The 113,691-nt window shown below is 50.5% G+C and overlaps 2 protein-coding genes across 5 annotated transcripts; both read right to left on the minus strand.

The window, feature by feature from the left end:
- Positions 1–5,477: 5,477 nt before the first annotated feature.
- Positions 5,478–12,300, minus strand: Hgfac (HGF activator). 2 transcript variants are annotated; one of them, XM_038311013.2, is made up of 14 exons: positions 12,129–12,300; positions 11,379–11,550; positions 11,195–11,291; positions 10,923–11,002; positions 10,211–10,333; positions 9,939–10,070; positions 9,650–9,760; positions 9,388–9,562; positions 9,046–9,131; positions 8,381–8,636; positions 7,242–7,381; positions 6,884–7,024; positions 6,650–6,798; positions 5,478–5,724 (listed from the first exon to the last, which is right to left on the minus strand). In XM_038311013.2, exons 1-14 carry the CDS (start codon positions 12,297–12,299, stop codon positions 5,542–5,544), a joined length of 2,016 nt encoding a protein of 671 aa, XP_038166941.1. In that variant the 5' UTR covers position 12,300; the 3' UTR covers positions 5,478–5,541. The 2 variants fall into 2 exon arrangements, with proteins under 2 accessions (XP_038166941.1, XP_038166948.1); XM_038311020.2 differs by having other exon boundaries at positions 12,027–12,165.
- Positions 12,301–21,023: 8,723 nt separating this feature from the next.
- Positions 21,024–113,197, minus strand: Rgs12 (regulator of G protein signaling 12). Of its 3 annotated transcripts, XM_038313264.1 has the most exons (17): positions 113,085–113,197; positions 95,612–97,595; positions 75,691–75,807; positions 54,135–54,156; positions 34,639–34,808; positions 33,745–33,837; positions 32,874–33,017; positions 31,519–31,698; positions 31,090–31,243; positions 30,052–30,128; positions 28,369–28,563; positions 28,045–28,118; positions 27,449–27,575; positions 25,997–26,093; positions 24,497–24,576; positions 23,964–24,117; positions 21,024–22,672 (listed from the first exon to the last, which is right to left on the minus strand). In XM_038313264.1, the coding sequence occupies exons 2-17, from the start codon at positions 97,490–97,492 to the stop codon at positions 22,071–22,073; spliced, it is 4,167 nt and encodes a 1,388-aa protein (XP_038169192.1). In that variant the 5' UTR covers positions 97,493–97,595; positions 113,085–113,197; the 3' UTR covers positions 21,024–22,070. The 3 variants fall into 3 exon arrangements, with proteins under 3 accessions (XP_038169192.1, XP_041910104.1, XP_038169197.1); XM_042054170.1 differs by lacking the exon at positions 23,964–24,117 and having other exon boundaries at positions 22,505–22,672; XM_038313269.1 differs by lacking the exon at positions 23,964–24,117 and having other exon boundaries at positions 22,505–22,672; positions 31,090–31,246.
- Positions 113,198–113,691: the final 494 nt, after the last annotated feature.

Below are 113,691 nucleotides of genomic sequence, written 5' to 3' on the forward strand. Positions count from 1 at the left end.
CTACTCTGTCAGGACAACTGCTGTCCTTGAGACCTGGAATGGCTGGCTCCCCAGGATCAAAGCCTTGGTCCCGTCTCCTATTGCTATTGGGAAGTAGTAGGACCTTTAAGAGGAGGGGCCTGAGAAGGGCCTTCAGGGCACACCAGGAGGGCACCAGCAGGACCCCAGGTTATTCCCCTTTCTCTTTAGTGTCTCAGTCTTCAAGCGAGTGGATTGCTTTGCTGCATGCTTCTGCTGCAAGCTCAAGGGAAATGATACCAAGCGTGAGCTAAGCTTCAAAACTGAGCCCAAGACCCTTCTTTCTCTATAAGCTGATTAGTTCAGATCATTAATGATAGCCTTTGAGTAAGAGCAATAGAGATAACCAATGCCAGGGGGCAGCAGAGTAAGAAAGCAGCTGTGCTGGAGTTGGAGCGTGCTCCCCTATGATCACCCTTTAGGAATGTAATACTCAAATTCTTAAGTTAATAGCGTTTGGAGTGGTGGGGTGGGGCTAATTAGGATTAGTGTGATCATAGGAATAGGACCCCTTGGTGGACTTAGTGGCTTTGCAAGAAGAGGAGGAGCTCTATCCCACCCTGTGATGTCCTAGGCCACATTACACTGCAGCATAAGGCCTCAGCAGAGACCCACCAGACGCCAGAGCCACACACCGGGACTTCCAGCCTCCAGAACTGTGAGCCAAGTGAACCTCTTTGTAAATTATCCAGTCTCATTTATTCCACTACAGCAACACGAAATGACCTAAGACCCCTGCAAACAACTCCTTCCTTACACTTACACCCTTAAAACGCAGCCATGCACCCCTCTCTCTAAGAGATGGACGTCTTCTCCACTCTCTAAGTCAGGCTTACTTTGACTAAAGGAAAGCAGAGGAAAGCTCACATCCACGTCCCCTTTTGTAGTATTGCCTCTGTCATGTGAACAAGTCCAAGACAACTTGCCGGGTGATGAGATTCAGTGTCCTCCCACCCCGGGCTCCAGCCAATAGCCATCCGTTCTTAACAACCCACTGATAAGTCCATAGCCTACACCATGGAGACCCCAGGTCAGCACAGAGAACTCACCCTGCAGAGCTTAGCCTGAGTTATCAACCCTAAGAACTGTGAACTAAATAAACAGATGTGGCTTCTTGTCACCGAGTTCTGAGTTCACGTGTGGCATAGAAAAGGCTTTCTGAAGTAATCGGTTATCAGTGGAGGGACACCAAGATGGGTGGATCTCCGGAAAACTGGAGAGATGAAACCCAAATCCCTGAATCACTGTGGGAACTCTATGGGAACATAAGGCAACCACACAGAAGCAGAAGGAATGATCTCCACCTGTATGCCTAGCGCTTCATACCAAGATCAGACAGCTTAGAATACATCAGGGCAGGGCGTAACCCACAAAACAGTAAAAGTCACAGCAGACTGCTCAATGGGAGCAATGGAAGACAGGAGCCAGTGGTACAACTTCGGAATGACAGAGAGTAACTTCAGATTCAGAGAGTAACAAATTGCAACTTGGAGGTAAAAAGAATCCCATTGCATGGCCAAATGGGTCCCTCAAAGTCCATGTGCTAGAACCTAATCCTTAAATTTCCATGATTCTGACATCTGGAGGTAGAAGGTAATTGGAGATATATTAGATCACAAGGATGGGGCTCTTTAATGAGATCAGTGGTCTATAAGAAGAAGGGAGAGAGACCTGAGTCAGCAGGTTGCTTTGTCTCGCCATAAGATGTCCTGCTCCATGCTACAATGTAGTGCAAGGCCTCAGCAGATGCCAGCACCACAGCCTTGAACTCCCAGCCTCTGTTCTTTGTAATTTAGCTAGCTAGTATCATCATGAACCTCAGCTGTAACATCAGCTAGGAAGAAGGAACCTCAACCAAAGAACTACTGATTAGACTGGTGTGTGACCATAATTGATACAGGAGGCCCCAGCCCAACACGGGCAGTGCCAACCCTAGGCAGATGAGTCTGAGTTGCATAAGTGAGTTAACTGAGCAAGCAAGAGTGGCAAGCCAGTAAGCAGACTTCTTTCATGGTTCCTGTTACATTCCCTTGCCTTGAGATCCTACGCTGGGTTATCTCAATGATGGATGACAATCTGAAAAAATGAAACGAACCCATTCCGTCCCAAGTTGGCTTTGGTCAGGGTCTGTCCCAGCCACAGGAAGCCACTAGGACAGCTGTTCTCAGTGTTCAGTTATAGCAGCAGAAAGTGAACGGAAACATCCACGTACAAGTCCATGGCCATAAAAGTGAGATTTAGACAAACTTGCTGCTGGTTTCTTCAGCTCTTGGTTGACGTGGGGCTCATCTTCACTGTTGACTGGATTTGGAATCGCCTAGGAGATGCACCTCTGGCCATGTCTGTGAGTCCGTTTCCAGAGAAACTTAACTGAGGAAGGAAGGTCATTGTGACGGCTATTCTTGGTTGTCAACTTGACTACATCTGGGATTAACTGGAATCCAGAAATAGAGGGCACACCTGTGAGGGATTTTTTTGCTTGGTTTGAAGTAGGTGGACCCATTTCTACTCTGGGTCTTCACGCAGGAAACACATGCCTTTGATCTGGATCTTGAGGCAGGAAGATCCATTTTTAATCTGGGTCACATTTTCTGCTGGAAGCCTAAGGACATGGAAGAAAGAAGCTCTTGCTCTTTGCCTGCTAGCTCTTGCCTTGCCAGCAAGTCCATTCCTTCACCGGCATTAGAGCCTATTTCAGGGATTCCAGCATCTGCTAAGATCAGCTAAGACATTCAGCCTGGTGGACTGTACAATTACGAGACTCTTGGACTTTCTGTTCACAGCCAACCATTGTTGGATTAGCGGGTCTGCAGCCTGTAAGTTACTCCAATAAATCCCCTTTATATATGTGTGTATGCAGGCATATATATATATATATATATATATATATATATATATGTGTGTGTGTGTGTGTGTGTGTGTGTGTGTGTGTGTGTGTGTGTGCATATATATATTCTATAAGTTCTGTTATTCTAGAGACCCCTGACCAATATACCCACCCTGAATATGGCCAGCAGCATCCCATGGGTTGAGGTTCCAGACCGAATAAAAAGAACAAAGGAAGGGCTGAAAGGATGGTTAAGCAGTTAAGAGCATGGGCTCTCTGTCAGAGAATCCAGATTCAATTTCCAGCACTCACATGGTAGCCAATAAGCATCTGTAACTCCAATCCCAGGGGATCCAATGCCCTTTCTTGCCTTTCTGGGCACCAGGCATGTACATAGTGCACAGACACAGATGCATGAAAGAATGCTCATACACATAAAAATGAAAATAAAACAAAATAATAAAAGAAGAAAATGAACTGAGTGCCATCATTCTCTCTCTGCTCCCGAGTGTGTACACAGTGCCACCAGCTGCCTCGGCTCCCAGCACCACGGCTTCCTGACGTGATGGACTATACAGGAATGAGCTGTGAGCCAGAGAGCATCCTCCCGTCTTTAGCTCACTTGCTTTCACCAGGCCTATTGTCACAGCTACAAGAAAATGATAGTTAACTTGGAATCTGAATTTTGGAAAACACAGGCTTCAGAATAAAGAATATCCCCCAGCTAGTCCTAGAATGGTTTAAAACCACAAATCAGGAGATACTGCCCTAAAGAAAATTCCAGATTATAGATGCATTCTACCAGCTCCCAGAGAGCAGATCATCCCAAGCGTGTCTAGACTCTCAGAGAATTTTGAAGAAAGGAGTGCTCTAGAACTTACTATGTGAATCTAGAAAACAGTCATTTAAAGGAGATAAGAAAAATGATGGGCAGATCCCACACACAGACATAAATAAATCCAAAGTAGCAAAAACAGAAGCAGGACATGTCTGCCATGTCCCAGTGGGCTGGTCCCCCGTAGTACCAACCCAAGACGTGGTCAAGATGAGGGGACCAGGGATGGCGCAGCAGTCCCGGATGGCTATGGAAGGGCGCAGGTCGATACACCTGGGGTCATTATCCTTGGTTTATAGGCTCATGTCTCCCCACATCCACATACACTCGCCCATCTGTGAGTACCTGTGTCCTGTCCTCATCCTGTGCTGACCCCAGCCACACTGAGCTAGGGCTGTCACCCAGGAAAATCTAAATCTGCTCACCAGCTCCACTGGCTCTTAGTTGACTTAAAGGTCACTATTTTTGAACATCACACAGATGGGGACTTGCTGTCCCTCTGCTTCCATGGAGCAAACTGGACCAGAAGACCAATGTCAGCAAGCAGCTGGCCACTGGGCTTCTGTGACCTGGGTAGAACACACTGTCTTGTCTGATTACACCAGCCAGGTTTCTGGATGCTGTTCTGTTCTCAATTATCCAGGATCCAGAACTGAGGGCTTGGCAGAGGCTGGGTCCTTCTGACCAGGAAGACTGCATTGGGAGAGGGCCCCGTTGGGCCAGTCCCCCCAGAGTCTCACAGGGTGTCACGAGAGTGGGATGAGGGTCATCCACAGAACCTCCTGGTTCTTCAGGAAGCAGTAGAAGGGCTCACAGGTGGGTAGTGAGCCCCCAGGCTGAGCACTTGAGGCTTTCCGGGAGGGTTAGGGCAAAAGCATCACCTAGACTGAACAGACTCTCGGTGGGGCATGGCGAGACCCTGCCGCCACAGGAAGAACAGACCACAGTGGTCAGAGCTGCAGAGGGAGAGTAAGAAGTGCCCAGGTCACCGAGGGAGGACAGGCATGGGAAAACTTGGTCCCAGCTAGAGACACTGAACAAGGTGCTATCTGCTGCCCCACGCAGGCCACAGGGTCAGGAACCACGTGCTTGGTCTCAGTCTGACTGTGCCTGCTTCGGGCACCCTTAGGGCCAGCAGGCCTCAGACCCACCCTAACCTGTTTCCCTTACTTGCCCAGCTTACTTTCAGCACCTCTGTGCCCTTTCGCAACTGGTCATGAATTTCCCTGCTAGAGACTCTGAAGACCCTTGAGACATACCCAGCGTCTCCCACAGTCCACGGGCTCAGGGAATCTGTCCTCTGCTCCCTCACCATACTGCCCACTGTCTCTGGCCCCAGAGATAGAATAAGCTAGCTCCATGTCACTGCCTGGATGGAAGCAAGCCTGGCTCCTAGGTGTTTAGTACTAGCAGTAGCCAGTCGTGGGCCCTGCTCCTCGGGTCTCCCTCAGAGCTGCCACAGCTGCTAGCAAACTGTTGGCAGGCTGCCATCTTGAAGCTAGGTGCACGTCCTTGTTCATGGCCTGGGGAACTGGACTTGGCTTCCACGTCCTGCCTTAGAATGCTTAGGGTGCCAGGACCCTGGCCTGGTATAAGGTCTAGAGGAGTCTGACTTTGCTCATCCCCTGGAGCCATCTTTGTGAGGCAGAAGGCTCCTATCCACACTCAGGAGCTACACTGGCTTTTAGGCTCTACCCCTGAGGCCACACCATCTGCACTGAAGGCCCAAGACATGACTTGGGGAGGCTAGACCCAAAGAACTGTCCCAGCTTGAGGCAGTGCTATCGTGAAGCCAGGTCCTTAGAAACAGTTTTATTGTCTGTAGTAGACAGGGAATTGTAAGCAGTCAGTCCAGAGGGTCTCAGGAGGCAGCTGCTGGTCGCCTGGCTGGACGGATGCGGTCGTTGATCCAGTCCACGTAATTGGACACACGGGTGTAGACTCCTGGCTTGTTGAATCGCCCACAGCCGTCACCCCAGCTGATAATGCCATACAGGTAAGCCACACCGTTCTTCTCACAGGCCAAGGGCCCACCTGAGTCCCCCTGGAACAGAGACTCGGTTCAGCCACGCATGCACCAGCAGCCCGGAGCCTGACTCGGAAGCACACGGGCTTCCAACCCTGCAAATGTGCTGAAGTAAAAGATCAGCAAAAGTCTCCAGTGCTCCCTGGAGACGGAGCGTTTTCAAGGCCAACTGCCTGGGGACAGGGGATAGGCATTTCTGAGAAGTATAGCCTCTCTTCCTGACCCCAAGCAGTTAGGAAGGCATCTCATTCTCAAACTGTTGGAAAGTTTTCTCACCTCCACACCCCGCAGCTCTCTGATCCTACTCCATGAGGAACACATGGGTACTCTAGGTCCCAGCATGTTAGTACCACTGCCGGAAATGCCACCACATGGGCTGCTAGACTTCTCTACATCTCTTGGAATAAGTGTAACAGCCCCTTCCCCAGGAAGCCCTCCCTGATTACACCCAGCATCCTGTGCCATCTCAGAGATGGGATCTGGCCTCTCTGAGGCCCGTTCCTCACTTGTTTCAAAGGCAGAAAGCAGTTCCTTCATGTAATACAGGGTGACATGTAATCATGGCCATGGCCTGCTCTATGAAGCCCTTCACAAACATCAGCTATTGATTGATTGATTGACTGATTGCTGAGTACACAAGACAAATCTGGGCAGAGAACTGTAGCCTTTGAGGCCTGATGTCACGTGGATGATGCTAACTGTTGCCTGGACAACGGGGCTTTATCTTGGCTCCTTGTGATGCTGGGCCTGCCTTTGACTTAGTTTCCCATCTATTTAAATGGTTCTCCTACTGCAAGGATGCCCTCCAGGAAGTGCCAAGTAGTCCACAGTGGGGGACTTTCTGTCTTAGTCTCCCTGTTAGCCCGTGAACTCCCTAGGGGCTAGGAAATTCTAGTTAAGACCCCATCTGTGTGGTCCCAGTGGGGGCCTGACAATATCCTACCTGGCAGGCATCAGCCTTGCAATCGAAGTAGCCGGCACAGAGCATGTTGGGGCTGATGTCGGCACCATACACCTCAGGGCTGCTACACTTGTGGTCAGCAACAAGGGGGACCAGTGCCTCCTGCAGGAAGCTGCTATACTCACTGGCATCTGTGGAATACCGCACTTTCAGGGCAGGCAGGCTCACACTGCCTTGCCCCTCACCAGGGTGACACGGGGGCTGCCCCCCACTCACTCTCTTTCATGTGGCCCCAGCCTGCAATCTGACACTTTTGTCCGGTAGGAAAGGAACTGCCTGGCTCAGGCAGGCAGATGGGCTGAACAAACTGGGAGCGGACAGCACAGCGGTCCCCCTTCTTCTTCAGCCGAATCAAGACTAGACAAGAGAGAGGCCAGGGATCAGCCTTGACAGAGAGAAATACATGGCAGGCAGTCCCATAGAATGGGCAAGGGGTGGGTGGCTGGTGGCCTAAGAGACCAAAGACAAAGCACCTCTGACATCTGACTTTTCCCCCCTGTATTCCTGGCTCTTATCTGGGCTCTGGTTTGGGGTACACAAACCACACCCCACCCTGCTGAGGCCCTGAGCTCACCAAGGTCATGGTTGCTGGGGTTGAACACCGAGTACAGGGAATAGGGCACATACTTCTCGATGCCAAATGTCTGTGTCACATCCGTTGTGCGGTTGAAGAAGTGCTGACCCAGCACCACCGTGATGCTGTTCCTGGGGGGACTGGACAGAAAGCTGGCAGGAGCGGGCACCCATCCCTCTCCTCAGCACTATCAGGTCTCCCCAGCTTTGCTCCTATACTTGTTGGTCATGGCCAAGCAAGAGAGTCAGAGCCCTGGGAGAGGTCTGCACAGAGGTTTTTAGCACATGTGACAGCAGAGTCAAGCCCAACAAGGATGGCGGGGCCACACTGGTCCTGGCTCATTCATACAAGCCAGCGGGGTGAGCTCTGCTCTAAGAATGGGCCACATGGGTGGAGATTTGGTCTGCCTAGAGGCCCTGCCCCAGCCTGGCCTGGCCTGTGGGGTCCCCAGGTGCAAGTGCTTTACCCCCAGGACTCGGGGCTAGGAGGAACCGCTGGCACTTTATTTACACGCAGTCGGGTCAGTCTTGGTGTCTTGAGGCTGCAGCCTTGCAGGGCAGGGACAGGAGTGGACCTTGGACACTCACTCCTGGGAGCCCATTCGATGGGCTGGGCCTTAGTTTCCCCGACTGTTCAGTGATCCTGGGAGGTTCATGTTGTAACTGAGCTCCCTGATTCCCTGCTCAGGTGAGCCCCTCAAACACCTAGACGTAGGCACAGGGTGGCATATGGGACAGGTCCCAACTCTGGCACCTTATGATCTCCACCTCACTACTGTGCTCTTGGAAAGGCAGGGTCTATGCAGATGCCAGGGCCATACCCACTATACCCCCCCGCACAGGTGTACAGGGAGATGCCCCACCCTCATGCTCCATGGCTACCTCAGTGCCCAGCACAAGTGTCAGGCCACAGTGGGACTGAAGGCGTTAGGGGAGCATGAGAAATGGTCAGCCAAGGAAGGGAGGGAGGTGAGCTGGTGCGGGGTAGGGGCCCATGGCATAGAGAGAAGGTAGGGGCACGGCATGTGGGTGGCCTCCCAGAAGTGGCAGATGATGGCGGAATGGAAGGGTAAGCATGTGGGGAGGGAGGGAGGGCTGGCTGGGAGGTGAGTGCCCTGCGGGGTGGGCCAATGTGCTCACTTGTTGGAGAAGCAGTGGGCTGCAGACACAACCCAGCAGGTGTGGATGAGGCTCCCAGCACAGAAGCTGTTCCCAATGTAGATGGCTGCCAGCCAGGGGTGTGAACCAGGCAAAGATGACGAGCCACCAATGATGCGTGGTCTCAGGAACGTCCTCTTCTTGTGCCTCTTGCCACAGGTTGGGCGTGCAGCTGGGGCTGACTCAGCCAACGTCATCAGGACCTCCGGGAGCTGGGACTGGACTCTAACCAGAGATTCTGGGAGTGGAGGCCATCAGTTCATACCCCTGGGTTTCCCTGGAGACAGGGAAGAGCCAGAGGGGTCCTACCTGGACCCACAGCCCAATTCCTCAGGCCTAGCCCTGCTCTGAGAAGTTACCCTGGGAGCCTCCGTCCCTGCTCTACAGAAAGGGAGAAGTATAATGAAGGGTACAGGCTTTGGCAAGACCAGATCACCTGATACAGAGTGAGCTATGTCTCTCCTACAGTCTGGGACCCCACTGCACACCCAAGATAGCCAGATATTCCCAGTATGAGTGCTTGGGGCGCAGGCCTCTGAGAGTTGAGCACCCCAGGGTCTAACTACAAGGTACCACTGAGTCGCCTCCACCGACCCGTCTGAGGGTCCTCAGGGAGCACCACCCCCAACCTCTGAGGGTGCCCGCACCACAGGCTGCCAGGTGGCAATACTCCCACGACAGTGCATTATCCTTCACCACATAGCACCAAGGCCTCTCGTCCTTGTCTGGGTTCCTGCAGGCAGACAAGGGAGTCACGCCACCACTCTCCCTAGACGACCACCCGAGCACCCAATGGGGCAGGCACCCACACCCACCCTAGAGCTATGTGCTTGCTCTACAGACCCTGGTGGGCACGCTTGACCCCACCTTCCCAAGAGGCAGAGGTTAGTGGCCATCTTGACAGTGCGGGCCCTTGCTGAGTCGGGGGAGCCACTCTGTCCACCCCTTTGCCCACACAGAACAAGTCAGAGTGGCCATTAGATGCTGACCGGCAGTAAGCATGAGGACCCAGGCCAAGCAGGGCAGCAGCACCCACTGAGTCCACATGCAGCTCCTGGTAGAGCAGGTCAGAGTTCCAGGCCAGGCAGCTCAGGCCAGAGGCGGTGGTGCTGGCCACTCCGCGGTAGTCCGTACCATTTCCCTGGACGCAGAGCTCGTTAGGAACTGTGGGCACAGTGGGCACGTGAGGCCACGCCGCAGCAAGGCTCCCTGACACCATCACCCCACAAGACTAGAAAGAAAGTGGCTCACCAATATTGCAAAACCGCCCAGCATAGCCCAACGGGCAAGCGCAGACGCTGGTCCCGGTGCCCACGATCAGGTGGCAGGTGCCTCCGTTCAGACACGGACTGCTCAGGCAAGCTAGGGGACAGCCCAGAAACTGAATCTGGTCTCCAGGAACTCATGGAGAGGCCAGAACTCAGCTCTTTCCCTGTGCCCTTGTTGTTGGGTAACCTTAGGCTCCGGTGAGGAAGAGGTACCTGCTCACTACCCCCACACCATGGTACCCTAGGCCTCTGCGAAGCTGGCCGTGACATACCTGTGTGGCGGGTGCCTTCACACCGGGCCTGGCTCTCCATACAGCTGCACTGCTCCACACGCCCCTCGCTCACACGGGCCCAGTGGTCGCCCTCCTCAAAATACTCGTAGCGTGTTTCATCAAAGCATTTCTCTGCCAATCACACAGTGCGCTCACAGCACCCATGCGGGTCCCCTCCAGCAGGCAGGCGCCACCCAGCCCAGCCTGGACTCAGCAGGGGCTCCCCAACCTCCCGGAAGGGCCCCATTCCTGGGCCCTCAAGGTCATCTCACCTGTGCCACAGTCCTGACCTGTGAAGGCCAGAGGGCAAGCACAGTGGTAGGAGGAGCGGTCATGGGTACTGGAACATGTGCCCCCACTGAGGCAGGGCCCAGAGGCACAAGGATCAAGGACAGCTGGGTACACGCAGGAGGAGACATTATGGGTGCTGGCAAGAGTCTTTGGGGTCCCTTCATACCCCTTGCAGGCCGAGGGCGTCTGGAGAACTCTCACACTGCCCTCTCTGGGTGAACAACTACCCACCTCCTAATGCTCCACACCCAGCATCGAGGTGACACGTGGCTCTTCATTTCACACCCTCCACATCTACACACACTGTGCCCTCTATCCCCTCCTCGCACCCTGGGACAGCAAGCCCACAGGTTTCATGGTTTGTTCTTTCGGACTCCTGGAGCTACCCATGGCTTGTTCCAGGCACCATGTATGGCTCCAGGGATAAACTTCACCACAAGAGGGCGCCCTGGTACCATCAATGGCCACCAAAGCCATCGAGGTTATGCTGCCCTCTGGGCTGACAGCTCTTTTGTCCCTAGGTACCCCGGACTCTGAAGGATCAAACTCACAGACCACGCCCCACTCCATGCAGAACCCCTTGCCCCGCACTACCACTATCTCCATCCTGCTTTGTGACCCCTAGACCCCAACCCAAGCACCCTGTCAAAGCCTTCCCTGGGGGCTCAGGCTGGTCCCGCCACACATACCAACCTGGACCATCCACAGGCAGGGTAGCCTCTGCACAGTAGCCCCAGGCCCGGTCCCGGTCATAGTTGTGTGTTGTAGCACACCTGAAGGGCCGAGTCTGAGGATGACTTGGAGTCCCTGCCCAGAGCCCCACCCATCCCTGCCTAGGCACCCTGGAGCACCTGCTCACTAGAGCCACCTGCTTGGGATTGAGACCTACTAGCTGCAGGGCTCATCAGGATCCGCAGTGGGAACGTAGATGGGGTCCTCAGCCCTTGTCCCACCCTGGGACTCACCACTTCCTGTAGGCACTTCCCTCAGAGGTACAGGAGTACAGCATGCGGCCGCCATAGCGGAAAGGGAACCTGCATGGCTGCCCGGACTCCGTGAGCACTACGGAGGGGTGGAAGGAGCAGGGATCAGGAGTTCCGCTGAGTACTCCACCTCTACCCCATGTCCCAGTTGCGGGGTGTGACCTACCTTGGCCCCCAGCGGGGCTGCTGGAGGGAGAGAGGAACCTCCCACCTTGAGGTCCCTCAGTCTTTGTCTCTGGAAAACTTGCTGTTGAGGTGTTGACGTCCCCGGAGGTCACAGGGATCGTGGGAGTCACAGGGGTGACTGTGACATTAGGTCCTGGTGGTTCTGTGTGGTTCTAGGAACCCAACGTTTGTCAGTGTGGGATAGTCCTTCACGCGTGGACAACACCAGTCAGGCGTGTCACAGCCCTGAGTCTCCTCCAGGCAGGTCCCAGGGACTATGGATGTCTCCAGACCTCCTCTGGCCTTTCTTTCCCAGTCTGAGTGGTTCAACAAGCTAGCCTGGAGTTACAGGCCCCCAAGTCACTTGGTCTTGAGATTCAAGCCTAGAGTCAGTTCTAGGTTGGACAGGAACAGCTAGAAGCACTCAGAGGTCTTCTACACCCCATCTCAAACTTTGAGATACAAAAGAAGCCCCAGGGACCCCATACTCACAAGGCCTGCACTAGGCCAGGGCCAACAAGAGGATTCCATCCCAACAAGTTCAGTTCCCCAGGCCTTCCAGGTCAGCCCAACCCAGCACCCCACCTCTGTGTGAAGGACAACGTCACCCCACTAGGCCACCCCACCAGGCCCCTAGCCCACTCCTTACCCCTTCTGTGGGGCCCTTTCCTCTCTCTAGTCTCTTCCCAGGAACCTTGAGTGGCTACAGGGAGCCCTCGGCCACATTGTGAGGGAGAGGGGCAGTGCTCACCCTGCCAACTTGGGGCTGGGCCCCCTGAGGCACCAGCAGCAGCAGCAGCAGGAGCAGCAGGAAGGGACATGGCCTGGGTAAAGGACAGGGGCTAGGAACCCAGGCTCGTTGCCCCATGGCTCCTCCTGAGCTGGCGTGAGGGGCAGCAGGAGCAGAGTAGCCAGGGAACATGGCCAGGGCAGGTGGGGTCAAGGCTATATGACAATGATTAACCCTGCCTCCCACGTGCGTCCTGCCGGGATCCTCCTGCCAAGGCCATGGCTCCACCCCACTTCCCAGCTCTGCCTGCCGGCTGAGGCAGTCTTGTCCTGGCCCCAACACCACCCTCCAGTCTCAGCCTCACCTAGGAAGTCTTCCAGGGTGACTTGGGCAGGTCAGGGCCACGTCTCCCTGACACGGTTGCCTGGCCACACTGCCAGCCATTCCAGTCTGAGAGCCCTTTACAGGACTGGCTGCAGGCAGGGCCCTGGGGGTTCCAGTTCTTCCCAGCTTGCCACTGACTCAAGGTGGAGATGGTCCCGTCCGTCCCCAATCTACAGATGTCAATACAGGACAGAGGGTGCCCTCTCCAGGGCCACAGAGCAGCTAAAAAGAGAAGGCTGCTCCCTGGGCCAAGTGCTGCTGTATTTGTCTGCTTGTCCTAAACCTGGGCTACCCAGGACCCCAGAGCAGACAGTCTGGGTTCTCCCAGTAAGCTTCCCCAGCCCTGTGGACATAGCCTGCATGACTCATGTTGTGCAGGCTACACCGAGCGAGCGCCACTGAGCCCCGTAGCCCTGTGGCTCCAGCACTGGGGGCCACTGGGGACCCTAGGCAAGCTGGAGCAGAAACCCCACACCCAAGGCTGTAGCTGTGGCAGGGCTATCTCGGGATCGCCTCTCCACTTCCAGAGCAGACACCCAGGCTTGTTAAAGTAAGTGCTAGAAGCATGGTGGGCACTGGAGACATGGCGGCTCCGATCACAGAGGTGCTGGGACACGGTGGTGCTGGGGAATGGTGGTACCAGAGAAATAATGGTGCTGGACATGGTGCTAGGACACGGTGGGTACTGGGGACATGGTACCGCGGGGTGTACATGATGGGGTACCTAGTACGCTCTCTGAGAAACCTTCCAGCCAGCCGAATTCCAGTACAAGGAAGGGTTTTGGGATAAGCCCCTCAGCAGTGGGCTGCTCAGTGCTGGGGCCTCTCCTGAGGCATCCTGGGCCTAGGATGGTGTGTCTTACAGACGCAGCCCAACACCATGCTATGGCCCTGCACTTCCGCCTCCTCACTAATGTCTTGCCATATCAGGACTGGATAACCAGTCTATAACCAGCGTCGCTCCTGTCTGACTTCGACATACTTGGTCTTCTGCTAGACACTAGCAAAAGAATGAGACGAGGGTAGGGGAGCAGGGCCAGCAGCAAGAGGGCTCCACTGGGCACAGTGGGCAGGAGTGAGACCAGTGACCCCACTGCAGCTCTCAACCAAGCCTGCCCTCAACAGTCAACCTTGGATGAGAAGAACACAGGCGTCCAGAAACCCCAGGTCACCTACAGGGACAGCGTGATGGGCAATATTGGGGGTGTAGCTGGTCTCACTATCCCGGAGTGGTCCTGGAGCCCATACATCTGAGGGTGGGAGGAGATTCTGACCTTCAGCTCCCAGATGCCCAGCTACCTTCTCCTTGCAGCCACCCTTGACCCTGACCTCACAGCCGGGCACCATTTCCTCCCTGGGATTCTTTCTTTTTAAGACCACGTGCAGAAGTGAGGGCTCCTGAGGGTGGGGCGCATGCGGCATCAGCACTTAGCACAACAATACATGGCAGGTCTTCAGAAACATTTTATTGGGCAGAGTCTGAATGCCAAGGTGGGCTGCCGTGGAGCTGTCTAAATCCAGACCCTGTGATGAGGTTGTCCCTTCAATTCCTGTTTTGGCTCCTGAGGGTATTGTGGCTGAAGGGGCTCCTCCCAGGCCCCTGAGCACCACTGCTGACAAACAGGCTCCTGATGTCTCAAAGTCATGGCCTTCCCATGTGAACAGGGAAGACAGCACACGCAGGAGCAGTAGGAATCTCAAGATCAGAACAGCTTCACACAAAGGTGGCATGGTGCGTGCTGGCCTTGGGCCTGGTGGGCTCACCTGGGACGGGGCTCAGGCCGGGACCGTTTGATAGAAAGGGTCTGTCAGCTCTCACCCTCCTGGGGCCCAGCCGTACCCCCAGGACGCCGCCTCCCCACCCAGGAGTCACACCCGCAACGAGGTCCACATCGATGATCCTGTTGACTGGGAGGCTTCCGCTGCTTTGGGCCCTGCCCCCTGTCACAGGGAGAAGAGAAGCCGTCACCTGCTTGGCTCAGCCCTGGACTTCCAAAACCCACCCATCATCCCTGCACAGACACCAAAATACCCCAAATCCACTCCGGACAAGATGAACTCCAGCTCTAAGGCATGATCCTGGGCAGGGGGGCTGGGAAGCTCAGAGGGCATTCAGTTGCCCACCCCCCCCCCCATAGATGATTCTCCTAACTGGGCACCTCACGGGGAATGGCCCTGATGGCAGGCAGTACCAGAGTCTCCGCTGGGAGGGTCGTGAATCACAGGCTGTTCTGACACCATGAGCAAGGGACTCGGGGCTCTGAGGGCTGGAGAGCCTGGGCTCTGGGGCTGGAGAGCCTGGGGTTGGTCCTTGGCCCTGTTCGCCCTATCACGGGGCTTTCCTACACTTGTACAGCTTTTCCCCGGCTTCATCTGTCAGATTCTAGGGGGTCTTACCCACTAGGGTGGCATCTCACTAGATGCTGGCCCGTGCAGCCTCCTCTGCCCGCCCACCAGGGAACATTGCTGATGTATGCTGCTCCCTGTTGGAACAGGCCTCTTCTCCAGGCCTCTTTGGCTAGCTCTCCTCATCTCCCAGGAAGACAGCTGGACTCCTTCCTGACAGGCTTCTAGTGAGGATTCTGAACTGCCTCAAGGCCAGGGCTGTAAGCAGTGAGGTGGGTTCATCCAGTGTGGGACTGGAGTGGCCAGGAGGACTTTGGACAACTCAAAGGGGTAGTAGATGCACCCTGGGGTTCAGTAGGAGTCCCCAAAAGCAGGGAGGGGAGCTGTCTCTGAGTTACTCTGAGATTCCCTTCACGATCTCTTCCTTGCCCCAAGTGAAGCCCAGAAGCAAAGAGCCAGGTCACCTGCCTAGGTCCCTAGTCACCTTGTCCTGATTGCTCACCTTCACCTGGGGCCAATCCCCACCCCCAGTTTCTCCTGGGTGCTGCCTGCATCCTTTAAGCCTTGGAGACCCTAGGATCCTCCCATAACAGGCCTCCCAGCCCAGCTCCCCAGGCCCCATCCTTGCTTTTCCTAATGTTGGGGTCATCTTCACCCACACAGACGCCTCTGGGACTATAGTGCCCCTTGACTCCCATGTCACCAACACCTGTAGCTATCTGCTCCTCTATGTCACCGACCTGTTGCCTCCATTGTCACTGTCCTTCCCTTGCTGAGGATCTTCTGTATGCCCTCCTCACTATTCCCCTCTTTGCTCTGAATTCCTCTACCCTAGGTGCCCAAAACTGCCTTGGAAGGTTCTAAATCTCAAAATAGGTTTAGAAATCCTTACTCCAGGACTGCCTTGGCATATCTGGCTGGCTGTGCATGGGTCTTGTAAGAGGCCTACCCATCTACTTTTGGGGGAGGGGTATCCCCACAGCCCAGTAATAGTCTGCAGGGATTTGGGAGTGGCTCCATTTGGGTCAGGTCTGTTTCCTGCATTGCACTACATGAGCTCCAATCAGGGGCAGTGACACCAGAGTTAAGGCTGAGGGAGCCCCTGAGTACCCCACCTTCCATCTATAGACTGAGATCAGCAGAGCAGGGTCTGCAGAGGTGGATCCCCACTTCCCTCTACCTTTGGGAGCCACAGGCAGAGTGGGCCTTCCTTGCCAAATCCTCAAGCGGACAGAGAGTTCCATTCCAAGCCACAAGACCTCAGAACATGGGATTATAGTCTACAAACCACCCCCAGACTCAATTTCCCCAACTATAACAGAGGGCTTGCTACTAAAGATGAAGATTCTGCTCCCTCCACAGCCTAAGTCTCCTATCAGACACAGGGGTCAGGAGGTCTGTGACGGCTCAGCTTCTCTATGGACTCCAAGGCCCACTGACTCTTTGTATCTCACCTTACCCTTGGCCCAAGCTTCCAGAAGTGGCTTCGATGAGGCCTTGTGTAGCAAGTTCGGGCTTGTACACAGAGGCACAATGTCTCTGTTGGGGGTCCCCAGCTCATCCTTTGACAAGTCCAGGGGACACATGAGGAAGTTCATTGACTTGAGCTGGTATCAAGAACAGGGTGCCCAGCACACAGTGTGAGTAAGACTGGAACTCTCGCCCAGTCTGCTCTATGGTCACTCAGCAAACATTCTGCTAGGGCCTGCTGGGATCGTCTTGCCCCTATCTATCCTGCTTGTCATTAGACTTCCATGGCTCCAAATGGCATGGCAGCAAGACGGTTGTATGTACATGCAGGGATCAGGGACACTGCTGGGGCATCTATGTAGAGTGCCATCGGGTCCTGGAAGAACCAGTTACTCCACATAGGCACAGTAGGCCTGTATAGTCCCCTCCAGTTCTGAATGGACACTCTGGATGAGACTCCAACCTCCCATAGGCCTGTGTGCCCAGAACGGGACAAGGCAGATTTTTCTGGGGATCAAGGAAGTGCACTCTCAAAAGGAGAGGCACTTTCACACTTCCTGCCTGCCCAGCCCTGCCTGCTCTGAAAATGTGGCAATTCCCAGCCAGTGAGTCAGACAGCAACCATATGTTAGGACCAGCCTACCTTTAAGGCCCCACAGAGCTCCCTAGGCTAGGAGCAATGCACGAGAAGCCACTGGGCAGGGCCAGTCTGGGGCAGCAGAGCCCATACCACACCTCTTGGTGCCAGTTCCCCTGGGCTCTGTGAGTACTCTTGGGCACTCAGCCCGAGGCTACATCAGCATCTCATTTTCTGTCCCCTGGGCCACCCACGGGCCCTTCCTCCTGACACACTGGCCCTTGGCTAACCACTCAACCCCACAGAGCCCCAGAGACTGGGAACCACCTAGGCTCCTCTCTGGGAGCCTGAATAATCCTTTGCTTATCAGGAGTGGTGGCATCTGTCATCCCCAGGCCTCTTCATTTACCGTGGACATTTTCTGCCCTAGCTGCTGCTGCCTGCTCTAGGCTTGGCATGCCTACCCCTAAAGCCCATCCCTAAGGTTCTGTGCCCCACAGCTAAGTAAAGTTGAGGGCTCACCCCCTAAGCTGCCCCCAAAGTAATCCCCTTTCTCAGGGTCTGTCCCTCTTCCCTTCCTGTCTCCACAGGCACAGATACTGCCCTGAGTTATGGCCCCATGCTCTCAGGATTGCATGCACCATCTCATCTGGTCCTGCGGCCTCCTACCAAGGCCTCCAGATGCTCCTAGAAAGAACCCAGGCACAAGTGAGCCACAGATGCAGGAAAGCCTGGAAGGAGACAGCAAAGAGGACCAGGGCCAGGGCTCCATCCTGGCCATTCCACAGGTTCCCACAGGGGCCTGCAAATCGTGGGTCCTCTTGGGAGAGAATCACTTAGCACTGCTTTTGGCTCATGACCCCTGGTCACCACCTGCCTTCATAAAGACCCCAGCTCAGGATCAGGGCTGTGGCAGGCAGGGCAGATTTCAGTTCCTTATTCTATGAACGCTTCCTGGGCCTTGAGCACGTTTGCCCGTGGCTGGGATGGACAGTGGTGCAGGGCACGCTGGTGGACAGGGAATGGGGAGTCTAGAGGATGGTACCTAGTGAGGCTGGCATGCTAGGGTAGGGGTAGCCAAGAAGTCAGCATGGTTAGGGAAAGCCTGTGCTGGAGGGGGTGAGGGTGGGGCAGATCAGGATGAGGGGTCAGAAGAGAGCAAAGCCGGAGGGTGAGGCCATTGTAACTCGGGTCTGGAGTCTGGGCTAGTACAACAGGTCCAGGGCCTTGGGGCATCAACTGGAACCTGAAATCTACTTGATACTAGACACTGGACACGGCCTAGTACCAGATGTGCTATGGGGTGGCAAACTTGAGAGTGCCGGCCCCGGGGGTGAGAGTTCTGAGCTGTGTCTGTGACTCCTGAGTGCTGGGCTTCCGGGGTGCAATTTCCTTGAGGACATGAGGTGCCCTGGGGGGTCTGAGAATAGAACTGGATGGCACTTGCCAAGGAGGAAATGCCTCCTACAGGCAGTCTGGATGGAGCTGGAGGCCGGAAAGGCTGTGTGCCCTCAATCCAAGCTCAGAAAGTGTGGTACCATGCAGGGCTGGGGAAGCACCCGGGCTGGAGTAGGCAGATAAGCCTGACACGGACAGGATCTGTCCACGGAGCTGCAGTCACAATATCTTTATTTCCAGGGTGAGGAACCGACACAAGATTCTGTCCCCAAGTCTCAGCTACCTCTGGATGGGCTGGCAGGAGGGTGAAGAGCTGTGGCGGAGAACTGAGCTGGCGGCTCCCAGACAGCCACTGTGACATGACAAGCCCCTGGGTGGCTCTGTGAAGGCCCCTTCCATAGGGATCACAGCTCAGCCCTTTCGTAGTCCTTTAGAGCTGGCATTTCTTGGCAGCCTCCTGTGGGTCTGGGGTTGAAGTTGAGCAGGGAGCTCAGCCTAGCCAGGTATCCCCAGGAACCAGGCCATTCACTATGGGCTGGGAGGGGCTCACTGATCTTTCCTTAGCTAAGACTGGCCTCTAGAGGCTGTGTTGCCAAGTGAACAGAGGGTGAAGATAGGCAGGCAGAGGCAGGGACCTCAGGAGAGCAGGTAGAACAGTGTCACCACAGACCAGCCATGGCGAAGGGAGGGGCAGCTGAAGTGTCCAGTCCCTGGGCAGAGAACCAGACCACCCCTAGGCTCCAAGCTATTGCTGGCTGTGAGCACTCGTAGTGCTGGATGGGGTGGGGTGCCGGCCATGGTCAGAGCAGGAGACTGCTTTGTGGTTCTCACCTCAGACCCCATCACCACAGCTCACTTCCTCCTGGAAACAAGGAGTCCTCCAGACAAAACTCCACCCCTCCCAGGATTCAGAGAGCTGTCCGGGACAGACACAGGCTGCTGACCCATACTGCCTCCCCCTCCAGAGGCCCTCTTTAAGCCCCCAGCACGTTAGCAGGCCAGCAGACAGAAAGACAATACTAGAAAGATGAACAGGAATGACTGTCTAACTGTGAGGGACAATTTCCAGACCTGCCTGCAGGAACTTCCCGCTTGGGAGGCCCTACTCCAGGTCCCTGCTCCCTTTGCAATGCCTTGTAAAACAAACACAGAGCAGCAGTTCTCCACTAGCGCCGAGGAGGGCACTCTCCCACGCGGGGACACGCAGCTGCTTTCCCCTAGTATGAAGGAACGTGGGTATTTTGGAATTTCCTTTATCAAGACACAAATATATATGAAATGTTACATAGAGGCACTTACATGTATACACATGTATACACACACACACACACACACACACACATCTATCAAAGTGTCTAGAGTGTTAGTGGCCACATTTCAATGCTTTTCTCACTGGATTGTGGGGCCAAGGTGGCCAACAAATCCCTAAAAACTATCTCACAGAGTTAGTTGAGAGTAGCTGGGTGGAAGTGGGGCCTTCAAACCCTGAAAACTGTAAGTGGCAATCAGTTGGCCCAGCCCTGCTCAGAGAGCCAGAAAGGACCCTAATGTGTGCACCAGAGGGTGCTCTTATAGGCAGCCTTCTCCAGCACTTCTAGCAACCCCTACCCAGCCAGGTACTCTCCCACATAAAGAAGCCCTGGAATAGTTGGTGCAGAGACACAAACTGCAGTAAGCAAGCTGAACAGTCGAATCATATCCCACGACCTCCTCCCTCATGCTGGGGCCACTGCCTCCAGGACACGGGAAAAGTTATTAGCACCAATAGCCTTCCAGTGACACTGGGGACTGGAGAGTGGGAGCCACCACCAATGCGCTACAGCCGAAGCCCCCAGATCCTCTCCTGCTGCCCTTTTTTTTCAGGACAAAGCCAAGGACCCTGCTTCCCTATCTCCTTGGCGACCCAGAGACTCACTCTCTGCCACCTCTGCTCTTCCCCTACTAGCACATCCAGGGCACGCCAGCAAAGGCAACCTGCCCTGGCACCACACTGGGTGTCACTGTCCATGTGCCCTGTGGGTAAACTGCACAGCCTACTCACACTCCAGATATGGCATTGACATTTGAGCGGCGAGCCAGCTTGAGCAGAAACAGGCTTCAGAGCCATCCCAGAGAGGGGAACAGGGCTTAAGGAACCAAGCCCAGGACGGCTCCTCTGCTCTCCTTTTCTGTAGTAGGAGTGCCCAGGCAAATAGGAGACAGCTGTGGAGACCACAGGCCTGAGGTGAGGAAGACCCTGGCAGAAGGCAGGATTGGGCAGAGGACAATTCTATTCCCACTTTAAAGCCTGTTCCTATCACAAAGCTGGTGTGGCAGCCATGTGAGCGGACTTTATGAAGTGAATGGTCTCTCTTGAAAGCCAGTCTATTTGACGCTGGAGAGATGACCCAGTGGTTAAGCTGCTGCTCTTGCAGGACCTGGGCTGGTTCCCAGCATCCACATGGCAGCTCACAGTCATCTGTAACTCTAGTTCCAGAGAATCCGACACCCTCTTATAGCCTTGAGTTGGGGGCACCAGACACACATGTAATACACATACAAATATGCAAGCAAAACACTCATATACACACACATTACAAAAATAAATCGTTTTTAAAAAGGTTGTTTAAGATAAATCTACTTAATTTCTCCAAAATGGTTAAGATGTAGAAAGAATCATTAAGACCGAGAAAGAATCATCTATGTTTTAATCCTAAAGAGAGAACCCACTGTAAACGAAGAAGAAAGGAGTTTTCAGCCAGTCAGTGATGAGCTCTCGAGTTTATTACTCTCGGAAGAACAGAGTTAGAACACAGGTAGAACTGTAAACAGGCAGCTACAAAGGAGCAGAAAGGAGGGGTGTGGCTTGACAGAGGTGCCCAAACATGCACGCAGGGCCACTTCATGGCACCTCGTGCTTCCTGACTGGGTGTTGCCCCACTGGGTGAGGCTGTGGAGTCCAGGCCACCGTGTGTGCCCTCCCAAGTGCCCAGATGTGTGAGTGTATGTGGAACATGCATTGAAGCCCAGGAAGAAGGCCTGGACGGGCGTACACACTGCCTGCCGTAGATCACAGCCAGGTGTTGGACAGGAACAATAGGAAACATGCACTGAGTCACTGTCACTGTGGGGACACCGAGCACAGCGGCTGCTGGAGCCCATCTCCACTGTGTTTTGGGTGGGCCCAGAGTAGCATCCCAACCGCTTGGTCACACTGTTCCCCTCCACTGGACTTCATGCTTCCCCTAAGAGAAATGCCTGGACACATCTGAGGCCAGCCGTGAGCAGCAGAGCGGCAGAGACCGCCTAGCACAAGGGCACAGCCTGGCCTGTCGAGGGCAGTCAGTTAAATCCTGACTGGCCACAGAGGGGCTGACATTGAGAAGCCTGGTCTTGTCAGCCCGGGACCCTTGCTGACTGGCTCAAGTCAAATACCATTTTTTCCCATCTTGAGGCTAAAACACTGAGATGGCAGCAGGAGATTTTAAAGGTGAGATCCATTCTCAGAGCTGAGCCTGCCCACGGTGTCACTGGACCTGGGCTACCAATCCCACAGCGCCTCCGCAGCAACAGCTCAACATGGTGTACCTGCCTGAGCCTCAGTGACCCTCCCAGGGAGACCGAACCTTGGCTGCCACCTGCTTTCCTTTCAGAGGAAGGCAAAAGAGGCCCCATAAATACATGAGGCGGCCGCCCCTCGCGGTTCAGTACAGAAAAGTAAAGGAGGGGCTGCCTCCTCGGTGCTCCCTTATTAAACACGGGCTGGAGCAGGCTGTGGGCCGTAAGCAGGACAGATCAAGGCTGTAGAGTCAGAACCTGGAGGTACCTGGTCTTGTAGGTCCTGGTGTGTCTTGGGGGATGGGGGGTGGCGGTAACAGCGTGCTGTTGGGGCTGCTGATGTCCCCCTCCCCCATCAGGGTCAGGTCAGCCACCTGCTCATCCTCCACAGTCTGGATACCCCCAGCCTCCACTTCTGGCGATAGCCTCCTCCAGGCCTGTGTAGGACCCTCCTGCACAGAAGGGATGCAGGAGGGCTTTGTAGGCTTCTCTCCAGGTTGGGTGGTTCCAGAAGGCCCAGGGGGGCTGTGGGCCGAACTGGGGCTGTGGGCCGAACTGGGGCTGTGGGTGGAGGCGGGGCTATGGGCGGAGCCTGGACTGTAGACGGAGCTGGGGCTCTGGGCTGAGGCAGGGCTGGTGGCTGAGCTGTCGCTGTAGTTCTCAGTCTGAGCAGCTCCCTCCTGGACAGCTCTCTTGCTATAGCCCTTGACTGGGGCTGGGCTGGACAGGGCGAGTTCTGAGGAACCGGGAGGTAAGCGAAGGAACTCAGGCAGCACCAGGTCTTCCTTTCTCAGCAGCCCACGCTGGTCATCGGCTCTGTTGCTCTGAGCTTTGGAAATGAGCTCAAAAAACTCTATTGGAAGAAAACCCACAACGACCACATTTAAGAGACTCGCAAATGCATGCACGCCTCAGCTGACCACTCACTCTTACCAGGGGCTTCTGCTTCCTTGAGCCGCCACTGGCAGCTTACAGAGTTATGAGGTCAGCCACACTACTTTCCCCACAGAGACAAGGCCAACACCTGTCTGGCTGCCAGCCCCCCTGAGAATTATACTGCCAGGCCTGGGCTTGAAAACACCCCTCTACTTAGTAGGGGATAAGCTTGCTAGTGCTCAGTAGGATGTTGCTGGCACTGTGGCATGTGCTTTGTTCATACATGGGGCCCTTTAGACCTGAGCGCAGATGAATTTGAAGTGTAAGTGATGGCTGGAGTAGGGTCTGACAGAGCCAGGGCCCAGGCGCACAGCAAGCCCAAATCGGGAATAAATGGCTAGCCTGTGGAAGGCTGAGGGAAAGCCTTAGCTGGGTGGAATGGGGAGCCCTGAGATCTACCTGGCTCCCAGATTCACTGCCTCTGCACAGAAGGTGGTGCTCTGGGCTGAGGGGAGGAGGTGCTTCATGATTCCTTGACCCAGCTGAAGCTCCCCAGCCCTTGGGCCAGAATGGGCACTCTGGGCTTGGCACCTGCCTGGCTTCTTCACTGCCCGCTCCATAGCCTTTTCTTGTCACCAGCCTGTGTTTAGTTGTGACTCAAGCTTACCATTCAAGCCACGGGGGCCTAAACGTTCTCTAGAATCCTATGGCCGTCTATAACCCACAGAGTTCACAGTTTCACTGCCAGTGCTTCTCAGAAATGTGCACGCTCAGAGCTATGCTTTAATCTGCTCAGGGGTCAGAATGCCCAAGGGCGACATTTAATGGCTCTATTGTGAAAAGGTGGCAGAGTGAGGGACACATCCCACCCCTATGGCCCCCAAGTCCCGGGGCACCCTACAGAAATCCTGGGTCAGGGCAGAACAGGCCTTTCTCCAGCTTCCATGGTCAACATAGGTCAACAAACCCACAGTTCTCTCAGGCCTAGAACTTTGCCCTCCTCCCTCACACCTAGTTCCTGCCCCCACCCAAGCTGGGCCCCAGCTCTGTCAGGATTTGGGTGGTGGGGGAAGGGAGCTGGTCGAAAGCGCAGCCAAGGCGGCTGGCCTCTGGCAGGGCCTCTGGCTTTCCCCTCGTAACAGGGCCTTTAGTGAAGTTACACTGGTAGCCTCAGTACAAGAAGACAGGCTACAGACAGGGCAGAGCAAGGTTAAGAACCATATTGTGCATTTACTAGAAGACACGGAAGTTTTAAAAAGTACACATACCCTCTGCTTCGTCCAAATTAATTTTCTGATATTTTTTTTTCCCAATCTTTGCAATAGATTCTTCTCTCTTTGAAAGCCGGGGATCCCTAGCACCTTTTCCATTTTCTCCTCTTATTTTAATAGAGTTAGACTTGCCTAGTGTTCTCTCCTCTCCCTGCATCAGAAGGAAAGTCAAGTTCTACTGCATGTCAGCACACAGTAACACCAATCAGTACAGCAAAGGCACTGGGCCCAGCACTGACAGCGTCCAGATACACTTCGCAAATCAATCCCAGTGACAGATAGATAACACAACAGCATTTATGGCCCACCTACCCACCCAGGACCAAAGAAAACCCAAGGCTGGCAGCTCAAAGCCCAGAGGAGACTGAACTCCAAAGGGACATTAGGAGAAATACCCACAGGGGGAGGCACGCAATCCTGAGCAGAGCCTCAGCCAGCCAAATGGGCGACAACAGGCACAAGGAGCCCTAAGAGGTGGAGGCCATGCAAGAGGGGCAGGGACAGTGTGGGGCAGGCGGAAGGGGAATTACCATAGCAGAGTGGTTTCTGGGGCTGGAGTTCACAGCTGAGCTTTGCTTGACAGGAGCACCTTTCGGTTTGTCTGTGGACACTAACACATGAGACAAGCTTGTGACCAGAGCTGACAGTGCCCTCCAAACAATAAACACCATTGGCTGTGTTCAGTGAGAATAAAGGCCCTCACCACCCCTTATCTAACATGCACACCCCGGCCAGAGCCTACGCTTCTCTGTCCACCTGCTGCAGCTGGGAGAAGGCAGCAGGGCAGGGAGGGAGGTCTAGACACTTACTGGGACTTCAGGAGGCTGAGATGGAAACTCATGCCTTTTACCATGTGCTACACGTACGTGTTCCTTTAGAATTGAATATCAGGCCCTGCCATACCACCCTGTCAGGGTATAGCCGGCTTTGGTGGCCGAGTCTGAGGACCGCTGTCTGGCTAACCAGAATCCTAGTCCCCAGCACCCAATAAGCCTGCAGCCCCACCAAGAAATCACTTGCACACAGGCCCTACTTGCCAGCCTTGGAGGAAGCTGCTGAGAACCCGCCAGGTAAAGCCAGGTGCCTACCCCATGGATGCTGCCTAGATAGTGCTCAGTCCACCCACACCAGGGCCAGGGTGCAGCATTTTCTAGAGTGGAGGATGACCAAGGAAGGGGAAATCTCTACAGAACTAGAGTACTGCAGCCCAGGCCACAGAACCTTATCTGCTAAGTTGATGGAGATACATGTACCTCCCAGGGCCCAGGGGGATCTGTTTATACAAAGCCCTCCATCAGGAGTCATTTGGGCACAAGCCCTGGGGAAAACCTAAAGTTACCTGGAGTAGCTCCACACAAGGGACCTCCACCCATATCACTCCTCCCGGCAGCTTCTAGAAAGTTTCCTCCCACCCGGACAGTCCTAGGGGCTATAAGACAAAGTGCCTCCCCCATGGGTTTCCTGTGCTAGCAGCCTGAATAATATAGGCCCCTGAAGCTTTGGAGGTTTGGGGGGCCCATGGAGGCTTTGACAGGACTGACTGACCAGGTCAGGGGTGGGAAAGAGTTATGTGGTCCCCACACATGAGGAACAACACAACAGACCAGTGCCCTCCCTCTGCACAGGACCAGGCCCGCCACTGTGCTCGCTGCCTGTTTCACCCAGAGGGACGGATCTCAGAACAGGGCACTGTGGTAAAGGCAGGAGACCTAGACCAGGCTGTTAAGGTCTTAGATCCCTGCTTTGTAACAACAAAAGCCTCTAAGGAAAAGAGTACCTTCTAGTGCTTTCTGCCACATAAGCAACCTGGAGGGGCAGACAGGGGCTGCCACTCTTTCTACACCTGAGCAGACATGCTCAAGGAGCCAGGTTCTCCTTCCTCCATCCTGCTGTCCCTTCTCCTGTAGGAGGCTGGGTCAGCACATAGAGGTAGATTGCCGTGAGGGGTCACATGGACAGAGTGGTACATGGTGTGGCTATGAGACAACCACTAGACCACGGAGTGGCAGGCTGGGAGCTGGCAGCCTTACCTTTCCCTCTGCAAGGATCCCTCTCCTCCAGGATGACCCGCTGTCCATCCAGACTTGATATAGGAGCACCAAGGTCCAGGGGCTCCTTCTCCCCACTCTAGAGGCAGAGATGATGCAGTGAACTATATGCCCAGATTGGAACTTTCTGGAATAGTTGCTGTAACCCAGCCACTGACAGTAAGATTAACCCAGGTTTAATGGAGCCTCAATCCAGCTGGATCTGGGGTCAGATCACCCAGCCTGGTTGACCTGTGGGAATATGGAACCCTGAGAGGCTGGTAGAGCAGTTCTTTCCAAGGTCACTCAAAGGGGAGGCAGAACAACCCAGGGGCAAACAGGGAACTCCTCATCCCTGAAAAAAGGTTGATATGCATGTGTCAACACTCAATAACTTCATCTGGCTTCTGTTTCAACACAGTCTTCATGATGGCCTACCTAAAACCCCCAAACTGCTCTGAGGAGAGCCCTGAGATAGGGTGCAGGAAGCAACCTTAGCAGCTGTGGTGCTCTTGACCGCTCAGGACACTCTACCCTCTGCCGAGCAGTTAGACTACCACAACTATAGAGAGAAGCAGGGGAGGGACCCTGCATGTCAGGCTAGGTCAGTCTCTATAGGCAAATTTCTGATCTCCAAACTGGAGTGAGGCCACAGTAGGGAAGTGGTATCCAGTTACCTGAGGCTGGAGCCTGTGAATAATCAAGTAGGTTGGTCTTGTTTATTCAAGGCTCTAGAGACAATTCTGAGGACAATTTCAGGGAAAATTAAAAATTTAAGAATATTTTAAATCTCGGCTTAATATAGTGATGTATGCCTGTAATCCCAGTAGTTGGGAGATATAGTCAAAGGATCAGGAATTCAAGACTAGCCTGCTGCATGAAACCCTGTCCCAAAAACATCAAAACAAAACAAAACAAAAAAGCCCTGGAAATCACAGCTTGGATTAAGCTGACAGGGAAGGCTTGGCAGATGCTATACCTCAAGCCACTGTGAACCAACACTGCCTCAAGGCCAGAGCCATCCTAGCTGCTGGTCCATAAACACCCATGGCAGCAGGAAAGGGTCAGGGAGGGCCTGCAGTCTTCTTCCTCAACCTCACCTCCATAACAACCCACCCCCCACAACTGGGAGGGAGCAGCACAGTGTGCAAATGCATGTGAAACTGCCAGTCAGTGCAGGGACAGGGACAGTGTACTTGTGCCCTGACAAACTGCACATCAAGGGGACTGGCTGTACTCTGTTCTCTTGTCACACCTGAAAATGGTGGAGCTGTTTCAAGGTGTTTGTCGCTTCAGTTTGGTTCACCTGAAGCAAATATAATGAACAACATGCGAATAAAGGACACCAGAGGAGGTGGGTAGAGGACTGTCCTCTACCTTAGGAAGGAGAGCGACAAGATATGAGAGATGGGGCACAGCTCTGGTGGCAGTGCTCAGACTCCAAATGACACTCACCAGCCTCACCAGCAGGCTACCCAGGTCCAGGCCATACTTGGCCACCACCGGTCGCAACACTTCTGTGACAGGCTTGGTGGGCTTGGCCTTGAGTCCCACTGACCGGTTAATTGGAACAAGATCCAGCCTGGAAGTAGGACAGGGAAACATTCACAAAACACCCAATTCTGGCTCCACCATATCTCAAGGGTCCCCTCGGCAGAACAGGATTCCACAGCTTGGAGACCCCGACAATTCAACCCCACCTTGTAAGGAGCACTCCCTGCATGTGGAAGCCACTCCATGAAGCCCTTCTGAGACTAAAAACAGGGCAGCGGGCCTCTACCTTCTGATGGAGGACTGTGCAGTCAGGCTACTGCCAGGTACCCACTCCCTCAGACTCCGCCTCTTTCCCCACTAAGATTTTAGGGCCAAGCAGCCTGTGTGTGGTGCCTGCCCCCTTGCCAAGGGCCTGGTGGGGGCACCAGCATTCTTTTATGGCTGGTCATGGGACCAGTACATGTTCATTGGGTAAAAAACAGAGATTAGCACAAAACAGAAGTCCTGAGGCTAAAAGGCTCTAAAAGTCTCCAGAAACCTGTATGCTCTTCTCTTACCGAAACAAAGTACGCTTTTCCAAGCGTAGGTCCCTTGTGGCCAGGATGCTGCTGTCCTGATGCAGCACCAGAGGCTGAGGAACAAAGACACCAGAGTTAACGTGGGAGCATGTGGGCTTGACATGTAACAGCACACAGCTGCAAGAACAAAAGAGCAGTTTCAAAATTAGCCTGACACCCTGAGGTTGTGCTGCTATGCACCCACCGACCCCGGGAGCCTCCATCTCCAGCTGCACTGCGTCAGGAGTGGGCACTGACAAGGCCAGAAGGAAGGGAGTAGACAGGACCAGGATACCAATGGCTCATTCCTGTCTGGCACAGTACCTTGTCTCCGCCCACCAGGAAGAGGTCCACAGCAGCCCCATTGATGCCGTGCCGCTCACACAGTCCAGATAGGATCTCTTTGATGGAAAACCCGGACTTTACAGCAACCACACAGGATGTCCCATCTGGGAGGTGGACACAGCAGTGTTTGGCAGCTTTATCTCTCTCTAGTGCTGAGGTCCTGCAGGCGTCTGACTGTAGGATAGGGACACAAATGTCAGTGTCAGAAGGTAAGGGAGTACCTCCTGAGGAAGATCCAGCCTCCCTGGTCTCCTGTGCCCCATAACCTGCACATCCCCGTGCAGAAACTCAGAATCCACCGCAGAAAATTCTCTGCCCCCAAAGCTGATGGTGTGGTAGGGTTTGGAGACCAGGGCCATGATCTCTCTCAACCATGGGAACTCTATGGCTTGTACCTGAAGCATGGCTGTGTCCTTCCAGATGAGATTGCTACTGCTACACTGGACCCAGCTCACCTTGGGACCCTGAGGCTGTGAGAATGAGCTGCCCACAGGCTTGCAGGCTGTCCTAACCCACCAGTTACGGCATTACAGGCTTGGCCTGAGGGCACAGACCTTCTGTGAAACCTGCCTTCATAGCTATCTCCTTATCCTACTGCTTCCCATTGCCTGAAAATCACTGCCTGCCACTTCAGACAGCTGTCTAGGAGGGCGAGGACTGGCTGCAGGAATGGCCCAAGGACTCCTCCTAAATCCTATGAAGTGGCTGTTTCATCCCTGGCCTTGGAAACTGCCCAGAAAGGATGTGGCAGAAGGAAAAGAGCCAATTCCCAGCCTAATCTCCTGGCCACCATGGGGAGGAACCTGGGTTGGCCTCTGGATAGTGACAAAAACATGGTCTGGTTGGTCCCATTGATCTGGCCCATAGACATATATCCATAGTCACCTGTGAGCTGTGAGGCCAGGGGACTGGAAGCATAAATGAGTCCCCCTAAGCACACCACCCAGCTGACCCCTAGACACATGCACTTCAAGTTTTCCAACACTAAGCTGGGATATTGGTGGCAATAGGTAACTGACTCACAGTGACCTTGACAGGGTTTCTGGAGTAATGAAAGAAGAAACAACCATCTACCTCAGCCATCAACCACCTTGATGGACAGTTACAAATGTCATGATGCTGACAACCAGCAAGGTTTCCCCAAATTCTTGTCAGACAAGAGTTGAGGGAGTAACAGGTCCTGAACCTTACCCAGCTCCCCTCAGGGCACATTAGCAAAGAGCAGGGCAAGCAGGGTGCCCTGTAAGAGCTAGGCCTAGCTCTTAAGCAGTAGGAGGATGGCTCCTAGGACCCCACAGGCAGACACAAACACTGCATCAACAGGAGGTCTGAGCATCAAGCCTAAGACAAAGCCCTTCTTCAAAGCACTGCACTCTTAGTGGGAGTTCAAGAAATATTAACTACATCACAACAGAGGAATTTAAGAAATAAACTCACGGCTAATTTTAGTCCTTACACAGCGCTTGTCCCCACCTACTAAACAGCTTCTCACAATGCCCTAGGAATCCTGGACTGGGGACTCTGAGGCCTAGGGGACCCAGGCCAGTGTCTAATCCTGGGACTCTGTTTACGAAACAAATGCTGGGTTTGGGAGCCAGACTTCATCTACCAGCTGGTAGGTGTAGCCTGTGACCTTTGGAAGGAGAGGAGGTAGCCACTCACCAGGTCTAGGCTCCCTGCTGAAGACACAGAGCCCTGGGACTCCCGACGGCAGAGGCCTCCATTGGCATGAGGAGCATCTTGAAAGGAGGGAAAGACCAGGGTAAATCAGAGCCATGGCTTCACCATGCTGTGCCCTCTCTCAGTGAAGAAAGAAGAGAAAGACCGGGGTAAATCAGAGCCACAGCTTCACCATGCTATGCCCTCTCAGTACAGAACCCTACTTCCCCCCTCAGACTGAAAGACACATATAGTAAGGACATAGAGTCAGCAAAACATCAAGGCCCTTCCAGAAGTCACCTTGCTCCACTGGGGTGTAGTCAGATAGCTCCCTCACAGCAGAGGTCAAGACAAGGGCCAAGAAGGGTACATTGTGGGGGCTGTGTAGGTCTTAAGGACTTAACTGGTGCAATCCAGGCACCAGATAACAGGGAACAATGCTGTGCAGCCCAGTCTCATGTCCCTGTGTGGACCTGTCTTCAGGATTTCTATCTCAAAGGGCTATTCTGGGTCTGAAGAAGACTGTCCCTGTGACCAGCTGGCTGCCCAGTCTACTGGTGACTCATTTCCCATCTTCTTCCTCAAAAACCCTGTTCGGAGCCAATAGTCCAACTCTCTAGCTTTTTCTAACTATAATCTAGGCTGGCCTACACACCACGAAGGGCTAAACATGGTTCTATGCCAAGCTGGACTGATACCCAGGCTCCTGGATCCAGTGATCCACCCTGAACAAGTGGCCTCTTAGCATCTACAGACACTGTACAGACCGAGTATCTGAGCTCTACTCAAATCCTCCAGAATCTACCTGTTACTATGATAGCAGGAAGGAAAGGACCTCAGTCAGCTGAACACTTGGCACTAAGGAGACTCCAGAAGGTTCTGGAGCAGGTATGCTCAGTAAGCTGGCTCATCCCCAGCTCTGCTACCCAGTCAGGCTCTGTGACATTTCCTCATTCCTCCAGACGACTCTTGCTATACCTCTGCCTGCTCACCATGGCAGCTGAGCTCCCGCTCACAATGGCATGGACTGCATCCACATACCGTGGGCATGGTCACCATGGTCCTTCTTCTTCTGGGACCGCCCCGTGCTCCTGCTCCTTGACCAAGAGAAAAAGGCCCCTTTGCGTTTTTTCTCGCAATCCTCATCCCCCACATCCTCATTCAGGGATCGTCCTGATTTTGATTTTCCACTGAACTGCTAGGAAACAGAAAAACAGTTAAGAAGTTACTTTAACATTACACCAAAGGCAGAATACAGAGCTCTATGAGTAAGGATTCTGAGGAATAATCTAGATCCTTCAATGGGTCAAGGGCACAGACCTGACCCTCTCTTTCACCACTAAGGTGGCCAGGGATTAGGGGACCTGGAAAGGGCTCGAGGGTATCTAAGTACTCCATGCCCCACCCCAAGCTGGTGAAGGGACGAGCCACACAGCCTCACTCTCACCCCCACAAGGGCTGGCCCAGCACCTTTTTTGGTGTGGACACATTGGAGTGGTCGGAGCTGACACTGTGCTTGGAGGCTGGGCTGCTGGGGACTTGCTGGGAGTCAGGGAGGGTGCGTCCTTCCACCTCTGCCAGGACGCATTCTTGGTACAGCTGGGACTTCAGAAAGCGAGTATAGCTGTCAAACTTCATCAGGTTGAAAATCTGAGGAGCAAACACCATCAGTACAGTCACAGAAGGAACAGAACTTCCCGAGACCATAGGTACCCACAAACAAGTGCTATTTTGGAAGTTTATTTCAGCCAGTCCTCCCAGGGCATTCTGGTGTTAATTCTCGAGGCATCCTTCTGCTCCCCTCTGCCACTCTAGTAGGAATGGAGTCACAGAGGTTATGTTAGTCAGAAGCATGGGCAGACTCAGGCCTCCATTTCCTAAGGACTTGGAAGGCTGTCGTCTCATGAGTGCTGCCTGGGGAAGATCTTTGTTTAAGCTAACTCCTGGCTAGAGAGTGTGCTCTGGGCGGGCACTGCTGGCTCAGATCAAATGCTCTTCCACAAAGAAGACATAAACATATAAGCAGGGTGCCCTGTGCATTCTGTGACTCAGCACTCAGAGGCTGAGGCAGGACAGTGAGTTTCAGGTCAGTCTTGGTGAGCTACACAGGGAGAGCAAATGACAATCGCCAGTACTACTAAACCCAACCACAAGTACACAGACAGGCCAGACACTGAGTATTCTGAATGTATACTAGTGTGGCAGCAATGTGTGTTCACAGAAACAGTACTTAAAGTTTTGAACCTGGATCTTTCTCTGGGCTGGTAAAATGCAGTACCATCCTCTCTCGACTTCTCTGAGTGACACCAAACTCTGGCCCCAGGTCATCCCTGAGATGAGACCACTGACCTTTCATAATGTGCCATGTGGAGAAGCTGTAGGTAAGGTGTGCCCAATGCACTTAAAGTTTTTTTTTTTAACATGTATGTATGTATATAGAGTAGAGAGTGTATGTGTGCACACATGTTATGGTCCATGTGTGGAGGTCAGAGTATAACTGTAGAAATTGGTTCTCTCCTTCCACTATGTGGGTTCCAATGAACAAACTTAGGATGTCAGGTTTGGTGACAAGTGTCTTTATCTGCTGAGCCATCTCACCACCCCAGTGACTTTTGATAGATAATATTGTCCTTTCCTTTGGTTCACCATGGGGTACAAGTCTGTGGAGCAGGCTTCTCGTTCCTCAGTTCTCCCGAATCCTTTTGAGACTGGAGGCCAGTGGTCAGATGGAGTCCTCACCATGCCCACAGCATTCCCCCTCCCCAGCTGAGAGCCTTGCACCCCAAGCCCTGGCTGGAAGCCCCATGCACTGTCTGCAGAGTCACCTGGAGCTGCTGTTCCTTGAACATGTCAGGGTGGGGCGCATTGAGAATGTCGTCTGCCAGCTGGGCCTGGCTGTCAATGTTTACAGGAGTGGTGGCCTTGCTGCACAGGAATTTACTGAAAATCTCCCGGGCCCTGTAAGAGAGCTGACAGGTAGAAAGGTCTGAGCAGAGCTGTGGACACACCCACTGGACATGCATTTCCCCCGTCACTGCAGCATTCCTGAGGCTGACACTACTTTGGGACTGAAGAACTGATTCACAGGTCCAGTCTATACTCTGGCTTACAAAGGGAAGTATAAAAGAACGAGTCAGGAAAAAACTCCTGGATGGGCTCCTCTGCAAGTTTCCCAATGACTGCTTTGGAAGGGCCTCAAAAACTGAGATGTGCTACCTGGAATAGGCCTCAGAGTAGATCCACCAGCAAGGTGTGAGCCACTGGGGAGGACAGGAGTGTGCAGTGCTCAGAGCACAAGAAACAGGCATGAGGCCACTCTGTGAGGACAACTGTTACTTTGGGGACATGCCACAGGACATGGCTGGGGTAGTCCTGGGGCAGCTTGAAAGGAGCCGTCAGGCTGGCAGGGTGAGGGTACACTTGGACTGAGTGCTTCTCCAAGCCTCCCTCCAGCACGGCTTCTCCCTCCCAATCCTAACACCAAGTACCACCTCTGCCAGGCTCTGTGACAGGACATTTTATGCAGACTATGTTTAGGCAGGATTAAATGTCACACACTTAAGTTTTTATTCGGAAGCAGAAATGTCATTTTTTTAAGTCACGTGGAAGCATCCCTCATCAACTGCTCAAGCAAAACTCGATGTAGCCCTCTGCCTCCTGACCGTCAGGCAACCCCCACTCGGAAGAGCAGTTTACCTCTTTTTTGTCGTGTGCAGGAACATGACTGAAGCATTCACAGGCCTGCCAGAATAAGATGTTCTCTTCGCTGAATTCTTTCCGTAGAAAATCCTGAGGGAGCATTAGGAAGAGAGCAGTGGTCACTCCACAACTCCTCCATGCAGCTGACCCTCAACCCTTATCCTGGCCTTCTTTGTCTACCACACAGCAGAACAGGCTCCTCTCCAGAGAGCCTTGAAAGCAAGCAGAGACTACTCAACATCTCCAAGGACACTATCTGCCTCACAGCTCTTTTCTCAAGAGCTGGTCTTTCTTTTTCTTTGAGAAATGGATTTTTAGTTTCTAGTGGGTATACAAAATGACATTATATAGTACAACACTGTCCTACACACGTTGCTCATATTCATCCCATTACCCCCTCTTGTTGCCCCACCCCCACTCCTGGGTCCTTAAGAGCTGTGCTTGTCAGAGTATCTTTCCAAGAATTTTGAAGAAGCTCCAGCTAGGAGGATGAGGCGCACCTGTAATCCTAGCACTCAGAAGGATGAGATAGGGTTATAGTTCCAAGCCAGCCTGAATGATATAGGGAGACCCTGTCTCAAAACAAACCAACACATAGAGCCAAGAAACTCTGATGTTCCTTCTTGCATAGACATCCTATGTGTGTGGATGGGAGGTGGGGGGAGGGAGCTTCAGGAAACTCCAGGACAGGAGGCCGGTCAGGAAAGAAGACTGAGCTGAGGGTCTCTACAAATGCACACCCTACTCTGAGTCTGGAGTTTGGAGCAGAAGCTGAGACAGTCACGCTCCTACAAGTTGAGACACTGTCTCTGAGGTATGAGATGACCCAGTAAGCTTAAGCACCCTTGGCACAAAGTGGCAATGCCCCCTTCAGCAGTGTCCCTTACTCACAGAGAAGTAGCGAACACCAATGGGATCCTGCAGCAGACGCTCGAATGACACTGCCCAGCTCGCAACCCTCCTCTCACGTAGGCGCCGGCAGCTCTGCACGCTTGGGAGGCTGGCATTGCTGCTCAGGCTGTTGTTGCTGATGCAATCCTTCAGGTCAGCTCCTGTCAGCTCTGCAGGATCAGTACAGACACACCTGCACCTCTTGCCTTTTGTGCCTGCTCCACAGGAGGCCACAGGTACCTGCAGCCAGCTCTACTTTTCACACTTGTCCAGTCAGCAACATGCACTGCACCTGAAGCCAAGCCAAGGCTTTCTAGACATCAGACGTAGCAGTGAAAAGAACACATTTCATCTCAACCAACCAACACACACACACACACACACACACACACACACACACACTTAAATAATAAGTTCTGGCCATGAGAATGAAACAAAGAAACTATTACCTAAGTGCACATACAACACAGGGCAGAAAGCTCAATGTTGAGTATAAGGCAGGGAGGCATTTACAAGTGCACCACAAAGCCAAAGACCCCGAGTGAAGCCCACGGAGAGGCTTCAGTTGGCCCATTGCCCTCCTGATGCTGTCTGCTGCAACTTGAAATCCACAGCTCATAGCTTATGCACTTTCCTGCGTGCAGGTCACTTCTCAGTGGAAAGACCAAGCCACAGCATCCAAATTGAGTATTTAGCCATGTGTCTGCTGGCAGCTCATTCACTGGTGAGCCCAATATAGGAAAACACTACAACTCAAAGAGGAGAAGGACAGGTGTCTAGGAAGACCCCATTTGTCACTCCTGTCCAGTTGATGAAGCAGCCCAGGGACGAGAGGAGGACCATGGGCCAATGTAAGTGGAGCTCTAGAGTTGTTACATGTGTTTTTCTCTGGTGAGCAGGGCACACAGAGCTTCCCTAGATGAGAATGACCCATGTCAGAGGCAAGGCCAGGCCACTGTGGGGAGGCAGGACAGGAGCCATACTGGGCTGTGCTGTCAGAAGGCCCCAGGCTCTGCAGCAGAGCTGACTAAGATGAGTTTCCACACAGCATCCCTAAGGAAATGTTGCTACATCACATGTTCACAACAGGCTCCATCATCTGTTCTGAGCACTTGCTGCCTGGCATTCAAGACAGGTTGGTCACTCAGGATGGTCTGCCTGTGGTCAGTCCACAGGACAGATTCCTGGGGACAAGGGAGCAGGCTCTGAAGTGTGCTTTGCAGCAGGAGGGAAGGAGGGAATCGCTGGGACTGGAAGCAGCGTGGCCACTTACACTTTCACATCACACCTAGTCCACGGGGCACTGAGAGCTGCCACTGAGCCTGCAGCCCAGAACAGCGTGCAGATGGTGTGTGCAGCCAGAATAGAGAGGGCCTGAGAGGAGTGGACACTGCACTTTCTAGAGGAAAGTGACCTCCAAGCCAAGGATGTGACTACAACCTCCTAGGACACCTTCTTCAGATCAGCATGGCACCCAGATTAAGTACCAGGCAAGAACATTCAAAGCCAGCTAGCATTTAGATTACAAGAGACAAGGGAAAGACATACGAGTCACACACTGACACCACTACAGATGTTTATGTCAGAAGAAATGAGATCATTTGTACAATCTTACCCACCCCATCTGTGTACCAGTCACTGTTCTCCCGAAGTCTAGAGGAAAGGGCTTGGGTCAAGACACATCACAGGAGTTCCAACCTGCTCCTCTAGAACACTGTTCACAGGGGGGCATGGTCAGAGCAGCTGGCACTACATAGGGCTGCTTCACTAAGTAGCTCAGCCATCAAACACACACTGTGTGAACACCTCACACACTTCCTGTGGGCTGGGACCCCACAGGGATGGTTCTCTGAAGCTGACCTGTGTCCAGTGACCAGAGCAGATACTCTCAGAATGCACTTTTAAGTCCAAAATATGTCCTGACAGAGGTTTCCCAAGACCTACACAAGCTGAGTGTGACTGTCCCAGAAGAAAACTAAACAGAAAACACAATAAAAGGCAGATGGCTCCACCTAGTTCCACTGCACACCACCCCATCCCCACTGCACACCACCCCACCCCACTGTACAACACCCCACCCCCACTGTACTCCATCCCAGCCCACTGCACATCATCCCACCCCACTGTACAACACCCCATCACCACTGCATACCACGCCCATCCCCTCTGTATACCACACCCATCCCCACTGCATACCACACCCATCCCCACTGCATACCATGCCCATCCCCACTGCATACCACACCCATTTCTACTACATACCACGCCCATCCCCACCATACACCACTTCCATCCCCACTGTATACCACACCCATTCCCACTGTACACTACACCCATCCCCGCTGTGCACCACGCCCATCCCCACTGCATACCACTTGCTACAACACCATACAAGCAGGAATATGTTCTTGGGGATAAAACACCAGACCCATGCTTGGGACAGAAGGCAAAGTCCAGGAGCAGATGAAAAAGAATGCAGTAGAGGCAGGGACTGAACCACATCTGAAAAACTTCAAGCTGGGCTCATGCTTTCCAGAGCATATTAAAGCTGACCTCACAGGGCACAGTGATTTAGATGTGAAATGGAGCACAACAGCGTCTGAACCCCATATGAAATGCCCAGGCAAGAGGCTAAGGGTGACATACAACACACAAACTGACGGCTGGTTCCTTCCAGACCAAGACACCCACACAGACAGATGGCCAGTAGAAGGCAGAAGGAAGCACATGACAGGTTCTGGGCTCCTAAGCACTTGGGCATGCTCCTCTCTGCAATCGCTGCAGGCTAGTTCACGCTCCATACCACTCTGCCTCACTCTGCTAAAGTCAGGCTTTGTGCATGCCAGGTGACAACCCAGGCAGACATGGGGACCCTGTACTTCAAAGGAGCTTAGCACTTCAAGGTGCATAGGAATCACACTGCTCAGCGCAGTCTTTTGGTGACCCAGCCCCCAAGGAAAGTGAGGGTGCTGATGTTGCTCTTCACTGCATCTTCTGTTGATGAGGTGACCCTCACCAATGAAGCACTGAGCCCAGCAGAGTCAACACTGCAACTATTTCCCTCCAACTTTTCCGAGGCAATGAACTAAAACTCAGGCATGGGTACTGGGTACAGAGGAAGGTGGCGCAGCACCTAAGCAGGCACGGCTCAAGTGGCAAAGACAACAGTGGGGAACTGCCACCATAGGAAATGAGGGGAAACGGCCCATCTCCTGGCAGCTGGACTAGAGACTCGCTCAGGTGAGATGCCTGGTTGGTGAGGGGACGGTTTCCATGGATGCAACAGAGCCCTTCCCCTAGGAGAAGAGGAAGTTTCTGGTGCTCAGACAATGCCTCCTGAGGTTGTGGGAACAGTGACTTGGCCTTGAGCCCAGCACAGCCCAGGGACCTAGACAAAGACATCACAAATGCTGAGGTGAGGCCTAGCCACAGTGGACTATGACAAGTCACACACATACGGGGAGGGGAGAGGAGTGCTGAGTCCACAAGGGTGCCACACGTGGTTCTTTTAAACAGAGCTCCTGGAGGAGGTTTTCACCCAGTGGGGGTGTAGGAGGCTTGCAAAGCAGAGGGCTAGGAGCAGTCCCTGCTCAGGCTTGGCACAAATTGCTCCTGTGAGTTGGATCTTAGAGCTTTTGACGGGCTACACAGACACAAAGTCCCTTCCCCTTTGTCATCCATTTCTGAGTTTAGAACCCACACCGTGTCCCAGCACTGTTAGTCACATACAGAACAAAGCACCTTCAGGGTTAACCTGACACAGGACATCAAGCAGCAACTGGTGGCCACGGAATTCCTTGCAAACACCTCTATTTCTAAACCAAGTGCAAGACCAGTTCAGGAGGCCGACACACATCAGGTCTGAGACTCACTGGTCTGCTGGGAGTGGCCAGCCTGGTCCTCTAAAGCGCTTGGGTGAAACACAGGCTGAGTTGAAGATACAGCTGCACTGTGGCTTTAGTGGGTGTGTTCTAGGTGTTTGTAGTGATGTTGATTTTCTTCTGACCTGGTGGGAACGTGACTCGAGTCTGTGCAGATCTGCTGGAACAGCTGCCAGCACAGCTGCAGAGACTGTGTAGCGATGTAGGCTGTAGGTTACACATTGCAGTAATTCCTTGAGACTGAGTGTGCAGTTACTTCTGTGATGCATGGCCTCAGCCCACTCCCAGTTCACTGTATGTCTCAGCCAATCATAACCTTAAGTATTCCAAATGCTTGTCTCAACTCTAAGCCACTTGGCAGCCCAACCCAACATAAGACCCTCCCCACGCAGCAAACATACCTGAGGACTTCACACGTCAGCCTGCTCTGACACTCAAGACAAGTTGAGAGACAGATGTAGGACTTTACCTGGGTAGAGACGATAAGAGCCACTGTGGTGCCATCTAACCAAACACTTCCAACCATTCACCGTAAACCACCCTTCTGAGTCCATACCAGGCTCAGCCTGGGTGGCCGGAAGCAGAGGCCTGGGCCACGGGTGCTGAGGACATGGCTCCTTAGCTCGGCCTTGGGGGTAGATGAATTATTGCAGAGCCTCAGGGACCCTCGCAAAGGCAGCCCTCAGCCTTCCAGCACTGGCTCCTGGAGAGGCCCTAGAGCCTGGCAAAGCCTCAGAGACTCATGCATAATGCACAGCCAGAGTGCCTGCTGCAGAGGCCTGAATTATTCACAAGGGCAGAAACACTGTTCCCCCAGTGCTGGGGAGGAGCCACTGTGCAGTTCATTAAACAGCAGCAGGGAAAGTGCAGCAAGAACACACAGCTCCTCTAATAGTTATGTGATGCTGTCATATTTCCACACCATCTTGAATTTAAACTCTTAAGTCCCATAAACACAAGATCTATATTCTCAGTGCGAATGACTAAAGCCATGGAGTCTCAAGGGTGTGCACTTAAGAAACAAGCAGCTTGAACTCAACCAGTTCCAAAGCAAAGTCTGTGGCATCAGCAGCACACCTAAGGAAACCTCGAGGGGCTGGGAGCTCAGCCAGAGCTGGGTGTGCCAGCTTTAGAAATAAAGCCTTTTGCTGCTGCCCCCACAAACTAAATCAGTGCATAAACAGAGATGGGAGAAAGGCAGTGAGGCCTCCTGAGTTCTCCATGGTCTCTGAGGTTGGGGCTTCCCACAGGTAGCCCAGGTAAGGGTCAGCAGAGACCATTTTCAGCTTTCTGGCCACAGTCCCCAGCAATTCCAAATTTGATCTCCAAGACATGCAAGGGAAAGTTTTATCACCCAAGCTGGATGACCACAGTCCAATGATTGGTAACTTTGGGTGGACACTCCTCCACAAACACTCCGGACTTTGTCAGTTCCAGTAAAAAGGCCACCAAAGGATCTCAATAGTGTCCTCTAAAAGAGACCTGCGAAGGGTTAAAAGGAAGCCTCAGCTGTGTCTGCCTTCCCTGAGCACACTGCCTCATGTCAGTGGCTGAAGCAGGGAATACACCCTTACCACCCGTGAGGTTGCCACCAGAAGCTCACAGGAGTCTTGTTGGTGTGAAGATGGGGAGCAGGAACAGGACCCCCACTCTCTTCTGGGCCCATTCTGTCTCTGGCCCTCCTGTCACAGCCTTCTGCACCTCCTCCAGGGACAGTTACCAAAACATACACATTTTTTTTTTCTAAGCTATTGGAGGGTAAGTTGCCAACAGCAGCACACACACACACACACACACACACACACACAGACAGACACAGATATAGACACACACACGCGCACACACATCAAAGTGTATTGACTGCTAAGACTTTCTTAATCACTGTGATAAACCCAGAACATTTAGCACAACCTGTCCTCTAATCCCACCCACCATGTCCTTCATGGTGCCTTCCCCTCTGCCTAGGACTAAATTCTGCTGGTTAGCAAAGCACTCAGGCACCTCCCACCCCTCTGCACTGAGGTCTGGGCGGGCCAGAGGGTTTGGTCATCCATCGTATCTTGGCTAGTCAGTGTCAGGGAGAGAAGCGGATCATGCAGGCACCTTTCTCTTGGGTGCACCACGCCAGTGTGCGGCCTGATCCTGTAGTCAGGGCATCACTCTTTCTCCTCAAAATACAAGTTGAACAGCCTTAATTCAGAAATCTGAAATTCAAAATGCTCCCAAATCCAAAAATTTGGAGTGACTAAAAAAAGCTACTTCTACCTCTTGTCTCATGACACCTGCAAACAGACTAAGTGGTGAGTAGAATCATCCTCAGGCTCTGTGTGCAAGATGAGTAAATGAAGCCCATGGGAAGACCTGTATCCTATGCCTGAGAGAGCTCATCGTACCTATGGGAAAGTTCCAAAACCCAAGGAAAAGTCAGAAACTGAAACACTGGCCCCAGTGATTGTGTATAAGGAACTCTCATCTCCCAAACTAAGGCAGGAAGCGCCTCATGTTCATGGGGCTGTGCCATGGTCTCAGTCTCCTGAGAGGGTCTCAGAGATATGCTGGTTTATAGTCAGTCAGGGGTTTGCTCTCAGTGGCCTGGCACTTTCTCCTGTACTCAGTCCTCTATCAGGTGTCCCTGTGTCCCTGTGAGTCTTCCCAAGCACTGAGCACTGACGGGAAGCAGACACATATCTGCAGGTCCACTGTGTGCTTTCCCTGCTCCGCCCAGGATTTGGTCTTTGGGTATGGGTCACTTCCTCTCCAGGAGTGGACAGCCTCCTTTCGCTCCTGATGCCCCTACTTCCTCCCTCAACAAAAAGCAGCTGAGCTTTCTAGAGTTCCCTTGCAGGTGACATGCACGGCAGAGTCCCACCTACCTTGCTGCACTGGGAAGTTCTGTCACCTGCTTGGTGAAGGCACTGCCTCTCTGTGAACATGTTCCCTTCATTACCACAGTGGTCCATGTAGACATCAGTCACAGGTCACCAGTATGGACAATTCTGGCTCTGGGAGAGGCCAGGCAGAGACAGAGCCCAACATGACCTTTCTGGATCTAGGTGACATGACATGATGATCACATGGATCCCTTATATCTACGTCTCGGCTTTCTTATGGGGAGAAACGAACACCTGTAGGGCCTGGGGCCCGAGAACCCAGTAAGGATCCCAAGCTATACATCCAAGTACTGGAACTGTTACCAGAAGCTAAAATGCCATCAACAAGAGAGGCCTCAAACTACCTGGAGGGCTAGGTTTCCATGAAAGTCCTGCATGACAAGGGGAAGATAGCCCTGGCCTCACCTCATTTCCTGTGTCACAACCTGTGTACCTGAGTTCTGTCACCTTACTCTGAGAGCAGCTTGCTAAGAGCACTTCATTCTCATTGCCAGCAGGGTGACCCTTCATACTAAGCAGTGAGGAGAGCTCAGGGCAGGTCCCCCTGCTTAGACTACACAGTGTAAAATCTGAGGGCAGCCATTGGGCTCCTCACCTGAGAAAGCCAGAGAGAGCAGTGGCAGATCCTGACAATAAGCAGATTGGCATGTTTTGAGACCACAGCACCTTCTCAGAGCAGAGCCCCCAAACTGCTGGTCTAACTTTATGGGTCCACTGTAAGGTGAGGCTTCCAAGGTCTTGGGATACTGGTGGGTAGAACTGGGCAGGCACCACAAACTCTGAGGTGGCATCCCAGTACCCTTTCCTGCCCTGCTTGCTCCTCACCGTCTCCCAGGGAGTGGCAAGGCCAAACAGTCCTTTGAGACTGTGCTGGGATCACATGATTATGTATACTGCAGGGCCCCGAGGGAACAAATGGGAGAAACCTAAATGCTGTCTTGAAGCCAAGACCAGGCCCATCTGAACTCAGCAGAACAAACTCAGCCTGTGAAGTGACACAGTGTTTCAGGAGAGGAAATGCCAAGCAGATGGGAAAATGCCAAGAGCTTTCAGGGCCGTAAGAGTGGGTAGAACGGGAGCTGCCAAGGGTCAGTGTGGGAAGTGGTGGGAGCAAACAGTTCCTTCGTTTGTCACATTGCATTTTCAGAACTCAGTTGAGGAGCCATCAGCTGCCACCATGAGGGTCACTGGACTACAGGGGGCCCTAGCACATGCCAGATTCACACACTGGCTGGAACCAAAAAGGTCACAATGCCTTAACTGGCTAATTCTTTCTCAAAATGGACTTATTTGATTTTGACAAATAAGAAATCAGTATCATAAAGACATACATGATCCTTTTATGTTCATTTCAATGACACATGTGAAACAGTCACCTGGCAACAGAACCTGGCTGAAGGAGAAGACAGACACACTGCCCAGCACAGAAGTCCAGGGAGCCAAAGGCTGGGCTCAGGAGGAAGGCTCTGGAACCTCATGCCCACATGCGGTGGGGCTTCACCTTCTACATAAACCATGTCAACAAGTGTGTTTTGGCTGTGCCAAGTGTAATGATGGGGCTAACTTCATAGGATGGGGTGAGCGCTACTCCTCACTAGAGAGCCACTTAACCTTTCAGTAAAAACCTAATAATAACTATATGCTATCATCACAGGAAAGATGTGACAATATCAAGCACACAGTAGGCACTGAATGATGTCAACAACTAACTGGGTCATGCTAGTCCTGAACACCAGGTGACGGGCAAGCAACTCCAGCTATGTATGTGCACTGTTAAGTCATGGTTCCTAAACTATTCTCTGCCTTAACGTTTTAAATATAAATCTAAAGCTTTTGTTGGTCAACATCTAAAATCATGCTCTCATCTCCTCTCTACACAGACATGGCACCTCATTTAAGGAAGGTCCTGCTTTCTCTCCGATGGATTCAATCAGTTCTGAAGGTGAGGGCTGGCCAGGGGCTCTGCTTTGGGTTTGTACACAGATGGTGCCAACTATGAGTTGTGCATATGTAGTTTCCTCCTTTCCAGTCCTAAAGACTCTCTTTTGTCTTTTAGCCTTGGCTAACCCTAACACCTAAAGTTACTGTCATGTGCACATGCTCGTGTTATTCCTGGCTCTTGTAGAATGCTTCTGGTTGTCGAGAGTAACTTGGAGACAAATCAAGCCAGGGCTTGACTCTGTCAGTTGCTACTCTGGCTTCCATGGTGTGAGTCAATTGGCTTCACTCCTTCTCTGCTGTGTCAGATCTGCTTATGTGTCTGCAATTATTTGCCCTGAAAGCAAACTCTGAAAACATGGACTTAGTCTGCCCCAAATGTACCCAAGTATCTGGAAGTGTTGCAAACAAAGCAGAAACTCAAAACCCTACCCAACACGATGAAAAAAACAAAACAAAACAAAAACAAAAACAAAAACAACCAAAAAAAACCCAAAAAACAGATTCCAGGGGCATCCAAGACTTAAATGTGAACAATAAAATGGTAATAGTTTTACCTTTATGGTCTTAGGAAGGGCAGAGTAGAGTAGACAAATGTGCTTCTTAAAGGGAAGATGGCCACTGGGACTATCTTAAAAACTTCAGTCTGCAGGAGACAGCACTGAGAACCAACTGCAGAAGGTGGCTTGCATGCCTTCCTCAAGTGCTATAATACCTTCTTTCATTTCATTAGCCACAAAAAACAAACAAGAATGCAATTGAAAATATAAACTGGCCGGGCGGTGGTGGCGCACGCCTTTAATCCCAGCACTCGGGAGGCAGAGGCAGGTGGATCTCTGAGTTCGAGGCCAGCCTGGTCTACAAGAGCTAGTTCCAGGACAGGCTCTAGAAACTACAGGGAAACCCTGTCTCGAAAAACCAAAAAAAAAAAAGAAAAGAAAAGAAAAGAAAAGCTGTAAAGTTGTGAAGGCGAACTGTACCCATCAGCTCCAGTATTTGAGCACCTGATCCCCAGCTGATTATTGTGTTGGGGCAGGGAGGGACTGTTGAACATCTGGGAGGTAGAGCCTTGCTGGAGGAAGTAGATGGCTGGGGGCAGGCTGTGAGTGCTCAGTCTTACCTCACTTCCTGGTCACTCTCTGCTTGATGATCTGAGCTCTTAGCTTCTTGTTCTTGTAACTATGCTTCCCCACCATAATGGACTCTTATCCCTTTGAAACTGTAAACTAAAACAAACTTCTACAAGCTTCCTTGGTCATGGCATTTTATCTATTTTATCAATGGAAAAGTAGCCAACATATAAGTTATCATAATTCATCTGTCCAATCCAAGAATCACTTCCAGAATTTATTTTTTCAGTTTTCTACTAATCAACTAACAGTAACAACATAACCAGCCAAATGAGAAAACACGAAAAGCAAGCAACAAGCACAAGCTTGTTTGTTTTTGAAAGTGTCTGCGATGGAATGCAGGGCCTCATGCTTGTTTATCGGATGCTCTATACTGACACCCATCTAAGCAAAGGTCTGGACTGAGTATTTAAAAATAAAACTGAGCCAGGCGGTGGTGGTGCACACCTTTAATCCCAGCACTCAGGAGGCAGAGGCAGGCAATCTCTGTGAGTTCGAGGCTAGCCTGGTCTACAAGAGCTAATTCCAGGACAGGCTCCAAAGCTACAGAGAAACCTGCCTCAAAAAAACAAAATAAATAAATAAATAAATAAATAAATAAATAAATAAATATATATCAAATGGCCACATACAAACCCTAGTGGCCATGATGAACACAACAGGAAGCTCTGAGGTGACTCCTTACACACTGCTGGGTAGTGTGCACACTGGACAATGGAGAATACATACACCAATGGCCAGCTCATCAGAGCAAGGCACACACAGATGTCCATGCAGAGACCTGTACGGGCATGTCTTACAACATCTTTGCGACAGCTAAAGTCTGAGCCAGCTTAGCAGCTATCACCAGAGGCAAGAGCAGACAGTGGCCATTTAACAACAGAACAGGGCACAGTAGCCTAAGTGAATGGTAACAGACCCACAAGGCAGGAAAGCAGTTCACAGAAAACAGTCAGGTACCAGAGAGCACACATGGCAGCATTAGCCCAAGATCACATGGTAGGGTGAGACATCAGTCCAGAGTGAAGGTGGAAGGGAACCAGGCAGAGGCTCAAAGGACAATGTCCCAAGAACGGGTGCCTTCCTCCCCAGCGCCAGGCAATCCCCAGTGCCTTGTAAAGATCACTAGCATCAATCACCGTAACCCATTAATGTTAGCTAACTTGAAAGGACGCCTTTATAAAGGCAGGAAAGCCATCATTAGGTCATGAGTCTTAGGTTTTGTTTTAAAATATTTACATAAAAGCCTCCCTTCCAAGAGGATGTAGTAAACTGACCCAGAGGTGTGCTGTCTGTAAGTAGACTGCAGGCTGACCCAATCCCTTCTGTGCAAGGCTCACCAAAGTCCACGTTACTCAACCAGTATGTGCCACCTATCTCAAAAGCCCTGGCAGGTGAAGTCACTGGATAAGAAATAAGCACATAGCAGGGCCACCTAGCTGACCTCCATCATGTTCAGAGCTGGTAAGGGACCTCTGGGAGCTCCCACATACTGCCCACATCCATGCTCGGGTCCCGAGAACAAAGACATCTCTGAGCAATGGTGGTAGCACACCACCAGCCTGCAGCACAGTGGGCCCTGTCCCCCTCACGAGCCTTGAGACCTTGCAGGCCCTGCCCTCTGTGTCTGGATCCCAAATGTAGAGGGAGCACACTGCACCCGAATCATAACTGCCCCTCACTGAGGGGAGGGCTGGGTGTACCAGAACCTGTGGGGCTAAGTGTTGCTAGTCAGGTATGTAGCACTTCTCTCTCTTTTTCTTTTTCTTTTTTTTTTTTTTTTTTTGGTTTTTTGAGACAGGGTTTCTCTGCGGCATTAGAGCCTGTCCTGGAACTAGCTCTTGTAGACTAGGCTGGTCTCGAACTCACAGAGATCGCCTGCCTCTGCCTCCCGAGTGCTGGGATTAAAGGCGTGCGCCACCACCGCCCGGCACTGCAGCACTTCTCTAGGGACACCCTGAGTGGCACACCACATGGTGCCAGACAGACTGAGCCCTCCAAGGAGGTGAGCCCAAATATTATACACTGTGCAGAACACTTTCGGGGCCTACACTGCTCCCTGGAGAGCTGGGTAGGGCACCAAAGATGCACCAGACTCAGCTGGAACAGCGACACTTCAGAAGACAGTTTCTGATGTGGGCAGGGCCATGCCACCACTTCATGATGCTCTGACTTGTTGTGGTCCAATGCTCTGTAAAGGCAGAGAAAGTAACGGGACGGGCAGGCAGGCAGGGCTTGCTGATTCCAGAATGGGTATCAGCTCTGAATGAATGAGGAACTGATTGCTTCCCACGCCTGTAATACAGGGATACAGGATACTCCAGGCATACTGGGGGTGAGACCTGGAGCTTCATGATTCATCCTATGGGATGAGAAATCATGGGAGCTCCTTGTATTGAGCTCACATTTTACTGTGGACTTTCTAAATCATGTTCCACAACTAGAATGTGAAAGCATCGCCATCGCAGGATGCTGGTTGTGATGGGCTGGCTGTGACAGGAATCCTACTGTCACTCAGCACTAGAAATGTGTTTAGCAATGATCCTTGGAAGCTGGACCACTGTCACTTCTGATGGGAAAGTCATCAAGTTAGTGTGTGTTTGGATCACCCCATTTGCCAGGAGGCATGTTGGGTGCTACAGCAGAAAAGGGTCCCTACAGGTGACTCTCCGTTGAGCTGAAGAGACAAATCAGAACTAGAGAAAGTTAAGGGGCTGTGGCATGCAGTCCAGATACAATTGCTGGAGCGGAGGCTGGGGACCATCTGGGACGTCTCAGTACTGACTCTAGGCAGTGCACACGCAAGGTGAGGCCCCAGGAGGTTACAGGCGATGGTTTGGAGCTATGGGATGAAGGTTGCCAGCCCTTACACAAGTCTGGGGAAGTTCCAGATCCAACCAGTTCTTGTAGGAATCCCTAGAGGGGATCCATCAAGCCAGGAACATAAAGACTCTTTCAGGAGTCCTTCTTCATATGCCAAGTCCGGAAAACACCTTGGTCATGTGACAAAGAAGCTGATGCCGCAGAGCACCAAGGGAACTAACTCTGGGGCAACTGCATTCCCTGCCCCACCACATCTCTTAGCAATGTCCCTGCGAGTGCTAGACTGGTCCAGAGATCCAGTCCCCTGTTCTGACATCACAGGCGTGCTGTTCTTTGTCATTCCTTCCTACTCATTCCTGTGAAGATCCTCATACGTGTGCACTTAAGATATTCATGTTTTTCCTGTTAACCAGTTCTCTAGCCAAAGGCTCTATGGTGCTAAAGGGAATGAAAGGGAGGCCGCACCCTTACACAGCTCTTTATCAAAGTGTAAAAGAGCACAAGCCCCAGGCATGTATTGCAAAGGCTTTTGCAAGTGAGCACACTATGTCAGCTCCCCTGAAACCGAGTGTTGGGACATAAGGAGGAAGCCCCTGGGCTTCACCTCTCTGACTCTACCATCCTGGGTCTCAGAGGAAGGCTCATACTGCTTCTCTGCCTCAGAAACTCACACAAGGTTCTGTTCGACCGAGCTTTGTTCTCTAAAAACCGACTGAATATGTTCCCTTTGTGAGCCATGGCTCCCTCGGGTGGGCCTCTCGAGACAGAAGGGGAACCAAGAGGATCCTACTCCTACTCCAGTGCTCTAGAGAGTACTGAAACCAACATGTCCAGGGTTCCCACAAAGAGAAGAGGGGGAGGAGGCAAGGTGGGAGGAAGGGAGGCAGGAAGAAGTCACTGGCTTTATTACTTTTGAACTTTGCTTGAAAAAAAAACTTCACAACATAGTTACTAATAAAAACTCCTTCCAAATGTCTTGTCAAACCAGAAAGAAAGGAGTGTGTTGGGAGGCATTTTGGCAGAAACCAAGTCTGCCTGCTTCCCTAACAGTCTACAGTCTGTTTGAGTTTCAAGTCCAAAAAAATCATAAAAAAAAAAAAAAACCACATGAACTACTGGGCCAAATAAAAGGCTCTGCTTAAACACCTGCTCTCACACCACAAGCTACAAATTAACATCCCATTCCTGCTAATTAGTGAGCAGTTTTGAAAAGCACAAGATTAGGCTGTGGTACCGTGGACCACCGAGCCACACTGCACTGTCGGCACGGTTCCACGGGGACTCCTCTCACATCTCTGTCTCTTCTGATTACAGAGAATGGTTCACCTGCCCAGAATTGCAATGTTCCAAGTGAATGCGACCTAACTTCAAGTCCTCGTGGCAAGCACGGCTGGCCCTACATCCCTGAGCAGCATCCAAGTCAGCTCAGCATGCCTGTGATGTGGACCGCTGCAGCCACTTCTGTCGGACAGAAGATGCTATCAGGTTGGAGCAAAGCCAAAGTTGCCAGACAGGAAAGGAAGGTAGCTTGCCTGAGTGTAGCCCTGGGCAGACCCCAAAATCTTCACCCCACAGCCTAGGGTAAAGATGAACAGTTAAGAAGGGCTAGGGAGTGAGGAGGGCAAAGGGCAGAATGACAGTTTTTCCCAGAGCATCCGAAGGTAAACAGTCGTTTGAGAGGTTAGGTAGCCCTCCAGATCTCAGAGGTGAAACCTTAAAAAAACAAAACTAACAGGAAAGTGAAGATTGAGAGAGCCTGGCAGCCTCTTCACAGAGGACCTGGCTGGGCGTCACAAGGAGGGGAGGCTAAGCAGACCTGGCCAAGCCCATAAGCATCTAGCACAGGTCACAGAAACTAAAACATGAAAAAGGTGCCCCTACCACTCTGAGCAGGCATCCTAGTCCTCATCAAGTTTGTTCAAGTCTCCAGAATAGGCTGGCAAGTGCTCTAGACTCCCAGCACTCAGATCTAGGTTAGCCTAGCTCAGCATCCAGACCTGGCCTAGAGTCCAGACAAGTACGAGCTCCAGACAAATACTTAGTCCAGCCTAGCCCAGTGTCAAGCACCCAAAGTCCTATACCCGTGGGGCACAGCAGGCCAAGAACAGCCCTTGGCCCGATACTCTCTTCCTTCAAGTTCCACTGAAAGTTCCACCACAAAGGAACCTACAGTCATGTACATGACTACCACACATCTTCACTGACTCTCCTGTACTCTCTGCACTTAGGCAGAGGGTCAAAGAAGGGGACACTCATGCCCATACTTTAGATAAGAAAAAGCTAAAAGCAGAGTAAACCCAACCTAAGGCCTAGCAGCCTGGAGAAGAAGGTGAAGGCACTCGGAGTGCCTTCTGGAGTTTAGTCAGATGGTGATGCTATGGACGGGCACACCCAATTGCCACTCAGCTAGGCATTTTCCAATCTGTGCTCCAGGACAGGCCATTTGCTTGACTGAATTTAAGAGCATTTTGCTGCTGAAAACACTTTAAAAGCCACTGCCCTAAGCCAGCCTTCCAAAGCTTGGGCTAATGTCACTGAAGACCACTGGGGCCCAGATCCAGTGATCCTCTCACCAAGCTTTCTCACGCCAGTCACTGGCAGAAAGAGCACAGAATACTACTCAGAGAAGGGAGGCAGCAGGTGGGTGGGACAGGAGGAGCTGAATGACATCAGGGAGAGTACAGTGGGAGGTCTGGTGTGCTGGGTCACTGCAGGCTAGCCTGGGACAACAGACCACTGTGGCAGACAGAGGGGTCCAAGTTCAGTGTGAGCCGGCCACAGCAGCTGCTCTGTGGAGACTGGAGAGCACAGGCAGGGCGGACGGTAGGGACGGGGAGCGCACTGAGGAGCGCCTGAGGAGGCAGAGCCTTACTTCCACACGAAGGATCCATGGATGTGGTAAGGGCACGGAGTCACAGAGTTGAAGGGCCTGACATGAGGACACGAGGAATGGCAGATTTCAGGACCAGCAGGCCTGCAGGAAAGCTGAGACTGGACAGTACAGAAATCTTAGGGAAGGTGCTACACAGACCCCCACAGCCACACCCTCCACTGACTACATTGCTACAGTTTCTCCCTCGCATCCCCCCCCCGTGTGTGCATGTTATGCGTGTGTGTGTGTGTGTGTGCGCGTGCATGTGTGTGCGCGCGAGAGTGTGTGAGATAGCAGAGTAATTTTCAGGAGTTGGTTCTCTCCCTGTACCATGTGGGTTCCAGGAATAAAACTCAGATTATCAGACTGTGTGGCAAGTACCTTTATCCACTATAAGCCATCACATGGCTCTTCTCTGGTATAAATCAAAAGGTGCTCCTCACAAGGACCCTGGAAGCTAAAAGCTTGCATCTGTCTATCTTAGTGAGGAGCAGGTATGACCAGAAGCTGGAGGAATCCTTCCACGCAAAGGAGGGGTTCTGCCCCTGACCCAGGCAGACCATAGGTGACTACTACCTTTGTGACAAGACCACCTTGTTTGCGCTGTGTTTCTCACACCTTTCACAGACTCCTCTTGCTTTAATCTCTGTAAATGTCCTGATCCCAGGGACTTTCAAGCTGTCTGAATGCTAAAACTGAGTAGTAATGTCTCCCATGGTCTGCCTGCTGTCAGTTTACTTCACACACCAGAACTACTGAACCTTTAGCAGGAAAGGCACACCTGAATGTCCTCATGCAGCACAAGGCAGTGTGCCCTTGAGAACACCTGAATGTCCTCATGCAGCACAAGGCAGTGTGCCCTTGAGAACACCTGAATGTCCTCATGCAGCACAAGGCGGTGTGCCCTGGAGAACACAAGAGCCGGGTGGGAGGGGAGATCTGGCAGAGCTGCTGATAGGAAGAAGTTAAAGAGCTTAAGCTCCATGGGAGCGTAGAGGTGGCATCGTGGGAACATGGGGGTAGTGCAGAGGTAGATTACTGCAGGAGCACAGAGGTGGGACGCTGCGGGAGCAGAGAGGTGAGACACTGGAGCACAGAGGTGGAGCACTGTGGGAGCACTGTAGTGAGGTACCCATAGAAGACCTTGTGAAAGCCAAGCCAGTATCTGAGGCAAAAACTACTTTCAGTACCAGCATCAACAGTGGGACTCTCACATTTATATCCCCTCCCCTCCTCTCTCCTCTCCCTCCCTCTCTCCTACTCCCCCCATCTTCCCTTCTCCTTCCCTGAGGTAAGGACTCTAACCATGAGCTATACCCCCAGCCCATACTTGGTTTACACATTTTCAACCCTCCAGGTTGACCTTATTTTATTTTGTATTTTTCTCTTTTTTAAATTATTATTATTATTACAAATTTTCACCTCCTCCCCTCCTCCCATTTCCCTCCCCCTATTCTTCCTTCCCCTCCCTCTCCAGTCCAAAGAGCAGTCTGGGTTCCCTGCCCTGTGGGAAGTCCAAGATCCTCCCCTCTCCATCCAGGTCTAGGAAGGTGAGCATCCAAACAGACTAGGCCCCCCCAAAGCCAGTACATGCAGTAGAATCAAAACCCAGTGCCATTGTCCTTGGCTTCTCAGTCAGCCCTCCATGTAAGCCACGTTCAGAGAGTCTGGTTTGATCACATGCTCCATCAGACCCAGTCCAGCTGGCCAGTCTCTGAATGCTAGGGATACTTCTCTAGTCCTGATCTGCTGTCCTAGAGACAGTCTGCCCTCCACACAAAGCCAATGTGTAGGCAGTGGTGACCGTAAGCCTTTCCTGCTGAGTAAGTGAAAGCACACTCTGAGCGGAATCTTAAATGGCACCGCCCAACTTCCTTAAAATTGCATGAGACGACATGGTAGGAACACACATTACCAAATGTTACGCACAGCCTGGAATGACATCAAAGAGTCACATTATGTCAAGGGTATGGTTAGCTGGATGCACGACACTTCTGAAGAGTATGAGATTTCCTAATAACCATAGCCCAGGCTGGAAGAGGAGGCAGACATAGCCTCAACTGGGCACAGATTGAGCTGGCCCCTCATCTCTGCCTGCACTTGGTACACATTTTTTCATACATCGTGGGGTTCTGTGGTTTCTAGGCTCCATGTGGGAACCTGTCTACTACTGACCAGGTCTATAAAATATCTTTGTGTGGAAACATTCAAGCTTCTGCCTAGCCCTTCTCCACAGGTGCCTGGGCACAGCACGGTGGAACACAGAAGAGCTCCTGGGGCCTGTGGGAAGTGGAAGGCTTTAGCTGGATTAGTAGGGTGAAGGCTGGAGGCTCTTCTCCAGGCCTGAGCCCCGGGGACCTCGACTGGAGTGACCCTTCCACTGCTTCAGTGTCACTGTGACCACAGCACACAACAGTGACCTCCCAGAACTAGCACACAGACTCAGTCAGACAGCCCCTGCATTTTAATCTTATAATTAGAAAAGAAACTAAAAGTAGAAAACCAATTAAAGCATGAAAAGCGACGAAATAAAATATATCTGGCTGTCTAGCTCAGTTGCTGAAATCCCCTGCCCCTGCCACAGCAGGCCCTCCACAGAACAGACACAGCCCTGTGGCCCTGGGGTCTGAGCTGGAGGAGAAGGGGACAGAGGGTGGAAAGCCCCCAAAACAGGGGGAATCACCTGGCCAGGACACCACTTCCTCAGAAAGGCGCGGTGGGGGCTGGGAGCCAGGGGCTTCCCACCCTCGGAAAGGGACCTTCTGAAACCTATAGGACAACTTGAGATGCTGGGGCTGGGGAGGACTGGCTTCCCCAACTCCTAACAACAGTGCAGAACTTCGGAAAGTCAATAAAAAATATTACATATTATTAAACTGATGGATTATGGAAACCTCTCAAGTATATAAATTTCCCACAAGAATAAATGTCCTCTGCCAGAAAAGAGAAGTTAGAACCAGGGCTGTGAACCTGTGTTTTTGGCCCAGACTTGGCTGCCCGTCTTACTTCTTTTCTTGCATTAAGGAGGTTTTGGCTGATTAAATGACACGATTATTATTGTACATAACACAGGAAATATAACCCCCTTTACTCTAAAATCTATGCTTCTCACACTTTGCCCAGGCTCCCTGTGGTCTGTGTTCTGCAATGAGCAGGTTTGTAACTCAAGCAGTGGGAATCCTGTGAGTCCTACAGAGCTACTAGTGCCAAAGGCTCCGCCTGCACTTTCCTGTGGGAGAGGAACACCAGCCTGAGGTGGGCAGCTCTGAGGGAGACAACAGAAGTCTCTAGAAACTATACCAACTGGTCTGTAGTACCAGAATACTACACGCCTGAGGAGTGTCTAGATGAAGCTCTCCAAAGAGTTTAAGGCAGTTTGTTGTTGTTGTTGTTGTTGCTGTTGTTTGTTTGTTTTGTTTTTTTCTTTCTAAATGCTGAATTAAAACCAGGGATTATGTCAGAGAAATGGAGTGAATCCTGGCTGGGTCTTCCTTCCTGGTCAGTCCCACTAAAAGAGCCCTGTACACAGACTCTTCTAAAGACAGAGAGAAAGGTTTTGATTCTCCTTCACCGCACACTCACTCTCAGTTTATCTACTACATTTTCTTTAGGAAGGGAACTTCCAAAATGGCTCAAATTCAGCAACTGCCTTGAGAGCTGAACTTGTTCATTTGGAAGCTGGATGTACAGGGATCAGCAAGCATGTTTTTGCTTGTTGATCACAGGCGTGCAGGAGCATGAACTGCAGCTCAGCACACTACCTGTGCTGGCTACACGGAGCTTCTATTGCCATGTTAGTCAAACTCATGGCCAGGCCGCCAGGACACTGCCCACCAGTGAAACTCCAACTGAGACCCTCCCACAGGGAAAAGACAGAGAAAGCATCTTACTGAGTATATCAAATGGCAGATATATTTTCATAATTTGAAAACGGCAATAAGAAAAATAAAATATGACTTACCACCATCAGACACAGTTGCAGACTGAAAAAAAAGAGAGAGAGACATGAGTTAATTACATCTCATGACAAGATTCAGGGAACAGCGCTTCACTTCCTCCAAGGTCCTGGGCGACTCCCAGCTACCCAGGTAGGCGCTGAGAGAAGCAGACAGTGAGTCAAGCCTTGGGGCTCCAACTCCGCCCCAGCTGGTGACTCCCTCTAAGAGGAAGTTGCCGTCATTTTCACTTGAAAAGAACAGATCCCAGCATGTCTGACATCACAGTCTTATTAACAGACCGTGTGATAACAGCTTAAGATTAGTGCCCCAGTGAGGGCACCTTGCAGGGCAGGGGCTCAGGAGCAGATACTATTCAGCTCAGGCTAGTGTTACCTCCACTCCAGTGAGACCAGAGCTGTGAGAAGGCAGAACAGGAATGTGCGTGTCCCTAACCACCACCTCCCCCACCCCGCCCTGCCACTCCCCCTTGGAAGAGTGGCTACTACAGTTCTGGGGAAATGCCTGGGGGCAGATTAAAGAGTTGGGGGGTTGCTAAGAACTACCAGGCAGAAAGGCTGATCCTCTGGAATAAAAGCTGTCGGCAGTTCTCTGCAGGAGCCCAGCCTGGGCTCACATGGACACTTGCCAGTGGTCAGGTAGGTGGTGAGTGGCCCAGGAAAAGGCAGATGGATAAGGAGCCAGGCATCCCAGGGGCAGCAGAGGGACCCGGCAGGAGAAGAAGGAGCGTGGAAGAGCCAGTGAAGCCTGTGGCTAGGGTCCTGGCGGCAGTATGGCTCCTCCCCAAGAGCAGGCAGGACAGCAGAGTGCCGGGGTGGCTCAGGAGGCCTGTGACACACAGCAGGTCCAGACCACTGCTTTCATGTCTGCAGCATGCCAAGATGCCAGAAAACTTTCCCTCCTGTGGCCTGGGCTATGGGCGGCTCTACCTAGAGCTTCCTGGATCAATTACAAAGCCTTCCCAGCTTTACCTCTCCAAGGTTCTACCATTTTTGCCATAGCATTCAGGTCTCATCTGAACCGGGCTTCTAAGGTGCAGCCAGAGGCAGACAGCAAGTGAATAGAGCCTGCCTCACACCAGACCTGGGTCCCCCGGGCATCCTGTAAGACTCCTCTAGTAAAATAATCTACTCACGGGGCGTCCAGCTGACACTTCAGTGGCAGCTAACAGGAACACCTAGAACTAATGGCCATAAGACACTATCCACTCTCCCCAGGGAAGTCAACGGATATATGATATACAACCCACCAGGGCACCTGGATTTGTGCATTTCCTGTCCGACTCGACATCCCACGTCCAGGCCTATCGGGCAGTCAGATAGTACTCTCGATCCATCGTGGCTGATACCGAGGAGCCCCTATTGCTACCCTGCTAGGATACATGATGAAGGACTCAATGGGTCCACCTTGATGGCCAGCCTCCACCTATGACCAAAAGACTGTCATGGCACATAGAGAGAAGTCACTTCTTACTGTGACTGCTACAACCTGTGATGGGGTCTGCACCCATAAAATCGTAGGTCTAGGGAATCCAGGTTCTGTGAGGGCCAGCCATGAGAGATAATCTAAGTCTGGGCAGGTCACCCAAAGGAAGTTCTTTATTTCTTCCAACCATTATCACCTGGGACTCTGGCCAACGATGAATTTCAATGGAGGCTGGAGTCTCAGTTGTTTACCCAGAGACGTGCTGGGCTGCAGGAGGAACCACAAGCTGAGATCACCCGACCCCTACCCAAGAACAGACCATTCAAAGGAAATTCCTGGCATTCCAAGCACTGTAGCTAGAAACACCTGCAGCTCAGAATCACCAGGAAACCCTAGACGAATGTAGGCCAATCCGGAGTCTTAAGACTCAGAAACCCCTCACCCCCACCTTTACTACTATAAAACCCTATTCTAACTGAGCTCGGGGCTCTCCAGTTATTCCAATACGTTGGACATGCGGAGAGACCGAGTTTGCAAACTTGATTAAAACAAAGGCTCTTTGTGTTCACACACAGGACTCTTGGTTTCCTTATCGCCTTCCGTGGATTGCGGATTTGGGCATAACTGTTCCTTAGCCACCAATAGGATGCATCTAATTAATCTTTAATTTTTAATTAATGTATGTGGCTATTTTGCCTGCCTGTATGTCTGTTTACCACTTTGTGTGCCTGGTGACCTCAGAGGCCATAAGAGGGCATCAGATTTGTCTGTAACCCTGGAACTGGAGGTAAAATGACTGAGTTGCTGTGTGTGTAGGTGCTGGGTACTGAACCCATGTCCCCAAGCAGCCAATGCTCTTAACTGCGATGCTACCCCAGCCCCACCTTGTTGGACGTGTATGAGCAGTATGCATCCATCCTGTATGCTGGCCTCCTTTACAGGCTGGGGTTCCCATGCCATGACATGGCATCTGCCACCACAGTGAGGCTGAAAGACACCAGAGCCAGCTCTTCCTGAGGACTGTGAAGAAGACCCTTGTTGTGGTGCACATTCAGAAATCCTGTCAGTCTTAGAGTCTAAACCTCAACAAGGTGTCACCTTGTGTCACTCAAGACAAATGCAGGCCCTTAAATCATAGCTGACTGAACACACTTACCAGGAAATGTCAACACACACAGTTATGGAAGCATAGGCCTAGGAACAGGGGCTGGGAAACCAGAGACAGGCAGTGAGAAGATGGCTTTCAATGCCCATGAGGAAAACAACAGTGGGAATGAGCAAAGCAGTGTATCCATCTGCCAGCACTGAGCCAAGGTCAAGAGACACCTTTTTGGGAAGGGAAACTTTCAATTTCTAAAACAGTTTTAATTTATAGGAAAAAGCCAGTACAGAGATGTGTACTTTCTAATATGTTACTGTTACAAAAGCCAGAGTCCTTGAGAAAGAGAAGATAGGCAGGGGATTGAGAGCAATGGGCAAAAGCCATGGCCTCTAGTGAGGGGCTCCAAATGAGCCTGGCCACAGTACTGTCACCCACTCTGTCTCATCTGAGATGTCCCACTCTTTTGGCATAGGCCTCAAGGAAGCTGTTCTGAGGCAGGCACAGGGCACAATACTCTGGGAAGCAGGAGGATAACCCCACCTTCAGGAGCCCCTATATGTGCAACACCAGAGTACAAACTCTGCCATATCCAAGGAGGCCCACACAGGCCAGAGTCCATGGAAATGTGAGCTGGAACGATGGCTCAGGAGTTAAGAGCACTGGCAGCTCTTCTAGAGGACTAGGGTTAAATGCCCAGCACCCACAGGGTTACTCACAACTGTTTGTAACTCCAGTTCCAGGGGATCTGGAGCCCTCTTCTGACCTCCACAGGCAAAAGGCACATACATGGTGCACAAACACCCATGTAGACAAAACACTCATGCATGTAAAATAAACAAATCACCCTTTTAAAGGAATCAGTAGAAACATCAGCAGTTTCACCTCCTAGAAAGGTCTCAGCAAAATGACACAGTCATGACATCATGGAGAAATGAACAGTGCCATTAGAAGAGGGAAGAAGGGCCATGGTTGGAGGTAAGGGAGGGGTGAGGAGGCGAAGGGGAAGAGGCAGAAGCTCCCAACTCATTTCCCTTTTCCTTGGGATTCCTAACAGCCCCGAAGGATGTTGTCACAGCGGTAAACTAGTCACCTGCTCAGAACATTTATCTCCTGGGGCAGCAGAGGGACGGCGCATTCACAACACAGGTTTAGCACAGCACTCATGCTGTGCTGCAGGACCTGACTGGGCTGGCCTGTGTTCCCCAAGGAGGGCGAGCAGGAGGAGCCAGAATAACCAGAGGTGTACCTCACACCCCCGAGGGCATGGGAAGGAGGACACTGTGGGCTAACCTGTGGTGAGACACAATGCCGCGTCATCAGTGCCACTGCAAACAATGCAAGCGGTTTCCACAGCACTGTCCCAGGCTCGGCACTTTCACTGTAAAACGTGTGAAAAGACAAACTGCACACGAAGGACTGACATGGGTCACTCGCCCTTGGAGTTTGTGGTTATGGCTTTCTTATGCAGAAAAAGACCATGCATATCTTAAGTGCATAGCATACTATTTTGAGTACAAACCCACGACAGCATGATCACCATAACCAGACAGGGTATCCTCACCTTACAAGGTATCAATAAGCATGGGCATCCCTGAGGCCACAGTACTTTACTAATGTGTTGTCTCCCTGCCCCCACTCCCTCTCGCCCTGACAGCCACTCTTCTACTCTGCTTCAGGACTTTAGCCCTTATTAGATTCCACCATGCCACGAAGACCATGGAGGAGCCGGCTTTCTGTCTGGCAGACTTCAGTCAGCCTAAGATGGCTCGATGTTGTCACAAATGGCAGCTGTCATATATACATCACATTTGCTTTATTCCTCATTCATTGGTCATTGCAGGTATTTGGGTTATTTCTGTATCTCGGCTATGGGATTAATGCTGCAATGGGCTTGACAGTGGTGCTGTGTCTCGGATCTAAGTTTCAAAGGAAACTCTACACTGCTTGCATATTGGCTGCAGATTCCCACCCCACCAACTCCCGCCCTGGCCTACAGTTTTGCCCTTTAACACTGTGAAGGCAGGCGTCAGATAGCATCATACTGTTTCATCTGGTGAAGGGCACATGTGACATGGTCTGCACATGTTACTCAAAAAACCAGCTCCTCTGCCATTTTGCAAGAAGGATTTATTTACTTTTATTTTTTGAGACAGGGTCTCACTACGCAGCACTGGCTGGCCTGGCACGCACAATGTAGACCAGGCTGGCCTTAAGCTCACAGAGATTTGCCTGCTTCTGCCCCTGCCACTGGAGTGTTGGGATTAAAGGCTTCACTAATACACCCAGCCTATAAGTAAAATTTTTTGTTTTGTTTTGATTTTTTTCTTGTTGATATTTAGCTATTTGAGTTTCTCATATATTTCTGTTACTAACCCTTATTGGGTAGCATGTACATGGCTTGCAAATACTCTCCTACCTAAGAGATTGTCTTTTTGTTTTGTTGACATTGCCTTTACTATAAGAAGTTCCTGGCTTTGGTTCCTTTAGTAGTGGACTGTGACCTGGAAGTATAAGCTGGGAAAACCTAAGTTGCTTTTGGTCAGGGTGTTTTATTACTTCAGCAAAGATCAAATCGGAACAGTGTATTATGTGCATGCGAGCATCTCTGAGCGTCTGTTTGTGGGCATGTGTACATTTGGGTTCCCAGGCTCTAACAGGATATATACCTACCTCCCACATGGGGGTTAATCTGAGGACGGCTGGTGGCTGCATGCTCTAACCCAGTGTGGAGCTGTTGCCCCAGGTTACACAGCAGTCTCACCTGGCAGGTTTCCTTACCTGGACTCAGGTACACTTGCACCTCCTCTGGATGGCCCCTGATTGCTCTCTCTGGCCATGTTTGGAAACCTAGCCAGGTCCTGTGTGCTCTAGGGCTCTTTGGCTGTGGAATCAGAAGGGTGGCTCCACAGACTCCAAGGAGCCCCAGCTGAGGCACAGATCACAGGCAGTCTCTGTGATCAAAATGGGCAGTGTGCAGGGAAACACATGCTAGAACGCTCACACTTACACACAGACACGGCTGACCACCTGCATCTGAAATGCCAGGCCCTCTTTATGAAACTGAACACAGAGATCAGCCCACTCAGCCCTTCAGTGAAGTCCCTTGTCCATAGATCTGCCAAAGGCCCATAGACTCCAGCATGGGATCCACACTCCAAGTCAGGGAAAAGCGAGGGGAGGTGAGAACATGCGAACTTGGCTAGGAGTCTGAAGGTCAAGTTCACAGCTGCTGATGTAAAGAATCAGAGTGTCAAGGCCTGAGTCAGAGGACAGGGGCTAACCTTTCCTTAGCTATGGGAGCAGATATAAGGGTGGGCGATGAATCAAGTCTGGTGGGGTTCCCAGATATCTAAGGGGAGACAGGGATGTGTGGAGGGTTCAGTGGCCAAGAGAGGCAGTGAAGGCTGTGGAGGTTGGGGGTGGCAATGCTGTAGGTAACATAGTTTCATGGTCTGGAATAAACCTTGTGCTGACAAAGACAGACAGAGTGAGGGACAACACCTTACATGGTGGAGGGGCTGGACCTGCAGGACCAGGAGGGGACGTGACTCTGCAGAAGCATATTCTTGTGACTCCTCACTGTAGCATCTTAGCCAGCCACTGCCAGGCCACAGCCTGGACACAGCAGCAGCACTCAATCAACGTGCATCAAAGCAACTTTACACGATTTTACTTTTTACTGCTAGGAAAACACGTCTGTGGACATCTACCCATGTATTTTTCCTAGTGCAAACAAGCTGCTCCTGTGAACGCTGCTGAGTCCACCTAAGGGACACAGTCATGTGTGAAGCACTGGCTGCGCCTTGCTTCCTAATGTTTTCAATCCCACAGGCAGCTGACCAGCTTCACCCTGCTGCACACTCCAGAAAACTGTGGGTCTGCCACATTCTGCACTCAACCCTGGTCAGAACATCATTTCAGAGCTCTGCATGGCAGAGAGAATCTAATTTGACTAAAAGAGAAACTCAAAGGGGGAAAAAGAGACTCCATAATATACTTCAAACTCAGCCCACAAAGGCTCAGCAAGAGCCAGGCAGAGGCAACCTCAAACACATCGCCTGCATTTCTCACGTCCCACGGCTGCCACCAACTGAGCTGCACTCATCACTGCTAAGCACACCAACAGTGCCAGCTCCAATGCTGTCGGCCACAGCCCCTCATCAATGCCCAGTCTCTTCTCATAGAGGACAGGCAGATGAGGACAGGCAAAAGGTTCCAGACATGAGAGGCAATGGACACTCTGGACACTGGTATCTGAGTCACCCCTCAGCCACACAGCCCAAGTTCCCTTGGCACGCTTATCTTCCGTGCTATTCATTTACCTCCCCATGTCCCAACAAGGCTCTACCTTCACCAAACTCAAAGGTCTTTTGCTGTGCCGTGGGTACAGCTCCAGCCATACAGGCAAGAGAACCCCCAGCAGGAGCCTGTGCATGCCCTGTACGGGTTACCCACTGAAGTTCTATTCACCACCCTAAGGAGACAGTGGGCCTTCCATACAACCAAGAAAGAAAAGTCCCTTGTTTTCTTTACACTAGAACCAGTTTTCATTTTCAAATATTAAACAGCACTCAATACAACCTAATGGCCACTCTCCCATAATGATGACCACATAGCCCAACCTTCTGTTCCTGACATCTGAGGCCTGAGGAAGAAATAGCATCCCACCCATGGGATGTGCTGTCACCTCACTCCACACAGAACTTTAAATGCTTCCAGGTACAACTGCTCCTCCCAACAGATCACTCAGGAGAAGGGAGACCCTAAGAGGGTGTGGGCAGATTGGACATGTTGTTTTCCTATGATAACTCATACTTCTTTTGACTATAGGTTTTACTCTCCTTAAGTAGCTCATACCAGTGCCCAGGATACATCTAATGGCCACGCAGTCCAGCCCATGTATAACCTGAGGAGTCATGGTCAGTATTTCTGGCCACTGAGAGACTCTTGGCTCTCTGGCTCTAATTTCCATCCACCTAGCTGCCCATGTGCCCTGAGAGATACTGGACTAGGAAAACTAGAGAGCTCCTTGCCTAAGGGCAAAGAAAGCACAGCCACCTGCACTTTAAGAAAGGCTGCAGCGAGCCATGTAGACTATACACAGAACCCCAGTATTTAGAGCACCCCATTTTAAACTTTAAGAGAGATTCCCTTGGGACCTGGGGTTTAAGAACAGTCTCTCCACTTTACATCCAACACCAAAGGGTTAGGGAGCATCTGTCTCGGCCCCCATGAGCCACTTGACTTAGCTGGCCAGTGCCCGGTGGGGAAGAAACGGCTAGAAAGCAGGGAGGTGTCAGCACATCAAACACAACCATGCCACCTAACCATACCCAACCCGGTGGGAGCTGCTCTACCCTGGAAACCCAGCCCTAACCCATGAGACCAGTTCTGGCCCTGAGGGAAATGGAAGGGTACGGCTGTCCTAGTGTGCACTAGCATTCTACACCCACACCTGGCGGGTATAGACGTCCTCCTGTGCACTAACGTATACACCCACACCTGGCGGGTATAGACGTCCTCCTGTGCACTAACGTATACACCCACACCTGGCGGGTAGAGCCATCCTCCTGTGCACTAATGTGTACACTCACACCTGGCAGGTAGAGCCATCCTCCTGTGCACTAATGTGTACACCCACACCTGGCGGGTATAGACGTCCTCCTGTGCACTAATGTGTACACCCACACCTGGCGGGTAGAGCCATCCTCCTGTGCACTAATGTATACACCCACACCTGCCACTGATATTCTAGCAACTTTTACTCCAGGAAGTGTGAATTAGATATTAGGAAGAAAGATTAAGCAATTCCCAGGGAAAAAAAAATTGAAATCAGTACCCAGGAATTAATGACAATCTTCTATATAAGCTTAAATTTATTTTTATCTTCCTAACAACATGGGACTATCAAAAAAAGAAAAATGCTTTTTGTGCTCTAACTTTTTTTAAAAAAAAAAAAACACTCTATAACACGTTCCACTCTATGCCCTCCTATAATAACCAAACATTAAACTTCAGTACTTGTCGATATGTTCCTGCAGAGCCAATTTGCTATATTTTGAAATGTGAGCTACAAGCTAGCAATTTAACAAGAAGAGAAATGTTAGTATTTATCCACTTGAAACACAGTATTGCAAGAGAACATTCACTAGCACTTTAAGAGCTGCTAGAATTACTATGGGTAACTAAAAGATAAATGTTGGTGCCTTCAGACAGGCTCCCAAAGGGTTAGGAGGAACCAATGTCCCAAGCAGCCAAACAGACAGCCCTGCACTGGGCTGTGGTCTGAGTCCCACACTCCCCCATCACTCCGACCTAGCTCAACAGCCCAGTCCTGCACTGGTGCGGTCACTGGTTGTTGGTGTGGTACTCACTCTACGGCTCTCTCTCAGGACCCAAGGAAAGCAGCTTCAAAGCTTACACTTCAAAGCACCTGGAAATTCCACAACTACTATTCCCAGAACAGGTAGAAATAAAGCAGTAACCCGGATGTAAGCTTTCTTATAGACATCCGTTTACACAACACACAGCAGCTGGATCACTTACCTGAAGGTCAGTAAAAACGTCCGAATCATCTGACAGCCCCTTTTCCAAATTCATCTTAAGACAAGAAAATGTCCAGAACACGTCAGGCACCTGGATCTAAAACCCCATGCGACACAGCACCGTGCCTGTGCATGTCAGAAAAGTTCAGACATTTCAGTTCCATGTGCTCCCTTCATCACCCATAGCAACAGGACACTGAGGAAGCTGTGGTCTGCCAGAGACTCAGACGCTATCTTGCTATCTTGATCGACTCATACATAAGAGCCATTTATATATAAGTCACCCTGTGAGATCATTTTTAAAGCATTTCCTCTACCGAATCTGAAGAGCAACACTAGCTGATAGGGGTAATTTCTCAGCACAACAGCTGCAGAGAATTTGTGTTTTAGCGGCGTGGTATGGTTTGCAACCTTAATTACAGTTGCTGCTGATTCTATTATAAGCCTGCTCCATATGCACGCGCTTCCTTGGTGGCAGCCAGCAGGATCTAGTACGTTCCTAAAAACCCCTCCACCTCCACGCAGCATCTGTGATACATGATTGGCTATGCTTGCTTCCCAAGGATGAACATCCCAGGAATGTGTGAACCTGATGGATCACAATGACCCCAGAAATCACAAATGCAGTGCCTCTGGCCCTTAGACTGGGCCAGGTCTTGTGTCTGTGTCAGGCTACCAGATGGGAACACCTAGGGCCAGTATCACCTTTGCTATTCCGAGAGAGCTGTGTGATCACAAGGCCGAATCCACAACACCTTCCCTGCCCTTCCATGTAGAAGTTACAGTGACTGCTGGCCAGGATGAGAACCTGCAACAGCTCAAGTCTCCTTAGACTTAGGCTTTCTGGAGAGATGCAGTCATGAACACAGGAACAGAGCCAGGGAAAGCAGCAAGAGGCAGGGCTCATGTGCACCACCCTCATTCCCACCCCGAGCACAGCTAGCACCCAGACGGGGATTTACAATGGAAGAAGCAAACACGGGGACTGGCTTCCACAGCTAGAGATGGTCCAGACAGCCCAGTCCTCCCTCTGCAGAGCTGTTCCTTGCTGGAAGGGAGCACCACCTGTGCTCTGTGGGCAGCCTGGAGGCTGTGGTCTCCTGTGAGTCCAGTGGTTACTGGCACAGGGAACTGTGTCCATGCCAGAGTCTAAGTGACACAGAGCAGTCAGAGTGGCAATTGTCTGAGGACCTAGCACAAATTGATAGAGTCTTGGAAGGGGTGCAGGACAGTACATCCCAGTCCACCAGCCCTCCAGACCCTAGAAACAGCTATGAATGATGGAGGTACATATGTACCAGGTGTGGTTAACACGCACAGGAACCTGCTGCGACGCTGAGAGACAACCCAGCCATATAGCACTCAATAACTTTATACAGAAAGGTCTAGGTGCTTGCTTTCATTATCTCTAACAGAATGCCTGCATCCTAGGTATGTTCAGTCAGGGGCAGGAAAGGAAGAAAACAATAGGATCTTGTCAGTATGGATGCTATGGCTCAGTCACAAGCAGCCTGGAGACTTAAGGCCATATCTTCTCTTCTCCTCGTACCTGCGGTTTGGCCTAGCTGATGAGGTCATTGCTAAGGCTGAGACTGGCCTCTTCGTCTGAGGACAGGCCTAGAAGACAACCAGGCCGACACCCAGAACTCTGCCGTCCTGCTGTTTCCTGACCCACACGTGCTCTGAGCAAGGGTTGATTAGCTGCCTGTCAGATCAGCCCCAGCGCAGCTCTCACAGAGCTGAGCCTATGGCCAGTTTAGGAACAGGAAGCCAGGACCAGACAATAAGATGTGAGCAGAAAGCTCACTGGGCACCAGCTCACTATCCAGCAGCTAGGCTAAGCCACCCCTCACATCAGCGACCTGGAGTCCAGAGGAGAGTGAAAGCCACCACACGGCAGATCAGGAAGCCATGGTGTCAGGTGGAGTACTCAACCTAGAGTACCCAGACTATTGCTACTTGGTGAGACAAGAGGTACCTACTAAGTGCCCACAGGATCCCAGGAGGGGCCTCACCCCACCTTCGCCCCAGAGCCAGCACTTGGAATAAGGAAACTGGAGTACACAGGGATGTGGATGAGGCGCTGGCCAGAACCACAGGGACAAGAGCAAAGTGACAGCAGTATCAGAGGGCAGGAGACCAAGGCCAAGTGGAAGTGAGAGCTCATGGGAGGTGGGCTCCAAAAAGTTCTAGGCAAAAAAAAAGGGCTCCCCAGCCTCCCATTCTTCATCCGAGCATTGCCAACCAGACAGCTGGAGAGGCTGCCAGGCTGAGTGTTCTCCACCTGCCAGCACCGTCACGGCAGAGCATGGCCTCCTGACCCTCGGTGCCTCTTGCTCTTGCCCACTTTGCCAGAGCAGCCCACCTCCCTCTGGCCTGATGCTCTCCATGGCCTGCACCTCATCAGCTTCTCCTGGCTGCTGTGTTCCCAGAGATAAACAGTGTAGGAAATGGAACGGCCCCATGAGCAGCAACTGAATGGGGAAATACTCCGGGCAGTGAGATCCCCTATTGTGTGTCTGAGTGAGTAAAGAGTCATGGTAATTCCCCACATAAAGGAAGAGAGGATAGGAGTATGAAAGACCAAACTAATCCAAATTTTTGGAAACAGGGAAGGATAGATTTAAGAAATAAGAAAAAAGAGTTTATTTTGAGTTATTTGTGGAGTCATTCTAGAGGCAGTTACACACTTTGCAACTGCTAGCATCTCAGTTCAGGGAGGCTGCAGTAGAAGCAAACAAACCTGCCAAATGTCACAAAGGTACTTCCCCTTGTGTCCTGACCTGGCTCTCATGTGGGGTTTCTGCATGCTTTGCTGGGGATTGTGAGTATGACAAGCAAGAAGAGTGGGCTGGGTCTGCAGACAGTATCAAAGCACCCACATAAAGCCTCCTCCCACTACGCGATGGCTCTCCAACATCTGGAGCACAGGGCTACTTTTGATGGAAGCAAAACTGTGACTTGGGCGCCCCCTGCTGCCCAGAATCTGCCATTGCCAGTACCAGCAAAACAGTACTGGCGTCACACAGCAACAGGCAACTCTATACCAACTCCAGCTTAGGTAACAGAGGTCAAACCAGCTCATCCCAGCACAGTGCTCTGCAGGCCCACCAAGAGATCCCTTGGGTGTTGGAAGGTCAAGGAGTAGAGACTAGAACACTGGCTTTAGCCAGGACAGAGATGAGGGCACACAGGACAGGCAGACCTGGCCCACGCATAGGGTAAGGTGGGAGCCAAAGGAAGATCAACGTGGAGGCAAGACTTATGGTGAACACCTATAGTCCTATCACTCCAGAGGCAGAGGCAAAGGAGGTGCTATAAGTTTAGGGCCAGTCAGGCTACACAGTGAAACCTTGTCTCACAAAACAAGGGCCAGCAAGATGACTCACTGGATAAAGATACATGCCACTGAGCCTGATGAGATCAATCCCTGGGACCCACACAACTCATGCTATGGCACAAGCATACACACACACACACACACACACACACACACACACACACGCCACAATACAAATTCATTCACTCACTCATTCATTCAATTATTTAAATTATTTAACAGGCTATAGAACAATCCAGAGCCACAGGAGGCAGACAGGGTTTTATCCTGTTGTAGCCCTGTAGGCTCTACCTAGACAGTTACAGGAAGCTCAGAGAAGAACACAACAGGCTTCTCTGTGAAGGGCCCAGGGGACACTGAGCTTTGCAAGCTACCCCAATCCTGCCTGAACTACTCAATGGTCATCTGATACAAAAAGAGCTGAGATACAGGCCTGCGTGATGTGGCTGTGGCCATTAACTGGGCTCCAGGCCAAGAGCACCAGCTCCAGCTCCCAGAACCTCACAATTTACCTTCTACTCACCCTGCCCTCAGGCTCTATTGCTGCAGCTCCTCCTGTCACATGGAAACACGACAGCTTCCTCCAGATTGCATCTGAGAGCCCTAGCCTAGGGCAGTGCCACCCGGACTCCCAGTTGCGGTCCAGACTCTGGGTCCTTCCCTCTTGCACTGCTCTCCAGGCTTGTTTCCAGACCCTATCCAGCTGCCACGTGTTGCCTAAAGGCCTTCTAAACACAGCCCCACTAACCTTGAGAGAGTGACTGCAATCTGCTCTCACAGCTAGAGCCTAACCCAGGCACAGGCGGGAGCCTGGACCACCCATACCAAGCCCAAGGGTAGTTGCTCTCCCTCAGCTTCCTGCTACAAACTTATCCAAAGCTTTGTCACACCAAGAATAAGATCCAAGCTTGCATCTCAGCCCTTCCTGTCCTTCAGACACACTGCCTGTGACCTGAGCTCCTTGTGGCTGGTTCCCTCTCAGTATGGAAGGCTCAGTATAAGATCCCTCCTCAAAACAGTCATGCCCCACCCTTCACCCAGAGAGCCTGGCTTATTGTCTCATTTTTATCACCATGCCACATGTGGACAGCAGTTCCCTGGGCTCAAGATCTTTTGTGGATACATCACTGCCTATTGTAAGCGAATGTCCTCAGAGTCAAGCAAGAGTTAAACAATATCAAGGGAGTTCAGCTGGGCCCTTCCCTGCAAAAGGGTTGTCTCAGCTGGACTTATTGACTGTTAACATACTCTCATGGATGGGTAGGAAGGGTCTCAAGCCCCCCACCTGAGTGTCCTGTCTCCCCCTACCACCTTGTATATGGAACTCTGCTAGAGGGGGGCAGAGTATATAAGCTGATGACGCCAAGATGAGGGGAGGGAGCTCCATCTATGAACAGTGGGGAAGCCTCCATCCCTGCTGAGTAAAGTCTTTCCAGATGTAGCCTGTTGGGGAAACCACATCCCTGTAACTAACCCTTCAGCTATGCTCTGTAAGGGAGACTGTCTTAGCCAGGGTTGCTAGTGCTAGGATAAAACACCGTTGCTGTAGGAAATCCTACCATCCAGCACCTGCAGTCTCCTGAAAGGAACAGCTGACTAATATGCAATCAGGGCTTGCCTGCCAGGGCAATGTCCTGGCTGCTGTCCTCACACACTCATGGTCTTGGACACAGTACTCCTGGCCTTTTGCCCCAGGTTCTAACTTTTTAAGGAAGAAATGCTTATGTCCCTACCCTGTAGGAACTTTGCTATCTCCACATGGAATAAGGACACCCATGTCTACTGGGTATCTACTAGAGGACCCAGTACCAAAAGCTCAGCATGGGATCATGAGGTGCACTCAGGACAAGTAGACAGTCAGGAGACCTCAAGGCATGGTGACTGCTTTGGTCACTAATGTCACCCACCATGTGATCAGAGCAGGCCTCAGAGGATGTCAAGGTTTTTCCCATACTCTCACAGTGGCCCCACAACAGCTACAAGACTAAACTTGCTGTGAGCGGTGGAATATCCCTTTAACTATGTAAAGGTGTGTTATATTTGTTTTGTTATAGTTACGATGTATTTGTTTAATTATGAAAGGTGTTGCTGTTTTGCCTTGCTTGCTTAAGGCACTTGATTGGTCTAACAAAAAGCTGAGTGGCCAATAGCTAGGCAACAGAGGGACAGGCAGGGCTGATGGGCAGAGAGAATGAGTAGGAGAGAAGAGAATAAGAGAACGAGAGGGAGATGCCAAGGACACTGTCTGGCAGGCAGGCAGACAGACACAGAGTGGGGCTTATAGAATGAAAGTTAAAACCCCCTGAGGCAAAACATAATGAAGAGAAATAGGTCAAATTACATTATAAGAGCTAGTGGGACAAGCATAAGCTAAGGCCGAGCATTCATAACTAATATTAAGTCTCCATGTCTTTATTTGGGAACTGGCTGGTGACCCAAAAGAAAAGCCTGCTACATCTTACTTCCCCAGTGAAAAGAACTATGGTTTTCAATGGAAGGTGACTCCTGTCCACCTCTTCAGTACCAGAGATCATCACATTTCAACTCATGGGTGATGCAGTCAAGGAGAGTAGAAGATACCCAGGCACAGACAGCTTTATGGGGTGCAAGCTTCTCCTGGGAGGTCTATGCCTCTTGTCCCAGCTGCTCCCTGGCTATGCCTTCGGAGAGCTTCAGGCTCCACTGGGGCCTCAGCGCAGCTTTCTTCCCAGGACTGCACTTCCTCACCTCCCAGGACTGCACTTCCTGCACCTCCCAGGACTGCACTTCCTGCACCTCCCAGGACTGGCCCTACAACTTCCCATCACCTGGGCCAGCACAAAGCAGTCAACTCCCTCAGTCACTGGTCAATCTTCAGGATCAAACCTGCTCCCCACAGGAGGGTCCACAGTGTACAGCCTCAGCCAGCACGGCTTTCCTTCCTGGCTGCATGCCAGGCTAAAGACCACCAGTGGTGCAGCTGCTTTAACCTAGACTTCCCCAGATCTCTTCCCTTTCTGTGCAGTTTGCTGGGTTTTTCTCACTGTGCTTCCTAGACTCTGCAGAGTTTTGGAAAAGCAGAAAATCCATACATTGATAAATTATTAGAGATGGCTGCTGTTCCCAGCACCCTTGGGAAGAGCGTTGCATAAGCATCTGTGTCCTCATCTCTTGGCTCCATAAACAGAAGTCAGTCAGGGCAGGCAGTAAGAGGACCTGAGGTTTTCCAGGTAGCCCACCCTCTGCCTCGCCTTCCACTTTTCACTGCTCAAACTGCCACCCGACCTTGGGAGTTGACCTGCAAGCCAAGCGTGGCAAGACTTGGGCTGAGCAAACAAACAAACAAACAAACAAATAGTTCAAAGGACCACCAGACTGTGGATATGGTTTAGCCAGTCAAGTACTTTCTTGAAAAGCACAAGAACCTGAATTCCATTCCCAGAACCCATATATATATTGGCCCTGTACTAGGAGTCAAAGAGAGCAGATCCCTGCAGCCTGAAGCTGCTGGTTAGTGAGATCCTATCACAAAAAGAGGCTGGACGATGCCTGAAGAATGGCACCTGAGGATGTCCTCCAGACTCCTCATACAAGTACACACAGAAACACCCACACATACACAAAAAGAAACACAGAGACAGAAGCAGGTCTTAAGTTGGAATTTGTTTTTGTGTGTGTGCGTGCGTGCTGCGATAGCACCCAGGGCATCTGTGATGAATATGCTAGGCAAGTACTAGGCAAGCACTTTATCACATGATAAATATGCACAATTGTATGTTAACAAACTTGAAAAAGAATACATTGCATTGAATCTACAGGTCATCTTCTAGCTGTGTTCATAATTGACTGTTGTACAGGATCCATGTGTCCAGCAACCTTGCTAAATCCTACTCATTGTGCTGAGTAACTGAGACATCATGGGATTTTCTTTGATAATTTTTAATCACTTGATAATAGTAACATTTTATTTCCTTTTTGCAAGCATTTCACATTTCTATTATTTTTATTTCCCGTGTGCATCAACTACACTGCCAGTACAACTGTGAATGGAAAGGCAGTCACTTGTGTCTTGCCCCTGTCTCAAAGGGAAAGCTTAGTACAGTGTACACCAGGCCACTCTGAGGACTGTGGGACCTAGGTGCTCCCTTCCACCTTTACATTGGTAACTTCTGTTTCACTACACATGGGTAGTGAATTTTACCAAATGCCTTTCCTGCCTGTTGAGAAATATGTAAAGTTTTTTACTTTACTCTGTTAATGTAGTAACTTACACACACATACACGGTGGGGGGGGGGTGTTAAAATTTTTAAATACCAACCAATGTGTCCCTAAAATAAAAATTACTGCACTCAGATTGCTAATACCTTGGCTAATATCTTGTTTAGGATTTTTACATCTAGTATTAGCCAATCTCCCAAACTTTCCTTTCGGAGTTTTTGGTCCCAAGGTTATTGGCCTCGTCAAAAGCATCTGAAATTAAGTACTCCCTTATCTACTGTCGGATTAACTGCTTTAACCTTGATTACTGCACAGCTCCTGCTTCCTGTGATCCTCTTCTAAGACTCTTGTCCAACCTGAGATGACATCCCTCTGCCCTCGTCTGCACACTGCTGGGCTGGGGAGGCAGCCCTTCTCCACAGGCCTGTCACACAAGCCTGAGGAGCTGAGCTCAGATTACTAGCATCTCCAAGAAGGCTGGATCATAGTTACACATCTTCAACCCCAGGGTTTGGGGGGCAGAGACAAGCAGATCCTGAGGTTCACTGGCCAGCCAGCCTAGCAGGATCAATGAGCTACAGATTCAGTTAAAGAACTTGCCTCAAATATAAAATGGAGGCAGATCAAGAAAGACACCTGATGCAAACCTCTGACCTCCACCTGCATGCAAGTGCACACACACTCACGTGAACATGTACATACATCTTTCACACCCACACCCACCCACCCATACACACACACAAACACATGTGCGCACACACACACACACACACACACACACACACACACCAGAAAAAGAAAAAGAAACTAAAAGAACATTAAGTTAGTAGTCACTTCAAAACACTTCCTAATGTCCAAGGGTATTTCTTCTCTGAGCTGGATGAGTCAGCAAGGCACAGCTCACTGAGCGGACAGGTGCTGGTGTTTCTAGTCGGCCTGCACGGAAGCAAGAACAGGCCGTGTGCCATTTGTCACTCTTCTTCTCAGAAGAAGCTTATGGTCCAGCCCGCGCTCAGCTTTGCAAGCTTCCAAGAGGGTGTGGCAAGAAAGCACTAAAGAGCAAATCCCACCAATAGAGAAAGGAGACTAATGTGTTTGAGGGACTGAGCACAAGCAAAGCAAAGCAGGTAGGATATAGGTAAAGCACCATCCCATTCCTGCAGCTGGAGGACAGGTAGGTAGAGTCCCTCTAGAGACTCAGGTGGGAGACAGAATTCTTGATTCTAGTACAAGTCCCTCACGGAGGCAGAGCAAGGTGTTCCTGGAGTCATCTGGCTGGAAGCTATCAGGAGACAGTTAAGAAGGTTCTTATGAAACCAAAACAATTGTCATCAGTAGGAAGTCCTCAGGTTTTGCTCTAGTGTTCAACTAATCACCCAGGAGACAGACCTCTGGGCTTACCTGTGGAGGATTATCTTGATTGTGTTCAGTGATGTAAGGAACCACGTCTTTTTTTTTTTTTTTTTTTTTTTTTTTTTTCTGAGACTGGGTTTCTCTGTGTAGCCCTAGCTGTCCTGGAACTCACTCTGTAGACTAGACTGGCCTCCAACTACAGATCAGTCTACCTCTCCATCTGCTAGGATTCTTTTTTTTAAAAAAATTTTATTTATTTATTTATTTATTTATTTATTTATTATGTATACAATATTCTGTCTACATGTATGCCTGCAGGCCAGAAGAGGGCACCAGACCTCATTACAGATGGTTGTGAGCCACCATGTGGTTGCTGGGAATTGAACTCAGGACCTGTGGAAGAGCAGGCAATACTCTTAACCACTGAGCCATCTCTCCAGCCCTCTGCTAGGATTCTTAAGGCATGCTCTACTGCTTCCTAGCTGGGGAACCCCATCTTGGCCATGGGTGAAGCCGTTCCCTGCAGAGGATCCTGGACTATACAAACTGAGACAGCCAGTTGAGCACTAGCACGCACACACATTGGTCACTCCCTGCTTCATGACTGCAGATTCCATGTGACCAGCTGCGTCAAGGACAAAGACCACCTTGATGTTTCTGCTATGATGACCCATAACCTTGAATTGTGACCCAAAACAAATCCTTTCTCCATTATGTTCCTTCGCCAGGATATTGATCACAGCAACTTGAAAAGAAACTCAAATAGTCACAATACTGTGAGACAGCATGCTGGGGACATATGCAGCTGTTCCACCCAACAATGCTCCCACCCTGTCACGGGACAGTCAGAGGCAACCCGAGGCCCTGGATCATCACAACACTGCAGGGCTCATGATACCACCAAGCAGCAGCAAGTCCATGGGCCTTGATCCAGCACTGGAACCCAGAGAGTAAGAGACAGATCTGCACTCAGGGCTGCCAACCAGCAGAGTGATCAGAAGTTGGACGTCCCGTCCTAGGGAGAGACAAGGCTTTACCACAGACCTCTCACCAGCCACAGAGAAGTCACAGCCCGGAAGCTTGTCTGGGCTCTAGATGCTGACTGGCTCTCCCTTGGGAACATGGCTCAGATCCTTCTTCACATATTGTGTTCCTACTGCTGCTTCCTGCTGCCAAAAAGCAGCTCCTGGTGCTGCTGGGCCAGATGGTCACAAAGTTTCTACACGGGACAATGGTCAGTTTCTAGGCACCAAACCATCCGTGAGTGTGGTACTGGTTCTTTCCCTAGACAAGTCCAGCACGATGAGGATGCGCCCAGGCAGGAAGGAGCAGGCTGCAGACCCCATGTCACTCACATCCAGGGGATCACACCATGGCCACACAGGGAAGTGCTCGTAACCAGCCAATGTGGAAGACACAGAGAAACAAATAGGTCACCTCAGGATGAAGTGGATCAAAAACAGATGCCCAGAGAGAACAGATAGTGACAGGGTCACCCGGCCACATTTGTGTGTGAGGAGCATAAGCCCAGGTAAGACTATGTAAAGGCTTGTGAGGAGGACAGGGGATGCGGCTGGAAGACCTCAGCTAAAAGGATTGATGGGGAGGGAGGGAGGCCTCAGAAAGGCAGGAGAGAACAAGAGCATGGACAGCTTGTCCCACATGGCTGCATCCATCACAGACCATCCCTAGACCACTATCTGAGTCCTTAGAAGGACAGGGCTGACATACAGCAGTAGCCAGAGAGTGCCAGGATTAAGAGGCACAAGACAACAGGGGTGGCACTGTACATCATCCAGCGAGGCAGTCTCAGCTCCAGCTACCCGCTGACCACAGAGAGCTGCTTGACATGTGGCCTCCAGAGAGCAGAGCTGCTCACTATCTAGTCATCGGGACAGCATCCCGGCACTCTGATGTACTCTACAGCAGCCCTGGTCGCCAGGGTCAGCTGCACCCCAGGGTGGTGGAGCCCGCGGATGCAGAGACTAGGAGGACGTTCCTAGCACACCTGCCACAGCAGCCAAGCAGAGCACAGACGGACAGGCCCCAGTCCCCAAGTGGTCAGGCTATTTGTAGCTTCTGCACTTTGAAATCTTTAGGAGAAATTCAGAAAGTTTAAATAAGAGGCTACCCATATGACAAAAAGTCACAGCTTCACTCTCATGTGGCCCAAGAAGCATTTAATAGCTGGTCTACAATTGGGCTTCCTATCTGTAAAGAGGCCATGTCAGCAAGACACGCTGACACAGGCCTGCAATCCTATCCCTTAGGAAGCCACGCAGATTGTGAGTTCAAGGCCAGTGGCCACACTGACAACCTCTTGTTGTGATACTCTGAAGACAGCAGGGAGAGGCTTGGAACACCAGCCCATGCTCACTTCTCACTGCAGACAACAGCAAGACTCCAGCTGCCGGCCAGCAGGAAGAACCAGCACATTCCTAAAGATGAAGAGAAGCAAAGCAGTAGCCCAAACTTCTACAACAGTTTCTCAGACATCCACCATGCTCAGGGTTCAGACCACTGAGGCCTTCTTCTCACACAAATGGAGACACAAGCACCCCTGGCAGGAACCACCGCCTGGAGGCAGGCGAGCTATAATCTACCTTCTCCTGGGTCCCCAGGCCCAGCCAGACCTTGCCGCACAGCCTCGCATCTAACACCAGTTACTGACTTTTCTCTTCTATGCCATGAAACAGCCCTGCAGCTGGTCTTCACGTCACTAGGGATGTACATGGACACCTGTCACTCAGCTCTTCCACTTACAGAGCTGTCCTAGCACCACCACACGTGTGCAGGAGGAAATGTCTAGGGGAACACTCACAGCTTCCTTAGAGCAGACGCTTTATCTTCCCCAGCATTTCCACCAGACAGAGGAGTCTAACCACCACAGGGTTATAGATCATGCCACAGAAAGCCTTAAATAAATCCTGAGAGCAAATGGCCTGCGTTTGGAAAGTGGCAGAACAATGCATGGCGGGCAACTGTGCCCATCAGATTCATAAACCAGGAAACCCGGCAGCATGATCTGTGGGTGCAAATGGGGGGGACAGGAAGAGACAGAGGCCCTTGGGAGCTGTCACTGTTCTGTGTGTGCTGTGTGGGCTAGCATGGCATGGCATGGCACACGTGCCCCACACAGGAGAGATCCCGCCTGTCCGTGCTGCTGTGCTGTCATTAACAGCAGTGCACCCGCAGTGCCCGTTGGCTGTGACAAGTCCTCACTTGATGGTGGCATAAGGGTCTGTACTTCCTTCCCTCTAGTTCCTGGAAGCCTAAAATTTCCCAGAAGAATAAAACGGATTCTTAAAATGGCCTTTGATCTGGCTGATCGGGACTATAGGAAGGAACAGAAATGGGCCCTACCTCAACTGTCCCACAGGATTAAACACACTCCTGTCTGACTAGGGCTCCCCAGTGTGGGGATCCAGGTGACTCAGGTACTTTGAGGGATAGGGACAGTCAAGCATGTGCTCTAGAAGCTCCTGCTGAGGGGGCAGAGTCCAGCAGGCTCCCAGAGGGGAGGGCCAGAGCCCTAGAGGGGAACAGAGGGGAAAGAGTGGCCAAGGCCCACAGTGGTCAGCAAGTCCAATCCACCTACCTCAAGATCATCAAGGGAGCGCGTGATGCTGAACCTCCTAGACCTTCCAAAGGATCTTCGAGCTGAGGTGCGCTGTGAAGTCTGAGCCAGGGCAACTCCTCGCCCCAGTTTTGAGCCCTAAACACAAAGGAAATGATGTGTTAGGTAAGCAGTGTTGGAAGAGATGATCAGTTCTGTCCTCTGTGCTCCACTCAAGGAAAAGCTAAGCCCAGCAGCACTGTGGGAGGTTCAGTTGAAGTCACTGTTTGGTACATTTTAATTAAAATATTTACCACAACATATGTAAAATTGCAAGAGTCCTCCCAGGATCTCTAGCTATCTGCTGCTACTTACCAACTGTGTACCCTGGACGATAAGGCCCGCCCTGCTTTCCCAAGCCACACACAGACAGCCGGTCTCAGGTGGACTGATACTGGTGGCTACACAGCAAAAGTGTGTGCAGAGTAAGTCAGTGTGAAGGCTGTCTTCCTCACACCTGGGCTCGTGTCATCTGATGATCACTTTAGCAGCTAAGAACACCCGAACCAGTGTCTGAAGATCATTCCAACAAGATGCTTGTGTTTCTTCCTCCAGGAAATGACAGTGTTTGCTGTTATTTCTTCCCAACTCAACATCCCTCCCGGAAGGAGGAGGGGGACTGAAAAGACTTAGGAAGGTAACAAAATGTACATGATTGCGAAGTCAGAGGACTCGAGTCTGGATCCTATCACCCACAAAAGGTGGATCACAAACACCTTTAAGTCTGGTTCCAGGGGATAGGACACCCTCTTCTGGCCTCCACTGGCACATACGCATACATACACACACACACACACACACACACACACACACACACATCTTAGAAAATGGGAGGGGCAGAGGAGCAAGAGAGTGCAAGCAAGCAGACAGGTCATCTGGCTCGAACAGTTCACTAAGTTGGAAGGACTCGCAAAGTCTCAGACACCCCAGGTTGTGGGAGCAGTGAGCTGTTAGGTGAGGAGCTCCCGGGATGCAGCTTTCGTGGGTCCTCACTCAGGCTGGAATGGGCTTTTCAGTGATGCAGCTGCCTAAAGATGTCCCAGTCCTGTAGTAACCCCTCACAATGGTCCATAAGCCCCCGCAATACACTCACTTTCCATGGGGCTGGCTCTACAGCACTCAGACTCCCCAGAGAGGGCACCTGGAGGGCAGTCTTCAGACATCAGCACTCAGCGACACAAAGCTCAGGGCTTTACTCAGTAGTGCCGAGCACACCAGTGTTGGCAGTCACCACCTCCATCCACAGCCAGCACCGTCTCACCTTCCCGCATGGAACTCCCCATGTCCGCCTTCTCTGCCTGATAATGGCCACTTGGGGCCTTGTATAAGCAGAACCTCTGCATCCTCATCTTTTAGTGACCAGCTTGTCTCATTGGCCATAATGTCCTCAAGGCTCATCTGTACTGCAGCACGTGTCAGGATTTCTTTCCTTTTTGGGGCTGAATTCCACTGTATGAAGTAGCTAAATTTTCTTTTTCTAGTCATCTATTCAAGGGCACTTAGGCTGCCTCCATATCTTAGCTGCCGAAATAATCCAGCTATAAATATAAACCCTGGTGTACAAACTTCTATTCTAGTCTCTGTTTACAATTCTTTTGGCTATACCAGAAGTGGAACTGTTCAGTCATAAGGTGATTCTATTTAAAAGAATTTTAAGGACTTGCCACACTGTTCCATAGTGGCTGTTCCACCATGGATTCCCACCAGCCGTGCACACAGTTCAAATTTCACAAGTCCTATCCAGGACCTGGCACTGTCCAGTTCTGGCAGTGGTCACCCCACTGGGCTGAGTGTGCTGCACTGCACTAGAGTCATTGTCACCTGCTTGGTGACAATGGGGTTGAGCATTTCTCACATGCTTTCAGCATCTGAGTATCTTCTTTGGGAAGGTGTCATCCTGAGTCCTTTGTCCACCTTAAATCAGGTTGTGTTTTTTTGTTTTTTTTTTTTTTTTTTTTTTTTTTTTTTTTGCCTTTCTGATGTTGAATTCCATTTGTGCTAGACCCAGGTTCTGTCAGAGCTGTTTGAGCATTGTCTCCATCTCAGAACCACTTTCCCGTGTTCTTGATTGATTCCTTCAATAAGTCCAAGCTTTGCATTTTGGGATAATGTAATTTCTATAACCACCCCCCTGCTGCCTGTGTTGTTAAAATTTAAAATTCCTAACCCAGAAGCCTCAACCCTAGACTGCAGGCCCCAGTCAGGCAGGGACTTAGTCTGTCCTGGTAGCGCCTATCTCTGCCCTTCCACCATGCCAGGAAAAAATCAAGTGTCCATACAGTCTTACCAAACAGATGCTGAACGAGAGTTTGGCTCTAAACAGAGACCAGATCCATCATCAGAAGGTTCTTCCAGATGTGATATGGGATTCTGACAAGATTTGGAACTGACAGGTTTGCTCCTCCTGGCATATCAATGAGGGTCCCCATGAAGTATCTTAGTAGAGAAAACTCATTATGTCAAGCAGCTAATTTGGTGCTGGGAGACAGGACAGGCAAGGAGGCCCTAGGGTGTCCTGGAGGCAGAGGAGGGCTATTCATACTGAGCAGCTCAAGGAGGGACCACAGAGCTGGGACTCTGAGGGACAGAGGTGAAATCAATGAGCTGGGAAACCCTGAGCTGACTCAAGGAACAGAGGGGAGAAATGGTCCCTAGGGATGGAGAATGTTATTATTGTGACATCCCTGTCCTTTGGTTCATTTAACATCCCCAGAGACAAAGCTTGCCAGCATATGGCTGAGGAACAAGAAGATGGTGCAGACCCCACTCCTCGGGGCACAGAAGGTCTCAGGGCTGGGGGTACAGCTAGAACTGGTGTGTTACAGCAAAGTTAAACATGAAGAATCCAAAAGCCAAGTTCAAAACAGTTTCAGAGGGTCACACACAAACTGAACAATGACAGCTGTGTTGTGTATGTGTCCGTGTGTATGTGTAGGTACACACAAGCACATGTATGCGCATGCATGCAGAGGGCAGAGGGCAAATTCAGGTGTCATTTCTCAGGCTTGCTGGCTAGTTTTATGTCAACTTGACACAAGCTAGAGACACTCTAGAAGAGGAATCTCCGCTGAGAAAATGCCCCTCAGATTGACCTGTAGGAAAGCCTGTTGTGCATCTTCTTGATTGACTGGGTAGGCCCAGCTCACGGAGGGAAATTCCACCCTTAGACTGCTGGCCCTGGATGCTATGAGACAGAAGTTAAGCAAGCCATGAGAAAGAAGCCAGTAAGCAGCACCCCTCCACGGCCTCTGCTTCAGTTCCTACCTCAAGGTTCCTGCTTGACTTCCCTCCATGACAGAGTATGACTTAAGTGTTATAATCTGGAATAAACTCTCTTCCTCAAGTTGCTTTAGACCATGGTGTCTTATCACAGCAATAGGAAACCATAGCTCAGGCAAACAGGGTCTGTCACTGGCCTGGAACTTCACCAAGTTGGCTAGGCTGACTGGCCAAGAACCCTAGTGACGGCTCTATCTCCATGCCCATCTGGTCATTGCTCGACCTGAATTCTGGGGCTCTAAAACACTCTGCCAAATGAGGCCCCTTCAGCCCACAGTGCACTTCATGCGTGCACTGCTTGAGAAACTACTGGCCACCGTGAGTCACGTCTGAGAAGTGGGGAAGTCCAGGTCTTCTACTCAAGAAAGGAATGGACGATCACACAGGAAAGCACATTTAAGCACGACGGCAAACTGCATCAGTTACCAAATATCTGTCGGGCAAGGCCAAGAACTTTAAAGGGAAAATAAAATATGAACTGCCATACCAAGAAGGGAGAGGAGGAACCAAGGAAACAAACTACGCAGCCTTGAAAACAAACAAGGCAAAGAGAGAAAGGGAGACCTGGTGCCTTCCAGGAGCCCAGGACTCACCTCTCCTTCCATTATGTGGATGGGCCACATCTGTAGATTCCTTCTGATTCACTCATATGCTAACGGAAGAATCTCAAATTGAACTGGGAAAGAAATCCAACTATTGACCTCCAACACGGAAGTGGAAACGTTTAAGTTAAGAGTGCTGATGGGACAAGCTGGTGCCACTGGCATAGCCTGGTTGCTGCTGTCGAATAAAAGAACCCAGAGCTGGGGATGGACCTGAGCTGTGGAGCCCTTGCCGAGCATACGCAAAGCCCTGGGTTTAATTCCTAGTTATGAAATGGGGGTGGAGGTTAATGTGAAAAAGAGAGGAAAAAGAGAAGGAAGAGAGGGAGAAAAACACTATTAACTTGATATAATATCATTTATTTTATAAGGAAAAATTTGCTACCAAAACCAAAAACAATGAGAAAAGGGAAAAATTACAGAAGAGTCTCACAACACATATTTAAAAATCTTACAAAACTATTAGCAAACCAAATCCACTAGCATATGAAAAGCTCATTGTGCTGAGCTGTTATCTTGGGAATGCAGATGTGGTCTAACATTTGAAAATCTAATGAAGAGGGGGAAACCCACACAATTCGATGGATGCAGAACACTCAAAAAGAAAAGCTCAACTAGAACACCCACTGGAGGATTCATATTAACAAAGGAAGAAAACGATCTTCCCAAATGCAGAGAGCTGAAGAAAAGGCTAGCAACCAACTGTATTTTCATATGTCCCCAGAGGTGGCATTTATAATTTATGATGGTCCCATTAATAATAGCAACAAAATTACATAAAACAGCTAGGAATGACTCCAATGAAACAATAAGCCTTATAAAAGACACTCAGGAAAGTAATTGCCAAAACAGCTGGGAGAAAAAAACAAGGCAGCAGGATGGCTCAGTGGGTAAAAGTATCTGCTACCAAGCCGGACAGCCTCAGCTTGATCCCTAGGACCCACAAGGTGGGTGAAGAGAACCAACTCCCTGGCCAATGGTCTTCAGACCTCCACACACATGCTGTGGTTTACATGTGCACGTCACCACACACATATACACACATACTGTCTTAAATCCCCGCCCCTGGTCAACTGGACGCACAAACACATCTCTCTAAGCCATATTCTTCCAACTCCTGTCCCCAAAATCTCATGCTTCTTTCAGAATATAAAGCACAGCACAACTTTAAAAGTCATCACAGTCAGACTGGAGAAGATGGATCAGTGGTTAAGAGAACTGGCTGCTCTTCCAGAGGACCTAGGTTCAATTCCCAGCACCCACATGGCAGCTCACAACAGTCTGTAATTCCAGTTCCAGGAGATCTGATACCCTTGCACTGACATACTTACAGGCAAAACACCAATGCACATAAAATAAGAATAAATCATTTTTAAAAAGAGTTCTCCATAGTCTTTAAAAATTCCAACACTTTAAAATCCCATCTAACTGTGAGTGCCTCTAAAATAAAAACAAGCTATATACTTTAAACATATACTAGCAAGAATAAATATGTTTTATTCTCAAAGGGAAGAACCAGGGAATAAAACAGTCACACCAAAATAAAACTAAAATCTGTCAGGTGAAATACCAAACCCTACACCTTTCTGTCCAGCATTTGGAATTTAGAGCATAAACATCTAGCTCTAAAAGGCTGGGGTATCCCTGACGCTCTGAGTTCTGCCAGCTGCAGCACCTCCAGCTTCTTTCTAAAGCTCATGCTGGCTCCAGCTGACACCTGCAACTCTCCCTGGCAGATGTCCTATGCTCTTGGCAGCTCTGATATCCTAGGGTCTCCACTGAACCTGGGGTTTCACCTTCACAGCTCCACACAACGGCCTGTTCACAGGGACTACAACCCTGCCACAGAGTACCTGGCCTCAGCTGCTCTTCATAATCCTTGCATCTTTGTCTTTAAAACCAATACCAAGTATACAAAGCTTACAATGCTAAGTTCTGCTGCCAGCTCAAGGTGTAACCAGGCTCCTAGGGCCACACTAAACGCAGACCTTGAGGACAGACTCTCCTGGGAAGGTGTTCTTAAGGAGCAAGGAACCCTTTCAGGTTAAGTTTCATTCCTTTAAATGAATTTGTTTCTCTACAGGATAGGTAGGTGAGGTCCTACCCTGCGATATCCTTCCTTTTGTCCCAGTATAACATGACAGGCTTCTCTACAATGGTGCTGATCTCTTTACCACTTACGGCTGCTTCCTCAGCACCAGCCTGAATACCATCCTGCCTTGACTCTCCTCTGCCAAACAAAGATTAGTCCATCAACCTTCAAACTTAATCCTACTCAAGTTTTCACAAGACAGGAAAGATGCAGTCAAATTCTTGGCAAAAAAAAAAAAAAAAAAAAAAAAAAAAAAAAATCACAAGATTTGTCCCATCCCAGTTCCTGTTAGAACTCTGTTCCCTCTGAAGCCTGAAGAGCCGGATCTCCACTGCCCATGCTCCTCTCAGCACTCGTCTTCCGAGTTCCTATCAGAGCAGCCCATTAAATCCTTCACACAGCATCCAATGGTTTTTTAAGCCCAAAGTTATAAACTTCTTCCACATTCCTCCCACAAAGCATTTCTAAAGGCTTACAAGCCACATGGTCATGGCAAGGCTTACCACGGCAACTACCCAACTCTCGGAACCAATTTCTGCCTGAGCTTCTTTCCTGGTCACTGTGATAAAATACCCTAACAAAGGCAACTCAGGGGAAGAAGGGGGTTTCTCTTAGCTCACAGTTTCAGGTTACAGTCTATCTTGGTCAGGGTTTCTATTGCTGTAAAACACTATGGGCAAAGCAAACTGGGGGAGGAAGGGGTTTATTTGGGTTACATTTCTACACTGTGGCTGCTCACTGAAGGTAGGAACCTGGAGGCAGGATCCAAAACCCTTGCCAAACTCATTCTGAAGGGCTAGGGCCTAATAGAAACAAAATCCAATGCACACCTGAGCTTTGGTTAAACTGCATGGGCCTCCTACGACCCCCTAGACTCCTCAAAGGCATCAACACTAGCCTAAATTAGGACACTGGGATGTGCTTTTCAAACAGGATTGGGATGAACTACTTCCTTTTTTTGGCTGGTCTCGAACTCAGAGACCCCCTGCCTCTGACTCCAGCACTCCCAGGTGCTGGGATTAAAGGCGTGCACCACCACCACCACTGCCTGGTGATGAATTTCTTAATATCATAACGCTTACGTGAAATCAATGCCATGAGTTCACCAAGACACCAGTGCACACAGACACTGCTCAGAACCTTGGAGGGATCCACTTAGAAAATCACGTGCTCCCTGAGGGTAACAGGCTGACATTGAGATTAAGGGAAGCTAATGTGGGAATTTTTATTACAAAATATCAAAAACTTAGGAAACCTCCGGCCAGAGTTTCTCTTTCACCCTCACGTTATCTATAACACTATGCTCCATGCCCACCACAGTCACCTCCTTTTGGGCTAAGCAGTGCAAAGTTCCTCTCAATACATTCTCTTCAATTTAAAGAACATGTATAGAACAATCTCAAACACCATCAAAAAATTAAAAAAAAAAAGATTTTAAAAGCCTTAACAAACAAGCAAAAACTATCACTCTACTGGGTAATTTTGTGTGTGAACTTGATACAAGCTAGAGTCATCAGAGGAAGGAGCCTCAGCTGAGGAAATGCCTCCCTGAGATCCAGCTATAAAGCATTTTCTCGTTTATCCATCAATGGCAGAGGGCCCAGATCATGTAGGTGGTGCCACCACTAGGCTGCTGGTCCTGGGTTCTATAAGAAGGTGGGCAGACCAGCCATGGGAAGCAAGCCAGTAAGCAGCATCCCCTCCATGGCCTCTGCATCAGCTCCTGTCTCTCAGATCCTGCCCTGTGTGAGTTCCTGCCCTGGCTTCCCTCAGTGATAAATAGCAATGTGGAAGCATACGACAAATCAACTCCTTACTTCCTAGCTAGCTTTTTGGTCACAGTATCTTTGTCACAGAAAGAGAAGCCTTAACTAAGACAATCACGTTATCTAGGTGTGGAGTGCCTGTTTTCTTTTCTTTAATTTTTTTTTAATATTTATTTATTTATTTATTATGTATACAATATTCTGTCTGTGTGTATGCCTGAAGGCCAGAAGAGGGCACCAGACCTCATTACAGATGGTTGTGAGCCACCATGTGGTTGCTGGGAATTGAACTCAGGACCTTTAGAAGAGCAGGCAATGCTCTTAACCGCTGAGCCATCTCTCCAGCCCCTCTTTTCTTTAATTTTAATAAAGAAAATGGAGCTGGGCAGTGGTGGCACAAGCCTTTAGTACCAGCACTTTAGAGGCAGAAGCAGGTTGTTCTCTGTGAGTTCAAGGCCAGTCTGGTCTGCAGAGTGAGTTTCAGGAAAGTCAAGGCTACACTGAGAAATCCTATCTCAAAAAGACAAAAATGAAAGAAAGAAAGAAAACAGAGACACTCAAAACGTGGAGAGAGATTATTTTCATGGTAGGAAAACTGGGTAACTCATCAGCTCCTCTAAATTAAGCTACAGATGAAGATGTAATTGGCATGAAAACACCAATAGTATTCTGGGGAATCTCTTAACTGAGTATAACTGAGGCCTGAGCAAAATTAACATAAGGTAAGGGACCTGCCCTATAGAAGCAGAGACATCCTGAAGTCATGATAAACTGTTGTTCGGGTACTGACAAAGCAAAAACAGGCATACGTAGAGGGTCTTGCCCTAGAGACACAGGGACATCATAAACCTACAATAAACTGACAACAGAATAACAAATTACCAAGGAATAGACCCAAACATATCAGAGCATGCCTGTGGTGGAATATTAGTTGAAGATGTGTTACATTTGTTTATGCTATGGAACGTTTGTTTAATGATGCAAAGATGTATTGTATTCTTTTATGTTGCATTTTTTAAAACTCTGTGAAGCTGGGTTACTTTGCCTGTCTAAAACACCTGATTGGTCTGATAAAGATCTGAATGACCAAGAGCTGGGCAGGAAAAAGGATAGGTGAGGCTGGCAGGCAGAGAGAATAAATATTTAGGAGGAGAAATCTGAGAAGGGGAGATCAAAGAGCTAAAGGAGGCGAGGAGGACTCCAGGGCCAGCCACCCAGACACACAGCAAGCCACACGTAAGAAGTAAAGAAAGGTACACAGAAATAGAGAAAGATAAAAGCCCAGCAGCAAAAGAGAGACAAGATGATTTAAGAAAAGATGGCTAGAAACAAGCCAAGGCAAGGCTGGGCATTCATAAGTAAGAATAAGACTCCATGTATTTATTTGGGAGCTGGATGGCAGGCCCCCAAAGAGTAAAGAGTAAAAACCAAACTACATTTTGGTGCTCGAATACACAGGGCCTGAGAAAGCTGGAAAATATACAGATATGGCCCCTTTAAGAAACTCTGCCTTATAGCAGATCATTTAAACAGCCTTTCCAATAATAAATAGAAAGAAAAAACTAAGTTAAACAAACAAACAAAACCAAAAACCACCGGCCACAGTGCAGGACACTGGCATTCCAGAGTTGCGGCTTAAATACAGTTCCTGGTCAAAGACATCTGCGACCAGGCCGAGGGCCTGAGGCTTGGCTCTCATGTAGCTTAGCAGTTTAAAGTTTGTTCACATGGTCAGAAAAGACTAGAGATATGCATTAAAAGAGGTCCAGACTGGGAAAAAAAAAAAACCTCTAGACAGGTTCCAATGCGTTTAACAATGGCATAGGCTTAAGAAAGAAAAGAAATAGTTTCAAAATAACCAAGTCTTTAAAGAGAGAGTAAAAGTAACATAAGAGAAAAGGCTATGTAAAATGGAAATACACAGCGAGTCTGGATCCTGTATGGTGCTGTTGATTGATTTTGAATTTTTTTTTTTTTTTTTTTTTTTTTTGGTTTTTCGAGACAGGGTTTCTCTGGGGCTTTAGAGCCTGACCTGGAGCTAGCTCTTGTAGACCAGGCTGGTCTCGAACTTACAGAGATCTGCCTGCCTCTGCCTCCCGAGTGCTGGGATTAAAGGCGTGCGCCACCACCGCCTGGCTTGATTTTGAATTTTTGATTGCTGATAAGCAAAGAATAGCTGCTAAGAGACTGGAATTGAAAGAGGGACTGCTGAAATAAACCAGCCTATATACTTTAGGAATACCTTAACTTTAAAATGGAAATCAAAAAAGGTGTTTGTAAAATGGAACTTAAAAGATGCATTTTGTTCTCATAGGAGATGAGAGACTGTGGATTCCTTCAGGATTAATATGGATTAGGTTTGAACGGGGAAGACCTCTTGAATCTTGACAGGTAATGTATATCAACAAAGGTTACTGCTGGTCTATCCAGGATTTGGCAATTATCTTTTTCTCAGGGACCTCTAAAGATGCTATGCCCACAGCATATGACAACAGGAAGCAGTTTAGAGAAAATGATGCCTACATTCCCAAGATATGGGGTGGGTGGTCTTTGGTTATTTGGTGGGTTGTGGATATTTGTTATTGGAGGAATATAGAAATATAGGCTAAAATGACAACCAAGAAATCAAATATTTTGCATTGGCATGGATTTTTGGTATACTGATATAAAATTAAAGTTATTTTTGTTATACTGTTTATATATGTTTCTACTCTTGTTTGGGATATTGTGCTTATGCAGTTCATTTTAAAGGTACTAGGGAAATTCCCAGGAATTCCCAGCTAAGATACTAAGCAGTAGTGGAAAGGATGCCTGAACTGGCCTTCCCTGTAATCAGATTAATGACTACCTTAATTACCATCATAGAACCTTCATCCAGCAACTGATGGAAGCAGATGTAGAGATCCACAGTGAAGCACTGGGATGAGCTCCCAAAGTCCAGTTGAAGAAAGAAAGAAACCAAAGGGGTCAAGATCGTGATGAAAATACCCACTGAAACAGTTTACCTGAGTTATTGGGAGCTCACTGACTCTGAACTGACCAGCATAGGATCAAATTAGGCCCTCTGAATGTGGGTGATAGTTGTATGGCTGGGGCAGTTCATGGGGTCACTGGCAGTGGGACCAAAATTTATCCCTAGTGCTTGAACTAGCTTTTTGGAACCCATTCTCTTTGGAGAAATACCTTGCTCAGCCTAGATATAGTGGGGAGGGCCTTCGTCCTGCCTCAAAGTGATATGCAAGACTTTGTTGATTCCCTCATTGAGGAGTGGATGAGAGGTGGGGTGTGGATAAGGTAGAAGGGGCAGGAGGAAGGAAGGAAGTGGGAACTGGGATTGGTATGTAAAATGAGAAAAGATTTTTTTAAAAAAAATATAAATTAATTAAAAAGGAAAAATGCAATGTATAATTAAGAAATGAGGCTAGTAGTTAGTGTATAATAATCTAACTTATAGTCACATTAGGTATGTTTCCAAGGTTAAACAGGTATATTTTAGACAGATAAATGATTTTCAAACACTTACTTCATAGACCTACAGAATATGGCATTTAAGATGTTGAATAACCTAAGGTTTTTCATGACAATGAGACACATCTACTCCTGGCAGCACCAACCTACTTCATAAAAAGATGACAGTCATCAAAGAACCTCCACGTGGGGTTTGCTTTCAGTGTGGCAAAGCTAGCTACTTGGGCAAGAAACTGCTTTGCCTTGACTGCTAACAGTATGCTGTATAAACGGGACAGGCAGGACCCCCAGGAAAGTGACTGCTGAACTTTGCCAAAATGAGGCAGGACAGTTCAAAATTCCTGCTTCACAGAAAAGTCTGCCAGATATTCTGCAGGACACACAGGAAAGTGACTGCTGAACTTTGTCAAAACAAGTCAGGACAGTTCTTCAAATTTCCTGCTTCATGGAAGAGTCTGTCAGAGCCGGACAGTGGTGGCACACACCTTTAATCCTAGCATTCAGGAGGCAGAGGCAGGTGGATCTCTGTGAGCTTGAGGCCAGCCCGGTCTACAAGAGCTAGTTCCAGGACAGACACCAAAGCTACAGAGAAACCTTGTCTTGAAACAAACAAACAAACAAAAAGATTCATTTAAAGAAGAATTTGTAAGGTATTCTAGGCCTGTAGGCTGAAGAAAGATGCCCCAACATAGCAGAGGAACTTTGGGTGACTGTCCAAACAGCCAAATGTCTTTGTTATTAGGTATTATTATATCCTTCTGGGGTCTGTGATGGAGTTGAAGACTAGATAGTTATAGTTGCAGTTTTCCTTAACTATGTTAGTAAGTAAATTAGGTATACAACTTTGAAGTCACCAAGATAAAACAGATAATGGAGTATTTTCTCTAAATTTGCTAAATATAAATAAACTAAATATTGTAAATGTAATTCTTACTTTTTGGTAACTGTTTTGTTGTATGTAGTTTTAGTATGTTAAAGTTAAAACCTTTCATTTTTATTTAGACAAGAAGGGGGACATGCCATCTATGATGGGGCATTTCTGATGTAGGTGAAGGATAAACTCAGTGCTAGAATGATGTCCTCTGTGATGAACCTTCACCTACCAGATTCTATTCACAAAGTTATCCTGTGGCTAGAGAGGTGGCTTAGTGTATAGAGTGCTTGCTGTGCAGGCATGAGAACCTGAGTTTGGATCCTAACACTCACAACCACTTTGAATCACTTTGATCCAGGGGATGATGTAATGCCTCTGGCCTCTGCAAGTACCTATATTCATGTGCATATCCCCCCACACAAATACATACACAGAATTTAACATAATAAAGTAAATCTTAAAAAATAAGTTGGATGTGTGCTTGTATTCCCAGCAAACAGAAGGATACCAGAAGCCTACTGGCCAGTCAATCTAGCTGAAGCAACTAGCCTTGGGTTCAATGAGAAACCCTGCCTCAAAAACATACAGTAGAGAAGCTATTAAAGACAGCCTAGCATCAGTCTCTGACTTCTACATACACACATGGACATATACATGCATACACTACACAACACAACACACACACATTAAAAAGTTAATGCTAAAAATATTGTGGCAGGGAAAAATATCTGACCTTTAAGGTAGTAGAATTTTACTATGTAAAACACAGATTATACATGATTAAAGGAAAGCCAGGAACTTCAAAAACATGAAGGAAATGAAAGGAAGCAAGCCACAGGCCGGGGTGTATGTCAGTGCACATGTGTCTGTAAATGTGTCCTACTATCACCACAGAGCAAGTAGTCAGCATCTACAGTCCTGCCTTCCTGCAAGAGACAATCTGGCGGAAACTGTGTGTGAGCAAACAAGAGGTGTGAGCAGATGCACCAGCAACCTTCATAATCAATGCAAACATAAGCCACGGTTAACCACCACTACGAGTGCTACAGAACCACGGTCAAGAAGCCCAACAACTGCACCCAGACCCGGGAAAAAATGCCCACATGGCATTGATCCTGTAACAGAGGGCTGGAGAAGTGGTTCCACTGAGACTGTATTCTGCTCTTCCAGATGGCTCAAGTTCAGTACCCAGGACCCACATAAGGCAGTTCAAACTGCCTGTAACCCCAGTTCTTGGTGGGAATCCAGAGCTCTCTTAGGACTCTGGGCACCAAGCACACATGTGGTTCACAGACGTACACACAGAAAATATTCATGTGCAAAAGAGAATAAAACTAAGAAAAATAGGAACATAAGAGCTGTGTGAGACACATTTACACAATGGAACATTCATACAGCAGAAAGCTGATCAAGCTGCAGCTACACCTAACATCGCAGGGAAAGCTTTGAAGTTGTGCTGGGCTACTATAAGCCAAGGGCAGACTTGCAAAGCATCCACACACAGTGGAAGGGCAGCAAATGGCCGTGTTTGGGAAGCCAATTGCTCAGCTGGGGCTCTTCCAGCAGGACTCTCAATCATCTTCCTTCCTGGAAACTAAACAAAGGAGAGGGTGGCAGGCACACCCGGCTACATCCCTCCACCTGCAAGGCTCCTCTGAAACCCCAGGTCGGCTCACCCTCCCAGAGGCACCATCCAAAGCTCAGACACCGTCCTGGCGGCTGACACTGCAAGGGGGCTGCACAGAGCACACATCTCCAGACAGGCCATACTGCACATGGGAACACAGGCCACCTCGTTCATCAAAGACATGGGGTGGGTACTGGGGGCTAAACAGAGCTGAGTCTCAGTTCACACAAGGGATAGCCACAGATACCCAGCTCAGGGAGGTAACAATATGGGGCCTTTTTTAGGTTTTGTCTCTGTTGAAAGTACCAGGAGAAAGTATCTATTTTGAAACTTCCTCTCACACAGGGAAAGACTAGACAAATCTTGTTTGTTGAATGCAGAGCTCTTTAGGCTTGGTATCAGTAAGTTCCTCATTGCTGGGCCACGTGAAGGAGGAATTACTGTTTCCAGCTCATTGTTTTTGTGTTTTGTTTTGGAGTCAAGGTTTCAAGTAGCCCAGACTAGCCTCACTAAATGGCCTTGAACCCTTGACCCTCCTCCTCCCTACCCTGAGTGCTGGTTACAGCTGGTTTGTTCTTTTAAAAAGAGTCTTTAGGGGCCATCAAGATGGCTTAGTAGTAAAAGCACTCAGCAAGCATCCTAGACGACCTGAGCTCAATCCCCCAGCACTTGGTAGGAGAGAATCAACTCTAAAAGTTGTCCTGTGACCTCAAATGCATGCCGTGGCCTACATGTTTGCATGGGTATACACATTAACAATGATGATAGCAGTAAATAAAATAAAAAAAAATTTAAACTATCTAAACTAATGTGTTTTTATCTAGGGAAACTTTCTTAGTCACTAAGTTTACATTTCCATCACAAAAATAGATACAAGATGAAAATAGGTTTCCTGGCTCTCACTGGCCCCTAAGGTAATGGTTATTACCAGTCTGCCTGCTCAAAGTCTCTTGTTGGCTTGATGTGGTAGGGATGGGAGGTGGAAGTGGGTTCTGAATGCAGGGCCTCACATACTGGGCAGACTTCCTACCAATGGACCACATCCTCAGCCCCCTTTTTCATTTCTGATGGACCCTTACTACACTGTCTAGGCTGGCCTTGAACTCTGGAGCCTAAGCAGAACTTGAATGGGCTATCCTCCCGTCTCAATCCAAGAGTGACTGGATGACAGGCTGCATCAGCATGTGCACACCTGGGCTAGCCACACGGTCGGCAGGAAAAACCACGCGCTGCACATGCCTAGGAAGCTGAGTTCAAGTCTAGAGACCACAGTGAGAGAAGAGAACTCTCAGAAGTTGTCTTCCGACCACATGTGTGTTACGGCACATGTGTGCATGGCCACCTGTGTACACACACACACAATTACTTTAAAAACAAAAAAATAAGCGTGAATGGTTAACAACGGCTTGAGGACACTGAAACCTTTATATAAGAAAGGGATTTAAATGTGCATTTCTGTGAGCTGCTGTTCTCACTCGGCACAAGGAGTCTCTTATTAGTCACACACTGTCCTTCCTCATGAATGACTGCACACTCTCTTGAAACTCCAATCCCAGGGACTCAAGCTCTGCCTCCATCTCCAACATCTATGGACTCAGGCAACCAAGAAGGTTAACTTGCAAAGGAACCCACATTGCATAGAACTCAGTTTGATTGGTGATGGTGGCACACGTCTATAATCCCAGCACTTGGGAAGCAGAGGCAGGTGGATATCTGTGAGTTTAAGGCCAGCCTGGTCTACAGAGTGAGTTTCAGGGCAGCCAGGGCTACACAGAGAAACCCTGTCTAGAAAAACAAAAAAGAATTCAGTTTTATCCCTAAACCCAAATGATGCCTAATGCAAATTCAATCCATTTGTAAGCAGTCAGTAGATTTCCCGTCTGATCTGTGATAGCCTACCACATCACATCTGAGTCCCGTTCTGGTGTCTTTCATGCCTACCCCTGACGGCTCAGTGGATTGGCAGGGAGTCATGTAACTGCTGCTTTAATACTTCAGAGTGAGAGCCCCTGCCTGTCATGGTATCAGCATAGGGTGAGACCACTGCCTGTCCTGAGCCTCCTCGTTCCTGTGCTGATGCCCTTCTCCCAACATTACTCTGTCTATCACTGAGCACATCCGTGCTAGCATTTACAAGTCTGGCACTGGTTACTTTAAGAGACAGACATGGCCTCCATCAATTCCAGGAGGTCACTACCTATCGCGGGCTGGTCTGCGCTCTCCAATAGCCACATGTTGAATCCTAAACCTAGAACCTCAGCACATGCCGACACCTGCTGACAAGTGCCCGTCAAAGGGTGGACCATGATGCAGTATGATGGACACAGGAGATCAGAACACACACAGGACATATGGAGAAGATGACCCCACACAAGGCTTACCTCAGGAGGAACCAGCCTGACCACCCAGGTCTGTGGAAGAACACACCTCTACCTTCAGTCCAAACAACCTGGCATGGCCCGTACACATCCACACAGGTATGCACCCTCGCACCCCAAGAAGCCTCTCTAACATCTATCTCACAGCCCAGGACAGTCCTATCCACACACTACACACACCAGTGAAAACATTTCTCTGCCTCCTGAGATCAAAGAGAAGGGAGGCTTGCTTGGCCATCATGGAAGCCCAAACCTAGTGAGGACCTCTCAACTCCAACCACCTGACTCCCTGAGTCCTTTCCACTACCCTCCCTGGCATTTCAGCAGATGGAGGTGGAAGGGTCCACTCTCAGGGGGCATCACCATTCTTGCACGCCCCCCCTCAAGCTGTTCAGTGGGAGTCTAGCAGCTAAGTGAGGATGGTGAAGGCAAGAACACCCCAGGAGGAGAAGCCTTGGGCTATGGCAGTCCTGATGTTAGGGGCATATGAGCTCTGAGCTTTCTGACAGTTCCCTGCCAACTGGCAGGCTCAAGCCCACGGTTTATTAAAGTGTCCCAGTTACAGTAGTGGCAAATGAAACAAAAACCCCTTCTAAAGGAAGCAAGGAAGTGGCAGGCAGCAACCTGAGCTGCCTGAAACATTTTAACAAGTGTCCCTGCAGGCAGACCCCAGAACTAACTTGAACTTCTGGCAATTTGGGGTGGGGTCAGGGTTCTCCTCCTCCTCCACCAGGCTGGATCCTGTCAGGGCCCAGCTGATGTCCCGTAATTCAGGGCTTCAGCAAGAGGGTGTGTTAGAATTCAATGGAAGAAGAGATGAAGTCAGGGCTCTTCAGAGAACTGGATGGGTAGCTGCAGACTGAGGGGGCTTGTTCCTGTTTGGGTCTCCGAGACTTCATGGATCGGATACAGGCAGGAATTTGTTCTGGCTTCCAGACAGTGAGACCACACACCACTTCAGAGACCTGCAGGCCGAGCTGCAGACCTGCTCTGCAAGGGGTGGCCCCTCACTGGCATCCCAGAACCCTGGGAGCTTCGAGCTGCAACCCTTCTCAGCCCTTGGCTATCTGTCCACTGCTCGCCAGAGTTCATGCTTGTTTTGTTTAAATCCTGTGTGGCAGGCTGGTTTACCTCACTTAAGGTCATTCCCAAACTGACAACAAAGCACCTCCAACTGGTACTCTTTGCTGTCTGTTTACTTCATTCTTACCAAGATGGGGACAGGTGACAACCACCTTACTGGCTAAATGCATTTGTACTCACTGCTTGCAGGACTGCCTGGGCACAGTTGCTTCTGGTCATAGGGACCTCCTCGAAGGAGCATCTGGCCAAGGCTTGCTCCAAAGGAAAAGCTAGGGTAGTAGATCCTGGCAGTGGGTGGGGAGAGAAGGGTGAGGAAAGTGACAACATATTCCTGGGAACCTAGAAAGCTGCTGTAGTGCTGGATACACGTGCAGGAAAGACCCGAGGAAGCCACAGTTCTCAACTGAGAAGGAAGAGGAGGCTAAGGCAGGAGAACTGTCTCAGGCACCTAAGATTTGACATCTCTGTTACATCATGCGTCAGTCACAAAGCTAACCAGGCAGACACTACATGGGTGCATAACAAAGAATAAGCCCCACACACTCTGCTCAGGGAAGCCAATTAACAAAAAAAGCAGATACATAAGAACTCTGGGACTGTCCTGGAGGGGAGAAGACACTCTCACCATGAAGTCTGCCTCCCAGGGACACTGGCCTACTCTGCCTGGTACTAGACAGAAGGTTCGACAAGGACAGATGGTACCCAGGGACACTGTGTGGCCAGACAGGGGTGTCATGGTAGGCATTAGGCACCAAGATACTCTGAGTGGTCAGCTCCTGCTCTTGCAGCTGGGGCCTTGCAGATACCCTGCCCACTTGCTACTCAGCGCTGCCACAGAGGCACTGGAGGGGCGTTCATGTTAAAGTGTCCATCTCTTCCACGTGGTGGAGGCAGATCTGCATGCAATGACCTTGACATTTCTCCTATAGTTTTGGTTGTGAGCCTAGCCTTTAAGGGCTGAGCCATCGCTAGCTGGATATTCCTCACGGGGATAGCCACTACAGTTGGGCAGCTGCATCCCACCCCCAAGTCTCTTCATCAAGTGACCCTATCGTTAAAAAACCCACCACCTGCTGCTTCTCACAAGCCTCCTCAGAGTGTATGGTCTCTTCCCTGTCACTTTTCTAAGCCACACCCCTTTCTATATTCCCCTCCTCATCTTAAATCGGTAGCTTCAGGTCTTTCCTGGTCACCCTCAGACACACTAAGCCTCCCTGATTACATCACTGCACTGTGTTCTGTGACCCCACCACACCCTGGCTGGTCTAGCTGCCTTCCGGCAAATGCTAACAAGAACGGGTGTGCTGTAAAGCTGACCACTGGCTATCTACAGCCTCCAACTGCTCATTTCCAGGCAGTTCAGCCCTCTGGCCTCCCCTCTCTTTCTAACAAACCCCAAGCCCTGCATAGTCCTGTCCTTTATTTTCAGTTGAAATTTTAGGGCATAAACTGAGCATGCCCAGAGGCATGAATTTTTTAAGAATACACCCAATATTAAACTGTGCGGCTCAGGAATGCATTCCTTAACTGAGACGCTTAGGGACGGGACATTGCCCGGATGACTATCTCTAGGCCCCATGCTTCCTCTGCTCAAGAGGCAGTTGCTTCGGGAAGTTCCTTCCCACTCTTTGCATCTGGGTTGTGCTTGTTTTGACTTTGCACTCACCAAGATGGGAATCCACTGCATTTGGTTGCAAAGAAAGCCTCCAGCTCAAACAACCTGCTAAGACTTGATTTTATTTTTAGAAAGTGAAAAAGAACGAGGTTGAAAATCAGTTCAGCTTGTATGTTTGCTTTAAATCCACACTTAGCTGCACCAATGTTACTGTGACCATCTGGGGACAGGGCACCAGAACCACCCTTCCTTCCCAGATACAAGTCATAATGAAAAATCACTACAGCTTACGAGAGCTCTGGGACAAATCCCCGCACCCCCATGTGACAACTACAGCCTTTGTTTTATTCCCTGCCCTGACCAGTTTTTGGAGGGTTTGGGAGAAGTTTTCCACTACTAAAACCAAAATATGCACCAACACCGAAAGATGCCTATAACTACAAGTTTCTCTGAGAATGGCTTCCCAGCAACAAGGAGGTAAACACTGACTGAGCCATGCTGTGGCCAGCATCTCACCCTCAGACAGCACCGCCTTCACTGAATGGAGTCCTGGAGGAAGGGCTGTTTTTCTCCTCTATGTTCCAAACTTAGATCCTACAGGAAACCAGAGGTCCCCAAGGGACACTGACCATTGACAGATCAGGTTCTCTGAGGCAGTGATGCTCAAAGGCCCCATCAGCTGCAGGCAAAGAACCTAAGCCACCCCAGGGATTTGCCAGGGAGGTCCCCGGAGAGTCAGCCCACTTTGCTTCTGTAAGCCTTTCACTTCAGACACTGCAATGACAACTCAGGGTCAGACACAAACGGGCTTCAGAGGAGCACCAGGAAAGGAGCCCTCTAGCAGCCAGCATGGCCAGGAGCCAGAGAGGGAGGGAGGTCCTGTCAAACCTGTCAAGCCCAGTACAGATGTCCTAACAAGACCAGCCAGAGACCAGCCTAAGGTCAGGGTGCAGACCAAGGCAGAGGCTGCAGAGCAGGACTAAAGCCTCAGTGCAGGGCAGAGCAGATTACTGTGACAGTCTGCAGAGGCCACAAGGCCACTGGGAGTAAGCCAGGGCTGTGAGTGGCAACTGTTCAGGTTACAATGAAGCCATTCCTTCTGAACGTCCTCCAACTTACCTTTTTGTCCTCTTTGGTCTTCCTAACATTTCGATGGGGCCCAAAAATGTTTTGCATTCCAAAAGCCTTCCTGGGGCAGTCCCTTTTCTGGGTGCTTAGGGGAGCCTGAGCAAAGCTGCCCTCCACCCGGTACCGGTCTGCAGGGATCTTACTCATGGGGGGAGGCAGCGTGCCGCAGTTGACGCTGGACCACCCGTCAGTAGAGTCTGTGTAGGATTCCTGGTCACTGGCATGTCCGCACTGCCACTCTTGGAGCACGTGGACTGGGAGCCACCTCTGGTTGAAACCACAGCTGGAACCTGTGGCACCCCTCTTGGAAGGGGGTACAGAACTCCTCAAAGAGGTTGGAGGGACCTCCATATGAGAGGCAGGCCCTGGAGGCTTTGTTAAGTCCCAGAACCTGTCGGTGTGGGGGCTGGTTTCCAATGGGGAGCCCACCTCTGGGTCGTGGCAGAAAGTTCCATTCCAGGGTGCACCCCAAGGCTGTGAGCTCCTCCCACTCACACCTTCCCACCCTGGGCTACTGCCCTGGCCGTGCCGGCTCGAGCTTCCACCCAGGTCAACCACAAGCACCCTGTTGCTCTTCTCTTCCTGGTTGAAGTTGCCAATGCCGCTGTCACTGTTGCTGCTGGTGCTGTTATTCTGGTGGGCATCAGCATCCCCGTCTAGAAAGGCACGGGCCCGCACACCCTCAATCAGCTCACCCATGTCTCGGTACAGGACAGAGATGAACTGAAGCACAGGGAGGGAAGATGCTGGGAATTCCAAGCAGCCGCTCGTGTCTGGGTCGGCTGTGCATGCAAACCCAAACCTCCGTGCGATGCCTTGGTGAATCTTGTGATGAAACAAGTCTGGGTCCACCATGAACACATGGCAGGATGTCCTCAGGGCACCTTCGTCCTCCTGTGCCAGGCCTCCATCATCATTGGTTTGCATGGTCACCAGTCCGAAGAACCGCCTGTCATCTGGGCACACTGCACTGAATGCCAGCTTCTCCGCAGGATATTCCGCCACCACACCAGCCCTGTCAGTGACCAGCTGCACACAGTCATGCATGACCTTCATGGTCACTAGTGAATGGATCTTCTGCTCGGCCCGCAAGCGGCGCATGCAGCCACGAATAGCCTGTAAACTGTCATGCTCCAGGTTGGAACTTGTGGAAGGAAGCTCGATGGAGCCCAAATAGCCCACGACCATGGCAACATTTAAAATACTTGCATCTAGTCCAAAGTCGTCATGACTGTCCAGCCCTACAGTGAATACAGAGTCGTCATTGATAACTTTTGATATCTCCTCCTTGGAGAGCATGCTGGGATGTGGCGCACAGAGACTGTCCTGGCCAACATCAAGCCGCAAAGCAGCTGACTCGGACAGAGACCTCTGCTTCAGCTTCGGTGACTCAGGGCCACTGGCACAAAGATTTGGGCTTTCAAAAATCATGTTGAAAATCCCCCCAGACTGCACCTCTTCCACAACCCTCTCTGCCCTGTTGATACCCAAAGCCTTGGAGTCCAGCTTAGGCCTCAACCAGCCTTTCCCCTCGCACAGACCGTCTTCTTCGTCACTGGAGCAGGACTCCACATGACTGGGGCCCTCACAGGTCACCATGTGCAGAACACCGGAACATTTCCCAATTAGTTTCACCACATCTTCGTGCGAGGCTTTCTTCACATTGATTTCGTTGATGGCTAGTATCTGGTCTCCAGCCCGGAGACCCACAAAATCCGCAGGGCTGCCCCTCATGACACAGCTGAGCACACAGGGTGCCTGTCCTGACAGGGTGAAGCCATAGCCAGCTCTGCCTCTGGCCACTTCCACACTCCTCACTCGAGGGGCCACAGGGCCAGGCTGTCGCTTCCCTGGCTCCCCTGCCCTGTACATCCTGGTGCACCTTCAAGCCAGTTGCACAGCCCACTAGTCCAAGGAGTCCATGTTTCAAGGAATGCTGAATGCGACTGAGGTTTTTTTGTCTTGAAATGTTGCCCTAAGGAGGAAATGCAAATACCTTGTTATTAAAGATCCTGTATCTCTAACTTTTACTGGCATTACCTGACTCTACATGGTAATTCACAATAAAAACCACCAGAGTCTCTACAGTCAGCACATAAATGTCAAGGTGAAAGGCAAACCATCTGAATTTGGAGGATCTGATGCCGGGCTAAGAACGCTGCAATCACAGTGGAAAGGTGTGATCTCTCTCCAGGATCCTGAAGAGGGTATCCACAGAAAACCTGGAGGCCTCTGCATTCAGCCTGCATAGACAGAGGCTAAGGCGCAGGCCTAGGTTCCCCTGAAAGCTCCATGGAACCCCTTGTTAAAAGCAAGTCCAGTGTTAAAAGCAAGGTTTGCTGCTGTTCTGGGGTCAAAGGCCCCAAAGATCACCACCCAACTATTTTACCTGATCCCAAATTCCCTCCACAAAATGTACTCCCATATCCCATGACTCTCCCACAATTAATTTTGAACAAAGAGCTATGCTAGGAAAACACATAAGTATGAAACAACCTCAATCAATAAAACCATGGAGATCATCCAGGAGGAGAGATAAAAACAGCAATTGAACAAAGCAAAACAATGCTGTACTGATTTACTTATTCCAGGGGGTATGACTTCATAAAGTACTGGTTGTCATTAAATTCAGGCCTAAGATTCCAGGGTATTTTTGTCCTTTTGGCTGTCAGCCTTAGCCTTTAATGGCTGAGCCATCTCTCCCAGCTCCTTGAGGGTATTTTTTAATCAGCCTTAAGAAAGTAAAAATGTAGCTACTTTACTCTAAAGACAAAAGGTTAAAGAACAGACGAGTCAGGGTCCCCACACCACCCAGGACAGTGATCCACAGGACTCCTAGGACATGGCACAAAGCACACCAGGGTAAAACTCATCACAGTACAGGGGCTCCAGGTAAAATCAGCAGAGAGGACAATACACAGGGATGCCCAAGACACCATGCATGAGCTTCTAGAACCTTCTCCCAGGGGAGTCACAAGGACACACTTAAGTCCCTCTAGCGAGGAGCTGTGACAACATGCACATGTGAAATGTCCAAGCAGGGGCCCAGCAGGGACTCAGAGTCTATGGTTGTCACTTCTTGTGTCCTCTGTACAGCATGTATGAAACACTCCAGTCTCCCAAAGAAGAGTAAGTACAGACATAAGTCACATTGTCTATGTGTGTCACACAGTCCGCAGAGGCACAAGAAACCTTTCCCACCAGGGAAGGCAGGTGCCATCCCAGCATGCAGGCATCTCTTGGATGGGTATCTAATGCTGTGAGAACTCTACTGCCTAAGACTCCTTCAAGGTTATCCTTTAGAAAATACAGTGGGTGTGACAGTGACTCCGTTGGTAAAGTGCGTCTATGTAAGCACAAGGGCCCGAGTTTGAGCCTTGGCACTTACATTAAAAAGTGGGCAAAGCAACACATGCCTATAAATCCAGTACCAGAGAAGGGCAGGATGCTAGGAGTCTATTGGTTGGCAAGCTACAGGGTCAGTGAATAATCCTGTCTCAAAAAATAAGGTGGAAGCCTATGTGGTGGCATATACCTTTAAGCCCAACACTCAGGAAGCAGAGGCAGGCAGATTGTGTGAGTTCAAGGGCAGCCAGAGATTCACAGTGAGACCTTGTCACAAAGATCTGAACATACACAAACACGTATATACACATATACCACACAGAAAAAATAGATACCAATACACACATATCTATAACTGCTACATCAGAAGGCTGAGGCAGGAGATCTCTATAAGGGGGAAGTCAGACTGGGCTACAGTGAGACCCTGTGTCTGGGAGGAAAGGCAATCCAACAGTGGCTGGAATGTGATGATCCAAACTATAATGACGAGCTTGGTGTTTGCAGAACATGTCGTTGAATTAATTACTCTCTTAAGACATTCTGTGTCTTGAGATAGTTTCCAGTAACAGAATTGTGAACAGATTCTAAATGATTTACAGACACACCAAGGCTAACTGGCAAGGGCAGCGGAAGAGCATCAGGAGACTGAGGAATGGTCCCAACAGTCCCAAACAAGATGCATGTTTGAGGAGAATTACTTTTGCTACACAGGAGTAAAGAAAGGACAATTTATCTATAAAATATGGCATCATTTAATATCTAAGTGATGCTAAATTAATAATTTATTAGTCATCATAAGATGTACATACTGGAGCTGGGAGTACAATCCTATATAGAGAATGATTAGCATATGAGAAGCCCTGGACTCCACTCCACACTGAAGATGACCAAGAAGCTGTTTTAAGATCTCAGTGGATCTGTTGTGGAATATCAGTTGAAGATGTGTTACATTTGCTTATGCTGTGGAACATTTGTTTACTGACACAAAGATGTGTTGCATTCTTTATGCTGCATTTGTTTAACTCTGTGAAGCTGCATTATTTTGTCTGTCTAAAACAGCTGGTTGGCCTAAATAAGAGCTGAATGACCAATAGCAAGGCAGGAGCAAGGACAGGTGGGGCTGATAGGCAGAAAGGATAAATGGAAGGAGAAAAGGGTCAAGCAGCAAGAAAAGAGGGGGTAAACCACCCAGCCACTCAGTCAGACACAGAACAAGAAGGGAAGAAAAGATATACAGAAACAGAGAAAGGTAAAAGCTCACAGGCAAAAGGTAGATGGGATAATTTAAGAAAAGCTGGCTAAAAACAAGCCAAGCTAAGACCGGCCATTCATAAGAAAGAATAAGACTCCGTGTATTTATTTGGAAGCTGGGCAACGGGCCCCCAAAGGGTGAAAAGAAATGAAAGCAAACAAACAAAAAGGAAAAATCAACTATATAGGTCTTCTCTGGGAAGCGATGGCAGAACTGTGGCCCTAACACACTTGCACTGTAATGCCCACACTCATGCACGCTCCCTCCCCAACCACAGAGCATGCAACAAGCTGGTGTTAAGGATATGAGATAGGGAGACAGATAGTCCTGATCATTCGAGGGAGCTCCATGGAACCCTGGAGCCCAGGGAAAGGGATGGGGAGAGGTGTCATTCAGCAGAGACAGCGTGTGTGTCTGGAGGACCCAAGGGTAGGGCTCAGGATGTAAGATGGAGACAACAAAGCCTCCAGGAAGACTCAGCCCTGGGACACTGTGACTTTAGCGAGGTCACCAGACCCACAGGTGCCACGACACGGCTCAGCCTTATAGCTTCTTATTTTGGCAGCTCCAGAAGCAAACACAAGGGACTGCAGGAGGGACACAGCACAGGATGGTCTGCCTGGGACAGTGCTGACCATGGTGTCACTGTGAAGCTCAATCATCGCTGCAAGCTGCTCCAGGACCAGAGACACAGTGCCCTCCTCCAGGGCCAAGAAACCCCTCACTTGTCTGGACCAGTCTAGGGAACACAGACACAGAGGGTACTGGGCCCGGAACAGGCCCTCCAGAGCCCAGTCTCATCAGTACAGGTGCCGCCAGGCCACATTCTCTAACAGGGACCTACCCCCAGCAGATCCCCTGGCCACCTCTTGCCCTCCCCTGCAGCAATTATGCTCCCCACCCCCACCCACAACACCTGTGCTGTCAAACACCCACCGGGCACCACCTCCACCAACATCTACATCAGGCACACATGGAAGACCAACAGCTGTCCCACTGACACCACCCCATGGGTTGAAGTTGATGCCCTGACCTCCCAGTTACTGTAGCGGCCTGATTCCTAGGCCCTCGTGGAAGCCCAGGCCTGCCCTCCTACCCACCCGTCATCCTGCCCCCGGCAGACCTGGATCTGGACCCATTAGGACACAGTGAAGAGGTAGGACCAGCAGGTTCTTCAGCCATATGGTTGTCACCAAGCAAGGCACAGAGCAGCAAGGTGAGAAAAACAGCTCCTTTCTGTGAAGACCTCTCAGGCCACAGATCAGGTGCCCACAAGGCCACTACACCAGACAACACCACTGACTTCTGACACCTGCTGCTTCATGAATTACTCCCAAAGCAGTGGCGACCCTGCACTTGGGTGCAGACATCCCCAGCTGCTCTCAGCCAGGGAGTCCTTTGCCTACAAAAGACCCTTCTGTCTGCTTCTTCTTAGGGACCCAACTTCTGTCTAACTGCACTCCAAGCCCCGCTCCCCGCTCTAGCTCTCCGTTAAAAACTTGCTAGAGCCAGGCGATGGGGGCTCGCACCTTTAATCCCAGCACTCAGGAGACAGAGGCAGCGGACCTCTGAGCTTGAGGCCAGTCAGAGCTACACAGAGAAATCCTATCTCAAAAAACAAACAAAAATAAACACTAGCTATCAACTCCCAAGCCTCCCTTCCCCTTTCTCTCCTTTCCCCTCTGCACTGCTCCCCCATCCATGCAACAGCCAGCCTCCTTAGAAAACCCAGAACCCACGGCCTCACGCTGTCCCCACTACCCAGTCACATGGTTTTATGATACCACCTCTGTTACAAGGCATCCCACCCACCTAGGGTCCTGGGTTCTCTCTCAAGTTCTTTACATCAGCCCTTCGGTATCCCTTTCGTCCCCTCATTGTGCTCCCAGACCTCTAAAACCTGGCCCTCCCTTCCCTTCTGGCTCCAGCTCACGACTGGCCTTTCTCTTGTGGCAGCTTCTTTCCTCATTCCCCTGCCCCTTCTAGAAGGTTCAGTCTCTAAGAATGGCTCCCAGCTGTCTCCCCATCCCAGGGATTTCTACTCCATGACTGGTCTCTTACATGCTTATCTCCCACAAGCACGCCCAACAACCCAATCCCAGCAGAGTCCAAAAACCCTCAGAGACAAGGTCAGCTCTCCAGATGTCAGAGGAAGACAGCCAGCCCCTAAGAGCACCCTAAAACCTTGTCAAGGACATGCAGATACCAGATGGTACCACCTCAAGATAAAGTTATCCAAACTATGACAGACTACCACAATAGAGCATCTCCTAAGCCCAAACCATGGGGCTGGACAGTGGCCATCCACAGCATAGAGCACAACAAACAGAGTTAGAGAGGCTGGAGGCCCTGTCCCTGAGCTGCACAGGAGGATGAAACATGAGCTGGGAGCTGGGCTTGTCTGCAAGAAGACAGGAGGGCCCCTACCTCAAGGGTATGTTTGGGGTTGTACAACTTAAATTGTAGGTTGTGTGTGAGTAGAGAATTCTGAAATTCTGGCCGCAGCTGAAATTGAAGCCAGGTGCCAGCATCTGGGAGGATGTTTGGCCTTGTTTGACTTTATAAAGCGGGGAGAGGCTAAGAATAAAGGAACCCAGAGAATAATGGGCGGGATCATGTAGCTGCCAAAAGAGAGGGCCCCCACCTACCCTGCAACTCAAGGGACATGGGCTGTAGTGTTAGGACAAGACACCAAGGGACCCTGTTAGTTCTATGCAGTCTCTAATGAGCAGCTAGCAGCTTGGATTCTGGGAGAGAGTAACGGTAGTGGGGGCAATGGTGGGTTGGTTGGTTCAGAAGTTGGTGGGTCATTTCCCAGAGACAAAGACAGACAAGGAGCTGTGCACTCTGAGCAGAGAGCATAGAAAGTGCCCCCACAAAACAGAGCAAAAGGACAAGAACATACCACACTTAAACTGAGAGGGCACAGAACTTCAGCAGCCACACACAGGCCCCAAAACTCCAGGACCAGCCCACTAACACAATGGGCTGGCCACTCCTCACATCACACCAGCACCTGTGTGAATGAGCACAGTTTTGCCCATTCCTAAGACAGAAACCTGCGGTGACTGCCCAGAAAGGACAGCACCTCCATCTTGTGTCCCCATTGGATGTGATGATCCAGCTGACCTGCAGCCAACCACATGAGATCTGTCCCGCTCAGATCACTGCCATCACCAGTTCGTCTTCTCCATCTGCCAAGGAGCATCATCTGCACTGAAAAGCACCAGCTCTGGTTGCAGGGGACAGGTGGACCACCGTAGGGGAAACCATGTCCTGCCTGTCTTCCCACGGGCACCTCAAACAGCTTCACTAAAAGGAGCAGGCTGCTGTGCCCACATCTGTCGCACACATCAACATGAGAGCTTTCTCCGTGCCAGACACAAGAAAAACAACAGGGACAACAGAGCCCACCTGGGAAGCCCACTCAGGGACTACAGGTCCCTGGGCAGAGAATCTAAGAGAGGAGGCACCAACCTGAGGCAGGAACATGCCGGCTCCACTCCCATCACCTACCCACCTCACCTGCACCCTCTTCTTGGAACACGCTCCCACCTCCCACTCCCAGGGCCACTATCAGAAGCTCAGATTGCACGGGCTTGCTTCCTGCCCTGGTGTACTTGAACACGGATGTGCAGCCACGGTGGGAGGTTTCTAGAGGCACTGAGTAAGACTTGCCCCCCTCAAACTCACATTAATTCACCGATGCAACAGTATTAAAAAGCAATGGGACATTTAACACATTAGGCTGCCCCGTAAAAGCAGTGATGCTGCTCACAGGCGTGGGCTAGTTCCCACCAGAGCAGGCTGTAGAAAGGGTGTGTTTGGCCCCTCCCTGCTGGCTTCCTCTTGCTTGTGTTCCCACTCTGTGGTGCTAGAGCACCAGGGCTGTGAGACTGACCAGGGGCCAGTCAGAAAGGGCTAGTCAAATTTGGAGAGTTACTCAAACCTCGTTACCTTATTGAGTACCCCAGCATTGGGTATTTTTGTTATGGTGGCAGAAAGAGAGATAGCTATGGCAGGTCTTTTAGTAAGGTGCCCCATAATCTAGAGGGCAAGGCACATCGCTGCCCTCAGAGCAAGAGTTCTGCCAGAGCTGCTGAGCCAGAGAAAGAAGGGTTGCTCCACAATACTACTAAGAAGTGGAGGAACCTTTGGGAGGCTGGGCCAACTAGAGGAAACTAGGTCATTAAGATATGTCAAGGTTTGAATGTGAAATGTCACCAACGGCCTTGTATTTTGAACACTTGATCTCCAGTTCATGGTGCTGTTCTGGGAATCTGTGAAACCTTTAAGGTATGGGACTTTTACTGGAGGCAGTGGCTCACTGGGAGCAGACCCTGAGAATTAGCCTGGTCCAGCTCCAGCCTGAGTTCTTGCCTCCTGATCTGCACAGATATGACAATCTGCCCTGCAAGTTCCCACCACCAATGAAGCCCCAGTCATCATGCCTTCCACAGCTCGCTAAACTGGATTCCCTTAAACCAACCCTGAGCTAGAGCCAAGCTCTCCTCCCTGGGATGGCCTGTCAGCTATCTATCCCAGCAACAGGAAAAGAAATGAGACATGGTGTGCCCTGGAAGGACACTGGAACCCCGGCTCCTTCCTGCCTGTCCTTCACTTCCTTGCTGCCACGAGGTAAGACATGGTGTGCCCTGAAGGGCACTGGAACCCCGGCTCCTTCCTGCCTGTCCTTCACTTCCTGGCTGCAAGGAGGTAAGACATGTGTGCCCTGGAAGGGCACTGGAACCCCGGCTCCTTCCTGCCTGTCCTTCACTTCCTGGCTGCCAGGAGGTAAGCTCTGCTCCACCATCTGCTCCCCCCATGATGCACTGCACAGAGGCTCAAGCAATGAAGTCCACTGACCAAACACATATCCATATCAATCACCAGGGATCTTGCTGAGCACACATTCAGAAGGAAACTGAACACCAGAGGACTGACAAACACCCTGGCACATTTCCCAGCCGCCCGTAGCGACAGGACCTTCCATCCTCCAGGAGAGAAAACTAGGGCTGCCTCACTTTCTACTCCCAAGCCCTTCACCCATTACCCTGTGCCCAGCCCAGTCAGACACCCCCACAAGTGCTGTGAGAATGACCGTCTTCAGGGACATATGAGCTCTCCAAGCTGGGCAGCAGCACAGTGCTTCGTGGCTGTGGTCAGGCCCACTCCCTGCCAGGTTACCTGTACTGGTTACCCTATAAGGCAGGCACATGCAGACAGCACTGACCTCTCTAGCTTTCCCAAGGTTCAGCAGAGCAGACATCATTGGTCACATCTCCAGTCAGGTAAGTAACCAATGGAGGGGCAAGCAATGCAAGACAGGCAGGAGGCTCTGCTAAAGCCAAAGAAATCTAAAGGACTCAAGGAGGATAACTTCCAGTCTCCTGTTCCGCACACTGTGTCTACCACTCCCCTGGAACACTCACCTGCACCTGTCTCCCCAGTCTGCACCCTCCTAGAAATACACCCTCACAGCCAGACCTCCTCTGCGCAGCCAACGGTAGCTAAGGCTCCGGAGTCCCTGCTTGCAAGCGCCAGCTAGTGAAGCTGTCCTATGATGTACATGGTCTAAACAAGACAGCCCCAGGAAAACTGAGGGGCATGATTCCTCACCATACAGAGCGAACAGGGATTATCTTGTAGGCCATGACTCAGCTCATATGGAGTGCCAACAAGGAGATCCATAGATCTATCAAGTTTCTGAGAAAATGAAGGCATCAGAAACACTACCATTTGGAACTGAAGAGGCAGTAGGCCTCAGGAGGACATGGGCACTGGATCCTGTGAGCCCTCACAACAGGAAGCAGGTGACAGTGTCTCCGCTGTAGGAAGAGCACATTCCAGGAGGAGAAACAAGACCGGGAGGAATACTGAGGTCTTGGGGTTTAACAAGGACCCTGCAGCCATTCCCAGTCTAGACTTCAGGGTGGCTACAGCTCAGAGGCCATCTCATCTCCCAGTCTTCTTCGCACTAAGCAGGAAGGCCTGCAGTGGGGACATCTGTCCTGGGTATGGGCAGGCGGGCTGACTGCTATCCCTTCAGTTTCCTCTCCAAGGGTTTGAGTCAGGCCCTCATCTGCACCAAACCAACTCAAGTGCTAGAGTCTGACCGGCTACTGCTGTGGAAGGGAACACATTTTATATGTAGGATAAGGGCCACTGGGACCAGGGATTGACAGGGAGAGGTGACCTCTGAGATGCCCCATAACTAGGCCTCCTATTTATCCTGTCCTTAATAGTATTCTTGTCTTGGATGCGAAAGGGACCTAGTGACTCACTTCCAACTACTAAACCCCAGCAAAAGTGATGAGGTGTCAGCTCCGAGGCTAGGTCACAAAAGGACTGTGGCTTTTGTCTTGCCCTCCCCCTTCTCCCTCACTCTGAGGGAGATGTCAGGTTGTGAGCGTCCCTAACTAGACACTCACATGACAGGGAGCCAACAAGATGGGAAGTCTGCCAGTAGCCGTATTAGCAACCTTGGAAGAGGATCTTCTAGAGCCAGCAACTGCCACAGGTGAAACCTGGAAGCAGCTCCTCCCAACACAGCTCGGACTGACAGTTAAATCCCAACCTGTGTGAGTGCTGACCACAGAAGCACGCTGTGTAGTGTAAGCTGCTCCGCAGTAGATGGCCAATGTCACAGAGAACACAAAATGAAAATATCATCACTTGATCTGCCATCGCTACACTAGAAATACACACACAACAGCATTGTTTATTCCTGGGTGGCCAAGCATAGGAAGGTGTTTTCAGACAGGTTCCCTAAAACTGAGTCTGTGACAAGATGACAGCTGCAACATCAGAGCCATTCCAACAAGAAAGCCAGAGAACTGGATAGCCACCTGGGAGCTCAAGGTCTCGTCATCTGAGTCTACTGATCCCACTGACAAATGCAGAGATGAGCTCAAGCACATCCTACATCCCGGGTCCAAACCTCCACTCAGAGACTTTCTCCGAGCCTGCTGCAAGTCCTTGGTAGCTCATGTCTCCAGTGTGTTTGAGAGCAGCTTGGCAGCCATTGCACTGCAGTGTGCCCAGGACCGATGGAGCAGTGCTGGCTGGCCAAGCAAGCATAGTGTTGCTCCCCTCCCAAGCTCTTCTATAGGCAGGGTTCCTCCAGGGTTTCTGCAAAGGTCAGTCCCTGCGGTTTTAACATTTTAGGTGCCAAGAAACCTGAGGCCAAACATTAGGACCATACAGATGCGTCAACTCTTCTCTTGCATAGCAAGCCCTTTTCTCCCTATCCCAGTCAGTCTTAACACCAAACACTCAACCCATTGCTAAGTTGCAGCACAGAAATTAGGCATGAAGAATTCCTTTAAACAAGTGACTCTGAGTTCTCCTTAGAATAAAACATTCCGAAGGAGAAAGAAGTAGGGGTGGTAGAGAAGAAAGTGAAGACAGCCATCATTTGGCCTGCTCAGCTCCTCCAAATACACACTATCATCACAGTTGAGGCCATCTGACAGGCGGAGGGGTCAGAGGCAACACAGCTAGACTAATGTCACAGCTGCCACATGAAACAAGCTTCAATAGGAGACAAGGCACAATGATCACGGGTGGCTTCCACAGAGGACTCACCCGTGCTCACCTCAGCTTCCTGATGCACCCTCCGAATATAAGCTAAGCTGCCAGGACCCAAAGAGCAGTGTTTTCCATAGGAAGTAGAACCAGGACTTGCTGCACACTCAGGGACCTCAGAAGAGAGAAGACCAGGAACACAGAATGTCCAGAGGCTGCAGGGATCCTGCCTCCAGGCAAAGCTCAACTCACACTTACCTGTTTCCAGATTTAGCAGCAAAGATACTATCTCAAAAGGCAAAAGGTTTGCTTTTCTTGTCTTTGAGCAACTATAATTTTTCCTGATGTAATCTTCACAATTAGCAAAACCCAAAGGCTAGCCTATTCACAGAAACAAATGTACAAGCTCCCAGTATAAAAGAAGGGATAATGCAAGGCCACCAATGACTAGAACACTTAGAGATCCAAAATGCAACGCTTCACATTGCCTGGGTTCACCCGCTACACAAAGGGTGCTAGAGAGCGCACTGTGTGCATGCAGACAGGGCCTCCAGCTACTCACAGATCACAGCAGAGGAGAGGTGCTCATGCAGTGCAGTGCAGTGCATCGGTAAGGGACACAGGAACGGGCACTGTCCCTTGGTTCCTTGGGATTCTACGCTGTAGCACTGCAGCAACTGACAGTGCCCATTTCTTCAGTGCCCACACAGGTTGAGGACCCGGTTCTTTAGGCAGGGAAGGGATCCATAAGCCATAGGAACCAACAAGGACCTGACTGCATGGGTCCCACCTGCCAGAGGTCGAGGTCCTTCAAATGCAATAGCAGCAGCACACTGACCCAAGAAATCAGCAGAGAGAGTAGCTAGCCTCCATCACTACTTCATGAGATCCCCACGGCCAGCTGAGACCAGGGCTAGCACTGAGAATGGATGCCACCCGAGCCCACAGTCTGCTAGGCAGAGGACATTTGTCAACTCATTCCTCTCACTATGGGCACCAATCTAGGCTCCTGAGTTTTAGAAAAGAGGCAGAACATGCAGAAGCCACAACCTGTCAGGACAGGGGTCCTCACTGTCAACGGCTCTGCCATGGCGATTCTGATTCCAGAAACACCAGTTCCAAATCTCTGAAATATTTAAGAGTAAACCGTCCTAATTTTTCCCTTTCATTTTATTTGATCTTTCCTTTTTATCGCTAGTTGATACATAGTTCTGCTTGTGGTTTTTAAATCTGTGCAAAGCGCGTCTTTGAAGACAGTTGACTGGTTTCACAAAAATATGAGACACATTAGTAGATGCTACATAAAAGACCAACAGCTTTTTTGGCAGTCCAGTGTCTCAAACACTGTGTAGCAACATTTTCTCTGACAAGCCCAACTATAAAGAAACTAGGCGAATCCCTGGTGCCCATAGTCCCACCCAAGGAGCTTGAGCTCCCCCCATCCTGGGGCACCCTGCTCTCCTGTTCCTAGCTAACCTTACCACATTTCCTTCACAACTGTCCCCTGCATCAACTGCACAAAGGACAGAAGATAACTGTCTAGAATTCTATACCCAACTAAACTAACAAGGAACTAGACCATAAGGTTTCAAAATCAAGAGGAAAGGTTCTCTGTTACATTTCTTAGCTACTAAAAAAGCAGAGTTTTAGCAAGACAAGGATGGATCTGAGACGAGGAACCTGGCACACAGGAACCCAATACAGAGCAGTATAGCACAGGTGACCCCAGCTAACAGCTCTGTAGATCTCTGGACTTCAGGACAGACTGGAGAAGGCTCTTGCAGTACCACCAGCTGTAGGTGTGGACTAACATGAGGATGTAATGAAATCCAGTTCTGGCACAGCAGTGACAGCAAGATTAGCCCACAAGTGCATGATGGGAGCTGTGCTCCAAGTCCTCCTCAGCTCAGTGATGGCAGCTGGTTTAAGTAAGAGGACCCACTATTAAAAAGGGCATGAAGAGATGATTTGGTGGCTAAGGGATCTTGGCTCAATTCCAGCACTTACATGGTGGCCAACGATCATCCATAACCACAACTTTGGGGATCCAACAGGCATGCATATGGTCCATACACATGCATGTAGGTAAAATATTCATACACACACAAAAATCTTTATGAAAAGATGAGACATGGGGGGGGGTGAGTGCACAGAGACTTAAGACTCCATCCACCTAGGGTGGCTCCTCTGGGGCTGGGCAAGTGGCACAGAATGCCACTGTTGAATTTAAACCCATGGGTTAGTTCCCAACAAACAAGTGTCATGGAAGGAAAACTAAGACCATGGCTCAGAGATAGATGAGCGATGTACAAAATATATATGTATATCACACACAGTGTGTGCATGTCTATGTGACTGCCTGAACAAGGCAGGGGACTTGTGGGGATGCCCTTACTACAGAGTTGGGGACAGTGAGGTCACAAGAGAACAAGGAAAGGAAACAAAGGACAAATAACAAGTTCCCCTTCTCTGTCATTTATTCCCAGACCTTTAAGGACACTGAGTGCCTGCCTGGAACAAACGACTTCTGCATGGGAGAAGCTTGGAGTTTCTAAAATGGTAGCCCCTGAAAATCAGAAGCAAAGTTCCCATGCATATTTGGGCTTGTTTGCTTTTGGGTTTAAGGTTTGGGAGCTTTTTTGGGTTTTTGGGGGGGTTGTTTGTTTTGTATTTTGAGGCAGGGTTTCCCTGTGTAGCCCGTGCTGTTCTGGAACTTGATTTGTAACCAGGCTGGTCGCTAACTCACAGGTCTGCCTGCCTCTGCCTCCCCAGTGCTGGGATTAAAGGCACGCACCACCAACCCCAGCAAGATCGTTCTTAATCTATGTGTACATGTGTGTAATGCTCATGAAGTCCAGAGCCTGGGAGGCCAGAGGCATTAGTTCTTCTGGAACTAGATCTATAGGGAGTTGTGAGCTGTCCAAGGCAGGTTCTAGAAACCAAACATGGGTCCTCTGCAAGACCAGTACACACTCTCAACCCCTCAGCCATCTCTCTGGTGTGGTGATTTTTGTTGATGTTTTGAGACAAGGTCTCACTTGGCCCAGGCTTCAGCATCAAGCTCACCATCCTCCTGAGTGCTGGGGTTCAGGCTACTACTGAGCAGATTTCTGGAGACTGTAGTTTTCACTGGATTGCTGAAGGAGTGGGAACTTCCACCTTCCTAAAGAGAATAAATGGACACTGCACCCTTTCACAGCTGGGCATGCATCCAGAAACACTTCCATGGGACAGCAAAACCACAAACTACCACAGTCCTTGCTGTGTAGGACCCTTGGGTAGATCCATGTGTCCCACCCTGGGGAAAAAGCAGACACAGCTGTTCCTCAGTGAGAAGGGGAAACCACACCAGGGTCTTTGCTGATGTAAACTGAAAACTTCAAATCTCCTGGCAACCCTAAATGTCCTTAAAGACCAAGACAGAAGGAGGTTTAAGACAGAAGAGAAAGCCGTGTGATGCTGGAACCAAGCCCTGAACCCAGGGATGAGACTAGTTTCCACCTGACATGAGAAGTAAGGAGATTCTCCCTGAGCCCCAAAGGACATGTGGCCAGTGAGCCCATTGCACACTTCTGGCATCTGGAGCCATGAAGAATAAACTGTTGTTTTAAGTCTCTGCAATAGCTCAATAGGAAACTAAAGCAAGTGCTGACTAGTAAGTAAATGTTTGCAAGGTTTCCAGCAAACTCTCTCTCTCTCTCTCTCTCTCTCTCTCTCACACACACACACACACACACACACACACACACACACACACACAGAGGCACACATACGCGCACACAATGTTAAGGGCCCTCAGCCACCCGATACTATCTTCGTGCACTTGCTGCCAGAGCAAGGCAAGAAGCCCACAACTAAAGCAGCATGCTACCTCAACCAGATGGAACCAGCATGTTGGGCCTGTCTCAGATACAGATGTCAAATGACAACGGGATTAGAAATACAGAGCTCAGCCTCAGCCTCAGCCTCTCCCACCCTGCGATCCTCGAAGGACCTACTGCAGCAGCCAAAGACCAGGCTCAGCATCAACTCTGTGACTGCCTACCATCCACCCTCTTGAGGCTGTTGTTCTAAACATAAGGCAAAAAGTGAGCCAGTCCTTGAAACCTCCTGTGTCGTGACATGGAGAACAACAAAGTGCCTTCTTTCACAAGCTGGCACTGGGGGTGCACTGCAGTTTGGTCCTCAGTATGGACCCTTGCCTTCCCCTGACTTCTGCAAAGCCTGGAACACACATACCACCCCAAGTCTGAGGGCTTTTCCTCAGCTCTGGGATTTGCTGACCTCTGCCAGCTCTCTGGCCTCTCCTCTTCCCTGTCAGAGGCAACCCTCCTTCTGCATGACACTCCCCCAGGGTAGGGGCCAAGAAGCTTCAAGGTCCTACCCAAGAGCCTTACCTAAGCCATGCCCATCTGCCCCCATGACCTTCTCTGTCCCAATAGTGTCCCTGAAGCCCAGGTCCTGACTACTTGGTACTTGTCATCTGGCCCCCAAATGAAGAAGGTAACATTTTTATTCCTGTTTTTCTGCAGCAGAAACTTCATACCGACAATAGTGCTTCCTTCAGAAACTTTGAAAACTTAAGCACGATCCCTGGATTCAAAATTGATTTTGCTCCTCTCCCCCCACCCACACACACCAGTTGCTTACTGTAGGCTCAAGGTTTGACTCCCAGGGCGACTTCCCTGTATCAGCTTTCCCTCATCTACACTCCCCGGGTCTGAGCCCATTCCAGGAGCCTAGGCCCCTCTATCTGTATTCTATGGGTCAAAGCCCCTCTGTCTACACTAAAGGGTTCTGAGCCCCCCCCCCCACATTCCACAGCTGAGTCCCCTGCTTACAATCCAGTTCCGCTCTCATCTATACTCCATAGGTCTGAACCCCTGTCTACACTCAACAGCTCTGAGACCCCTTGTCTACAATCCACAGCTCTAGCCCCTCCGTCTATACTCCATAATTCTCGCTGTGGGCTGCTCTGCGTTCTTGCCCTACATTTCCTCAGTTCGGGTCCTTGGAAACGGTCTCTGCCCAAACAATGCAGCCGCGGGCTGAGTTAGACTTTAAATCCCCCTCACTGCCGGCCGGACCCGCTTCTGAGCCGGGTCAGATCCCGCCCGGGTCCGGTGGGCTGCGGCTCGTGCAGAACCTGCACGTCCGGCCTGTGCGGGACCCCGGCCGTCGTCCGCGCGAGCAAGTTCCCGGAGTCCCGCGCGAACAAAGAAGGCGCGGGCGGCGCCCGAGCTCGGCCCCACGGCCGCAGGCCGACCAGCCCGGGCCGTGCGGGGGCGCACGCCAGGGAAGAAAGACGCGCGAGGAGGCGCGCCGGCCCCGCTCACCTACCGGGCCGCCGCTTGCTCCCGCCGGGCGCCCGCCGAAAGCACCAACGGTCACCACCGTCGCCGGGCCGGGGGCGGGGCTCCGGGAGGGGCGGGGTCCGACCCCTGATAGCGGAGCTCGGGCTCCAGGGGGCGGAATTGTAGGGCGGGGCCCAGGGTCTAGGGGGCGGGGCTCGGTGAGGGGTGGGTCAGGCCGTTGTCCTGGACCCGGACCCGCACGGTCCAGCTTCTGGGGGCGCGGCTCTGGGAAGGGCGGGGTCCAGCCAATTTGAAGGGAGGGACTCCGGGGCTCCGTGTTTTGTACGGTTCAGTGTTTAGGGGACCGGATTTGAGGAGAGGGCGGGTCAGACCGTTGGATTGCCTGTGTAGGGACCGACGGGGGGGGGGGGTTCTGCTTTTGGGGGCGGGGCTTCTGGTGGGGCGGGGTCCAGCTATTGGGGACAGACGGGGTCCGGCTCCCAGGATTCGAGTGCTCAGGAAGTAGGGACGTGCCCGGTACATAAGACCTAACGGAAAGCACAACCTCCTGGGCAAAAGGCTAGACAGGGGCGGGGCGGGGCCTGCACGTCGGGGCGGGACTTCCGCCCAGTGGAGGCGGTGTTGGTCTAACT

Source organism: Arvicola amphibius, chromosome 1 (genome assembly GCF_903992535.2).
Source record: "Arvicola amphibius chromosome 1, mArvAmp1.2, whole genome shotgun sequence".
Lineage (NCBI taxonomy): Eukaryota > Metazoa > Chordata > Mammalia > Rodentia > Cricetidae > Arvicola > Arvicola amphibius.

Excerpts from the sequence above, each read along its gene's own strand:
- Hgfac (XM_038311013.2), bottom strand. The coding sequence starts at position 12,299 with ATGTTCCCTGGCTACTCTGCTCCTGCTGCCCCTCACGCCAGCTCAGGA. Across the intron at positions 10,071-10,210 it reads AGGTCAGGACTGTGGCACAG|AGAAATGCTTTGATGAAACA; the intron begins GTGAGATGACCT and ends TGTGATTGGCAG. Across the intron at positions 9,132-9,387 it reads GGTCCTCATGCTTACTGCCG|GAACCCAGACAAGGACGAGA; the intron begins GTCAGCATCTAA and ends GTCTGCCTGCAG.
- Rgs12 (XM_038313264.1), bottom strand. The coding sequence starts at position 97,492 with ATGTACAGGGCAGGGGAGCCAGGGAAGCGACAGCCTGGCCCTGTGGCC. Across the intron at positions 30,129-31,089 it reads CCATGGTGACCATGCCCACG|ATGCTCCTCATGCCAATGGA; the intron begins GTATGTGGATGC and ends CCTCCTTTCAAG. Across the intron at positions 27,576-28,044 it reads GAAAAGCGTACTTTGTTTCG|GCTGGATCTTGTTCCAATTA; the intron begins GTAAGAGAAGAG and ends TCCTACTTCCAG.